This window comes from Podarcis liolepis, assembly GCF_965112155.1.
Source record: "Podarcis liolepis genome assembly, chromosome: 6".
Lineage (NCBI taxonomy): Eukaryota > Metazoa > Chordata > Lepidosauria > Squamata > Lacertidae > Podarcis > Podarcis liolepis.
In genome coordinates this window covers 46,881,990-47,026,168 of record NC_139559.1, presented here as the reverse complement: position 1 = coordinate 47,026,168, position 144,179 = coordinate 46,881,990, and the positions used below count along the sequence as shown (strand labels likewise).

General features: G+C 44.9%; 3 protein-coding genes and 1 long non-coding RNA gene across 9 annotated transcripts; 1 reads left to right on the top strand and 3 right to left on the bottom strand.

Moving 5' to 3' along the window:
• Window positions 1-23,909: 23,909 nt before the first annotated feature.
• LOC310709588 lies at window positions 23,910-26,515 on the bottom strand. Its single transcript, XR_014527595.1, has 2 exons — window positions 25,959-26,515; window positions 23,910-25,129 (listed from the first exon to the last, which is right to left on the bottom strand). It is a non-coding gene; the product is annotated as an uncharacterized lncRNA (long non-coding RNA).
• A 9,397-nt stretch (window positions 26,516-35,912) lies between these two features.
• On the bottom strand, window positions 35,913-74,118 carry TBC1D22B (TBC1 domain family member 22B). 2 transcript variants are annotated; one of them, XM_083509396.1, is made up of 13 exons: window positions 73,821-74,118; window positions 70,366-70,422; window positions 67,309-67,610; window positions 65,492-65,671; window positions 64,689-64,759; window positions 63,861-63,989; window positions 63,235-63,300; window positions 58,802-58,916; window positions 40,732-40,838; window positions 39,516-39,591; window positions 38,905-39,032; window positions 38,557-38,652; window positions 35,913-38,031 (listed from the first exon to the last, which is right to left on the bottom strand). In XM_083509396.1, the coding sequence occupies exons 1-13, from the start codon at window positions 73,874-73,876 to the stop codon at window positions 37,903-37,905; spliced, it is 1,512 nt and encodes a 503-aa protein (XP_083365522.1). In that variant the 5' UTR covers window positions 73,877-74,118; the 3' UTR covers window positions 35,913-37,902. The 2 variants fall into 2 exon arrangements, with proteins under 2 accessions (XP_083365522.1, XP_083365521.1); XM_083509395.1 differs by lacking the exon at window positions 73,821-74,118 and adding an exon at window positions 71,942-72,021.
• A 134-nt stretch (window positions 74,119-74,252) lies between these two features.
• On the top strand, window positions 74,253-79,735 carry TMEM217 (transmembrane protein 217). Of its 5 annotated transcripts, none has more exons than XM_083509910.1 (3): window positions 74,253-74,591; window positions 75,038-75,137; window positions 78,805-79,735. In XM_083509910.1, exons 2-3 carry the CDS (start codon window positions 75,135-75,137, stop codon window positions 79,396-79,398), a joined length of 597 nt encoding a protein of 198 aa, XP_083366036.1. In that variant the 5' UTR covers window positions 74,253-74,591; window positions 75,038-75,134; the 3' UTR covers window positions 79,399-79,735. The 5 variants fall into 5 exon arrangements, with proteins under 5 accessions (XP_083366036.1, XP_083366040.1, XP_083366037.1 ...); XM_083509911.1 differs by lacking the exon at window positions 74,253-74,591 and adding an exon at window positions 74,614-74,920; XM_083509914.1 differs by lacking the exon at window positions 75,038-75,137.
• A 7,098-nt stretch (window positions 79,736-86,833) lies between these two features.
• Window positions 86,834-91,733, bottom strand: PIM1 (Pim-1 proto-oncogene, serine/threonine kinase). The gene is made up of 6 exons (XM_083509779.1): window positions 91,446-91,733; window positions 91,099-91,205; window positions 90,848-90,898; window positions 90,327-90,693; window positions 88,666-88,842; window positions 86,834-88,194 (listed from the first exon to the last, which is right to left on the bottom strand). The coding sequence occupies exons 1-6, from the start codon at window positions 91,525-91,527 to the stop codon at window positions 88,037-88,039; spliced, it is 942 nt and encodes a 313-aa protein (XP_083365905.1). The 5' UTR covers window positions 91,528-91,733; the 3' UTR covers window positions 86,834-88,036.
• Between the last annotated feature and the right edge of the window lie 52,446 nt (window positions 91,734-144,179).

Below are 144,179 nucleotides of genomic sequence, written 5' to 3'. Positions count from 1 at the left end.
CGTGAGTGAGGAAGGATAATATATTTAATTAATATATCTTCTCCTACTATCTCACAACATTCCCACAGATTCTAGTTCTCTCTGAAGTTTTGTGTCTGTTGCCTTTTGACCTGTAATCATTTTTAGCAAATGGCCCAGACACACAGATCTGGGTCTCCTAGCACTTGGTACTGAGCCAGGCACGACTAGGGTCAAACTTCATCTCATGATTGGTCACAAAGTACACCTGAGAGAAGGTATTACAACTCAATAGCAACAAAGGAACATATATCCACACACACTTTGGGTGGCTCACTGAATGAATGGAGAAGAGGCAATAGGAGGTTAAACCCTCATGAGTTTCAGCAGTTATCAATAGGGGTGTGCAGCGAATTCAAGCCAGTCTCAAATTCTGGGATGAAGCAGGGTAGTTGAGATGGTTTATCGTCTTGTCAGAGGTAAACAAGGATCTGCACAGTGTCCAAACTGAAGTGGTTACCACATGAAGCACTTTGTGGTACCTCAACAATTATGGGTTGTTGTTTTTTTAAAGAAAAAAACCTGCAGCAAATGTCTGCTAAAAGTGAAATGAATGTACCTAAGCTTACCACATAAGGAAAATTCCAGGGTGAGGTCAAAGTGAGGGAAAAGGCACTGTGGAGAGGGGAAGAGAGCTCTGTTATAACTGACATATCAAACTTGCAATCAGAGGGAATGATTTTACCCAAACTGTCCAATCTGAGTGCTTTGGGGAAAGATATTCCCCTTCGTAAAATACCTTTAGCCTCACATGCTTTTTGCTCTTTTGCAAGTTCGGTCTCAGAGGAGCAGGAACATTCTTAAAAGAGTTTTGCTGGAACCGGAAAGGTAGCCTCCCTTTCGAAAGTGGCCAAGATGCTGTCTGAAAGCTCAGCTGTGAGGGAAGTGAGTGGTCTTGCTGCTGAACGACAAAAAAATGGCTGCATTGATGCACCAGGTGTGTGTACTGGGGGTGGGAGGGTGGGGGAGCAGCATGATGAGGGCACCCCTAAAGTCTGGTGTCAGACTTACAAGGCCTGGGTATTGTGTCTCTTTTGTAGAGGTGGGGGGGGGGCAACCTAAGCTCTTTATTTGTGAAATGGTACTATTGTATTAGTGATGGTCCTGTATTAGAAAGATCAGCAAGAAATACTGGTAAGGTTATGTGCACTACTGCCCTCTGCTGCGGAGAACTAGAACTGCTGGTCGTCATAGGAGAGGCTCCTTCTGCCCCAATCAAACGACACGTCTCACCTCTTATTTCTAGTCCTGGAGGGCACCAGGTTTGTGAAGGCTGGTATGGGAGATGTCAAATTATATTCCTCAAACTTTGAAGGAAACACACAACTGGCAAACATAAAGGGCAGTATTATCGTGGCTAGAGTACAAGAACAGCATTCTTCTCCCCTTCAAGCCTCCCACCAGCCTCTTCGCTTCACAGCCGCATTCTTTGGGCTCTCCCTTCTTCAGCTGGAGCTCAGGGAATGCAGTGTCAGACTGGAAGCGGAGAAGCAACAGTGCTAGTCTGCTTCAGCAAAGGCAAAAAGGAATATTTTGAGACCTTAGACCAGTGTTTCCCAACCTTTTTTGGGCAAAGGCACACTTGTTTCATGAAAAAAATCTCGAGGCACACCACCATTACAGCCCCGTGACGTCAGCGTGCAGCGTCATGCCGGGAGGGACATGAATTGCTAGCAAATTACATAATCACCTCCTTGAGGGCTGGCTCATCTTCTCCGAAGGCAGAACCCCATTAGTTAACAGCACAGACTCACACCATAGCCAAGACGAGGGGGGGAAACCTCAGTCATGCACAGTCATGCACATGTGGGGGCTAAATGAGGACGAAGACCGGGCAGAGAGCAGGGTTCAAATCACCCCACCTGGCCAGGACAATCCCTGAGTGCTCCCTTGGGCCACTCGCCTGACCCACCTCGCAGGGCTGTTGTTGCGAGGATAACACGGGGAGAACCACGCGCGCCCGGGCGCGAGCTCCTTGGAGGAGAAAGCGGGCGATGAATGCAATGCACGAAATATATGAGAGGCGACCAGGTTTTGCAGGTGAGGGGCCCCCGCCAGCCTCCGCTTCCAACACCCGGCGCAACGACGCCGAAGTTTTAACCCAGGCTCGGCTCGGGGAGCAGCGCTGCTCCCCCCGGCTCCCCTTCGCCTTCCCGGCTCTCTCTGCCGCCCACTGGGGACCCCCCTCACCTACCAAGTCCGGAGCACCGGTGGAAGTTGCATGCATGCATGCAGGGCGCCGCGTTGCCATTGCATTGCACTGCACTCCATGCATTGCCTGCACGCATGCATTGCCTTGCACGCCCGCCAAGGGGTCTCCCCGCAGTCCAATGCGTCCCCTCCGGTGCAGATGCAGCATTGCAAAAATAAAAACCCCCCGACGCAGCCCTACCTGGGGGGCAGCCTCCGCCTCTGCCACTCCGCCTCCGCGGGGATCCCCGGGCTCCATCCTGCCGCCCGATCTCCGCGGGGGCGCAGGCAGGCTGCGCGGGGTCTGCGCGGAAGAGCCCCTGCCCGCCCGGCCGCCGCTGCGCTCATTCCATGGCCGGGAGAAGAGCGCTTCAAACAAAACGCCCGGCCCGCCAGGCCACGCTGGGAAACTTAGTTCGCGGACCCCGTGCGGGCGCGGAGCCCAAGGGCGAGGGGACTACGGATCCCGGCAGCCCCCGCGCCGGGGACGGAGGGGGAGAGGCCGGGTGCAGGGATGGAGGGACTGGTGGGCGAGCGAGTGAGTGAGTGGCAGCCGCCAAGCCTTGGCCGAGAGCCAGGAAGGGCCTCCCCGGAGGAGGAGGAGGGAGGCGCAGAGCGGGAGGGAGGGAGGGAACCCCAGGGGTCATCTAGTGACGGCGCCCCAATCGAAAATTTGACTTTAAAAATATATATATATATTTCGAATTTTTAATTTTTCCCGCGGCACACCAGGCAACATCTCGCGGCACACTAGTGTGCCACGGAACAGTGGTTGGGAAACACTGCCTTAGACCAGCCTTTCTCAACTTTGGGTTCCCAGATGTTGGAGGACTACAACTCCCATCTTCCATAGCTAGCAAGACCAGTGGTCAGGGATGATGGGAGTTGTGGTCCAACAACATCTGGGAACTTAAGGTCAAGAAAGCCTGCCTTAGACTAACACATTTACTGTAGTGTAAACCCTTGTGGAGTAGGGGACCCTCCAGATGGTGCTTTTTAAATGGGAACATTCTGCAACATGTCATTGACACAATAATGGTGGATTAAAAGTAAAGGTAAAGGAACCCCTGACCATTACGTCCAGTCATGACCAACTCTGGGGTTGCGGTGCTCATCTCGCTTTATTGGCCAAGGGAGCCGGCGTACAGCTTCCGGGTCATGTGGCCAGCATGACTAAGCCACTTCTGGCAAACCAGAGCAGCGCACGGAAATGCCGTTTACCTTCCCGCCGGAGTGGTACCTATTTATCTACTTGCACTTTGATGTGCTTTCAAACTGCTAGGTTGGCAGGAGCAGGGACCGAGCAACGGGAGCTCACCCCGTCGCAGGGATTCGAACCGCCAACCTTCTGATCGGCAAGTCCTAGGCTCTGTGGTTTAACCCACAGCACCACCCACGTACCCTAATGGTGGATTAGTGGTGGATTTACCTGGATCGTCCGCACATCATTCCACTTTATTACTTGTTCTGTGATGCTCCTTCAATGCTGCCGCATTATTGCCACGTTGAGGGACATTCTTGTGCTATAGTGTAACAAATGCGGGGCTAGAAAAGCAAACAAACCCTGGAACATTTGGTGGTAGGAAAAGTTATAGGATTTCAGCAGGGAAACTACGGGACATGCACCAACTGCAAACAAACTAGTATGTCCACCTCAAACGCTTTGCGGGTGCAAGCAATGTTAAAGCAGGGTTGCATTTACCAATAGCATCATGAGCACAAATCACCAGAAATACGCAAGAGAAATAACAACTAAAGGGCCCCCAGATGAGATGTGTGAAATCTTACCTTCAGCTGTCTGGTATATGTATGTGGGTGCATGTGTGCGTACACATATGCACAAAGAAGAGGACAGGGCATAGCTCAGTGGCAGAGCACCTACTTTGCATGTAGAAGACTCCAGGTTCAATCCAGGTGGAGTTGGCAATGTCCCCTTCCTAAAACCCTAGGGAGATGCCACCAGTCAGTGTAGACAATACTAGGCTAGATGGACCAGTGGTCTGATTCAGGATAAGGCAGCTTCCTATGTTCATCCCCTATGAATACAGAGGGCGGAAGTTGCAAACAATGACATGCAATGGGTAGCTATAGGTCTTCCATGTTTCTATGCTGAGCCAAATTAACACAGCTGCCACCTCCGCATTATCTGGAGAGGAGGGGTCTTGATTCGTTGTCTGCAGGCGGGAAAAGCGAGATGAAGCGAAGAGCTGTGCCCGAGCGACCGAACTGAGGATTGTGTGTTGAAAGCAGCCTTTGATCTCCAGCTGCCCATTGCTGTGACCACATTGGGTCGTGGCCTCTCTGATCGTAGAAACATTGCGACGCCTCTTTGCCGGAGACTTTAAACGCAACGTAGGAAAGGGGCCAAGCTGCATCCACGCATCCTCAGAAGCTCCGCATTCATATTCCGCCGGCGGATGTGCTGATGCAGGGCAGGAAGCCCAAAGACACTTTCTTCCTTTCAAATCCAGGCAATACATTAATTGCTTTCTTAAAGCTGGCACTCTCCCAGTACAATTAAGATTCTAATAGATCAACAATTACAGTCATGCACTGTGGGGAAGGATTAAATTGATCCCTGTTAACCCCAAGGCTCTGAACTGCATCAAGTTCTAACATCTCTGCTGCTTTCTTGTTAATAGCATGAAAGAGCCTCTGCCTTTGCAGTGGGCAGCGGCTGAGGATAGAGAGCTCCTACTTCAGTGGCTCTCATCCATCCTGCAAAGTGCAAAATGCCCTCTCTCCCAGAGCTGTGAGTGTTTAGCACATTCCGAATGTCATCTGAGCTCTCTAGGTTAACGTGCATAAACATGGGGGGGGGGGGATTCAGTTGATTCTAACATCCGTTTAGCACGGGACTCGTCTCCAAGACTGGATTAACTGCTATTCAAAGTAAAGTAGAACCCTGCCACTGCTATAACCCTTTGGGAATTGCAAGTGGTGGCTGTTTAATTGGGCTTACATTAAGTTATTGTAATGCTGGTTTTTACTGTGATTAATTGCATTTGTAAAAGTGCTGGATGTAGATCTGTTTTTAAACTTCTACTAATGTGCTTTGAGGAGGATATCACCAAAAAGCAAGGCAGCCATTTCTTCAATAAATAGTCTTTCCTAAGCCCAGAGCAGGGGCCCAGAGCTATGCCCGCTCCCACACCACATTCTATCCTTGACTAAAAAGTATAAAAATGAATTTATTCTGGCATGGGTGGACTAGAGTCCACTTCCATCCGTTATACCCACAGAAGCTTGCGCTATAGGAGAAATTGGTTCGGCCATATCCAAACCACACATTTAAAGCAGTATCACATAACTTTAAACAGCTGTGGCTTCCCTCAAAGAATCCTGGCAACTGTAGTTTGTTAGGGTTATTCCAGTACATTTCTGAGCACAATTCAAAGTGTTGGTGCTGACTTTTAAAGCCCTAAATGGCCTCAGCCCGATATACCCGAAGGAGCATCTCCACTCCCATCCTTTAACCCAGACACTGAGGTCCAGCACCTTCTGGTGGTTCCCTCATTGTGAAGCTACAGGGAGTGAAGCTACAGGGAACCAGGCAGAGGGCCTTCTCAGTAGTGGCACCCACCCTGTCGATTGCCCTCCCATCAGATATAAAGGAGATGAGTAATTATATAACATTTAGGAAACATCTGAATGCAGCCCTGTATAGGGAAGCTTTTTAAGGTTTAATGTTTTAGTATGTGTTTATATATGCTGAAAGCCACCCAGAGTGGATGAGGCAGCCCAGTCAGATGGGTGGGGTATAAAGAAATTATTATTATTATTAGGGCTGAGAGTTGTTATTCCCCTGACAAAGTGAGAATCATTTAACAATCTATCCCTCTTCCCAGGGAACTCTGGGAATAATCCACCCAATACATGGTAGTAGAGTTGGGGTCCTATCACCAGCCTCATAGAAACAGGATGCTGGACTAGGTGGGACTCTGGTTTGATTTAGCAGGGTAGTTCCTAGATATAAGATACCAGTAGAACAGTCACCTGTTTCCCTGAGGTTATTCTCCCATCAGGAGATCATTGCATGGGCATAGTGGCAGAGTGGCGGAGACACTGTTGCTGGAACAAAACATCCCAGAAACAAAAACAAAAATGACCCCAGCTACTCTGCCCTAAAATGTTCTTTGGACTCCTCCAGACAACCTGTTTGGTATGCACTTGAATCCACCTGTCCAGAGGTGATGTTTGCAGTGCAGATGTGGCCTCTCAAAATTATCCACTAGGGGACCATTTCATCAAATTTCTCAGGGTGGGGGATTCTCCACAGTTTCTGATGGTTGTGGGTCTCAGCGGTAGTAGTTAAGAAAGAGGACTTCCCTTTACAATACCACAGCTTCTTCCTTCCTTCCTTCCTTTCCCAAAGTGTGTGTGTATTGCAACTGCAATAATCATCAGCGACAAGTATTTTCTCCAGTCTGGCCAACATTTTGCACACTCCATGACGATTCAGTCTCAACATCATTCTGTGACATTTTTGGGAGGGAAATAGTGGCTGTCATTTTTTAAAAAAACTTGGATAATATTTGGAGAAAATTCTGAAGAATGGCTTCTTCTTTTTAGAAGCAGTAGGAACTGGGGAAGAAAAAGAAAAATCCATTTTTTTCTCTCTCTGAAAAATATCTTCGGAGAACCTTCAGCTCAGCTATTTTTGAAATAGCGGACTTGAGGCAAACAACAGCAGGGTGAATGCCTGTGAATTTCTCCCATTAAAGTGCTTTTTTTACAAGGCCGCACGGGAAGCCATTCAAAATAATTGTGGAGTGCAGAGGGAGGGAAATGTTGTGAAGGGCCCTCAATGAGAGTTATTGAACTGAACCTGCTGGCAAATGATGTAAACACCTGAAGGGGCAGATTGAAAATGCCAAGTGCCCCAGCTGGAAAGCCTGTGGTGGGTGCTGGTGCCCTGAAGTGAACCTGAATCCTCTTCAAAGCTTTTTGAAGACAAGCAGGAGAGGCTGGGTGTTTTAAACGGTCTTTAATTTTATAAAGTGTTTTTGTGTGTTGGGGGTGTGTGTAATTCAGTATTCAATGGTGAAATGAAAGCAAGAGGACGGCAGCAAAATAGGTTTAAATCCTGACTCTGCTCAACTTCCAGAGAGAGACTGGGATCCAGTCCAAAACATAGTGTTGTATTCAGAATCTCCGAGTGGTGTAAGATTTCAGGGGTTCCAGGCTTTGTGCTTCCTTCGGAATGAGGCACAGCAGAGACCGTGGTGTCTTTATGATACGTGGTTTATTTACACACACATATATAACCTGAGTCCACGGTGGAGGGCTTCACAGCAATAATATCCCAAGAGGTCTTGCTTCCCCCATAGCCGCAGCCTTGAATTCAAACAGAAATCAAACATCACTGTGCCTCTCTCATTTCCCAGTTTGCTGCTTTGCTTCTAGCTCCCAGCAATCCAAACTCTCTGCTCTCAACTCTGGGTTTGTCCTTCTAACTATCTATTAGTTGGGGGAGGGAGCCTTACCCATTTCCCATTTCACACAGAGTTCCTTTCCTTGTTCTCCTAATGGCCTAGCCCTAGCCTATCTCCTCAATGGGAAGCTAGTCTGGCTATTCCAAGAATTAAAAAAGGGGGGGTTCAGGTATTAGAAGGGTCTTGGCATACAGCCTACTCTTCCCACCCACCCCAACTCATAACAATACTTGAAACTATAAATGAACACAGGCAACCATTTACCAAGTGATATGCAGGGAGATAGGGCCCTTCCAGGTTACTGAGCATTCAACCCAATTTGTTTGCAGGGATGTTAGATGGTGTTGCATCAAAGCAAATGCTATCCCACACTTTCCAGTGTGTTTTGTCATCACCCTCCTTATCACAAACATTCAAGTCTTCTGAGGAAGTGGGTTTGCTGTGCAAGACCTCCTTGTCAACTATCCTTGTGCAACCTAAATTTGCAAAACTGTAATTGAATCCCACTTCAAAATAGCAACAATCTGGAAGTGCCCCTGTTCGTTTGCAGCATCTATCTCAGCTGATGAGGATAGTTTTGCCTGACATCCATGCCCAATCTGAAAACCAGGGAACAATGGCACAGTAAAATCCTTCTCACAATACAGGCAGAGTCTGCAAATGACTTGCTCACACTATGGTTCTATGCCCACTTTGCATGTTTCCACTTGGAATAAAGGTAAAGGTAAAGGGACCCTGACCATTAGGTCCAGTCATGACCGACTCTGGGGTTGTGGCGCTCATCTTGCTTTATTGGCCAAGGGAGCCGGCGTGCAGCTTCCGGGTCATGTGGCCAGCATGACCAAGCCGCTTCTGGCGAACCAGAGCAGCGCATGGAAACGCCGTTTACCTTCCCGCCAGAGCGGTACCTATTTATCTACTTGCACTTTGACGTGCTTTTGAACTGCTAGGTTGGCAGGAGCAGGGACCGAGCAACGGGAGCTCACCCCATCGCAGGGATTCGAACTGCCAACCTTCTGATCGGCAAGTCCTAGGCTCTGTGGTTTAACCCACCCCGCCACCCGCGTCCACTTGGAAGATGCTCACCTATTTGTGGACTCATTGAATCCAACAGACTATTGCTTAAGAACACCACACAGATGACACAACTGCAAACTCTAGAAAAAACCTGGGCCCTCCAGAATTTGATGGACGCCAATGCCCATCAGCTCCATGGGCAATGGCCTAGAATTATGGGAGTTTCAGTCTCCAATAATACAGAAACAGAGGAAGCTTCCTTATATACTGAATCAAATCATTGGTCCATCTATCTAGTTATTGGCTATACTGACTGGTAGCAGCTCTCCAGGATCTCAAGCAAAACTCTCCCAGCCTGACCTGGAGATGTTGAGGATTGAACCCAATACCTTCTGCAGGAAAAGCAGATGCTCTACTGCTGGGTTACAGCCCTTCTGGAGATCCACAACCCAGAAGTTGCCAAATAGACAAGCTGTGGCTAAGTGGGCAGAATGGCAGGAATTGATTCTTTCTTGTGCGTCTCATGTGGGTGTCTATCTGCTTCTGTCTGCTTTTTTAAAAAATCTAATGGCTAGTATTTTTATTTTTGATACACTGGCTCTCAGAAATTGCTGCGTGTCAAGATCTGCTGCCTGAACCACTATCTTCTTTTTCCATAGGTAAGTGATTGTCTTGGAAGGGCTGTTTGGAGCTGCTGTTTGTCAGGACCTTCGACCCAGACGACTATCAGCTCTTCTGGCATACAGCAGTAACATGAAAATGGCAAAGACTCTGGTGGCATGAAGGGCTTGACATGTAGTGGTTTGTGTGCTGTTTGCTTTTACTGAGTGGCTGTTATAAATTGTTACTTGTGAAGATTTTGTACCTCTTTTTGGGGGATAGTATAAATGGATAAGATGTGCTCATGACAGAGTGATTTTCAGAAATTGCTACTTGTCAGAGCCCTTCTCCAGTATACCTGAAGGAGCGTCTCCACCCCCCCCCCATCATTCTGCCCAGACACTGCAGTCCAGCGCCGAGGGCCTTCTGGCAGTTCTCTCATTGTGAGAAGCAAAGCTACAGGGAACCAGTCAGAGGGCCTTCTCGGTGGTGGTGCCCGCCCTGTGGAACGCCCTCCCATCAGATGTTAAAGAGATAACCAACTATCTGACATTCAGAAGACATCTTAAGGCCGCCTGTTCAGGAAATTTTTTAATGTGTGACATCTTAGTGTATTTTTGGTCTTTGTGGAAGCTGCCCAGAGTGGCTGGGGAAACCCAGCCAGATGGGTGGGGTACAAATAAATAATTGTTGTTGTTGTTGTTGTTGTTATCATCCTGAACAGCTGTCTGCTTTTTGGCCAAGAGTAGCACAGAATCATAGACTCATAGAAATGTAGAAGCAACCACCAGGGTCATTCAGCCCAACCAAATGCAATGAAGGAATATTTTGGTCAATGTGGGGCTCAAAGCCATGACCGTAAGTTTAAGAGTCTCATGCTCTACCAACTGAGCTACTAAACTGGATAGACAATGTTTGGAGCAGACCCGAAGGTGGCCTGGATTGTTGGTAGGCTTGAGGGAAGAAATTCAGTTCATGTTTGGAGATGAACCTACTTGATGCACACTTTCCAACGCAATACATGAACCAAAAGGCAGGCATCTTTTGAAACTTGCACTTCTCTGAATTTTGCATTGTAGTTATCAAAGTGTTTTCAGGGAGGATGGAAGCTGAACAGAGAAAACATGGGTGGAACATGTTTTGATTATGATGTCATGCCCTGTTAAAAAAGGTGAGTGAACAAAGCACAGCTATTCAATAGTTAAAAACATCCAGTACTGCAGCAGCCACAGTTCCCCCGCTATTTCTTAACCCTGTGATGAATCATCAGCCAAATAGCTAACCATTCTGGAAAATAAAGAGAGTGGCTTGTGCAACATAGCATATGCTTTATAGTATCATAGGCAGAAATGAATTTGTTTGGAGAGAAAGCCTGTAGTTGTTAATGGATGTTCTCATTTCTTTTCGCAGACGCAAATTGCCCTGATGTGCAGCCGCATTTGGGGCAGACAACTTTTGGCTAGAAACATACTTCATATTTCCAGTGCGGGTCAACCTCCCGGGCTGCATTGTTGTAAATAAAACAGCAGAGAAAATAAAATTTAATTAACTAATATCGGGTGCAACAGCTAAACAAACCATGTCTTCAAACAATCATAGGAAGCTGGTTAATTACTCTTGGCCTCATCTTCTGAGGACACCTTCAAAACATAAGCAATTCCAAACATATCCACTAAGGAGAAGCACGTTTAGGGATTAATATTTATTATTTCAAAAGTTAAGAGTCCAACAGCTGTAGTTCCACCATGTCAACACCTCTAAGACTATTGGAAAACACAAACTCAGAACTCAAAAAGCAGGTAAGAGTGGTTGTGGCTGTACTGTCAGAGACAGGGGTTTGTGCTGCAAAACCTTTAACAGTACCTACCCAGTATTTAATAACTCTGCAGGGGCAGACAATGTGCTGCTCTCCAGACGTTTTTGGAGTCCAACTCCCATCAATGCCAGCTAGCATGCCCAATGGACAGGAATGAGTGTACAGTGGTACCTTGGTTGTTGAACTTAATCCGTTCCGGAAGTCTGTTTGACTTCTGGAACCATCTGAAAACCAAGGTGCAGCTTCCGAGTGGCTGCAAGAGCTTCCTGCACTCAATCGGAAGCCTCAGAAGCCCTGTCAGATGTTTGGGTTCCAAAGAACGTTCACAAATCAGAACACTTATTTCTGGGTTTGCAGTGTTCGGGACCCGATTTGTTCGGGAGCCAAGCTGTTTGACAACCAAGGTACCACTGTAATCCAAAAAATTATTGAGATCACCATATCTGTTACCTCTGAAACACAGTAACTGGGGAGGGTGACGTTGGCATAACAATGAATTAAGATGTAGGACCATTCATCATGGTTGTGTCAGTATTTGCTAATAAAAATCTGGAAATACGGAGGTGATATGGGATAAATGGAAATCTGACTACTTTTTACCAACTACTATTGAATATGAAAACATAAGAGGATGCCTTTTCAAAGATTTATTACAGTTTTGATATTGGTCGTTTTCAGGGATGACAAATACTGAAGACAATGGGGAAAGGCTTTATTAACTAGGTAGGGAACAGTGAAGACATTTGTGAGTTGTAAGCACTGTTTTGTAGAAAATGTCAATAAGATTCTACTTTAGTGGTGTGGTACTATAAACTGACTAGAAGAAGGGAAATGTATAGTTGACACTGGCAGTATACACATGCCAGCATATGACGGCAATCTAATGTTTTCAGCAGACGGTCTTAACAGCCAAGAAATTGCAGGTGATGTTGTTATATTTAGTCTGCAGGGATGTTATTTAATGACCTAAGAAATTGGGTAAGTAAAGAACACAGCAGATTGCTTGACAATTTATTTGTAGATGCTAAAATTTGAAGAGATAAAAACCAGGAGCGTAATAAGAGGCCATTGATTGAGGAAAGGTTTAGATAAAAGAATGTGGAATGTGATGCTAATGAGTAAATTAACAGCCATAATCAGATTTAGGAAGTAGGAAATGGTAGCTGTACAATTTTCTTTTGGAGAACTAGGGGAAAAAATATAAATTATTGGAATATAAAAAGCTCAGGAAAGTGTAGGGTTACAATTGATATCAATGATACAAATTCCAATTGTACCTCTACTCTTTTAGTTAAAGAGGAAAACATATGTCCCATATATATATATATATATATATATATATATATATATATATATGCAGGTTTTGGTGTCTTCGGGTGTCTTCCCGTGTAAGAGTTGGGGTGTCTAGGCGACGTTTCGACGAGGTCTCACTCGTCATCTTCAGGCTGGTGCTTTCGGCTTCTTGTTACTGGAACAGAGTAACAAGAAGCCGAAAGCACCAGCCTGAAGATGACGAGTGAGACCTCGTCGAAACGTCGCCTAGACACCCCAACTCTTACACGGGAAGACACCCGAAGACACCAAAACCTGCATTCCTGTACCCGTGAAAATCTACGAAAGCATATATATATATATATATATATATATATGCAGGTTTTGGTGTCTTCGGGTGTCTTCCCGTGTAAGAGTTGGGGTGTCACGAGAAGACACCCGAAGACACCAAAACCTGCATTCCTGTACCCGTGAAAATCTACGAAAGCATATATATATATATATATATATATATGGTAAACTTTAAATGAGGTCAAATAATGCATTTTCAAAGTAGCTTAAGTACCTCTTATCACTGGGCAAAGAAACATGTACTTAATTTGAACCTAATATTGGAGTATATCTTCAAAGTAGATTAGTTTGACCAGTAGGACAATTTGGTCAGTGACTGATCTAACACCTTTGCTGGTATATCCTAAGCTTTGAAATTTTGAGCATTCTAATATCTGGTAGATTTACTGTTACAGACCACCATGGCTACCCGTTGGAAGTTGCACTAATTTGAGCTTGCTGCATGTATAAACAGTGCTACCTGTGGCACAGTCCTCCTCTATCCTGTTCTAGCCTGTCCCTTTGAGATAACCCAGTTTCTCTGGTCCTCTGTTATGTATAAATGAGGTCAGATCTCTCCTCTACCAGACTGCAGGATGCAGTCTACACAGGATGCAGATTTCTCTGGACCACTCCAGCCGTAGTTAACTTTCTGATGGCCTCCATCTCTCTCTCATTGACACCTGGATCACTTCAGATTCTCTAGCTCCACAAAATGGTGTTACGGCCAGGCTAGGTGTAAGTGCTGTGATTGGCTGCTCAAGCCACCTGTCAATCAGAGGTCACCTGGGTCAAAAGCCCTTAAAAATAGAATGCTGCCTACATGACTTTGTTCCTCATCCTCCATCCAAGTTGCCACGATACTCATGTTGAGACCAGAAGCCTATTTGTAGGTAGCTGCATAAAGCAGACAGACTTGAAGTGTTTCTTTATTTTCTTACATGCACCATTTTGTCTTTTCCATTTTGCTCTCTTAAAACTTACTCTTAATAAATTCTTAAAATTTGCTGCTGGGGTTTGATGTGCATTTGTGACAAGTGGTTTTCTTCTCCCCACTGCGCCTTGATCCTTGGGACCCACACTAGTCATTTAGGTCTATGGATAATTGGAGAAGAGAAAGCTGCCCTGCTCCCCAGAGAGCGAGAGGTGTCAGACTGGATGCTCCCTCATCTCCCTGACTAAGGTCGCCTCGAGAATTGTCCTTGTCTCAAGGCTGGAGGGAAAAGGAAAGGCTGATGGCAGCATCCCTCTTATTTGGAAACATGGGTTACTCCTGTTCCTGGCAGGGGAAGTGTGAGCTCTTGGGATCTCTGCGGCACTATCATTTGGAAATGTGAGATGGTTGCCTTAGACAACAGATTATTGGAGGGCAGTAGTAGAAGCTTCTTGGCTGTTCCTCTTATGCTGCCCTCCATTCAGTTGGGTGCCTTGGGTGTAGTGGAAGATACTAGCCCAGGCATAGGCAAACTCGGCCCTACAGATTTTTTTGGACTACAACTCCCATGATCCCTATCTAACAGGACCAGTGGTCAGGGATGATGGGAATTGTAGTCCCAAAAACATCTGGAGGACCAAGTTTACCTATGCCTGTCCTAGCCCATCTCTAGTCTTGAAGTAAGGCTGTGTACACACCTTACATTTAAAGCACATGGTTTACCCCAAACAATCCTGGGATTTTAGCATACCCCTAACAGAACCACAATTCCTACACCCTAAACAAACTCAAGTTCCCTGGGTTCTTTGAAGGGACTGGTGTGTGCACAGTCTAGCTGGCCTTCCAAAGCCAGTTCTACCACAGAGTGAGTTAACTTCTCAGGTGGCTGATGCTGGGGCCAGGAGGCTCCTCTATTGGAAGACTGATCTAGCTGTGCCACACAGCTTATCCTACACCCCCTAAACTAGCCTGCTGCCCTCGGGTGCTGTGATGGCTGCTGTCCCATTGCCAGTGCTGAAGTAACTTTATGTGTGGAATGGGGGTGGTGTTGCATCCTTTGCCGTGGGCAGCGTGGAATAGTGGGTGAAGCACCATCTTGTCATTCACTTCATGCCACAAAACATCGCAAGCTGCCCTTGTGTATGCATCAGACCAACTCTGCATGACAAAGATGTCTGCAAACGAGACGTGAAGGCTGGCAACATCAACCCTGCTATGTGGGAATCCCTTGCAGACGACCGCAGAGCCTGGAGACAGGCAGTCAAGTCATGTATCCTTAGCAGTCACAAGGGGAGAAATGATTGCTGGGAGGAGGGCAGTGAGAAGAAACTCCATGGTGCATCGGCAGCAGCACAACTGGATGCCTTCATCTGCCCCAGCTGCAACAAAACATCTCTCTCCTCTGTTGGTCTCTAAGCCACAGCAGGCATTGCAACCGTCCAAGAGTTCAAAGATGCACTCCTCCATTGTCTTCTGAGACTGGTGGATGCCAGCTAGATAAGTATCTGTGGGATTTCTAGAGATCAAAGTTCTGCTCTTTTTCTTCAGACTTTTCTGTACACTCTGTGCTGCTTTGTGACCCTCTGATTCTGTAGCTCATGGTATGCTTTGAGCTGTTAAAAGTCTGAGAAAGGCTTCATTTTGGACCAAGCTAGGCTCTTTTTGCTTCTGGGGAAGGAAAGAACAGCGGATCAAAATGCCATCGTGCCTTGGTGATGTCACCACCACGCTATACTCTTTATGACACCCAGGTAAGACTTTTAAAAATTTCTCTGAAGCCCTTTAGGACCCTGCACATTGGGGGGTGGGTTGCTTTTGCTTTTGTTCTCGGAACAATTAAGTTTTGAATGGGCTTTAAGTGCTGCAAACATTGTGCTGCTGATATAATGGTGAATCAGTCCTCATAAAATCCAGCAAGCCTACATTAGAAAATAATCAAAGATAGTTTTGTGCTCTGTTTTGTTGAAGAGGCAATGAATAAAAGCAGATTCCTTTATGGAGATAATTTATATGTTCTCTCTCTCTCTCTACCACTAAGTAGCAGATCTTTAAACCCAGCCAGACTGCATCAGGGTGAAGGACAGTACAAAGAGAAAGGCATGCAACAAATGTTAAGTACTTTGGGAAGTGGGTTCCCAGTTGCGATTAGGAGATTCTTTTATCATTTCCTTCTCTAATTTCAGGCCCATAATTCAATCTGGCACTCCATAGGGTTGTAGGAGGGGGAGAGGAGGGGGAGTTCAGCAGCTGTTTGCTTGCTGCTTCTCCATTCTCTGCACACAGAGTGTGGAAGGGACGTTGTGCTGAGCCTTGGAAAACCGAAGGAACTAGCAGAGGCTGCGTACACACCATACATTTAAAGCACATGGTTTCCGTCCAAAAAACAAACAAACCCGGTGCACTGTAGTTTAAAGTTCTCAGCACCTTTAATAAACTACAGTTCCCAGGATTCTTTGGGGGAAGCGATGTGTTTCAAGTGCAAGGTGTGTTTGCAGCCATAGTGAAGCTCAGATGAATTCTGTGAAACAGACGTGGGGAACCTGGGACTCTCTAGAACAGGCTTCCTCAAACTTGGCCCTCCAGATGTTTTTGGCCTACAACTCCCATGATCCCTAGCTAGCAGGACCAGTGGTCAGGGATGATGGGGATTGTAGTCTCCAAACATCTGGAGGGCTGAGTTTGAGGAAATCTGCTCTAGAAGGTGTTGCTGGACTACAGGTCTCAACATTCTTGACCGTGTTGGCTGGGTGGGTGCAGCTAATGGGAGGTGGAGTCCAGTAACATCTGGAAGGCGACACCTTCCCCATCCTGGCATTAGAGTCATGGTAGCTGTTGCACACAGGAGACAAGGACTTTTCTGATGGCAGATCCACTCCATACATTTAAAGCCCCTACAACACACATTTCAAGCACATGCCTTCTCTCCAAAGAGTCCTGGGCTCTGTTGTTTATTAAGTGTGCTGGGAATTGCAGCTCTGTTTGCAGGATTATTGAGAGGGGAGGGCTGTGCTTGAGACGTATGGTATGTCCACAGACCTCCCAAGCAGTGGATCCTGCTTTTTGAATGGTTTATGATCAATTGATGGCTGCTCTGTGCTTTTCAAATTTCTTTTAGAGTTATTGTTTGTTGAGAGGTATTAATAATGTTAATGTTTTATATTTTATAGGCAATTATTTTTAATGAGGTTGTTAGGCACTGCGAATGTGCTAAATATCACAAAGCAGAATATTGTTATATGCCAACAGCAGCAGCACTGCTTCCTGAGCTGGTGAGATTCAGCCATGCTGGCCACACCGTTCGTCAAGCAAATTGCTTGACAATTCCCTAAACGAGGGCATGTCCTGCATGCCTACCGCAGCTTGGCCAGCATTCAAAACAACATTAATATATTGAAATACGTATAATTTGTGTGTCTTCTTAAAAACTTATTGAAATCTAATTCATTGCTTTGTCATCCCTCAGCATTTGGGGGTTTTGCTGTCATTTTACAACCCCACGTTCCCCTCTCAAAAGACATCGCAGCTATCCCATACCCTCCAACATTTCTCCCATGAAAATAGGGACGTCCAATTCCATGATGATAATTTTACTATTTATACCCCACACATCTTACTATGTTGCCCCAGCCACTCTTGGCAGCTTCCAACATATATAAAAACGTAATAAAACATTAAATATTTTTAAAACTTCCCTATACAGGATTGCCTTCAGTTGGCTCAGGGTTCAGATAACTCCATACCTTCCAACATTTCTCCAATGGAAATAAGGACATCCTAAGGAAAAGCGGGACATTCCAGGATCAAATCAAAAACGGGGACGTCTTCTCTAAATCAGGGATGTCCCTGGAAAATAGAGACACTTGGAGGGTCTGCTATCCTTACCACAAAATAATAAAGTAATGCAAAGCTTTGATGATGCCCAATCCATATTGAACATTCATTCTGATTTGCTTTGTGGGGTGTGTTTATGTCTCCCCACTAATCATTTGTTCATCCCACACTTTTTGGCCAACAGAACACTTCAATTTGCTGTAGCTGTGCAAGCCTGACTTTCCAGTATGCACTTGAACATTTTAAAATTGTGACAGTCTGGAGGTGCACTTCCTGTCGCTCTTGCAGAAACAGTGCCTGTGTCCTATATTTTTAATCTACTGCAAATTTAAGAGATTTTTGGGGGGCAGAGGAGACTCCTTTGCCCCAGAGCCTTTGTGTAAACTGGAATGTGAAACAGAGACTCAGACAGTTGTAGGTGTGCCCCCCCCTACTCCCAACTCAGTAAATTAGAGGCAAAGGCATCGGCACTGGTCTTTTAAGCCAAAGGTTAAAGACCCCCACCACCCTTCTTCCTGCTGCTGAGCTCCCCTAGTGTTCCAAAGTGCAAACTGCTGTTCCATCAGCAATGGGGGGGGGGGGAATGCTCATGGGATATTCTGTTTGTCAAGCATTAGGCAATGTCTTCATAGGGAATATTCTTTTCTGTCCCATTTCATCCCAACAGAGAGACAGTTGTGCATTTTGTTTTTGTTTTTAAACAAAATTTTATTGATTTTCCAATTATTTTTTAACATTCTAAATCAAGTACAATAAACAAAAGAAAAAACAAGATTTCCTTGCGTCCCTAGACCTCCCTCTACCCTTCCATGGGTTCCACATTTAACATTTCCTGCTGCATATTTTATGCCCTCCATTTATTCCATTTAACCTTTATTTCTTAAGTCTCTGTTAGCTCACAAGTGTTATTCAAATCCTGTTACAGAGCTCAGCTGTTTGAGGTCTCCCAAATACGATAAAAATTTATTCCAGTCTTTATTAAAATCTTGGTCTTCTTGGTTTCTGATTTTTCCAGTCATTTTCACCATCTCAACATAGTCCATCAGTTTAACTTGCCATTCCTCTAGCTGACTAGCTGTTGTTGTTTTATTAGTGTTTCCAGGGCAGGGTTTAATTTGGTTTGGTTTCCTTTAGCCAAGGAATCATAAGAGAATGACAATTCAGGGCATTTATGTGTTACATCTGAGTTTATTTACAAGGACTATAGGGGGTGACAGGCAACATAACACTCCTACAAACAGCAAACCCACTATCCCACATTATATTTCCCCAGAGAGACAGCCCCAAAGTATCTTCCAAGAGCTCAAACATTTATCTCTCTATCTCCCACTGCAGCATCCTCTGTTTCAAAAATTGTGGCTTCTCTCACTGTCCCCCAACCTGCTCCTCTCATACAGAGATCTGGCTTACGTCATCCTAGCTGGAGAGAGTTATGCCCCTACTGCATTCAAAGAAAACCCAGCTATTTCCTGGCTCCTGAAAAAAATACCCTTCAGCCATTCTGGGACAGTAGCCAAGCAGTTTGCCTGACAAAGGTATGACCAGGCTTTGCTGACAGATTTGCGCAGCATTCATAACAATGACTTGCGCAAGTGATCGGTGGCTGGTTAGTTCAGTCACATTCTTTGGAGAAAGTAGTAATCCTAAATGAACCTATCCCCAGCTTTCGTGTTGGGGGCAGAATAGACACTCACAGATTAATCCTCTACATGCCTACTCAGGAATAATTCCTATTGCGTTCAGCGGGGCTTACGCCCAGGTAAGTGAATGTATGATCGCAGCCTTAAAGACTTACGAGGCTGTAGAGGATTAAATGCAGCTACTGTTCAAATGTCAGGATGGAGGGAGGGCACTAAGGACATTTTTTGTTATTACTCTGAGTCACAGGACTTCTCTAGACGTCATGTTTATTCAGCATCCATCCTGATTTGCTTACACAAAGTTTACAGGGTGGTTAGACTATGAGCATTTATTCTGATTTGTTAATGGGGCAGTTATACAACACTCATGAGCATTTGTTCTGATTTGCTTGTGGGGTGTTTACACATATTCCCATTCATTATTTGTTAATCCCACACATTTCAGTGCACTTCGCATCATTTTTCTTAAAGTTGTTTTTAAAAATGGATTTGTCCTGGTAGGGAAACCACTTTAATTCCACGAACCTGGTCTGGATGTGGATGCCTCCCACAAAATAAGGACAATCTGGAGTCAGCCATGCGTTTTCAAAGTTCCATCTTGTTTTCTCAGTACTGAAAGGTGCTGAATCAAACGAGCAGTTCCGCTTGTTCCCATAACACAGCAAGTGATTGACATGCTCCTGTGTGGCTGCCCTGCAGACAACACTGCTCCTGCTCCTACTCACCTGGGGCCAGCCATTCGATTTTTGCAGCTGCCCTCACTGAGAGCTGCTTTGCTCCCCTTAAACTATTGTACTCCTCTCTCATTAAGTCTTTGCCAGGTCTCCTCACTATTTGTCAGGACGAGATGACATTTGCCTGTGCCAAAGCACTCTCCCTTTCTAAGTCTTCTTTTGTACATGCGTACCTGTAGGCCCATTCATGAGACACACACTCATTCTTTCAGGTGCTTGTTTCATGACAGGGGAATCTGGGAGGATGGGCTCCTACTTCAGGGCTGACCTTTTCCAAATGGTGTAAGAGACGCTTGGATGAGAGCAGTGATGCTGCAGGCGTTCATATCTCTCAACTCAGTGAAGCATCGGTTATTGTCAGGAATAAATCAACACTGCAAAGACCTGTTCAGCATGAAAAGCAGTTTCCATAGACTCACCTAAATGTGATTTTCCCATGGCTAGCTTCCCAGGGCTTCACCACCTAGGGGCATTTCCAGATGATTTTCAACAGCATATTAACTGCACTCTTGTCACTTGGTAGCTGTCAGGAATCCATTGTCCCCCCACCCAAAAAAGAACCCCTTTGGAATTTCTCACAGGGAAACTGCATTTTCCTTTCTCCCAGCCACATTAATTTGACCCTGGGAAAAGGCAGTTCTCTTCCTGACAGCTAGTGTATCATGGGAAGAGCACCTATTGGCTAGTGCCGATGCCATTATCAATGGTGAGTGATTGAAGCTTTTTCCTAATTGTGTTTTCAAACAGGTCAATTTCCTAAGTTATGCTCTGTGTGTCTCCACCTATTTGAGCCTGATGGCTCCTCTAGACGGGCAGTTTATTCAGCATTCACCTTGATCAAGCTTTTGCAGGGGCTAGATTACACCTGGTCTTTATTGAACAGTCATTCTGATTTACTTGTGACATGTTTATACATCTTCCTGAAAGTCATTAATTCACCCCACACTTTTGAATGTATTTCCTCCTCACTTAAGAAAGTGATGTCCAGCTCTTTGTTAAAGTGGATTTGTTGTGCTATATGGTGACAAGGTCCTTTCATCCATTTTAAATGATCAAACCTAAAGTTCTGGTATACTTTTGAATCCATCCTGCAAAATAGTGATGGTCTAAGGGCCCCACAAGAGCTTTTCTGCCATATCAAGCAGCCAAAGAAAGAAAGAAAGAAAGAAAGAAAGAAAGAAAGAAAGAGACAGGCACCAGCAACACTGAGTTTTCACTTGCAACGAAACTCTGATGCTCAAGATCTTTGTTAATTGTTTCCATTGTTATAGTTAAGTTCTTTCCATGCTGCCCACTCCATCACTTCCTAATCCATTTCCACTGATTTGAAGAGGATCTTGTCAATTTCACACTCCCTTGCCTTCCTTAGCACAAGTTAAGCTGACAAAGCTCCGTTTTGGGAATAAAAGCGGGCACAGCAGCAGGGCAATCCCAGTGAAGGAAGTCCCTCCAAGCCAGATATTCCTCCTTCCCCATCAATATCCCAAACTGTGCAGACAGACAGACCTGCATCTGGAACTGGGTTGTGTGTGTGTGTGTGTGTCCTGGAAGGATCCTGCAAAACAGTGGCCAAAGCTCTTTCCAAGATCATATGGGTAAGCTAATCATGAAGAGGATGTTGTGATATGAGGCAAAGATTAACATTTCAATGACCTTGAAAAGGTGAACAAAGCAGGGGTGCTTTTCACTGAATAGGCAGAATGAGTAAGATCTCCTTGATAGATATTGAAGCAGGACACCTGACCAAGTGCAACTTAACCATTTGTCTTATATTTGCAACCCAGCCAGGGACAGCATGCCCACAGCATGGAAGTCTTTCCATTCTGTTCCCCAGAGCACATAATGATCTGTTCAGTGGGAGGTCAACTTCATTACCTCCTGTCAACAGATTAGGGCACATCTGGGGAACAAACAAAGCACCCATTAACCCAGCGGCACAACTTTTGCAAGCTGCTTCTAATGTTACAAATTATCTCAGGCAGGTATTAGCATGGAATCTGCACATAAAAAGCGCCCTGATGGATCAGACCAAAGTCTTCTCTTGTCACAGCATCACAGAATTGTAGAGTTGGAAGGGAGCCCAAGGGTCATCTAGTCCAACCCCCTGCAATGCAGGAATAGTCCAATGTCCTGTTTCCAATAGTGCTCAGCCAGATACCTCTGGAAAGGGCATGAGAGCAATAGCCCTCTCTTGTTGTTGTTCCCTGCAACTGGCTTTCAGAAGTCTACAGTCTCTGATCCTACAGGTATAGCCTTGATGATTCATGGCCATTATCCATGGTCTTATCCATGATTTTTTCTAATCCCCCTTTAAAGCCAAATCTGCAATGAGATTGTGTGTGAGGTCCACTTGTGACTTTTTCTGATCTATGTCTTCATGGTGAAGATACATCTAAATCACTTTCAGGTGAAATGACTTGGGCAGGGGGGTCCATAACAGGTCGTACCCTTTCCAAGAAAGCTAGATCCATATTGTGAAGGGCAAGCATGCACCCTTATGGCACCAACAGCACATAACATGGTGTGTCGGTACATACCCTTAGTATCTTCGGGGGGGACGGACCCCTGCTATAAGCATTTGGAGCCCACAAATATTTTAAAATTCATTGTTGACCTCCTATGTTGCCAGAGAATTGTTGTGCTTCCCAGAACTAACAAAACAAACCTGAGTCTTCTCCAGATAATGCATTTGTTGAACATTCATCTTGATTTGGTTGCACAAAGCTACACAAGGGTTAGATTCCATCTGACCTTTATCGAGAATGTATTCTGATTTTCGTTTTCCGTTTTTCAATGTATTTTGATGTCACTTTCCTAACTGCAAACAGTCCGTTTTTTAAAATGTGGATTTTATGTGCCAAAGCGACCGAGCCCTTTAATCCACCTTAACTGTGCAAACCTAACATTTTTGTATGTTATTGAAACTATCACATGTAATACTGGAGACATCCCTGGGTGCAAAAGGCTTCCAGCCTTCCAACAATTGCTTGGAAACGCAAGGCTTTTCTCAAGGGTTTGCCCTCCCCGTATTTTTTCAGCTTCCATATTCACATGACACTTGCACAAACTCGCTCTTCTCTCTAAACATCATTTCAGATTCTGCTTTTCCTCCAACAGACCCTGGAACTTTCCAAGTTTCCTTCAATTGGGTATCGTCCAAGTTCACACAAACCCATTTAATCCCGTTGTGATTGAACCTTAATAGGAAATCTTTTGGTTTTTTTGTGCAATGCGGAGCACATTTGACCCAACGGCTACCTTTGTGCATATCGAGGAAGTATGTGGGCTTGTTGGATCCCTGAACTGTCTCTGACAAGTACTTTAGAATCACACCCTGCAGACATGGAAGGCTGTTATTACATAATAGATAAGGGAGGTTTGATTTAAACTCAGCTTTTTATATCTTCACCGTCAGTATTACTGCTGGTGAACTGGGCCAGCTCGATTAAGGACATGACAAAATAATGTCAACTTTCTTGACAAAATAATGTCCATTTTCTTGACGGCTGTAGGCAGTCCTAGGAATGGGCAGTTTACCTGCAGGAGTGGTGCTTGAGACTAGTGCTCTGCAGTTGAGCAGGTAAGGAAGTACAGTTTGGAATATGAACAGGGACAGAGCTAAGGGGGGGGGGTTGTATGTGTGTGCATCTGTGTATGTGGCTGCTTATGTTGTTCCATGGAGATCTGCTGCCTGCTGAATGAGTGTCTGCTTGCCTCCACTGTGTTGTGCTTCTCTATAAGTAAACAAAATATACTCTCTCTCTCTCTAGCACTCAGTCACCCAAAAGAATCCAAACCCTGCAGCATGTCACCAGCACAGGGGTGCAGAACCTAGTGCCAGATTTACGTATAAGCTAAACAAGCTATAGCTTAGGGCCCCACTCTCTTGGGGGGCCCCCCAAAAAATTTAAAGTTCAACAATTACTTTGATAAAATACATATTTTGTTATGTGCAAATGGCTTTAGATACCTATTAGGTCCTTAAATTACCATATGGCATATATTCAACACAAAAAAACCAGTGACAATTTGTTGTTGACAAAGAACAGCTGGACATATAAAGGGCCTGTCAGTGTTTGTAAAAAAAAAAGAAAAAGGAAAGGGTTCTGACCTCCCTTTGTCTCCTCAGCCTGGTCCTCAGACCCTTGTCGGCATAAAAGAGTCCACAAGAATATACTTGCAGAGTGCTTTCTGCTTTTATGCTTAAAAGTCTTTGTGCAAAAGCGACTGACCAACTGTACACACCTCAACACTACCAGCTTTCACTAACTAACTAACCAACCAACCAACCCAACCAACAAACTAACATTTCTCACTCTATATATACAACCTGGTGCAGGCCGCTGACTCATGCTGACCCAGCTTTATTCTCATTAAAGAAACAGCGGCCATTTTAGCCATGACAGGGCTCCATTACCCTCAGTAGCTTAGGGCCTCATCAAACCTAAATCCAGCCCTGGCAGAACCTGTTGCCATCCAGATGTTGATGGACTCCAACTCATCACCAACCCCAGTCAAAAGGGCCAATAGTGAGGCATGATAGGAACTGGAGTCCAAAAACATCTGGAAGGCCATAGATCCCACATCCCTTCCTTCTCTGTGACTTCTCACCACTCAGAAACCAGGGGTGTATAACACTGTTTAGATCCTAAACTTTAGGGCCTGTAAATGAGGAACAGACACATTTGGGAGCACTTCTGATGGAAATGATATGACCCAGAACATCTTTGTGAAGAGGGAGGTAAGATTCAAAAGGCATGAGCGAGTATTACTCAACAGGAGCCCATCAAGAGATGAAAAGTTCACAGCTCTAGCCTTTGGGACTCCGAGAAATCGAGGTGTGGGGATGAAATGGCATAACTTGTGAGAGGAGATGAGAAGCTTCTTGCATGTCCGGCGACAGGCCGTGGGCCAGGTCTGCAAGCAGAATGACCCCCCTCACCCCCCCAAGGTGGCCACACGCTGAGTCTTAGGGAGTGTCAGAGTTAGTTAAGCTTTCTTCGTAGTGCAGGAAAACAAACAAGCCAGTTTCCATGACAACCCAAGCAGAGGATGGTTTCAAATGACAACAAAACAAGATAAAATTGCTACCAGAGGAGAGTGGAAATATCTGAGGGAGGAAGAGTGAGGGGGAGTAAATCAAAGTATTCCACTAAACACACATACACACACGTACATACATGCAACAACAAAAATGGGGTCCTGTCAACTACGTCGATTGAATGCATGTTGAATTCTGTTGTGTAGCCGTCAGCTTTCTATAGCACTCCTCAGTTCCGGGGTTGCCAAAGGCCTTCACATCACTCATTTCCCTGTAAATGTGAGTCAGAGATAAAGAGAAATATGACAAACACCCATTTAGGCAGCATTTCCCACTGGAAACTGCTTTGTTCCGAGTTGAGCACAGAAATGAGATAGGAGCTCTTTGCCAATTTGGCTCGCCGGGGTGCTTCCAGACAACTTCTTTATTGAGACTTCATTCTGATTTGTTTGAAGGGAAGTTAGCCAACAGCATCCCACACTTTCCAGCATATTTCCCTGTCACTTTCCTTACAGCAAAAAGTCAGATCTTCATTGGGGAGTAAGTTTGTTGAGCAAGTTCTCCCCTGAACTAGAATTGCACAGCCTGAATTTGCTGGTATGTGATGGAATTCCACCCCAAACCACCAGCAGTCTGGAAATGCCCATAGCGTAATTTTCAAAACTGCAGGTCTATCTGTAGTGGATCTTGAGACTTGCAATGCCACACACTTTTCTAGTGGGATCTTTGTAGTTTGCCCTCCATTTCCCCCTAGCGACCTGAGTTGGGTTCCTCTGAGATCAGCTACTCCCTACAGTAGATGTTCTCTTCTGCAAATGCTACATACAACAAATGTGGGTGGGTGTTAAAGAATCCCTGCTCCCAACAAAAGACAAATGTGAGAATTTGGGTGATCTTGGGCCAGTCACTGCCTCTCAGCCCAGCCTACCTGACAGGGTCGTTGTAGGGATTAAGGGAGATAGAGGAGAACTATGCTGGGACACTCTGATCAGCCAAAGGAACCAGGAACAACAAAGGCTATTCAGGCATGAGCACTGCCAAGGGAAGATTAGCCTTGCCTTGAATCCCAAGATGGATTTAAGTGCCCATTTATAGCTCACCAGTGCATTCTGGCCTGAGTTGGACTGATCTCCTTCCTCTACCTATACTCTCCATTCTCCTCCCTTTGTGCGTCTCTTTCTCCTAATGGATCCGGGCCACTTTGGGAGACAATAATTGCCTGCAAAGCGGGAGAAAAGATTACACTAAATAAATAAACAAATGAGATCTCCAACTACCTGCTCCATCTCTCATTAGTAAAAACAAGCAGCTTCCAGGGCTGGAGCTCCCTGCGGCAGGAGCGCAACCCGGCTCTGCGCTGCGTTACACTAATTTGTGCTGACCAGACACTTAATCCGCAGTGTTGCTGTGAGCCTAACACAGCCTGACTCTGATGCAGTGGCTGTAAAACACATGTTGGCACCGCTCCCAGGCTAGAGCTCTATCCTTTGCTTGACAGGGTCGGACTCTGCGCAGAGGGGCGGACCAGGGGATTAATAGGTGTGAACAGTTATTTTCTCAGCTTGTCTCTTTCAGGAATAATTGACTTGACTCGCCTCCGTACAAAAAATGGTCCCTGCTTCATAGCATCTCTGGCACCACTTAACACAGTTGGGCAAGGGCTAATGAAGCAGCCTGACCTTCCTGCCCAGGAGGATTGCGGGAGCTTTTTTTGCCTGCAAGGAAGCTGCAAAATGGGGAGAACCTGGACAGTTGTGGTGTTCCCATGGAAACATCACTGCCTGTGCATAATGCTACCTCCACACCCAACAAAGGTGTAACTCTTGTTTTAAAGCAGTGGTGGGCAACCACTGCCCCTTCAGAGATTGCCCCAGTTCCCATCGTCCCTGGGCACTAGCCAGGCCAGCTGGCACTGATAGGAGCAACATCTGGAGGGCCCGTCCTGTTTCTAAAGCAACTCCAAAGTTGCCAGAAAATAATGTTTCATTTCATTCTACTACTAAAAATCCAGTTACCTTGTTTAGACAACATGGTTAACTTGAAAACCATGGTTAGCTTGCAAGTGCTTTGCAAGCTAACCATGGTTTTCAAGTTAACTATCTTCCTATCTTCATGAGAATCCTGTGAAGTATCATTCCCATTTCACAGATAGGAAAATAAGGCTCGGGGATGGTGACCAAAGGAACGCAGGAAGCTGCCTTGTGCTGAGTCTGACCATTGGTCCACCTAGTTCAGAATGGTCTGCACTAACTGGCAACGCATCTCTGGGGTTTCAGGCAGGCAGTCTTTCCTAGTGCTGCTTGGAGATGCCAGGGGTTCTCCATGAAAAGCAGATCCCTTAACATTAGGCTACAGCCAGTCTCAGACCACACAATGACAACATTTGTGGAGGGTAGCTTTCGGAGTCAGGTGTGTCTCAGGTCTAAGCAGAACCATTTATCCATTGAAATGCACATGTAAGGCCTTCTGATTATCACTAAAAGTACGAAGCTACAGTGGTACCTCAGGTTAAGTACTTAATTCTTTCCGGAGGTCCGTACTTAACCTGAAACTGTTCTTAACCTGAAGCACCACTTTAGCTAATGGGGCCTCCTGCTGCTGCCACACCGCTGGAGCACGATTTCTGTTCTCATCCTGAAGCAAAGTTCTTAACCTGAGGTAATATTTCTGGGTTAGCAGAGTCTGTAATCTGAAGCGTATGTAACCTGAAGTGTATGTAACCTGAGGTACCACTGTATTTGCTTGTTGCATTGCAGCCTGGACACTCACCCCCCCCCACCAATACACTCTCTCTCTCTCTCTCTCTCTCTCTCTCTCTATAGATATAGATATAGATATAGATATAGATAAATGCATGATTTAAAATAAACATTAAATGTTTTTAAGGAACTATTCTCTGGCCATTTGGGTAACTGCCTTCTCTCAAGCCACAGACCTGCAATCCCTGGACCCCCAGTGCTTGCTGTGAGGTCTAATCATGAGATCTCAATCATTTTCTCCCCTGGTAAGTGATTAGCTTATTTTAATCAGTATTATCTTTCATAGCCTTCTTCCGCTAGCACTGCTTTTCCCTCCTGGTCTTTTCATATATTCAATTTTCCAATGAAGAAAATTAGCACTCATGTCATTAAAGGGGGAAGAAAATCTCACTGGGCACAATCTGACAAAATGCTTCACTTTGACGGGATCCTGCTGGTAATGCATTGCCAGAAAGCCAAGGCGCAAAAGAGACACGTGTGCGGCTGCCATTATCATTCACACGCAATCCATTTGCACATTCAATTGTAAACGCTTTTGCTGGGAAAAGTAGCATGGGAGGCAGACATAAGTTGGGTGTGAAGCCCTTGGCAGTGGCTACAAGCCAAGACTGAGCTGTCCACTGAAGCCCGCTGAAATTGTAGCAGGAGCCTTCAGGGAGGGAAGAGCGTGAAGATGGCCAGCAGTTTGCTGAGCAGACAGAATATGGTCCTCCCTGCTGTGCTCTGTCAAGAGTGAGATCAGGCACTCTCAGCCAACCCACTAAGGCCCTGATGACCCTGTGAGGGTCCAAGGCATTTACGCAGCCCCCCCCCCCCCGCCATGGAAACATCAGGTAGATGCCAGCATCATCCTGGGAGGGTGCCGGATAGAAGGGATGGCATTTGGAAACCCACCCATCAGGATCTGACCTTTAATAGAGAGCAAGGCTGACATTTTTAGCATGTCAGAAGATATCAAGCCTGCTTGACTAAGTGCAGGCAGGGAAGACGCGGGCCGAAATGGCAAAAGAAGTGATGCTATGGGAATGGAGAATGAAACGGGTGGGCACCTGCCATCTTCGGGCCTGGAAGATGAGCATTAGCTTACACAGCAGGGAATTTCAAGGCTATTATGACTTCTGGTGCCATGTAAGTGGGCTCTGATCCTGTGTTCTGCAGCGGTCTGAAGACAAGTGTTTGATATAGTATGAGCAGGCTCACCCTGGGTCCCCTTGTGCTTATTTACTTCTGATTTGATCGGAGTAACCTTCTGCCGAATGTCTCATTCTGCCCTGAAGTGCTCGTTTGTCCTGTGATGACACCTGGGTAGGTGGCAGGGCTGGCTCAGGATAATGCCAGTTTCCCTGAGGGATTCCCTTCCCTCTCAAAATATGGATTTCCTGCACGCAAAACACTCCCATGTAGAAAACAGCACAGAACCTACCTACGTGCAGATTGTAAGAGCCAAAGAAGAGTCCTGGTGGATGAGGCCACAGGTCTGTTTAGCCCAGCATACCCTCCAACATTTCTCTGCAGAAAATAGGGGCGTCCTAAGGAAAAATGGGACATTCTGGGATCAAATCAGAAACCAGGATGGCTTCTGTAAATCTGGGACTGACCCTCGAATATAGAGACGCTTGGTGGGTCTGCCATCACATACCGGAAAATTCATGTATATTAAAGTATTTGGGCACAACAAGTTGACCTTTTAATTTTTTAGGGAGTTTGTGTGGTAAGGAAAATGGCAGGCAAATGCTCTAAAAAGTTCAGGATCATATAGCCACCACACCAACAAATCAGGATGCATGCCCAGTAAACAACAGATGTCACGTAACCTCTGGACAGGCTTTGTGTGAACCAAATCAGGATGGGTGTTCAATAAACAGGTCATCTGGAAGCTGACAAACAGGCATTTTAGCCAGGTTCAGCAGCACAAGCAATGCATAGCAGCAGGAAACCAATGAGACACCAACTGGTGAGGAACAAAGAAGCATCTCAGAGCCAGCATTCAGGATAAATGCCCATCGATCTGTCCGTGGATGGCCTTCCTGGCCCCTGTAAGTCGCTTTGATGTCTCTTGCTTTTGAATATAAAATTCCTTTGTCGGATGACGGTTAAAAGGAAAAAGAAAAACCCGCTGTTAGAATGCAGTTTATAACAAGATCACAGAGAAGCCAAGCAACAGAGCCAGTACATGTTTACAGCGATGGTCTCGGAAGACCAGAGTTCAAAGTCTACTTAGGGCGCCATCTCTAAAGCACCACTCCCAGCTAGCAAGCCACATCCACAGACCAACCTTCCATGGCAGCAGCAGCAGCAGGAGGTGGGGTGGAAGAGGATGACTGGCCCGATTGCTGGTAAACGGCAGGTGACGGCAACAAAACCAGCTCAAGATCCAGCAGATACTGGGCTGGTTTGGCACCTCCACCCGAATACCTGGTTTTGTAAGAGAGCCAATGGCCCATCCAGTCCAGCTTCCTGTTGTCACCATGGCCAACCAGATACCTGTGGAGAACCTGTAAGAAGGATGTGAGCACAAGAGTGTTGTCCCCTCCTGCAGTGTCCAGCAACTGGCTCTCAGAAACAGACTGCCTCTGACTGTGGAGGCAGAGAACAGCCATCATGGCTGGTAGCCTTTTATCTTCCATGAATTTACAGCAAGGACTTTTTTTCTGGAGTCTGGCTTAGCTGGCGGAGCTGAGGGGAAAGGCACGAAATGCCCTGTTGGTGCTGGATTGCGATACCAGCCATGAAACTCACTGGGTGGACCGTTCACTGTCAGCCTAACCTACCTCACAGGGTTATACTGAAAATAAAGGCAGAGGGGAGGACTAGGCACATGACCCTGAGCTTCTTGGAGGCAGGCTGCAACAAGAGGCAGCTACAACAAAATGTTGCGGTATGGAGTGCCCCTGTTCCAGGTTCCAGCCAACTAGCCATGGCATCTTCCAGGAAACTCCATTTCTCCTCTGCCTCATTCTTCTGTTACCCCACCCCTCCAACAGGCAACCAGCAGTGGTCACTGACCGTGCTGACCTTATTGGGCAATTCTGGAGAGTTGCTCTCCTTTAAGGTTTTATTGTCTAAAGATTTACAGTACTGTTCTTTTGCAAGGTTGGGAGAACCTCCAGCCCTGCCCATAGCTTTCTCTTGTGCATTGATAGTTCTGTTTTTGGTTACATACAGATCCATATTTGGAGAATGGATATACAGTATAAGGTTTCCCCTCATTTCTCAAGCTCAGGACCAACCTGTCTTCTTAAGTCTGCCCCCTGTGGGCCAAAGACAGAGAGCACTCAAAGCCTGGACCATTGCCTGACAGCAAGCAAATAGGACAGTGAGTTTTTCTCCCTGGGCAATGGAGATTAAAAATAAAGTTGGATACATATGACATCCTATCAAGTCTCATTAGCTGGAATGAGAGTGCTACTTGGGCTACATTAAGCTGAAGGGTAATGCAGATTTGCTTTCTTTTCTGCCTTATTTTGTTCATTTCAACAGGATTTAAACTGCCTTATTAGATTTTTATTTTGTTTTATACCATGCATTGCATCATGTTTTTCTCAATGAGAATCAATGGCTATGCAATCCCAATGTGATGGCAATAAAATTTCCATTACTGGCTATGTTTCATCCATTGACAACTGTTTTGGGGAGCAGTGAGTAGGGGAAATAATTTAGTGGGGAGAATTTGTTCCATCTCCTAGCGGCCTCCAGGTTTTTCTTCTTGGCAATAAGCAGAATGGCAGCTAATGCACAAAACTAGATCGATAGAGGCTGAGTTGTTGTTGTTCACAAAAAATATACTGAAGTGGCTGTGTGATTGTTAAACCCTGGGCTGATTTATTTATTGCATTTATTTATTGCATTTCGATCCCACCCTTTACTCCAATGAGCTCCTCATTTAATCCCAACAACCCTGAGAGGTAGGTTAGGCTGAGAGGCAGTGACTGGCCCAAGTGGGGATTCGAACCCTGGTCTCCCAGATCCTAACATTCTAACCGCTGCATCAACAGGAGCCTAAGGGGAATAACTGCATATTACAAGCAGTTATGTGTAGGAGAGCCCTAATGCCATTGAAGCTGCTTTGGGAGAATTCAGAGTGAAGGAGTAAAAGGACAGGGGACCTTACTCCCTTTCCAACTCCCCACTGCAAATTGCCCCTCCAACGGTTTTAACCCACCATGGGGTTATAGCCATGGATATAGTGGAGCCTTCTCCTTGTCACGCTAGCTTTCTATGATGTCCTGCCCCCCCATGGAGTTGCATTGCCCCATTTGCAATCTGAAATTCTACAGTCCAAGCAGAGGTTCACCACCTTTTCTGCATTTTGTGAGAATGGGACATGAAAATGGCTTTGGAGGAAGTTTTCTGCAGGTACCTCCAGCAGTTGTCAGAACTGGTAGCTGCTACCGTCACCCAAAGACTCAACTGCTAGGGGGCTACCATCACTTGGAGGCTTCTTGCAACATGGTACATTGTTCAGCACTTTCCGTGTGACCCCACAAACTCACAAATAAGTATTATATAAAACAAAAAGATCACCATGTGTTTTGTACCTCACTGTGTCCTTCAGGAGAAATATGAACATGTTGTAAGGTGGAGACTACTCCGTTGCACTCCCATAATACTTTTTTTGCGGGGGGGGGGGGGAGAGAACGAGAGAGAATCACAGAATTGTAGAGTTGTAAAGGACCCCAAGGGTCATCCACTCCAACCCTCTGCAATATGGGGATCCCAACTAGATCATACATGACAGATGGCCATCCAACCTGTTCTTAAAAATCCCCAAGAAAGGAGAATCCACCAACTTTCAAGGGAGTCTGTTCCACTGTCAATCAGCTATTACCACCAGAAAGTTCTTTGTGATGTTTAGTCAGAACCAATAACTTGAAATCAGTGGTTCGGGTGCTCCCCTCTGGAGCAGGAGAAAACAAGCTTGCTCCATCTTCTATGTGACAGCCCTTGAGATATTTGAAGATGGCTATCATATCTCCTCTCAGTCTCCTCTTCTCCAGGCTAAACATACGCAATTCCATCAACTGTTCCTCATAAGGCACGGCTTCCAGACAAACATGGGCTGAGTATTGATCTAGGTGTAGATCTCTGTACTGAAGCAAATACCAACTGCTGAACTCTACAAAAAATCTACTCAACTTGTATTCGCCATACATTATTCACATCACACGAATTAGCCCCAGATCTGCTTACATTACCTGAGGCATTAAGTGAGGTGATCCTTGAGAAATGGCCAACTCATTCTTGGGCATACCACATAGGAACATGATAAATTAGGTGTTAGACCACAGGCCCTTGGCCAGTCTACGCAGCTCAGCTCACGATTCTGCTACATGGTACAATCCCTTTTCTTCTCTATACGGAGTTGTCAAACCCACAACTAATGTCATCAGCTATGATGATCTTTCCTAGTAACACTTAACCCACTTTGTGCTTCTTTCCTCTGAAGCGACTCAATTTAAATTGTCACTGTGTCTTTGCTCCTACTTTGACTCTCTCAAATAAACAATTAATATTACATTGTTCTCTCTAAAGCATTCATCTCACTTCCTCTTTATCTGACACTGGCCTTGTACAAATAATCCTTTCTTTATAAAATGAGCTCCGCTATGCCAAAGGAAAGCAGTGGCAGACAGCTAATCAGTTATGAGATTAAAAGAACATGATTTGACTGGTCTTCCATTTTCTCTCTAAATAGCTCTATGTGCATACCTTATTAGGGTCCCATCTCACACTCATCAAATGTACAGCTGATGGGGGACAGATGGCAGTCAGGGGAGACTCAACTCTGCCTCAGTGTGTGATGGGTGTTTAGATGGAACACTCCTAATGAAAGTTCTATATATTTTTTAGGATCAACCAGAGTTCACAATGAGGTGAGCAAGTTTTCGAGTTACACAGTGTTCTCCTCCAAGTTACAGAGTGTTCCTTTCTAGGCTCAATGTGAAAAAGATTATTCTGGAGGGAAAGCAACCTCTTAGTTATTTCCCAGAATAGCTGTCTCTGTAGTAAGACAAAAGGGACAGAAAGCACCCACACATTTTTCAGATTAAATGGTTTGCTACTCAGGAGCAAGGGATTTCTCAGCATCCAGTGGGCCCTTTCCCCCACATGCATGACCAACACTTGACAATTGCAGCATCAAGTGGAAGCTTGAAAAGATGTATGAGCACAGATGTTGCCAACCAGATTCACATCATTGCTCAAACACAATGGTGTCAGCTCACGGATTCAGCTGCACATTGAGTGATGAAGAATCAAGTTATATACATAAACATGTGAACTACCCATAGCTGGCAGACCTGGTAGTGCCTGGGGGAGGGTCACAGATTAGGTGAAATTCAGTAGGTGAACAGCAGCGCACAATCTTACCTAATTCCTTTCTCTTCGAACAGCAAAACTGAATGCTTGGGAAGACCAACCTTAAAGATGGAACAAAACAGTAATAGGCTAAAAGAGGAGAGTAGGCAACCATCGCCAGACAATGCAATTTGTGAGACCAAAGATAAGAGCAGACAGATGACACAGATATGGAATGAAATGGGTTGAAAGTGAGAAGGATCTGCTTTGCAGGAGAAAATAGAACACACCACCATTAGGCTGGCAAGGCAATCAAGCCTGCAAACTCAGAACACTCCAAGGAAACATCCAGGTATACACAAAAAGATCCCAACAGAGGCACCCGACCAGCGACAATTGCAATCAGGGCTGCTGGGGGGCGGGGAGAGCCATTTCAAAGTGGAGCCTGATTTTTTCTGTGGGGGTATTAATTAGATAATTCCAGAGTGAAGCAGACCATTAGCAATCAATTACAACAAAGCACTGGCAATAAATGCAGATAATTAGGCTCCCAAAAAGTAATTATGTTTGTTCCACTCCACTGAACTTTTTATTTTAATAGTAATTAACTTAGGGTGGGGGAGAGAAAGTTTGAGTGACCTGCTGTGCCCGGCCCCAGCACACATGAAAAATGGAAGGATGGCCAATTCTAGCTGTGAACTCATCGGAATAGACCTCTTGGGCAAAGGAGGAAACTAATGCCTTTTTGGCTTTTAAACGGTGATAAATCAGAAGGGTTTGCCACAGTGTAACAATGACTTGCCTGGTTCATCTGTTCAAGGATGTTTAGATTTCTTGTTTGGCTGAATCATACTTTGTGTCATCTCTGACAACAAATGAGATCAATGGGAACTGCTATTCTGAGCAAGGAAATCCACGGTGAAATGAACCATTACCAACTGCTATGCTAAAGAGGCAACCCATCAGTGGGTTCATCCTTCCCATCAGATGCCCTTTGGAGACCCTACTGAATGAGGCCACAGTCAGGCCGCCAGTGCCCCAGAACTGTCTTTAAGTAAGAACACTTTTACGTGCTGCATTAACGTCTCAGACCTGCCTGAGGAGCCAGTTGGCCTTTTGCTGCTGCAACATTATTGAAACTAGGCTGTGGTCCAGGATCACTTGAGAAGACCAAGCCGACTGGCTCAGGGAGGTGTCAGATAACACCTTGGAAACCCCCAAGCTATACTGAGTACTTCTTTGCAACACAGCCACCTCATTGGCATAATTTATGCTGACCTAATGCAAAGACAGAGAAACCAGACTTCCCTCTGGCCCCAAAAGATGCTATCCTCGCATGTAAATTGCCCTGGCAAGACACCCGTGAGGGAAGACAATTTGAATTTCTACTCTCCTCGCAATTCTCTCCCTAATTATGTCCCACATCCAGACTGTGCTTTTGGAGTGCCCAGAATATGAGCTCAAAGTGGTAATTCTAAAACAGGGGTCAGCAAACTTTTTCAGCAGGGGGCCGGTCCACTGTACCTCAGACGTTGTGGTGGGGCTGGTCTATATTTTGAGGGGGGGGGGATGAATGAATTCCTATGCCCCACAAATAACCCAGAGATGCATTTTAAATAAAAGCACACATTCTACTCACGTAAAAACACCCAGCAGGCCCCACAAATAACCCAGAGATGCATTTTAAATAAAAGGACACATTCTACTCATGTAAAAACATGCTGACTCCCGGACCGTCCACAGGCTGGATTTAGAAGGCGACTGGGCTGGATCCGGCCCCCAGATCTTAGTTTGCCTACCCATGTTCTAAAAGGTGACAGAACTAAGCATCATAAATTGGGGTATTCCTGCTTCAGGAGAAAGGGCAGAATTAGACTGGAACCTCTCAAAAAGAAAGAGGAAAGCAATGGGAGATTGATTCAGGAATGCGAGGAGGTCCTCAAAAGCCTCATCGCTCCTCAGCCACAAACCCACCAAGAATAAAGATCAGCAACAAGGGATGGTTTTCTCTTTTAATTAGTCATGTTAAACTAATGACCACCAGGTCGCTGTCTCGGAGGAAACAACAAAAGGCACACACACAAAAGAAAAAAAATCAAATCAGAATGCCTGAGAAAACAATTCCAGGTTAGGGAAGCAACATGAGAGACACTGCTGGGGGTTTGAATGGTGGAAAGGCCCTCACCCTTCTCATGCCTTCTGGTGCCTTCACTGGACGGCTTCTCTTTCTCGGCCCCAGGAGGAAAAAACAAAACAAAACAAACAGAGGTGGGCGCAGTCTGAAGCCTGATGAGAAGAACAGCAAAGGTTGGCCCAACACAAGGAGAGGACCTCAGCCTAAGGGAGCAGATCTGCCCCGAGAGGTCAAGGCTTGGCACTAACGAGGCTGCGCCTGCTGGCTGGAAGAAACGGTTAAAATGAAAAACATTCTCCATTTCCCCAATGAAAATCACATTGAGACAATGGTGGGGGAGAGATAGAGGAAGGGAGCTTAGGAGAGAAGCCATCTCCTACCTCCTCTGAACAGTTCGGAAGCCTTGCAGCAAGATGCCCATCTGTCTTCCCCGCTGCTCAAGCAAAGGACTAGAGTTTCGCTAGGGCTGGAAGAAGGAAAGCCAGGAGGTGCTGGCGAGGACCCTTTTCCTCGCTACAGCAATGTGCATGGGAGACTTGCTACAGAAATGTACAAGACTGGTCTCCGCTGCTGCTGCTGCTGCACTACTTGAGAGCAGAGGGCTGCCATGCTTGTTATAAGGGCATGCTGGAGTGTGGAGGGGGTAAGGTGGGTGCCTTTCAGGTCAACTTCCACCTGGTCCAAGGTGCCTGTTCCAGCAGAATGTGCCTCTCTCTTCAAACCCTTCACTTCCTTGGCCCTGGAGGTCGTGCAATGCTGCTTCGCTTTGGAGTCAAGTTTTCTGGACAGAAACAAAATGCTTATATCGGGGGTTGGGGGTGGAAATGAGCTAGTGCAGATGTGCCGACAGCTCTGACACCCTGGTGACCGGGGGACGCAGCAGGCCCACTGTTATTTGCAACCTAGGCAGCCTTTATACGCTTGGGGCGCACGTTATAAATATAAAATCATATCTGCTACAAACAGAAGACTTATATTGTACATCTTTTACCCATATACACAAGAACACAATATACACATAATGCCTTGGAGGAATGTCATTGTCACAGAAAGGATTTCCTTTTCGAAGCACAGCTCCCCCACCCTGACGCCCTCCGGTTCAACACACACAGTAGATCAGTCAGTCTATCAATCAATCAATCAATCAATCAATCAAGTCAATCAATCAAGTCAATCACAGGAGGCGTCCTATCACTTGTGTCATTCCCAACTGTGCGTGGACAAGACAGCCTTGGAACACATACGAGCCCCCGTATGCAGAGGGGCGCGATTGCGCAGGAGTGGAGTGTTACGCGAGAGTGTGTGTGTGTGTCTCTTGTTAACCTTTTGAAATGGTGCACTTCTTCAGACATGTGGAGTGAAGCTAAGCCCTGAGAGCTTCTTGTGTCCAACGGCACTGCCATCCCCTGGGCAGGACTCTTTGTAAGGCATCTTCATTGGGGACTTTGATTGAACAGCATCTGAAGAAGGAGAAGAAGAACACAGGCCCAGCTGGGAGTGTGTGAGTGTGTCTGTGCTTAGGCGGGTTAACAAGAGGCTGCAAGGCTTAGATGACCCACGCTGGAGCTTGGAAAGGCAGTCAGAGGCTCAGTTTATTCTTACAGCCCCTGCCCGCCCACCCTGCACCCTGGGCTCAGGTCACCGTCACAGCACAGGACACAAATGGTAGTTTGAGTGGCACATCCACGCACAGAGTGGTAGGCAGGCACACGCAAAAGTTAAGACAGAGGTCCAATGTGAGCTTTTTACAGCAGAGCGGCTCCTTGTCAGTGGCTCCGAGGACTCGGGTGATGCAATGCCACAGTGACTGGGATCGGGCCAGCATGATGGGGAGCAGAGGCGGATCCCTGGCCCCTATCGGCGGTAGTGATTGGGCGCATCTGCAAACATGTACTTGAGTCTGTAGGCTTCGGCGAGGAGGAGTCCAATCTCTTCGTTGCCCCAGTGTATTGTGGGAAGGTTTTGTAGCAACATTAGAAGGCCCTGAAATTAAGACAGAAACTTGGGTACCCAGAGAGAAGCAAGATGTGGCTCTTGGTTTTTTGTGTTTGTTTTTTTTAAAAAGCAAAAGCCCTTTTTGTTCTGTTGTGGTTTCACGTGTTGAGATCTCTACAGCTATGGCAGAAACCTATATCTGTGCAGTCTTGTTTCAATTAAACATGAATTACAGCTACTGATTTACTGATTTTCACTTTAGGGGGAAAGAAAAAGTGGTGATTTTGACAACAGACAAGGGAGAATGTAGTATATTTCAAATATCCAAACACAGAATACTTGGGTCTTCCTCTAACAGGTGACGCACTAAGTTTACTAGATCCCCCAGTCAGGGAAAGCATTTTTTTAAAAAAGCCTGGATCTCTGGATTGGGGAATTTCATGCCCCTAATCACATGCCAGAGATATTGTTGCTCATGCTGCCATCTGTTGCCTTACTCTAGACAGATACATCCTCAAGCAGGATAATTATGCGGCATCCTTTCCCAAATGTAGCTGCCTTCTGAAGATTTACCTGGAAGTCCTCTTCATCCAAGATCTCTTTCCGCCACTTAATCAAGAATGCAGCGCAGACATATAAATGGAAATGAGAGAATCCCTCTGGCTCAGACTGGAAAAAAGACACTTGGGGTTAAAAAGAATGGAATTAGCATGGGTTTATTTATTTTTATCACGGCTTCTCCTCAGTTTTATGGGGCTGTATGGATGTGACAGAACTCTTTTATGTCTTCACATGAGTATGCTGCCACGCAAAAGCTGGTTTGTAGTGCCTGCTCCCGTATAACTTTTTCTGGGAGAATCCCTACTGAGCACCATTCTCCAATCACAAGGCTGGACAGTAAACAAGCCAACCCACCCGTACCTGGTAAGTGTCCCAAAGGCGGATGGTGCAGCGAAGAGGAAGCTCCCGCATCAGTAAGTTGTTCATCCAGCGGAAGGCGAACTGCAGGTATTCCACTTCATACTTCCTAAAGTGATTGTGTACCTGCTCTGAAACAGCACATGCCATTTACACGGCTGAATATGGAGTGTGGCTCATAGGCTGCGTCTCAGGAAGCTCCACTTTCAGCCACAGTCTCTGTTCCATCCAACCAAATCCCTCCCACATAACAAGCCCACGCCAAATGCCTCCCACAGGCACCGTTCAGATGCTTCAGCCCCCTTCTTCTGATGAATCACATATTCTCTTGTGTGCCTCTCGGCTCATGGCCTCTCACCCACCCCCTTTCCCCAGCAGTGTCCCATTTCCAACATCCCTTAATGGCATCAAGCTAACAGATTTGACCCCCTGGTCTGACTACCACCTAGCACTGCCCCCAGGCTAGAGAAGCTTCCAGAAGCCTGCTTTCCGCTTCGTGCATTCCACCCTCAACGCCGAGGTGAGCCCACAATCGTTGCAACTCGGTTGGAGATGTGAACAATTAAGAACTTGGCAAGTTCGACTTCCCCTCTGGTAGCTTGAATTTCACCTACCATCGATACGGCTGACAAGTTCCTCCAGTGCTTTGACTTTCTTTTGGATCCCCGGCTGTGCAAACGTGTAATTGTCCTGCAGCAAAACACATGGTGAGTTTAAGAGGAGCAAGTCCAGCAGATACATGCGCCATTGTTTCTCTTAGCCCAGTGTCGTACACGGTGGAAATGCCTTCTGAGGGCAACAAGAAATGCCAAGAGGTGGAACCTGGGACCTTAAGACATGCAACTTTTCCTCAGCTAGGAAACACAGGTGCTATAAATCTCCTGCAGGGTGAAAGAACCATTTGGATGGTAGCAGTGGTTCCTGAAGGAGGAAAAATAAAAGAATGGGGAGGGCAGTGACAACCATTTTTCTCTCCAGTAACAAACCCATTTTCTCAGGAGTTTGTTGAAGTAATACAGCAAGATAAAAGCAAGGAGAATGAGAGAGGCAAGGCTGATTTGGTTTGGGGGCAAGTCTGCCTGGAAAGCTCCATTCCTCATCAGAAAGTGAGGAAGCTCTTTTCTGTTGGCAAGCGACCTCTAGATCTACAAAGAAAGGGAACCATTACAGCTTCAGAAAAAGCCATTTTGAGGTGGAAATGTGCCCAATCATATGGAGGAAATCTATGCCAACGTTTGTGAGAGCTTGAGGAAAACGACGCAGAGCTCACAGAGCAAAATTTCATTTGGATGAATGCATAAATAGGAAAAGGAAGCAGGAGCCTTTAGCTTGAAGCTTACTGGGAAGGGGGGATCCTCAATGAAAATAAAGGAGAAATAAAGGAAGGTGTCTTGGGCACTACTGAGAAGTAGGCTGAGGAAGGAAGGTTTAAAACAGGGACGGGGAATCTCGGGGCCAGGGCTCAAATATGGCCCTTCAGACCTCTATGAGGCCCTTGAGGTTCTCCCTAGACCACACCCCTCACTGGCCCTATGGCGGACCCTCTTTGAGTGTTTTTGTCTGGCCTGGATGCATCCCTAATCATCCCTAAGCAATAATACTTGTTGCTTCCCTGGATGGAGGATGGGGAGTTGTGTGAGTGTGTATAGAAACTAGCTTACTATACAAAGGTAAAAGTAATGTTTGGATGCTCCTCCTGAAGTGAGGGAGAAGGAAACATGATCGGGATGATTAGTACTAAGATGATAGGGAATGCAAAGACGGAGTTATCAAAAGTATAGAGAGATGCAGAGAGGCAAAATAAGTGGTGCATAAGAGGAAACTCCTTACCTGTATCCCATCTAGCAGTTTGCTCATACACCAAAAGCTGTCTGCTTCAATGCTCCGCATCACATCCTGAGACAGGTTTGTTACATCAAAATTTTCCACGTCTTCTTCTGAAAAACAAAGGGCGGCAGGCTTTGGGGAGAGAGCAAGGCCTAGGGATTTATCTATTTTTTAATAGCTACCCCACTCTTATTTATTTACATCTCACCTTTTCCTCCAAGGAGTTCAAGGTGTCTTACATGGTTCTCCCCGCACGCCTCATGTAATCCCCACAATGACCCTGCGAGGTACGCTAGGCTGAGAGTAACTGGCTCAAAGCCCCCCAGTGAGCTTCATGGCCGAGTGGAGATTCAGACCCTAGTTTCTCTCAGGTCCTAGTCTGACACTCTAACCCAGGCTTCTTCAACCTTGGCCCGCCAGATGTTTTGAGACTACAATTCCCAGCATCCCTGACCACTGGTCCTGCTAGTTAGGGGTCATGGGAGTTGTAGACCAAAAACATCTGGAGGGCCGAGGTTGAGGAAGCCTGCTCTAACCGTTCTGTACCTGAGGTCCCCAGATGTTGTTACACTACAATTCCCATCATGCCTAGCTGGCAAGGCCAATGGTTAGGGGTGGTGGGAATTGTAGTCCAACAACACCTGGGGATGCAAGGTTGAGAAAGGCTACACCACACTGGCTCTCTTCAGCTGCAAAGGCTTGAGGAGTGGCTTAAAGAATATATGCAGGGGGAAAGCAAACTCGGGTGCTTATGTTTTAAGTTACATAGAACCACCCTGGGATCTTTGGATAAAGGACAGTATACAAACTTAGGGGGGGGAATAATCATTGCAACTGACCAGCTGGGATGGAAACAGTTCTGGGAGAGGAGCCAAAAGGAGCTGGTCTCTCAGAAGAGCAATGAGGTGCCCTGCGTCCCATCGCTGCTTTTGCCACAGCCTGATGAAATGCTTAATGCCAAGTGCGGAATATCTGTCTTCTTTGCTTTTTAAAAAAGCATATATGAGCTGCCAGCTGAGAGAGCCACCCAGATGTTTGATCCAGAGTTACAGCATGATCCTGAAGGAAAACCCTGAGTCAAGGGAAAGGTGGTGGACACAGGCCAGTAAGGAGGCTAAGAGAGGGTTAAAAGCTAGGTGTGAGCTGGAAGTGGGGTGGAGTCAGTGTATATAGGGAAAGGGAGGAGCAAAAGGGAGGAGATTTTGAAAAGGGAGGGCTGAGACTCAGGTGGTATCCGAGTGCTGCAGCGATAATTGGCTAATCCCAAGGTCAGAGCTGGAGGCTGAGCAGGCAGAGACCATTTTAACTGCATCCTGACTAGGTGAGACAGCAAGAATGGCACTTAATGCCCCTGGGAGAGGCACAACTAGAAGTCTTGCAGGAACTTAAAGTGGGGCACACAAGGGCTGCAAGATGTTAACTGGACTCAGTCTCACTTGAAATGTGCCTGCATTCCTGTTTATTGGAATACCTCTGTTCAGTTGCTGGGATGAACCAATCTTTCTGCATCCATTAACTAAGCTCAGGCAGGGAAACCCCTACTAAAATGAAGGTGGCTTTTCTTCTCTTTTAGCAAGGGATTCTTGAATCAAGAAGAGGTTTGCACTGGAATCCCCTGATAAAATTGGGGGGGGCATTTATAAAGCCCTAACTCCAAAGCATCTTACACCTGATGTTGTTGTGATGTCAGGTGATTGGCAGGTGGGTTCACCAGACCAAGCCTGATGGGGATCTGGCCTGTGGAGCCCAAACGGTTTTTCACCCTTTTTACAGGGACCCCAGATATGGAGCTCTGTGATGTTGAAATGCCACCTCCTCAAACATGCACCCTCCAGGTCCAGGTTCACTGTGACACGCAGAACTCACACGGTCCTACCTGTGACCAAGGTCGCCCTAAGGCACACAACAATATGGCTTTCTAGAGCATTTTGTACCAGCAATGGTCAAACCAATTCCATCATCACCATGATGGAAGCTTCAACTCAAAAGGTGGACAGAATGGAGTGCACAACAAGTTCACAGGGACAGCTCTGCTGCCAGCTTGCAACTCTGTTTAGCACACTAATTCTGCACTTGTCATCTCTCCCACACTGGTAATGAAGGAAAGTGAGACAAGCCTGGGCTGCTGATAGGGGAAATATGGACCAAGGGTCAGGATGGCATCTGTGTATATTCACTCTTTCAAACAACAGCCATGGAATCCGGAGAATTTCCAACTTTTATTTCCAATAAAAGACAGAGTAATTGAACCTACAACTCTCACCATCTGATCCTCCTAAATTTCAGGTGTATATGGGCTGGGCTTAATGTTATTGGGGAAACACACTGTAGGTGTTCAGGGGCTCTGTTTTTTATTACTTCACATATTCCAGGATTGTAGAATGGCATTTATGAAAGGTTTCCAGCCTGAGCCTTGATGAGTCATGATTACAAAGCAAAATCTGAAATGCTACGGTCAGTTCCTGCTAAAGGCATAAAGTCTAATCTCATGTGATTATTATTTTTTTAAGGCTCATGAGAACTCCTGGAGTTACATAAGTTTCTGGAAGTACCTGATAAAGCTGCATGTACCTGATAAAAGACAAAGAGCTGTACATAGATCAAGTTTTACAGAAATAACTCTGGAGTGCATAGGTCTTTGGAGATGAATGAGGCAGGTATAAATCTTCCTTTTTGCCCCATTTCTCTTTCTATATAAACCCTTCTCATGTTATGGTTCTAAAGACAGATATTATATTCAGCAGCACTGCCCAGTTCTGATTCTCAACAGGGCTGGTCCCTTTTCCTTCCACATTTTAAGTTCCAATTTTCCATTTCATGCCTGGGAGTGGGGTGGGAATGTAGGCCAATGGTAGCTGAAACCAAATTCTATAGTACCCCCTTCTCCCAAAAAATATATCCAAACAAACCAATATGTTGAAACGCCATAGTGAAACGATACTGCATCCTTATACGTACATTTTTAATAGCAGTTGATTTTGCAGTTACAGAATTGGAATTGTTTCTTAAAATACACTTCCAAATTCTTCCTACTTTTTAAGGGCAGGATTCAAACCAGAAATTGACATTCCTTGTCAATCAAGACCTATTGCTCCCCACCCCCAGCCCCCTCTTGCTCCATCCATCTGTGCAAGAGTTCCGTGGTTTCTCTGATGCCAGGATACAATTGTCAAATCCATTAAAAGGCAGCAGAGGAATACAAAACTGGCCACTCTCTGCCTTAGTGGTGGCTGCCTTGCTAATGGATATCACAGAACGTCCCTAGCAAGAGATGCTTTGGCTGGCAGCATTGAACAGGAGGTTACGCTTCACCCATGATTCTTTTGAAAAGCCAAGGACAAGCCATTCAAACCTCCTACAGTGTTAAGAGCTACTGCTGAGCAACTGGCCTAGTTCTCTGGTTCAAGGAATTGAGAGCTCTGAGCCCAGGAAGGGCAGCTGCTTTGGGATGCAGATAGGCAGGCACCGAACTCTACAAGCTGTATTCAGAGCAGGATTTGTGAAAGTCGGCTTTGGGCTCTGGTACCTTCCATTAGAGTTCGCAGCCCCATGGGAGTTAGTTTTGGAATAGATTAGCCTCCATTTCAAAAAATAAAATCCTTGCAAGAGGAAATGCATTGAGCTATTCCTTTAAATGGGACGTGGGTGGTGCTGTGGTGTAAACCACTGAGCAGTTTAAATCCCTGCGACGGGGTGAGCTCCCGTTGTTCGGTCCCAGCTCCTGCCAACCTAGCAGTTCGAAAGCACATCAAAGTGCAAGTAGATAAATAGGTACGCTCCGCCGGAAAGGTAAACCGTGTTTCTGTGCGCTGCTCTGGTTTCACCAGAAGAGACTTAGTCATGCTGGTCATGTGACCTGGAAAAACTGTCTGTGGACAAACGTCGGCTCCCACGGCCTATAGAGCGAGATGAGCGCTGCAACCCCAGAGTCGTTTGCGACTGGACTTAACTGTCAGGGGTCCTTTACCTGCTTCATTTGAAACCCAGGAAATTTAAGGGACATCATCAATAAGGGACAGCAGCGGGACACGGCGCTGGGATAAGGGCGTTTCCCACCAAATAAGGGACGTTTGACAGCTATGCGAATAGCTGAGGAAAGCACCTAAGGAGGCTGCCTTGCCTAACGGTAGAACTGGCCCTGGAACAATGAGTAAAACTGGAATAAGTTTGGTATGGCGTGAAGGAGCAACGGTATTATTGATTCAAGAAGCAACATAGGAGTGTCAGAAGCTGCCTTATATAGAAGTCAATCAAGTTCAGTAATGTCCGCACTGAATGGCAGCAGCTCTCCAAGATTTCAGACAGGGACCTCTAACTAGCCCTATCTGAAGATGTCTGGGATTAAACCTGGAGTCTTCTGCACAGAGATGCTCTATGGCAATAATGTGTAATAGCCCTGCCAGCTATTTGGAGCTTAAAGTATTAATTGCTGTAGATGGAGGGCCACAAGCTTTTGTCTTTACCCTCAGACCAATACCTCTCCCAGACACCACCATTCCAGCTTCAGGGTGGGAGTGGGGGTGGGAGCCATCACTGAACAGCAGGAAGGCACCAATCCTGTGGCAGCCCAGCAGCAAGCAGCGTATGAGTCACATTAGGGTAATGGAGATGGCAGCAGGCGACTAACTGGCAATGGCAGTCAGGGAAGGAGAGATGGGAGATTCTCCCAGGCAGCCCACCCTGAGTCTTTGAAACGCACATTGTCATCAACACTAATTGCAGCTTCACGAAAAGACTCTGCAGACTCTCAAAAGCGTAACAGCTCTTAAACAGTTTCTTACCCATCAAAGGTCTGAAAGTTAAATCTAGCTCTAAGCAATTAGTGTCGGCAGTGATGATGGACTGTCTTCACATAAAGAGACCCCTCCACTTCCCCCATCAAACCTGAAAGGAACGCGCCATTCACCGCAACCAGCCTAGCGGCATTAAAGGAATCTCACTGAAACAGGCTCTTCCAAGTCTTTTCAGCTCCAGTTAATTTTGGACCCCAGCAGGAGAGGAGAGCCCTTTTTGCAGAGTCAAAGGGAGCAGCGCTAGCTCAAGAAAGGAGTATGGCTAAATGCATGTCTGCTGTGAGGTAGGTGGGATGGTTTAACTTGCGGCTGCCTGCCATTCAGCAATGCACTTGATCAGTTGACTGCCTTTTAATATTATCAATACAGCACTATAGGTGCCATTTTGAAAGCCGAAGCACTTGAGAGAGAACATACACTGTGATTTCATTCAAAAAGCCTACCACTCACAGTTAGGAGGGAAGGCCCTTTTTAATATTTTCTTTTCCATCACCTAATACAGTAACATACCTGAATCAAAGTGGTCTCACAAAATTAAAAAGTGCACCCTTTGCTTACAGTTCCATGGATTAAAAATCTACTCTAATTAATATTGACGCCCTCTGAATAATAAAAAAAGCTCCCATTTAAATCAAAATTCTAGGGTGGAACAAACTTTGGCAACTTCACACTACAAGGTTTATTTTAATCAGCTAAAAGACTGGAGACTCTTAAATATGTAACACAGGGAATGACCAACAGTATTTAGGAAAACTGTCCTATTCTTTTGAAAAAAGGCTGGAGATGGTAGTAAAACCTAACAGAGAAGGATTCTGGGCAGAATGTTATTGAAAGCTGAACTTCCCCACTGGATGATTACCGTATTTTTCGCCCTATAGGACGCACCTTTTCCCCTCCAAAAATGAAGGGGAAATGTGTGTGCGTCCTATGAGGCGAATGCAGGCTTTCGCTGAAGCCTGGAGAGCGAGAGGGGTCGGTGCGCACCGACCCCTCTGCTCTCCAGGCTTCGCAGACCTCTCTGCAAGCAGCGGGAGCGCTCCCGCTGCTTGCGGAGAGTTGCCTGCATGCTGAAGCCTGTGCGCGCTGAGCTCAGCGCGTCCAGGCTTTGCGGACCTCTCAGCAAGCAGCGGGAGCCAGCGCTGGGCTCCCACGGCTTGCAGAGAGCTGCCTGTTTGGGGGCTGGGGTCGGGGGAAGCTCGGGCTTCCCCCGCCCCAGCCCCGCGCCTGGGGGGGAAATAATTTTTTCCCTTTATTTCCCCCCAAAAAAACTAGGTGCGCCTTATGGGATGGTGCGTCCTATAGGGCGAAAAATACGGTATGTGCTGATCTCAAGCAAATCACAAACTTCTTTGTTTCTCATTCTTGGTTTACACTCTATACTCTACTGTACTTAGCTCATTCTGTTTCCTCTCTGTTTATTTGTGAAATAAAGAGAGCTGTCATGGTGAATGAGAGAGAAAATTGATGTGATGCCCTATTTCAGACTGAAATGTCTTATGGAAATCATACAAAAGCTTTTAATTTACACAGATGTCTGTGTTTGCAATTTTCAAGTTTGCACACTTAATTATCAAGTAGAACTTCAGGCATCTTAAAATTTGGTTCAATTATTTCAATGGGCAGGATCCCACAGTGGTTTAAGGGCACCTTGTTGAGTCTGGGACCAAAACCTTTGGCTGTTGCTGGTCAGATGTTCCTGCAGAATGAAGCCAGACTCAGGTTAGTAGTTAGTGCAGTGGCTAAGAAGCAAATGATCATTCTATGCCAGCAGCACACTGAACACACTCTAATACCACTTTAAGAGTCATAGCTTCCTCCCAAAGAATCCTGGGAAATGATGTTTGTTAAGGGTACTGAATACAATTCCTAGCACCCTTAATGAACTACATTTCCCAGGATTCTTTGAGGGGAAACCATGACTGTTAAAGTGATATAAGTGGCTTTCAATGTATGGTACAGATGTGACTGCTGTTTCTAGCCCTTTAAGGTTGGAGTAGATTCTCAGTTGCCTTGTGGTCTATTTCTGGTAAGCCTCCCTGTAGAGTGGCTTAAAAATGACTGATAAGGTGGTATATTAGGTATGCATTTGATAAATTTTGTAATTAGACGGTGCTTTTTTCTTTAAAAAATGTTTAGGGGCACTCTCATTTTGACTCAAGAAAATCACCATTTTATAGTTCAAATCGGGGGAAATAAATACAGTAAATGGACAAAAGTACAAATATTCACAAAATGTTTAGGGGTATGCAAACCCCCCAGAAAAAAGCACTGAGCCTAGAGAGTAAATGATTTTATGTACTGTAAATCTAGATATGTAAGGGTTTCATTGCCTTCTCATTGCTATTACCATTTGTATACCTCTCTGAAAAGTGATGCTACTGTTTAAGTTTAAAAATCCTAATTGTTGGGGGGAATAAATAAAACAATTGGTTGCATTACAGAGTATTTTTCTTACTTGTCTGAAGTATATTTTAGACTTTAGCAGAACAGTTTGTAAAATTCCATAGGCTGGAAAAAAATAATGCAAAGGACCAAACGGACTATCTATGAAATGGGTGGGAATGAAGCTAGTTCCTTTCTGGAGGATGGGAACTGGAATGGGAACTAATTCCTTTTTAGAGGAGGTAAAGTGGAACCAATTTATTTTTAAAACGAACTTTCCAAGCACTGCTCAGCAGTTACACTCACTTGTGGGACTAATGCGTAAGTAGGACTATGCTAAGGAGCCCCACTGCCTGACATAATACACACCAACACTGACATGGCATCCACACACCCCTGGCATCCCCCTCTTTGCAGAGGAGGCTCCCTTCTTCAAATATTTGTGCTGCGTGCATGGATACCAAGAGGTAGGAACTAGCGGGTGTGCAACATAGGAGCCAAGGCTATTCAGTGCAACCTCACTCTCGTGCATTGCTCTTTTGCATTGAGTATAACTTCTAAATGGGGCTTCAGAGAAGGAAAAGGTTGTACCACCATCCTTTAGGCATTCAGCATCATTTAAAAGGGTCAGGGCCGCAATACTTCAAGGACCACCTCTTCCCATACAAACTGACCCAGATCCAGCAATCATCTGATGACCACAAGAGGTCTGGGCCTTTTCTGCAGTGGCTGCTGGTTTGTGGCATACTCTCCCTAGGAAGGCTCGCCTGGCACCTTCTTCACATATCTTTAGGAGCCAGGCAAAAACATTCCTCTTCTCTGAAACCTTTCCATGGCCTTTTAAACTGTGTGTGTTTGGGGCGCATTATTGTTTTGTTTGCTATTATGTTATATAATCCTTGGATGAAGGGCAGTGCATAAATTTAATTAATAAATAATACACTTAATCACAACTGTTTGTACAGGCAAATCCAAGGTTAAAGTTAAGTCGTGGGCTCTGGCAAACCGTAGGCAAAGAGGGAAACTATGTCAGTACTATTTCAGACTGCAGACAAGAAAATCAAATGATGGAATGCTCCCTCTATGCAAAATAAAATGGTAAAACCTTACACAGAGAAAGATAGCATGCCCAGGAATATTACCTCCAACATGCTATGTCTGATTGACATGCATTAACTTTTTTTTTAAAATGAAGGAGCAAGCATTTCATCATGTGAGCCCAACTGTAGCCTGAAGTAGTTCAGTCCACTGAAAGCTTTACTGCCACATTTATTGTCTGTAAGAACTGGGCCACAAAATAATCAAGGGCTGTTTTCCCACTGCAGCATCATTGGCCAAGGAATGACATTGGTGAACAGATGATGGACACTCATAGCTTATTCCATTAATCCATGAGACAGCGACCACATGGCACTTTGTGCAATATGCACCCAGAGCTCTGGGGTCCCATCTCTCATCTAGACATCTGGCGTGATGTATGGAAGAATGTCCTGACAATCTATGGGGAGAAAGACCCCCAGGAGTGCAAATAAATCACACGGTATGTCTCCAAGTCCCCTGTGCTCTGTGGACCTACACTTTCTACATTATTCTGGGACCCCCAAAGCTGGGGTGCAGCATATCAATAACCTGAGTGAAGGTAACAATCCTGAATTAACAAGCCCCATGGCAGTAGGACTGTAAAGCTTAGATAGGCTTCACATGCCCTATTTGGCTACTGCAGTATAGCAGCATTTGTCATGGAAACAAGTAACACATAGGAGGTGGGAAGTGATGCTGTGCATCTCCAAACGCTCCATGAACACTTGACAGGGAGCCATGGATGCTCCCGGTTCCCTAGTGCGTGTCTACTGCATCTCAAAGTGTGCAGGGGATGTGTGCCACATTCCTTAACACTTTATACACACGTTACATACATAGAGATGCACACACAAGTGGAGCAGCCCTTAATCTTAAGAGTCCACCCCTATCCAGAATCTCTTTCCCTTAATTTAAAAAGTGGAGGCAGTGGTTAATTAACAGATTTATTGGCTCTGCATTTAGTAAGGAAAAGGGTTTCTGCGCATTCGCTTGTATCTTCATGAGTTTTAGGGTCCAGCTCTGGTGGAAGCTTGGATCATATGAAATCTTCTCCAAGTGAACAAAAGTTGCCTGCCCGTGTAAAATAGTGGCAAAGCATGAACCAGGATGCCCTGGTTCAAATCACAGCCCGGCCACAAACTTTCCAGGTGATCTCAGGTAAACCAGTCTCTTTGGACCAGATTAAATTAAATCGTTGTGCTAGCAGGAGCCAGCACAATGAGTCCCACCAGTGCAGCAGGGATTCCCCTGCCCACCAGATCAGCTCTGGAGTGTTTGCAGAACTGGTAGAACAGGTTGTGGAGGGAGGAGGTGGTGACAGTTCCATCAGACAAGCAGAAATGCTAGCATGGAATGAGTGATCTCCTTAGTGCTACTTTGAATTCCATGCTTAGTTTTAACCACTACCACCCCCAATATGAAATATGGGGATAATATTACTGAGCTGCAGTTGTAGGGAGCACTAAGAGCATTCTAAATCACTATTTTTAAAACCCAATAATGTTCAAGGTTTATAATATTCTGCACTATGGTTTACGCAACAGTTTATTAATTCTAAATAGAGAACTGCCTTATTTAAGAATTTGTACACAAAGAATACAGCTATAGAGGTGACTATAAATAAAAAATGTTCAGTATCTTAGAAACTTTGGTTTCAGAACTCGGAATAACATCTTAAACAGGAGCAGAAGAAGCATTTTTATTTATTTTCATTCCAGTTGCAAATGGTTAAGACATACTGATTTCTTTGTTACTACTTTGCATTTTATATTTTCCTGGAAACAAAAACTTGCACAGAGACACAAGCCAACAATATGTTGCATTGGCTCAAAAGGCCAAGGCTATGCTAGCCTGCATTAACAGGAACATGGTTTCCACACCTCAAGAACTCAGCTTCACTCCATTTGTCACTGTTAAGGCTTCATTTGGAGTGCTGTGTTCACCATAATGGATCACAGTTTAACAAAGGCATTGAGAACTTGAAAATGTTTCAGCTACGAAAAAGCGCTAGAAAGAACACTGAAAAGAAATGAAGCCATTTTCCTTTTACAGTCTTTTCAGACTACTTAAGCAGAAAGCCTGAGAACACAAAAGAAGGTTAAGGAAAGTGGCTTGGGTGTTCAGTATTTAAGAATCTCAGAGGAAGAGGGGTAACAATTGTTCTCAAATGTTGCTCTAGTGAACAGGAGAAAATGAGTAAATGACAAAGCAGATTTACATAGATAGATAAAGATATGCATGTATGCATATAACCTTCTTAACTGTTAAGGAGAGCTCTGCAATGAATTAAAATTCCCAGGGAATGTGGAATCCCTTTCTTCTAGACTTTTCAAGTTTGTCAGAGCTGTATCAAACACAAAATATTATGTCTCAAAGAAAGGGGTTTGACTTCAACTCCCAACATCTAGAGGGCCACCCCCGATTTAATGGATCACCTGTTAAATTCAAAATTCCTCATGGTAGTAGGTAAAGAAATATCCTCTGTATCAGTTTAGAAGATGCCTGCCCAGAAGCTAAATCTAAGAATGTGTTGAACAGGACAAAAGAAACTGGGACGTGTAGTGTGAAAATGAACCATTAGATCAGAGGTGGCCCTCCAGATGTTGTTGGACTCCAACTCCACAGACCTCCACCCACCATGGCCAATGGTCAGGGATGAAGGGGGTTGTAGTCAAACTGTGCCCTGGAGATTTAATATCCTGGTTTGTTCCAAATCCGGTAACCAGGGCTTCTTGATTCAAATTACTTCCCGGTTTGATTCCTACAAGCATCAAGGGGAGGAGAGGTGGGGCTGCATATGTAAGCAAAAACATTGTGCCTATCTTATTTAAACATGGCCGGTATCATCTTCTTCATCTTAATCAATGGAATCATCTATCAAAAAAACATAAATGGGCCAGTTATCAGTACAAAGAGGTAGTCAGCAAAACAAGGAGGTACATAGCTGTACTACACCTATGGTGGTTAAAAACCCACTTCATGGGTTGAGCTTCTAAACTTACAATAGGCAAACCATTACTTGGAGAGCTCCTTGTCTGGTTTCATTTTCTCTGCTCAGAATGCATCTTTGTTCAGTTCACACCTCTCTCCAGATGATGCAGTAGCCTCTCGAGACAGAGCATGGGTCATAAATGTGGTTTGTCAATTCAAATAGAATGGAAAACCACAGTTCATGCAAACCAGCTTCAAAACATGACTTGATATCTTAATTTGGTAGCCATTTGCAAACCTTGGTTTGAGAGCCGAAGCCAACTTGGACCTTTATCATCTGCTAGGGGTTCAAGGGCTACTTGTTTGTGCATGTGAGTATAAAGGCAGGGAGGTCTACCTGTCCAGAATGGATGCTACTGGCTAACGTTTGTTACTTTCAGAACAGGTTGCCTCAATTTGCTTGCTTCTAACTCTTTTGTATTGTGTCTTTTAGATTGCAAGTCTGCAGGCAGGGACTGTCTTTACCTTCCAATCTCCACCCAGCACTTAGATGCCTTATTCATGATATACCACCATGGTTTGGTGTGAAATCTGAAAGTAGTGACAGTGGTGTTTATGGAAGACAGACAAATGCTGCAGTTCACTTCCATCTGAGCTCCCCACTCCCCAACAGAGGCCATCAGTGCAAAGAGCACAATCAGCATTGAAAAACCTGAGCCAAGAGTCCTGGCAAATGAGGAGCTTTGGAAAATTCTCTCAAGCATATTGCTCATCACGAACATCTGTTCTGTAAGACCCTTCGACAGGTCCCACATAAAGAACCTGGATATCCAACATATGGCTCCGACAGGAGCTGAAAGGCAGCCAACAGCTTTGCAGCAGTCACTCGAGGCTGGCATGAAGAAGTGTCTAATGGGGCTATGATTGACACCACATCACAGGGCATGCTGCAGCCAGGTTAGGAGTAAATTAGTATCCGCATCTCTGGCTCACAATGTACGTGGCTGCCAGGGAGAGGAAAGCTCTTTGGACTCAGATTCAACCAACAAGCCCAAAGATCATGCTGGGAACTAGCAAGTGGAGTTAACTGACACCAGAACCAGAGCCCAGCTTTCTAAAACATACAGGGCATTGCCAAAGAAAGGTTGTACTGTATTTCTTCCTGCCTTACTGGGAACGCATCCACTGCTCATTTAGACCATGACATCGCCACAGATACGTATGTTGTTTTTAAAATGATCTTTGCATTTTGAAGGCATCGACTCAGCTGGCTTTGTTTACTTTCAGTTCAGCACAAAAGTGCTGAACAAAAGTGATGGCTCAGGATGCTGCCAGATGGGCAGGAACCGAGACAGCGATACAGGCAGGCAAGCTGTCATTCTAGTATTAATACCTGTCCTGTACACCAGCAGCAGATAGTTGTGCCTACCAAGGCACCAGAAAGAAGGAAACGACAATAGAATTTGACTTTTCAAATGTAATTTAAGAGTGTTCAGTTTCTAATTATAGACACAATTAGGTGGTTAGAGCAAACTGGAAGTAACAATGAGGGCAGAATTGCATAATAGGAAGTCGTTTCCATACACTACAGTGTCCCTCAGCTTTCCCCCACTCCACCCAAAAACAAAAGATCGAATCAATGCAACATTCTCTTTATAGTACTTTGACTGGGGAATTTATTTTATTTTATTTCTTCTTCTCTTTTACATTCTCGCATCTTGCGTGGTCACAAATATTCCTTTTTTTATAGAGACATTGGAGAATTTATGGGATCTGGAGTTGGGGGAACATGGACCACACACAAAAAGCCATTAATTCTCAACTGCACTGGCATTTAATTATTGTAATTTAAAAGGGCATTAAGAGAGTCCTGATTCTTTGAATTGTTGCTTTGGGGGAAGAAAACCTGGACATTTTGTACTCTTCCCCAAGGATCAGACAGCTGAATTAAGTGAGTGTTACATTTAGGCACATTTTAAGACATACAAAGAGCCCTGCTGGATCAGGCCCAAGAGTCATTTATAGTTCAGCATCCTGTTCTCACAATGGCCAACATGGGAAGCCCACAAGCAGGAGCAGAGTGCAATAGCACTCTCCATATTTGTTATTCAGATGCATTCTGCCTCCAACAACAGAGGTAAAACAGTTATGGCTGGTATCCATTTCAAAGCCATAAAAGTTGGTGGCGGTCACTGCATCTTGTGGGAATGAATGTCATAGTTTAACTGTGCACTTCCTATATTTTGGTCCTGAATCCTCCAAGATTTGGCTTTACTGAATGACCCTGGCATCCAGTATTAAGAGAGAGGGAGAAAAACATCTCCCTATCCATTTTCTCCACACCATGCCTAATCTTATGCACCTCTACCATGTTGACTCTTAGTCGCCTTTTCTCTAAATTAAGAAGCCCCAAATGCTGTAACCCTTTCGTCAAAAGGGAATTGCTCCAACCCCTTGCTCATTTTCCTGTACCCCCTTTCCTACGCTGCATGATCCTTTTTGAGATAAGGAAATCAGAACTGCACACAGCATTTAAAGTGTGACCTCAACATAGGTTTGCATAGTGACATTGCCGCTTTTGTTTTAAATCCCTTTTTAAACAATCCCTAATATGGAATTTGCCTTTTTCATAATGGGTTTCACAATGGGTTGACATCTTAACTGAACTATCTACTGCAAACCCAAGGTCTTGTTCTTGGTTAGTCACTGCCACTTCAGGCTCCATTAGCATATATGCAAAATAAGGGTGGGGTATTTCCCCCCCAATGTGCATTACTTTACACTTGCTTATAGTGAATTACCATTTGCCATTTTAATGCCCATTAACTCAAATCCTTGATTCCCACCAACACACACATATCCCAGCAGGCCTACCTTGCTTTTGCTGGGCAAGATGCTGTCTGTGCTGGAGATCACTTATATATGCCTCTTTAAGGCAACCCTAAAATCTCTTCCAAATGACCACTATCCTGCCGGTTTAGGACCTTTGGCAGCCTGCACTAGCTCAACCTGTAGGATGCTAAATATCCTCTGCAGCTGCAGCCCTGACAACTCCCATAAGCCATCCTGTCAGACAGCACTAGCTAAAACAAGCAGTGCTCAGCAATCTTCAGCTAAAACCATTGATCTGATGGGAGCATCAGACACTCCATATATAGATCTGTCCCTGGCAGAGGCCCAGAAGTCTCACAAAGACAGCTGGGCTTGTGCAGCAAGCAAATGGTGTTCACCTTTGGAAGAGGCAAGCATACAAGAGAAAGAGGAAATGCACAGGGGACAGAGTTTGCTGCAGGTCAGTGGTCAGGCGACTCACCAGGAATCATGGAAAGGCAATTTCAGAAAGGTGAAAGCAGCCACGACCACTTGTCTATATTGTGGGGCAGAACTTCCTAGAATCCTTTCCGTGTGTCGTGTCTAAGGACAATGGCTCCATTGCCTTGTTCCGAATCTTCTCCGGTGCTTTTTGGCAGAGGGCATCCAGATGTGCCCAGTTCACAACGCAGAATATCTCATTGATAAAAGCTCCACAACAACCAATATCTTTGGGTGCTTTCCAAAATGCCATCTTCTGTCAACTGAACCGTGTTGCCCAGCTGTGTGCGCTTCAAACTCCTTGTATGGCTCTTGAATGACTGTCCCCCCACCAAAAAGCAACAGTTGGCCATACACATGTATTGAGAAGCAGACCTTTCCGTGAGACACTTCTCAATCCATCGCAAAAATTGGCTGAGGGCATCAGCTGGGAACACAACACTTACCCCCAGCAGTGGGGGGTTAATGAGTGGCAGTGACCTGGGCAGACCAAGGTTAATGCATTGCTGAGGACTGATGCTACGAGAGACCAGTAAATCCAATATTAAGAGGCACAGGTGTCAGCACAAATGCATAAGCAAGAGTTTATTTGGAGATAAGGGCTTAAGAACTCCTGCCTCCAAACAAAGCAGTCATTTCCCACACAAAATGCTTCCCCGGGGAGATCCTGCTGGCTTGCTGATTCAGCCATCTATGCTACAGGCTGTGCCATTAGGGGATGGATGTGTACAGAAACAGCTCAAACCACAGATAAGAAGCAGCTATTTAAGGAAGCCTGTTACAGGCAAGAGTAGCCAAAAGAAAAAAAGAAATGAAAAAGTTGCTACTGTGAGCTGCCAGGGAAGCGGCTGGTATTTAGAACTGAGGAGCACCAGTTTGAATTCTGATGCTATGGATGCAACTCTAGATGAGAATAAAATGGATCAATAGAATCAATCTGGTTTCAGGCCCGGATCAGGCACAGAAAGGCTTGGGCTGCTTATTGATGACCAAATTGGGAGAGAGACCAAGAGAATGTGACTGCTAATTCTTCTGGGCCTCTTGGCAGCTGGATATCCTTCTAGACAGGCTCTCCAGGTTGGGTCCTGGCAGTGTAGTGTTCCACTGGTTCAATTTATATATGGAATGCTGATTCCAGAAGGTGGTGCTGAGGGGATACTGCTTGGACCTATAGCATTAATGCTATGGGGTTCCATACTGTTCTATCTTGTCTCCCATGCTTCTCAACATCTATATCAGGGATGAGGAACCTGTGGCTCTCCAGAGATTGCTGGGCTACAACTCCCATCAATCGTAACAACTGGTCATGTTTGCTGGAGCTGATGGGAGTCAAACAATATCTGGCTAGTTATGAGTTCCTCATCCCTGAATTTGGAATGAGTGAAGTCAGCATGACAATATAAAAAACAGGGAGGAAAGAACATAATGAAAACCTGAAGATGTTTTTAGCATCCACATTTATAGCATTAGCAATCAACAAGGATGCCTATTTACTGTATAGCCAACTGCACCAATAACCATGGAACTTGGTTTTTGCCGTAGTTACCAACTCCCCTGCCCTTACTTACTTACCAACCAGCAATTTGTGAAGTTCCATTTCATATTCTCCTCTGATTACAACTAGGGTGGAGTATCTAACATGGCCTCAAATCCTCATCTCTACCAATATTCAATGGCCTCATTTGTGCTCAGATGTTTGCACAATATTTGCAAAATACATAATTTATTGCTCTCACTGTGAAGCTACAGAAATTGGGTTTCCAGGTTATAAAAGGCTAGTCTTTCGTGTGCAGCAGAAGGTGGTTCATGACAGCTATCAAGACTAGCAGGTCAAGGAGAAGCATCCACAAGCAAAAGTACAGGGAATGGCAAGCAGTTGAGCCCAAAAGGGGCAAGAGTACCGGTCTAGCATGGCTTTGTTGTCCCAATATTTCTTAGCCAGCTCCTTGCTTCAGATGCAAAACCCAATCTAGTGTTCCTACCTTCAAGCCTTTAAAGCAGAAATTCTCAAACTCAGAAGCCCAAGCCACAGGTAGGTAGGTTCTGATGGGTTGTAGGTGGGTCACACAACATGGAGGTTCTCCTTCATTATCAGAGGCTTACCCCATCCCAAAAATTATTACTGATATGCAACCTCTTTAACTTATTTCTAAACTGTATTTGGAAAGCTTCACGCACCACATAATCAAAGAGTTCTTTAAATGGTGTACATAATAAAATTTTAGATAAAACCCAGCTAAAACTCACAAAACTGAAAAAGCAAATAGATATAAACTAATTATCACTGCTACAGAGAGGTAAAACCAGTAAATCTTTCAAAACAAATATAGGTAATTGGATTATATGTTTGGGTAGACTTGCTGAAATAAGGACGTTTTCAGTAGGCATCGAAGACAATATAGCAAGGATGCCTGCCTAATGTCAATAGGCAGGGAGTCCCAAAGCACAGCTGCTCCATGCTAAAAATTAAAGAATCCTCATAAATGCTGAACGAACATTCTGTCGCACTTGTAAAAGTCACTGATCAAAGCAGTCGAATGGGCATGTATGGGGCAAGACATGTTACTAGACAGGCTCATTCACTCCTTTCCTTCATGTCATGCTTAAATTTTAGGATACAATTCTTAACACAATAAAGGTCCCCACAAAATAACTCCATCACCAACAAAACCCAAATATTTACTAATGCACACACTTTTATGTATTAGGATCCTGTTGGTGGTTGAAATGTATAAATTCTATTCAAATACCTACATCTCTAGATTTAACATTAAAAATGATTTTAGCATTGAAAATGGATGTTAACTACAAACATTATGATGTTCTTTTGTTGCTTCTGCAACAGAATGTGAAGGCAAGGTTCAAAGGCGGCGTTAGTAGTACACAAGTGGGTCCTGAAGGTTAAGTGTATAGAAAGGCCCCCTTTCAAAACATTTGAAAAACATGGCTTTAATTGGGTTTTGGGGGGAGGGGGCAGACAACACATTCTGCTCCTAAGACAGATCATGGTAACTGGCTTACCATATGAGGCGGTTGTACAAGACAAAATGAGTTAACATCTACAGGTGTCACAACACAAAAATGCCTGGGATAAAAGTATGAGAGGTGCATAAGTATGGAAAATAATCTTGGACATTATGTCATTTTGTCAGCTTTCTAAAAATTACAGGAGAATGAGAACGGCTTGCCTTGGACCACAGAAATGCAGGCGTTTCAATGCATAAAGCATCCTGATTGAAAGATGCTGGCATCCTTGGCAAAGTATTTAAATATTTTTGACACAGCTTAGCTATTTCTCTTAGTGGCATTTCGGACACTAATGGCTTGTTTTGCCCTTCTAGAAATCCCAGTTAGAGATGCATTCAAAACCATACCTGTTTTCACTGTTAAGCACAGTATGCAACTGACGAAAGCCAATCCAGGGCAGAAGTGAGAACAGATTAATATGCACTACTAGCTTCTACAGCAGCCAACAGCAAAGCAGTTCTGGCATGACAGAGCTTACCCAATGATGACAATTTGAGTACTCATCAGCAAGCACTAAGAGCACATTGCAGCCATCCAGCATCGCTTACCAACATATTCAGAGAGGAACACGACAAAAAATGGAGTGACCAGGTCATTAATCCCCTGCACGTAGCCGCTGGCTGGGTGTCGGATGGCCCAGATAAACAGGATTCGTTCAAAGATCTAGAGAGGGAGAAGGAAAGCCAGGTGCTCGAGTTAGCCATGCCCAGGGGAAAGACAGAAGTGGAAAGGCTGACAAGCACAAGGGGGGAAGAGTGTGCGATAAAGAGTTAGAAATGCACACAGCTTAAGGTGCAGAGAGACCCAGTATGAAGTATAGACTACAACCAGAGTGGCTACACTTTTGGGGCCCAAGAACCACATGTACTCTTGGGTGAACTCTCCAAAAACCACATACCAGTGTTGGGTATGACCACCTTAAACTCCCACATGCGTGCACACACCGAGGACACAGGGTTGTTACTTCTTTTTTTGCCACTGCCACTCAAACTGCTGGGATCTTTGGGGGGGGGGGCAGAAAGATTGCTTGGGTAGCTAGGTAACACCTTCATGTTGGGGGTTTGCCAGCCAGGATATACATGAACCAGCATAAGATGCTGCATGTAGGCCAGTGGGAAGTCAGAATTACCATCCTTTCCATGAGAGCTCTCTGCCCTGAAAACAACTGCAGAGAGATGTTTCCGTTTACTGCTCTGCCATCAAAACAGAGGGGAACGAGATGCAGTCTGAGTATTATCTAACTTTGCTTTCACCATGTTCACATAGTGGCAGATGGTAGGCCAGAAGTTTTTTTCCTTCCCTTTCTCCTCAAAATAACTGTAGCCACAGGGAGGAAAGGGAAGCCCTGTGCCCCTCCCAGAGATTTAAACTTTCAGTTCTGCATAAAGAAAGCATTGTAAGTTTCCATCTCTTAAACAAAAAAGAAAGAGAAACATACAGACAGCAGTTCATCCAAGCACAGAGTAAAAAGGGAGCTTCTATTTATTTATATTCATAAGCTACCCTTTATCCCATAGGATCCCAGGGTGACAAGCATATGTAGAATAAAAATTTATCCAGTGTTGCCCTGACACAATGCCACACAGTTTTTTTTGCCAGCTTTCATTTATTTGATTTTCTTCAAGATCTCCTTCATATCTGTGGTCTTGCTTGAAGGGAACAAGTGAGATGTTACCCAAATTACGGGCTATTTGAGACCTCATGCTCCAGCTGGAAGTGCTTGCAACAGGTTCATCCCCGTTTGCAGAAGGAAAAATGCCATGGATAAACAGGATTTCAAAGTGCAGTTTTATTTGTAGCCCAGCAACTGGAGCAGCTTTTAGCTGCCAGACCTTACAGCTTTTGGATGGATTAGCTTGCTAAATATGCTTTGCCAAAACTAGTTAAAGGGTGCTTCTAGTAGGTGGAACTGGGAGGAAATCAACACAGCATCACGGCAAGTGTTCCATCAGTGCAACAGCTTGCCAGATGGAATGGTCCCCTCCCCTTTCCCCCTGCATGTTGCTCTGGGGTTCTCCTGACACCCACAGAGCCAATCTCAGGGGCTGCTGGGGACACAGGAGGAGGGGGGGAACCCTGTTGCGCTAGTGGGAGCCCTCATTCCGGTTTCCACTTACGAGATTCAAGAGCTGAATCCACCCACTACCTAGGCTTCCTCCCTCTGATTTTGCTAAACATAACATGCCACATTTTTCTATAATTCAAACCACTCTGTTGCAGAAAATATCTTGAGAGATGGTTAAACTAGAGAAATGACTACATGCCACTGTGATCTGCCACTGAGTCAGTCACTGGCACCTCCAGTTTAAAAAAGGATCAGGTAAGCAAGTAGTGGGAAATACCTCTGCCTGAAACCTTGGAGAGCTGCTATCAGAGAAATAATGCCCAATGAATAAAAAGTCTGCCCTGGTAACAGCCCAGTGTTCCCAGTTCAACACACTACACCCCCCTCTAGCATGCAAGTCAGCCTTACCAAATCACTGCCAATATATTTAGGGCCATACTGTATTTAGCTAATTTGCTTTGTTAGCAGAAGCCCCCACAGTGGGACTTCAGGAGAACCCCCAAGACAGTGCAGAGGGAGAGGAGAGGGGAGATTGTTTTGTTGGGTAAGCAGTAATTTGTTGTACTGGTGGAGTTATCTCATTGGCACTATGATGAATGCAACCCTTAGTCATCTGCTACCACACGTGTCAAGAAACACAAGTCCAAGTTCTTCAAAGAAAACAGATCATTTGAGTGAGAACAAATCACAGCAAAGTTACAAAAATTACACCTGAAGATGTTCTTTTTGTATGTTTTATTCTGAGCTGGCTACCTGAATGCAAAGGGCTATAACGGCAGGAATCAGGCATGGCTAAGGAGCAGTAAGTGTTATGGATAATGGAACATAAGAAGGTACAGTGGGGAACGGGCAATGGGGAACTAGCAGCCATACAAGGTGTGCATTCTGAACACTGGAATGGGGGGGGGGGGATTTTGTTTTCTTCTTGTTTTTAGTTGCCTTGGCTTGCATGTTTTTGAAATGTTATGTCCACAACCATGGGCAAGGAACATGCTGTTCTTCACTTAAGAAAGCTGAAATCCACAAGAACCTAAGCTATGGTTGAAGTTTCATACAGTTCCTACATGTGCACTTCCAAAAGATGAGGAGCCCTGCCTTCAGAGCACTGGTGGGCTGCTGGCTGGAGCACCTCATTCCATTTGCATCCACTAGGATCAAAATTTGCAGGCAAGCAAAATGTCAGATTTAAAGACTTGTCCTCTAACAAAACTCAAGAGAACAGATCCGGAGGGCATTTGCCGCTATTTGCAAAAAAAACCTTGCAAAACTGTTATAAAGACGGGTGCCATCCTCATTACCTTGGACATACATTTCTTGGGGGGAAATTCCTTTAAGGAGCCTGCATATATTCATTTTACAGTTTAGCAGATTGGTCTGCAATGGCGTTCAGCACAATTACAGTAGACAGCTCTCGTTAATCATACTCTGAGCATGACAGTTTGCTTTACAGCACTACCACCTACGTTAACAATGAAGTATTCTAGGTTTCAGGCTGAACAATGCTTTAAGCCACAGGCTGAACAATGCTTTAACCCCCAATCTATGAGCCATTGTCCGCTAGAAGGAGAAAGGAGGCATACACCAGCAAACAAGCCATATTACAGTAGCAATGACAATGTAGCTCAGAACAGTCATGAACCTATTAATTTCAAGACAACAGCACAGGACTTTGTTGAATCCCCCCCCCCCCATGGGACACACTGTGGGCTTCTGTGCTCCAAAAACCAGAAAATGTGAATCAAGCTTGCATGATAGCAGGGCCTGTGGCTTTAGACATCAATTTTCATAAACTCCAACATCAGTCAATTACCGGTTCTTTGCAAACCCTGCCTCTCCGCTATGCAGAAGGGACTTGGATTAAGTCCACTCAGACTTGACTGAACTGGCATGCTCTGCAAGCATCAGTAAATATTCAACAGGATTAGGTCAGTCAAAGGATTTTGAGCTATACTGCAAAAGTCAGTTTTCATTATTAATTCCTGCAATTCTGTCTGGTTCAGACAGAAGCTGTAGCTCATTCCTGGCTCTGCCACTAACAAACTATTTAGCCTCTGGCAAGTCACATTGTTGCTGCGAAACTTCATGCACAACTCTGCAACACACACACTGATAGTGTGCCTTTGGGATTGAGATGATATCTTGCCATAAGCACACTTGGCGTAACAGGCTGGCAGTCTCTGTTCCTAGGAGACATCAACTCAAATTGTGGAGTCTTATGAAATTGAGCCCAGAATTACACATTATGGGTACTGCATACCTGCAGATGGAAACAGCAGTCCCACATTTTCCCCGCCTCTGTTCCCTGCATCATCTAGTAACACAAAATATAGGACATGCTGTCACCATGTTATGAGTTTCTACATCCCTGCAGCCAGCATCCAATGATGTGTAGGGGGATAAGGAAAAAGAATGGGGTGAAGTCTTGTCACATATTTTTTATTACCAGATATTACCAAAGAGAGGGGAAAATGAGATTCAAGGCTGAATCTCAGGGACAGCCACGCATCACCTCTAACGTCTAGTTCTATCGTTTCCAGATAGGTGTGGATCTTGAAGGAAAGGGCAGTTCCTGCCACCCCTAGGGAACTGTAAGTAAAGCATGCAAACTGAGCTTGCTCCTGCAAAAAAAACTTGCATTTCAGCTGAGAGTTCAGCTTGAGCACAGAATTTGCACAAGATACCAAATTAAGAAATGGGTGGCAACTCTGCTTTTGGAATGAAATGTACAAAATTTCACTGCTGAGGTTGAAATCAGCTATGACTTTCTTTTTTAGAAAAGCCCATGCATACAGCAGAAAGCAGCTGACTGGGAAAAAATGCTAGATATTTTTTGGGGGGCAGGAGAAACTTCCTGCCCATCAACACAGGCTGGCAACTCACACTGCAGGAAAGCTAAAAAGAAAAGGCCCCTTTTACCTCCTGTACTAGTGGCTGCTGGAACAGAGGGATGAGGGGGTTCGTCCGTGGAATGTCTATATGGATCTGAAAGACAATTGTAAAATATATATGTATCAGAGAACATTAATGGTTGCCAAGCTGATCAGCACTAGAGGCAATATTTCTCTGGCTCAAGCCAAAGCAGAACTATGACTTAAGGTGGAAGAGGTGATATTGACTCATTCAGAAATCCCGAAGAACTGTTTTGCTCCTCCTTCTTTAATAAAAAAGAACATGCTAGCCTATCATCCAAAATCCTTTCAACAGAGGCTGCATTTAGAACACAAAGCAGAGTATCTGGAATGCTTGAAAGCAGAACACCTTTTAAAGGCCACTTCAAATACCTGGGTAAATTTTTAAAGTATTTCTTCTCTAGGATCTCTTGGCAGGTCAAGAGTTAACATCTGCTCACTTCTGACCACTAACACCCACAAACACTGTTTTGTGTAGGATGGGTCTGCCACGATAAGAGACAAGGTTACAGGTAAAAAGCACACTGTTGCCACTGTTAGTGGAATGACTAAGCCCTGTGCCATGGAATCCTAATGTACCCCAGATGCTAAGCGAAAGAAATGGCAGGCAGCAGGAAGTAGGGGGCTGGGTACCTGCCGGTATGTATCTTGATGGTGCTCCTCATTTCTGGAGTCGTAATACTGCTCAATGAAACCAAAATACTCTTCTCGTTTGCGCTGCAAAGTCAGCTTCCTCCGCTCCATGCTGGCAGGGAGGTAACCCTGTAGGAGAAAGAAAAGCCCGTCAAGGCAAGTCTCCTTTTCCTCTGCTGTGCTCAAAGTCCTCAACTTCCCTACACACATGCATGCCTGAAAGTAGTTTGCAGGAGAACTGTTCTAACCAGGAGTGCAGGATTCAGTAAAAGAAAAGTTGGAGCCATGTAAGAATCTCATAGAAGGTTAAGCAAAGGCAACTCCTTCTATCCAAGTGTGGTGGAAGAAGTGGCAACTGCCAGAATCCCCCCATCACTCTTATGGGCATTCAAGGCTACCTTGCATAGAAACCAACAAACTTAGTTTTAACACTTGCTGCTACAAAAAAAAAAGTTTCTGAATCTAATCATCATATCTCACTTTTTGCAGAAGCGGCTTTCTGGAATCCAGCAGCATGTTTGTTTTTTCCAGGTATAACCAACAGAACGTACAGGCAACTTTTATTTCTAAGTCAGGCAAATCTTATTTCTAAGTCTCCATTGCTTTGATGCCTAGTTTTTAAAAGGTAATATTCTCTCATGTTTATGGGAGGGAGACGTTCCTCTCCCGTTAAAGGATCCCAGGTGTCTAGGCTGAAAAGACCTGAAGAACTCAACCAGGGCCTAGTATAGCTGACATGTTTCCCTAGAGTCCAGCTCTGTCGTTTGTATGTATTCTATAGATTGCAAATGTACGCAAGTTGCCTTAGCTTAGGGAAGCAGCACTCACTGATAAAAGTCGCCACGTCACAGGCCGGACCTCTCTGGGGACCCCAGGCCAGCTGCATTTCCTCAATTCATCTGCAAATGGAGAGCAGTTAAGTTTATTCACACGCAGTATCTTGGCTGGCATTTCTACACTAGGGAGGAAAAGCAACTCCTGTCAGCTTGGCAGGTTCCAGAACCACGAGAAAGACTTTTTTGCTGGATATGTAGGTTTCTATGGTGATGGTGTCTATGATTCCTTTTTTCTTTCTTTTTTTGTAATTATAGGTTTTTAATTGTATTTTTATCAAACATTTATGTAACTTGCACTGCATTTCCATACGTGTCTACCCAGAAGTAAGTCTCATTGATTACAATACAGCTTTCTCCCAGATAAAGGGGTGTAGAATTGTGGCTCAAATACATGGCATAAGCAGCCTGGAGCACTGGAAAAGGGTTTTTTTTAAATAAATATATTCCATTGATTCTGAGTCGAACACCACTCTTTAAACCAGGGGCAGCCAATATGGTGCCCTGCAGATGCCATGATACCTAACTCCCATAATCCTTGACAACTAGCCATACTTACAAAAGATTATGGGAGTTGTATTCCGCAATGCCTGGGATGACTTCCCAATTTAGGCAGTGCTTATTAGCCGCTCAACAAAACAAGACATCAGTGTCACACTTATCCTAGTTACTGAGTACAGTTTCAACGCAAAACTACTTCTAAACAAGAGAAAGGAACCAAACGGGGAACACACTTCTCTCCCCTCTGGTGATATCCTGAAACTAACAGGACCCTCTGAGTTTATTGCCTGGACTCACCTAGATCTGTGTTGTGGCTAGACAGAAGCTGCCGGAATTTCTCCAAGCGAGTTTTCTCACGCACCGTCATGGGAGGAGCCCCTGAAGCGTTTTGGTCAGAGATGCGAGCAACAAGCGGAATGATGGGTCGGAGTGGGAGGGATTGCTGTTTGTGGAGGGGGTTGCGCACACAGGCATCCTCTAAAAGAGTTTAAAGAGGTCCATCAGGCCATGAGCATACTGGGCAGCGGCAAGCACTGTCTGGAGCTTCCAGAATCCACTACCATTCCCAAAAAGGTCTGCACACCTTCACAAACATGCACGACGAAGAAAGGCTTCACACCTGTGAAGTTTGTCCCCCATCACTGAATGGGGACAGAAGCTCCACCAACTGAATTTTTTCCTGCCACGCTATTATTAAAAAGATACAAACGCAACCTCAACGAGCAGGAAATATAAACTCATGCACTCCTGCTGGGCAGCTACTCTGCTTCAACTGCACGTTCTGTGGAACAGAAGGAATCCCTTTAATGTAATATTTGGACTTTCAGTTCAACTGGAACAATGCTTTAGCAGCACAGGACAGTAGTGATCCAGGAGTCCTGCTCACTTTTTCTGGGCTAATAAGCAGTGGTGAAAGAAAATACCACATTATCCAGAATAGGCATCACTCAGTGGTTTGCATGGATGGCTCTCAGACCATTTTTGTTGCATAATTACTGAGGCAAAGATTCATCTGACCTGTCCTCCAACAATAAACACAGCTAGGCTCTCACTGCTCTCCATCCATCATCTCCTCAAGGTCAATCCTTTTGCTCCAATTTTCATGCTCTCCTTCCTTCCTTCCTCTTCTAACATGCTGGACAGACAACTCAACACATATGGGAGGAAGCAGAAAAACACAAAGGCAGTTTACTATCCCAAATTCCACTGACACCTCTATGCCAAGTGGCCAGTCAGTTTCCAGCAGATAACTGGAGGTGAGACATGGACTCTGGAGCCATCTGGTGGTGGTTCTGTGATAGGAAGGCTCATTCTCAGAGCTAAAAAGTAGAGTATGCTTTGCTTACTCCACTAGCACCATCACAAAAAGGTCTGGTCCATATTATCTAAACTATTTTGAGTATGTCTTGCATGCCTGTTCCAAAGTCCTTAGTGCAAAGCTCTAGGTCCCACCCACCCCCATCCAGTAAACCCTATTCAGATTGGTTCATTGTTAACTAAGAAGGCTTACTCATAGAAAGCTTGCCCCAATCACTTGCAAAAGGAGTAACACAAGGACTGTGCCCAATAGTGGGCCTGATTTGACAGGACACTAGGCTTTTATCCCATGGAAGTATACCAGATCTGTGCATACTCTGCAAAAGTATATATGTTGTAAAACTACACCAAGGTAACCTATATAGTCTGTGCCAACGAAAGCAAATTTCTACTAGCTAAATAAGAAGGATGCTACTGGATCAGATGAAGGATTCACCTATCCGAGCAACCAACCAACAACAGTGTCCACTAATGAGAGTTATGAAAATCAAGAGAAGTCACATATTATCAGCATTAATTTATTCTGCTCCTGCTAAAATGAGGCAAACAGGGAGCTCCATAAAGCACTAACTCAACCCCTCACCAGCTTTCAAGGTGTCAACAGGAATTGACCACGCATATTCAAATCTATTTTTTCAGCCATAAGAGAGAGATCATCCACATTCCTTGGCTAGAATTCAAGATCCTCAGAATGCTAAGTTCTGCACTTGACTCCCAAAGTGACCCTTGTGCAGACCTGTAGAACCCACACACCTTTGACAAGATCACATAGGGTAAAAAGGCCAGGGGGCCCTTACCAGGCGCTCTGGACAGCTGGGCCTCACTATTGGACTTGATGACCTTACAATTGGTTGGTGCTTCATTCAGAGCCACCTGGGGCCACTCAGGTTTCACACGCAGCCTGCTGTGGTTCTCCAGCACCTGGGCTGCTGTGGCCTTGGCCACCTTAGAGTTCAAAGTCTGGAAAGATGGGAAGTCCTCATCTTCATCATCCCCAATGTCCCAGGCGTCACTGGTGTCGCGGGCAAACTCGTGAAAACTGCTGGCCTTCTTATTCTTCATGGGTAGCGCGCTGATCTTTGACCGTTCCTTGATGAAGCTACAAAATAAAGGAAGCTGGCATTAATGCAATGTGGTCAAACTCTGCATCGCACCTTCCCCTGCCTATAGCCTAATTTGCCCTACTTGATTCCATTTCCTCTGCAGGTCAGGCCCCCACTGCCACTTCTCCATCCCATGGTACAGTTCCTTTCTCGTCTGGTCAGGGTAAAGAGAAGGAATGCAAAGTATTCCTATAAGCTCTCCACCAAGTGCAAAGTTCAATGTCTGAACCAGTGAGCTTTGCAGTCTTGGCACATGGGACAGTGAGGAGAAATGCTTCTGCCAAATGCCTCGATGAAGAAAGGTTGCCAGTCTGAAGTATTGCTTGGCAAGCAAAGCAAAGGAGGAGACTAGATTCAACTTCAGGGAGCACATATGGAATCCTGGAGAACAGTAAAAGTGCAGGCATACAATTTGAAAGTAGCCACAATAACATACTGCTTTGCTATCAGGTTAACATATACATAGAAGAGAGGCATAATCAGGCACAACTATTCTTTCATAAGCTGCATTTGCTTTGTTCTCAGTTAAATGAGTCAAAGCCCTTGTGCTATAAAGAGAAAGTTCATGTCCGAACAAGAAACTCAGAAAGCACATGAACTCCAGCAAGGTTAAGGAGACCAAGAGAGAAGCTGAGAACAAAGAAAATGGAAATGTCTCAAAACTACTTCAGAAAGTCTGGTCAAGAACAGCATGTTCAAGAGGTAAGCCAGACAAAGGCAATACAGAAAAACTAATGCTATTCCTTGAAGATGTCTTTGTTGAAGGGGACCACTTACATCCAAGTTACACTTTTTCTTAGAATTTTTATTTGCAAATGTGTCAAAAATAATAAAATATCATCAGCAGAAACTGACATTAACAATGTTTCATTCATTTAAATTTACAGATTTATATAGTCAGTCCAAATAGGCACTGAAAAGAGATTAATGAGTATAAGCCACACATTCAAATGCAGAAAGAGCAGTGAGATCTTCAGACCCATGAGATATGCTTTGAAAATGGTAAAACTTTCATAAAGTAATGTTTCTGATGAAGGGGATCAGGACATAATCTGTTTGCATAAGAGGCTTGAATGAACTCAGATGCAACAATACTAAGCCTACCCTAGCTGATCACTAAAATCAACAGCAGTCAAATTAAAAACAAGGCCTCAAGGGAGAGAGTGTTCCAGAATTCAGGGGCCACCACAGAATAAACTCTGCTTCTAGCTGACAACAATCTAATGTCTGAAAGAGATGGCACCTGGAACAGGGCTTCACTGGCAGATTGCAAAAACCCCTTCTCCACCTCCCAAGGTAGGAAGGGGATACACTCTTTAAAACAACAGAAATTTAAGATCAGACTCAATTAATCTAGCATATTCTCATCAAAGGTTTTTAGTGGTCTTCACTCCCAAGATATCCCTCCCTCTTAACTGGCACTAACTAAGAAGAATCTATGATAGACAAATGGCTCCAAAGTTGTTCTATAATTTTATATTCATCTTGCAATGGCCCCCTTCAAAAACAAACAGACTGGGCTAGAGTGTCATTGATTCAAATGAATATAGGATTGTGATAGTCAACAGTTGAAAACCGCTATCAAAATTCATCAGTATTAGCAAACATTGTGATTTAGGGAACAATGTATTTATAAACTCCACAATAGCATGACGAGAGCAAGATGTTCAGCACAGGGGAAGGCACATGTTAGATTTATAATCGTAAACTGCCACAATCGCTTATATATAAAGACAAGCAACACATAAACTAGGGTGGCTCTGCATAGCTTGGATAGCAGCATTAAAGTCTTTGCCCTCCTTTTTTCCCTTGGAGAATCCCCTCTAGAGACTGACAAGGAGGTTAGACTCCATGACTCATGAATCCCTTGGGATATAACAGCAACAATTGTGATGGGAATGTCTTCCCATAGTGACTTAATAATGGGGCCACCAACTCATTACATGCCCAGTACTCAAGGGCCAAAAAACAGGTAAAGCTCAAATTGGTGCCTGATGGGGAATTTATTGGTCCAAATGGCATCCAAGCCATTTAAACAAAACATCCCTCATTGAGGCAATACTTGCAAGTTCTCCTACTCTAAAAAGTTCTTCCTTAGAGTTTTAGTTCACAAAGGACATTGTGTAGTTTGTAATTCTTGGTCCCAATGCCTGTGTTTAGCTCAAACACATTAGGTGGTAGTTAATTAAGTTTTGCTCAGAGTAAACCAACTGAAATTAGTGAACTTGTTGTTGGCATCTGTCTGTCTCGAGAGACAATGGAGTGCACCTCCATGGGTGATGTCAAACCGTTGCATTTGCAGCACCTAAGTGACCTCCCTGGGGTGCAAGCCTGGACAGTGTGTATGGAGATCCTGGGCTGCCCAGATGACAAGACTCCACAAAGCAATACGTTTGACACCAGCTTGGCTGGAAGGAGGTGTACAAGGTGCCATCATTCCCCTGACTAAGTCTGTTAATTTCAGTGGGTCTACTGTAAGTAAACCTTAGTAAAATTCCAACAACACAGCAGTGTATGTTAAGCCATTAAATTTCACTTTCAGCATTTTTGGTGCTGCTCCCTTTCTCTCCATCCCACTTTTCTCCTTTTGCAATAGCTCCTGTGATCACCAACTAAACCGAGGCCTTGGAGGCTGGTAATCCATAGGAGAGAGCAAAATAGCTGGACGAACGAAACGGACTTCTTCCCAGGGCAAAGCAGCACCATGTGGTGATGAGTGCTAAAGGTCTGAGAACCAGGGAAGCTACTCACTTTTTAGTAAGCCGGGGATCCAGTGGAGGATGCTGAGCTCCATAGACAGGTTGAATGCTGAAGGGGAAACAAGAGACTCAAGTGATTTGTGAGCAAGTATTCTAGCCTCAGCAGTGAATGTATCATGGGCCACATACAAGCAACGTCAATAACTCCCAGGTATCAAAACCACAGGAACAAACACAATCTGCTACCTAGAAAAGCAAAAACAATGTTGACAACCCACCCTCCTAATTCTTTTCTTGGCATCCCCTTTGGCCAGTCCAAAGAACACACATGAGAAAGATTTCCCATTTCGATAAGCAGCTCTTTGAGAGTTTCCTCTGCCCTCTGGCCCCACTCAAAATATCTCCATCATTCTTTGCAGACTTAACAGAGGCCAAGCCACATGACTACATACAAGCTTAGTGCTTGTTCTTCTCAGCATGGATTATACAGCACATGGGGTGAAGAACGGGTAGTAAGGGCTATTGGTCACAAGGACAACTTTACTTGCACAGGTTAGGAAAACTGTACTCCTAACAAACAATTCAGACAACTGAGCTGGGGGGAAAGTTATGTGGAGGGGCCCCCAGGAGTTAGCCCTCATTTCACTCATCTTCTAGCTACATGTGCTTCAGAACAGAGAAATTGGTAGAGGGCAAGACATAGGCTACAGACTATTTAAATAAAAGAGCATGTGCACACACCTCCCCCTTCCATTGGCCTGAGCTATCACAGCAGCCTACTGACTGGCAGGCAACGTACACATCAGTGAATAAAGCTTAAGTTCATTGGTTGGGCTGAAGTTCAAGTTGGATCATTTCTTTTCCCAAAACCGGTTTACCTGGTTTAGTCAACTTCACTGTTTAAATTAGCTATAGATGGAAACAACATCTTGATTTAGAAAGGCAGAAACACACAAGTGAGCAAGCAGGATGTGGCAATGAGATAAGAAAGCTAAGATAGTGAGGCACCAGCACACTTGCAGAAATAATGTTTGTTATTTCTTTTTTTCCCAAGTACGTATTATAAGACCTTTAGCTGTACTTTTCCCACACATCCAAACTACCCCAGAAAGTTGGTAGAGTTTGACAGGCGGAGAGATGGATGACATTAGAGGGAGAAACAGAGAATTAACTAGCCTGGCAGGATTTAAAGCCAGCTAAGCATTCCAGAGGCCTCGCGGTGGTGAACTGGCTTGGGACAGCAGGGTCAGTATGAGGTTAGAGAGCATGTGAACAATATAACACAGGGGTGAGCAGAAGATAAATTAGGATCTACTGAGAGATCTGAAGTAGATCAGCAAGGATTTATGACTCCCAATTGTTTAACAATGGGAACAGCAAAATGATTCTGCATTGCACTGCTGAAGGGCGGGGTGGGAGGTAACCACAAGTGGATTTTTGTGCGGAAGGATGGTATTCCAAACAAATTCCTCAGCTCAGAGTTATTTAATCCCAAGTGTATAACTTTTGCACTTAACTCTGGTTGTGAACCTTGGTATTCTAGAAAGCTTGAAGTCTAATGCAATAGCCTCATGAATTATAAACCCTTTATCCCAAACCTGAGGCCAAGATCACCTCTTAGGTCTTACCTCACTTTCTTCAGGGGCACATGCTCCTGAATCATCAAAAGAGGAGAGTTATCGCTCAATCTCATTCAGAGTGGTCAAACAATTGTTCAGAGTTTCCTCAAACTTTCAAGTGCCTTCTTAATGAGTGAGGAAGGAAACCTAATCAGAATTGAACACTAAGTATATAGAGAAAGAATGTATTCCAATATAATTAGTGTTAAAAGTATAAGAGTTTGCACATGGGTGGGATGTGAAATCTCTCTTCAAGGCTGATAGCAGATCATCCCAGCTTGGCCCTGTCCAACAATAGCCAGAACCCTCCGCCAACAACAGTTTCCCCAGCAGCCATGTTTCCAAATAATAAAGTGATTGGAGCGGTGCTGAAGAGAAACATATGAGCCTTTCAGGGTCAGACCTATCTAGTCCTGCATTCTGTTCCTGGTGGCCAATCAGATGCCTATGGGAAGCCCAAGGAAGAAGAGGAGGAGTTTGGATTTGATATCCCCCTTTATCACTACCCTAAGGAGTCTCAAAGAGGCTAACATTCTCCTTTCCCTTCCTCCCCCACAACAAACACTCTGTGAGGTGAGTAGGGCTGAGAGACTTCAAAGAAGTGTGACTGGCTCAAGGTCACCCAGCAGCTGCATGTGGAGGAGTGGAGACACGAACCTGGTTCCCCAGATTACGAGTCTATCACTCTTAACCACTACACCACACTGGCTCTCACAGGACAAGAGGGCAAAGATACTCTAGCATTTGTCTTCCAAAACAAGTAGAATATGACGCATGGTCCCTCGGATACTGGAGATAAGTCTATCAGTGATGGCTATAACTTATCAAAAGGATGCACACACCACCATGGTTTAAACTATGGAAGAAATTGGGGGGGGGGGGCTTTTATAAAATCCACACACCTTACCTCTAACTTCATCCATTTTAGGCAAATCACACACATCCCCAAACAATGCTAAAAGCAATAAATATGGGAAGTATCCCACCACGCTCCACATCACCCCTTTGTAATTTAAGCACTGCAAACTCCCTGTTCACCAGCTTTGGGGGTGGGCACATTAAGGAGAAATCGTCTCCGGAATATGAAGTAGGACTTCTGCTTTCATATTTAGAAAGCCAGCCTTGTGTGTCCTGAAGTTCTCCAGAGAGTTTTCTTGGTATAACAAAGCAAAGATTCTCAGTTGCCGAGTTGCAATAGGCGTAATTAGTTGGTGTTTGCTTTTTAAAGCCTGGTTGATTCTCTTCGCCACCCGGTTTAGAAGTTCACTCCTATCAGAGCGTTTAAGCGCCAGCACGATAAGGAAGCCCATACGGACCCACGCCGATTAACCTATGCAAATGAGGAAGTGACTTCTGCTCCTGGGCAAAGTAGCAACCCAATGCACCTGTCCGCTGAGCAACCTGGCTGGCTCCGAAATACAAACGGCCCCGGGACAAGGGAGGACGGAGGCACCGGCGAGTCTCGTCGTTCCCCACGGCGGGTTTAGGAAGATGGGAGCCTAGCAAAGCCCATTTGCCCCGCGATCGCCAGCCTCGCCTCTCCGACTGGCGATGGGCTTCTGACTGCAGCTGCTGCTGACTAACCGGGCCAGCCGGCGCTGCAGCGGAGAGCAATCGTGGCGCGACCGCAATCCCGAGCTTCACCTCACGGGCATCGGGGGACCCACAGAGGTCCTCTTCCCAATTGCCCTGCTCCCTCTAGATGCGGGGAGGCTGCTAACCGGCTTCAAGACGAGAGCCGCGAGCCCCCACGAAGCAACTCCCTGCGATGAATGGCGGCGGGGAAGCACCCGCTGGAACCGGCGCCGCCAACCGGCTCCCGCCTTCCCGGGGCACGGCTGCTTGGTGGGCGCCCACCCCGGAGACCGAGCCTCATGCGGCCGCTCACCTGCCCGGCAGCTTCGCGCTCCGCTTCCAGAACTGCTTGCTGCTTTCCGCGGCCATGGCTGGGGGGGGGCAGAAGGCGGAGCACCCCGCCGGCTCCGGGAGGGAGGGGACGAGCCGGAGCGGTGGGGCCCAAAGCCTCCGGCCGAGGCCGCTTCACCGCCTCCCTCCGGGAGCCCCGTTGCCAGGCCTCAGCGCCGACATCTTGGAGTCGGGCGGGCGCAGCCCAGCCATTGGTTGCCTGAGCCAGAGTCCCCCTAGCTGGCCAATCCTGAGTCAGATTCCTAAAGCAACGTGAAGCATAAGCGAGGTGGGGGGGCGCCGCCGAAGGGAGGGCGGGACCAGGAGCCGCGCGCAACGCGCGAGAGGCGGGGCGATTCACCTAGTGATGCACAGAGGAGGGGGCGGGGGAGGAGGAAGGCTGCGGCGAGGGGGCGGGGGGAGCCACGTGCAGTTTGGTCGAAGCGGGAGGCGGTTTAACTGTCAAAAGTGGCCGTCCTCGCGGAGAAGCGGGAGCGGAAAGCCAGTGAGGGAAACCAAGGCAGGCTGGGGGCTGCCCCCTCTCTCAGGGAGGAAAATAATAAACAACACTTTCATATCTAGGCAGACTTTTTAAAAAATTCATTAATTATTGGGAGACTGATGGTTCGAATCTTCCATTAAAAAGAGGACAATTTTTGCAGAGGCGCTACTTTTATGTGCTTTCTTCAGCAAAGTCACCTTCAGCTCCTACCTGAAACTCCTCAGAAGCCCTCAGATTGCCCTCCCTTTTAATGTAGGTATGCTGTTCTTCACAAGGATAGATTTTAAACTGCACATTGGTGCGAACAGAACACCCATCAGATCAAAATGAGTCCGGCTTATTCAATAGAGAGAGAGAGAATGCAAGAACTTATTTAACTTTGGCATGTTCGTTCCTTTAATGTTGTGGGCACAGTCAGGATTTATGTTGGCGTGTGGCAGAACATCCACCTGTCATCTGCCTGGCTCTGTCTAGCAGATTCGGAATGAAATGTCACAACGATAAGTTGTTTTAAATTACTTCCTTTTGCCCCCAAGTGCTCCAAAAAATCTGTCAAAATCTTTCTACAATTTCTATTTTTAGTTAAGTATTTGTATTTATTTACTTGAGGGGGGAGGCAGCTATCTATCCACTGGGACAGATAAGGTATCAGCATACGGATATTCCAAGTGTATTACTCCTCTAATGTTTCTTCACAGGAAGCTTGCTATAAGTGGCATTGTTTTCTGATGCAGCAGTAATCCTTGGAAGAGATAAACAACTGGGGTCACAAGAGATCAAGTGAACAGATTCAAAATGGTGAGAAGAAATGTGCAGTATGATTTACCTTTGGCAGCAGTTAACATCAATACAAGTGCAAGTACAGAGCAAGTACAGAACATACCAAGGCTGCTCCCTTGTGCTCTTCATCCAGTGCACTTCTACTGCTTGTCAGAGAGGGAAGTGGTGACCACATTGCCACAATTCAGTCATGTGTATTACTTCAATTGGGAAACACATTTTTAGCATTTATCTTCTTCCCCATCAATGCTGCTATTCTATGCTTTGCAACCACAAGCCATTCAAATGTTTTGAACTGTATCTCCCATTAACCTCAAAACATGTACATGGCCACCGGCCTATCCTGTGGCCATAAAATGTCCTTTTAAAAATGAAAAATAAAGGATGATTATACAAGGCCTGTCTGTCACCACACTAGCAATCTGCCACTGGGCACAGTGGGGCTGGGCCGGACTGCAGGGCACTGAACCTCAGCCTTGAGACACAGTCCTAGCTGCACCACTGAGTGATTGATAGCTGTTCTGTGCAACTGCAACACTATTTTTAAGGACTAATAATAATAATAATAGCACTGAGGCAGTAACACATAACCAACCATTTAGAAAATAAGGTTCAATGAATTGAACTAAAGAGAGCATCAGTCACCACCAGAGGTCAATAGAAACCTATCACAGTGTCTGGCACCTTTTCATTTCTTCAGCTGTATTCCTTGTGCTTGTCCCCTTTTTATTTTTCTGCTAGAACTTCTTCTTAGAAACAGTAAGATTTCAGTCTGTCAAGAACACTATAGTAATGAAATTGCTTAAATAATTAATAATTAATTCCTATTTGACTAATGAATTTCTTAGTGATTTCTCCCCCCCCCTTACCTTTTTTCTTCTCCCTTTCTAACTTTTATTGGGTTCAACATTCTTTGCTGATAACTAAATGATATCAGCAAGCTTGCATTAGTTACTTTTCTGGATATTATAATCAATTGTGCTGGAAAAGCAAGCAGAAAATGTACAAATGAGATGGAAGCACATTTTAAGACTGGGGGAAATACAGGCTTTCAAAATGGGTAAAACAGATTTTAAAATAGAGAAGGTGGCATGCTCAGTACTAGAACAATTAAAACATTTTTTTACTAAAGAATTTGAAGGTGATTATTTTAAAAAGCACAAAACTATTTTAAAAACTATAGAGGAAAATGGATTGCTGTAGAATACTTTGTAACAAATTCATTGAAGGAAAGAGACAAGGAGATTATCAATAAAACAGTAAGTCTGTCAAATTCAGTAAAACCATTAGAACCTAGATTTACAGAAATAGAGAAGAGAATTAAAAATCACACAGAAGAAACAGGAAAATTAAACCTTACACTTCCAGGAATCTTTTGAGATTGTGACCTGGATATACTCCAGAGTTTGGTAGCACAGGAGTTAATACAGGCAACAGAGATAAATCAAAAGTCAGTTTTATTATATCAAAAGGGAATTAGCTGATTGCCTCAGAAAGGAATCAGCACATTTACTAAACATATTAAACAAAATCAATAAACAGCACACCAAGAATAGAATGAGGCTTGGGAAAGTTAAAACCATGCAAGAGTTATTCTTAGAAGTATTCCTAGGAGCACATAGGAAAACTATGATGTGGTCAGGGAAAGAGAGTTGGGGGGGGTTGTTGGCTGAAGAGGTTAAGGTTGTACTAGAATGTGGGGGTGGGAGCTGGCTTGAGCTGTTTCTTTGCAGGAGAGAAGGGGGGTCAGAGGAATGATTGGGAAGGGCTTTGGGGGAGTTTTAGGTGAAAATCAGAAGAAAAATGGAAGGCTTTGGGACAGTGGCTAAGATTACTGAGCATAGGGAGATCTGAGCTTTTGGGGTGAGAAAATTAGGGAGGAAGAAATTAGCGTGACAAAGGGGAAAATGAGAGACTGGTATCCCCAAGAAAGAGGAATCTGATTGGTTTTCAAAGTGTAAGGTAGAAGGGGAGGGAGGTGTTGGACAGCTGATGGGTTTTCTTTCTAAAGTTTAACGCCTTTCCTAATTTTGTGAGCCTGAGGTTCAGTGTGTTGAAAGCAAGAGTACCTTTCAGCAACAAAGGGGATAGGGGGAAGGAAAAGTGGGTGGGTTGGGGGAATCCATCAGAAAATTCCTTGACAATGAGGTGAGATCCCTTTAGTACCCGAAGGATTCCTAGCTAGTAAAGTGAAAAGCATCACCAGTTATGCCTGAGTTAGTCTCAAAAATTAGCATAGAAACAAATTCTCTTTTTCTGATAGTGAATGGGCAGTGTTTGAAACTCCCATTGTTCTAGGCCATTTTACCATTTTGCAACAGTGAATTTCATTAGTGTGATCAGTTTCTGAGCTCTGGGTGCAGTTTTTGTTTGAGATTTCAGATTAAAACTTCAGAGAAGAAGGAAAGGACGACCTTTTTCTGCCTCCCCACTTCTAGCTACTCTCTGAAGACTGGAGAAGAGACGCTCTTAAGAATATTAGGGGGCGGGTGGGCAGGGGAAGGACTAGACCACATGAAAAATGAGCATAATATTTTAGCTGCTGTTCATTCATTTTCGGCTTTGTATTCTTGTTATAAAAAAGTGCACCTAGACATTCTATTGTTGTGCCCATAATCTAGGTTTAAGGTACCATTTAGCTCCTAGCTTTCATATCTCAATTTCTAACACTGTGAATGGGTGTTAAAAATAAGAAATTACGTCAGCCAGGAAGAGCTTGTTTTAAAAAAGTTTGCAAAATGATTTCAAGAAATGCATCTTATTCCTCTGCTCTGGTGAGATGGAGCTTGACATATCTTTTGGACTTTTCAAGCAAAAGCCTCAGACTATTGAAATTTATTGCTTCCTAATTTAAGGAGAGAGTGGGAGGTTTGATAGCTGGGTGCCAATACCTTAGTTTGATTTGGTCTTTTACTTACTTCTGATTTACAAATGATAAGGAAAGAATGGCAGAGATTTACACTGAAAAGAAACAATACATTTTAGAGGCGCTGTTACAACTGGGCTGGTCTGGAATATGTGAGCCTGACTTTCTGTAAGGAAGACCTCTCCAGGCCAAACTTATTTCTGAGTTGCAGGCTATCATAGCAATACCTGGATATTTTTAGAGGTGCTACATAACACTTGGTGGGATGGTTCTGCCTCTGCAGATATCTATGCACTCTTTTGGATTCTTGAAGTCATGCTGCAAACATGCAATTTCATATGTTGCTGTTGCTTGTGCATCCAAGGTCACCTTCATGTGACCTGCTTTCTGAGCCTTCATCCTGATTTGTTTGCACAATTTTTGTGAGGTAGATATAAATCATCCACTGTTTGTTGCGCATTCATTCTGATTTCTTTGCTGGAAGGTTATACAACATTGTGTTAAGCAACTGCTGTTATCCTACATGTTCCCATCACTTTCCTTACAGCAAAAGGGGTGAGTGTGTAAGTGGATTTGTTGACAAAGAGTGCATAATGTACTTAAATTGTGTAACATGTATTTCTGGTAAACAACTGAATCCCGCCCACAAGACAGGACAGTCTGGAAGCAACCTAGGTGTGCATCAATATATTTGCATTCTCTCCTACTCTGATGTTTTGTATTCATCTCTAGTTTGAACATATCTTTAAGCTTTCTCAGAGAATTCTGGAAACATTTTCCATATCCTGCACTACTAATTCAGTTTTACTTGCCTTTCAGGGGTTTTTTGGAAGTGAGAAGATGATCATCCTGTTTGCAGGTGGTATCTGTGGTGTAGCTCCAAAAGCAGGATCTCTTCTAGCTGGTGTCTACATGATTCTGACAACCAATATGTACCTGATCTTTGAGGCTGGCCACCTAAATCGCTCCCTAGCTCTGATACAACTGCATCAGGAAGAAAATTATTCAATTGGAGTGATGTGGGTCATCCCATATTACTATTACACTGCAATTGGCTTGGCTGTTATAACTTATCCTATATGTTTCTACTTCCTCTTATCCATCCAGAGGCGAGACACTGTAGGATTGTTTATCTACATTGTTTGGATCATCTTCTATGATCTAGCCAACATTGTCCTCGTAGTTCTAACAGCAAGGGCAGCTCTTTATTCAATAAGTGACTTGGAATGGTTTGGACTGGCCACCAGAATCCCCACCGACTGCTTTTGGCTTCTCTTTATCATAACATATCTTCTGATGATTGTTGAAGGCAGAAGCACAGGGAGGATGTCACTGAAGACAAGGCGGATATCAAGACGTGTGTCAGAGCCTCCCAAGTTTAGGCTGGGTATCAATGCTAGGAGAGTTCAATAAGAGTTGTCAGGTAATTTGTGCAAACTAGCAGGCTTGCAATGCTTGGGACATAGCAAGATGAGTACAGTTCATCAACCTTGTATTGCTGGCCACTGGGAGCTTTAAAAGCCTCTGGTTATTGTTGCCTACCTGGAACTGCAAGAACAGAGGGATTGTCAAACACTCAGCAGGGCCGCAAAACATGGGTTTGTCTTGCCAGAGTTGCAAATCTGGTGTATAAATTCATGCATTCTAAGTGGTGCTGCATGTGGTTTGACTTTTGTTTTGTTTTTTTTTAAATTCTTATTACCTTATTGGATTGACCTGATGTCCTTAATAAACATATATTTCCTCTCCATTGTATTTTGGATTATTCCCCCCCCCCTCCACATACACACAATCTTGTTTTGCCTGATTGAGTTATGAAGACATGTGAACTGTATCATCAGAATATTTGGGCAAGGCAATAGTTTCCTTTCTAACTCATATAATCACAATGATATGGCTGTGGAAAACTGGGATCATGAAATTCCGTGGAAAAAGCTGGTGTCTCTAACAACATATGTGCTTGGATGTGAAATGTCACAGTGAAGATTATTTATTGCTGGATTATTATTTTTAAAGTAGTGTTTGCTCCCTTTCTTTGGCCAGAATGACACACTGCCTCAAGGTTACTAAATACCGTATTTTTCGCCCTATAGGACACACTTTTTCCCCTCCAAAATTGAAGGGGAAATCTGTGTGCGTCCTATGGGGTGAATGCAGGCTTTCGCTGAAGTGTGTGCACCGACCCCTCTCGCTCTCCAGGCTTCAGGAAGCTATCAGCAAGCCTATGACTTGGGGGAGTTCCCGCAGGGCTCCCCAGGCTGCTTGCCCGGAGCACGGGGCATGCCGAAGCAGAGTGCCTCGTGCTTCGGGCAGACATCCGCAGCCTAGGGAGCCTAGTTCCCGCAGGGCTCCCTAGGCTGTGGATAGCAGCATGCTGCGCGGGGCGCGCTGAAGCAGAGCGCCCCGTGCTTTGGGCAGACATCCGCAGCCTGCTGCATGGACCGCGAGGTGCGCTGAAGCAGAGCGCCCCGTGCTTCGGGCAGATATCCGCGGCTGGGGGGGGGAATATATTTTTTCCCCTCTATTCCCCCCCAAAAAAAACTAGGTGCGTCCTATGGGCCGGTGCATCCTATAGGGCGAAAAATACGGTAATACAAATGCAGAGATGGGGACTTTGCAGGAGGAAAGCAGTTGGTAGTGCTTAACCACTCACAACTCTTCCCCAGTAGCTGGCTTGATTTTAGCTGGTCCCAAGATTGAAAAGAATCCTGGTGAGGCAGAAAAGTCAGCCTAGGGAGAGTTCAGGGAGAAAGTGGCAGGAAGAGGAAGGATATAGCATTCACACACACACACACACACACACACACACACACACCTTCCCTGGCAATGCCTACCTCACATCCCTTCCCAGGCCCCACTCCTCACTGGCCCTACTCCATTAACTCCTTGTGTGTTCTCACCTGGCTGGAATGTGTCCTCGAACTGCAGTAATGCTTCTTACTTACCTGGATGGAGAGAAGTGGGTATAGAAACCTCTGAATTGCGCATGACTTGAATGTTGCCCACTATACAAAGGCCAGAGGCACTACAACTCGCCTTAGCCCCATCAAGCACAGCCAATGATCAGGTTGTGGAAGGTTCCTTTACATCAAAACAAGACAGAGAGGTACAACTGTCATTTGCACACTGATGGCACCGTACTACAAATGCCTAGACAACACAGCTCTCAACTGGAAGACCTGCACCCTGCCTTGCTGGCCCTTTCCCATCTGGCCTGGGAGAGTGGAGTGCTGACTGACTCCAACTACAAAAGCTGAAGCCGTTGAACAGATTCTTGGGCTGGAGTATTGTTTACAGGGGGTTGAGAGAGCTGTTGCTGTTATTGATATTATTGTTGTATCTTTTGTTTTAGATCTTACCATTTATGTGGAAATTGTTTCCATTTGGTTGTGTACTTTTTGATGTGTTTTATTTATTGTTTATGACTTCTGTTATGTTTCTAATTGTGTAAATCTTGTCATGTTGTAAGCCGCCTTGATCATAGTTTCAACTATGGAAAGGCGGCATACAAATAAAATGATGATGATGATGTTTCAGATAGGTGTCTGATAGCATAGGACATAAAATGGACCTTGTAGGACCCCCCTAGTACTACTTTCTGGTCATGACTCTGCAGGTAGGGGTTAAACCACTGTAATACAATGCCTGCAACTTCCATCCCCCTGGGTTCAGAAGGAGACCATGGTCAATGGTGTCAAAAGTCTTGAGAGACTGAGGAGAACCAACAAGGCTATGGTCCCAATTGTCTCCTGATATTCTGTCATTAGTCGGGGGAACCGGGTGTTTTAGTGGTAAAAGGAGGCTGAAGCCAGATTGAAATGAATCTAGATAATTGCTTCGTCCAAGCATAACTGCACCTGTCAGTGGCCACCCTGTCAGCCACCTTGCTCAAGAAGGGAATATTAGAGACTGAATAGTAGTTTTCTGCAGCTGGCTGGCAAGAAGAAACATGAAGGAATTCAAATGCATGCATGCTGTTTGCATTGTGGGGTGATGGTTTTAAAACTGTGTCTGTCTGGGTACTAGCCTGCTCCCACCCACCAACTCCAGCTCAGCCTACAAATTTGTAGCAAACAGATACATAAAAACACAAGTCTCTAGCATTCTCTTCACAAGGTAACTCTATAATGGTTGTCTATGAAGTTTCCTATATAATGCGAAACACCACACAGCACCAAAGTTGGTTACATTATGCTTCCATAACAAGCCAGCAGATGGTGCTGTTTCCATGTAAAAAGTTAAAATGGGTCTAGTTTTCGTTTCGTTTCGTTTTGTTTTGTTTTAAAAGCAGCTATGGAAAGTGGAAATAGCAACAGAGGAGGGAATTTGATCAGGAAAATGACACAGGGTTAGACATCACCTCCCCCAGCGCTGTGGCTTATTTCAAGCTGACAAGCAAGCCACAGCAGCATTTACATTTATTTATTTTTTTTTTTTTAAAGAATTAGGTGGTCCAATCATGCAACTCTCACATATAATTTGACACACTGCCTATTTGGGAAGCTGCTTTGAGAATAGTAGGCTCGTTGCTGTGCTGACTGATGAGAAATGTAGTTTTGGAAACATTACCTGCAATTAATTTTCATATATTGTTTCATGCCCTTGTGGGACCCCAGTACTCATACAGCACTTATTTTTCTTGTTTGAAATGCATTTTAAGACCCTGTCCTCTTTAAATTTTGTTTGTTTAATGGATATACAGCTGCCACTCTTCTATAAAGCCAGCACTGATCATCCTAGATTGATTACTAGCAAAGACGGGAAAGGGTAACACTCTCCATTCCCAATTCATTGAGAAAATAAGTTGAGTTAGTTGTTGTATAGAGTTGCAGATAACTCTTTGCCTGTTCAAATGATACACAACAGTGTTCAAATGACACAGATCTGGGGAGGAGTAGGAGTCGGTGTTGGGCTCATGCATTTCTTCCCTGCTGAAAGAATATCCCAAGCAAAGCAGGAGATACTGCATTTCTTTGAACATAGGCCCTCCCTTACTCTGTGAGATCAAACATCCTTTCATGAGGTACCTGCCCTTAGCAAAATGATACATATGGGAGTATGTCTCACAAAACACCTTGGGAATGTCAGGACTCCTAACACCAGTTGCTATGTAACAGTAAGCAAACACCTTGCATGGTGCTAATGTTGGTGCTTCTATTTCCTGTACATGCTTGTCAACAAAAAGTGCATTCATCTCATAGCGATAGCAGTTGCATCTGGTGGTGTTTGGCAGTATGCTTGCTGAGAGGGGCTATTTCTCCATGAGTCTTATAAGAGGGGCAGGAACACTCAAGAGTTGGAGAGGGGCTTTAGCATCCCATCCTATCAACATCTGCCTTAGCCACCCCACTGCTACAAGGTGAGTCAGGAATCATCTATCTGGACCAGTGAAGAGATGTCCCAGCCTTTGGATGAGCATAATTCTCTCCCCCCCCCCCAATGATTAAAAGTCACACACTAGCAAGCAGCCATATTTTTAGATTTGACAGTGGGGCAGTTTAGGAAGTGTTGCTTCTGCCACATCAAAATGCGTTGTTAGAACTAATACACACATGCAATGATGCCCAGGGAGAAAATGCAAGCAGTGCTAAGGTTCTATATGCCGTGTTAAAGGGTGCTGCTTTATTCCAACTTGTTCATTCAATTCAGAGATACAAAAATAATCTGAATTTGAATTGAATATGGATGTGAACTACATATAAGTAATTAGAAACCAAGTTCATTGTGTCATCCTATGCAAACGCAATGGTCATTGGTCCTTGATTGCCATACATGGAGAAAGAATGAGAGGACAATTCCCCTCCTTAGTCCTGCTTATAACTGCCTGTTAAAGTCTCCTTCAGATTATTATTCAAAGCTTTTCTCTCCAACACAGAAAGTAGAATAGAAACATTGAAGCTTAGAGTTGGAAGAGACCCAAGGGTCATCTAGTCCAACCCCCTGTGATGCAGGAATCTCAGCTAAAGCATCAATGACAAATGGCTATCCAACCTCTGCTTAAAAACCTCCAAGCAAGGAGAGACCACCACCTCTCGTGGGAGTCTGTTCCACTGCCAAACAGCCCCTACTGTCAGAAAGTTTTTCCAAATGTTTAGTCGGAATCTCCTTTCTTGTAACTTGAAGCCATTGGTTTGAGTCCTGTCCTCCAGAGCAGGAGAAAACAAGCATGTTCCCTCTTCCATGTGACAGCCCTTAAGATATTTGAAGGTAGTAAACAGCAATAGAGGCACTGCAGTCTGGAGCGCAAAGACTACAATTTTGGGAAGTTTCTGTGAATGCCCACATGAAGACAAGATGAGTAAGTCAGTCAAGTGTTTGTGTTGTGGAAACCTTTCGTACTTTAGGCCAACTGCCCCAGGGTTAGTTCATACACCATATTTTCTGGTGTGCTTGATAATCATAGCAACAGGGTTGTCCATGCCATCATAGTTATAGTGTTGTATGCCTACCTCCATAAGTGAACAAACCCATGCAAACTTAGTTACAGGTAGGTAGCCATGTTGGTCTGCCGTAGTCGAAACAAAATTTAAAAAATTCCTTCCAGTAACAACTTAGAGACCAACAAAGTTTGTTAGTGGTACATGAAAGCTCATACCTATAACAAACTTAGCTGGTCTCTTAAGGTGCCACTGGAAGGAATTTTTTTATTTTGTTTCCATGCAAACTTGTGATTTGTGCTTGTGATAGACAATTCTGACTAAAAAACAATGAGCATTCTGCAACCCAGAGTGCAGGTTGGGTGTATGGAAGGTGGCTGGTGGCTCGTAGGATTCTTATGTTCACTAAGCCAAATATGGCGGTACATTAACTGCATGATGGTGGCTGACGGCAGATACTGCATGTCTACTTTCCCCGACTTTAACATTCAGGTTGTGTCACGGTCCTGTGTTTCCCTGACATCTACACACATACACACACTGCAACCACATTGCTGTCTGTGGCTGGGAGACAGGATGTGCTGAATGCTGTCAGGTCACAGCACCAAAGATCCCAGACCTTACGAAAGATGGAGAATTAAGTGTGTGGTGGTCATTTCCTATGTGACATTTGACCCCGAGTTTCAGTGAACTGGCAACAAAATTCTGCCACAACCATTTGTTGAACAAGCTCAGTTAACTACAAACTCCCAAATCTGGTTTCCCCCCTAAAACCTGTGGCAAAGTTTTGAGCCAAATGTCATGTTTTGTGCTGCTCCCACAAGTGTATATTGACTTGTCAAATAAGGTTTCATAGTTCACCACCCACAAAGTTAAATCCACTTCAAACCTCCTGCTTTCTTCCATGCTCTTCTATGGGCCTCAGCTTTTGAAAATAATGTGTATGTACTTACTTACATAAGCAGTGCAGGGCCCAATGTGCTGTAATTTTCATATTTCATTTTCCATGGGATCCTTGCTGAGTGAGGAGACTCATGTCATTTCCCTTACTGACATAGCAAAGGGTGGGGGAAGATAGCAACTTCCTACTGTGGCTTGTTTCTATCATTGGATCAGCCTCTGTGCAGCTTGACTTTCTGGTCACTTTGTCTCCGTTGTGGGAAGTTTTTCTAAGAATAAGTAACAGTCAACCAACCCTTACGGGAATAAGGGTGGGCACACATAAGCGCAAATTTAATTGAAATTCATAGGACCTGCTTCCACGAATTGCATTTAGGAGGCAAATGTTTGAAGGCAAGCAGGCTGGTGTTGATAGCTGAACTAATTTAAGGGCCACCCTACATGGTATGTGAGATTTCTATGATCAGATCTTCTGACATTTTAAGAAGTGGAATACTGCATAACTGCAGTGGATTGCAGCTTATTTCAGAGCCATGGTATTATGTGTAAGTAGCCCTTTTCCCCTGTGCCATTTTCCCAAAATTGTCCCACTGAAACTGCAAGCTCATCCTTTTGGAAAAATGGCACCAGGAGAGGGTTAAAACCCCCTCTTATTCAGAAGGCAACTTCTCAGTAAGTATTTAATTGAATTTTTTAAAAGCCCACAAATAACTTTGCATTTTGCAAAGTTTGCCTCCGAAGAAATATGGTATATAAAGGCCATTTACCCTACTGTAAGATTTGGTGAAAACCAATTTGGTGTTCACAAGAGAATTAGGAAGCACTGGAAGCTCAGTATCTGTATTTGAACCTGTATCTGCACCTCCTGCAGTCAATGTATTAAAAAGAATTGCAGCTAAAACTATCAATATTTTGGAGAGCAAAAGACTGCACGCTTTTTTTTTAATGAGCTTTGCCTCTTCACAAAACAAATGGTAACTGTGGTACAGAAGCCCCCTTCAGGATATAAGCCTGTGAATATTTGCCTTGGAGTAAGGCCCCTGGAAATCAGGGGACTTCACTAAGCCGAAATGGAGTTAAGGTTGCAACTTAAATAGTACACCAACTGCTGGTGTAACTAACGCATAACCCATGTGAAAAACTCCAGTCACGCATGCAGTAACAAAAATGGGACAGTCCAATGGGTTTGGCCATTGTAGTGGCAGAGCAGAAATAGTCAGATATGGGAAAGTGAGGAAAATATAGGGTTAAATAGGCAAGGCATTCCCCAACTTTCTCTTCTCACTCATTAACTACCCCCACCTTCTCCCAAGACTAGAATCCACATTCTAGGTTGGAGAAGTTATGTTGCAATATAACTGAAACATCCATACCCAAAGTAGTTTATTGGCACCATTAACCCAGCATTTGCAGGTTAATGCAACCTTCTGTGGCTTTTTTCTGCTGACATTTTCTAGCCGGAAATAGGGCTACAAAAAATTTGAGTTAAACATTTTGCAGTAACAGTGTGAATATGAAACAAACTGCGCATCCAAAGTCTAGTACTGCCCATTGAAGAGCCAGACATCCAATTAAAATCAAGTTTTCATTTTTATTTAAAACTGCATGTATAAAAAAAATAGCAATTCTGAATTCCCTGTACAGTATTAGCTATTAACAAAACCAGCAGACTACACACCAAATTACTTATAGAAGCTTGACAATGTTGAAGTCCAGGGTATCTCGCTCCACTTTAAGTAAGAAGAGTACTATGTACATATGCCCTCCCCCCACCAATACCTGTGAAAACATGTCTCAAACATTCGGGGAGGCTGAACAGCCACAGCTGGAACTATTTACAGATGGCTGAGTGGCAGGTCAGCTACTCCATACAGTGGCAAGACATCAAACAGAGCAGAATAGGCAGAAAATAACCCAATGGAGGAAGGAAGTTGGGAAAGGGGAGGAGAGGGGCAATGTGACAGGATATCAGGTCAGCAGCTGTAGCGGTGAAGTGTAGGCTAAGAACCCACATGATTCATAAATAAAATAAATAAGATCCTAAAGTTAGGATATTCCATTAAAAAACCCTAGAAATAAATTAAAAAAACAGGAGTAAAAACATTATAAACTGCAATCTTCTGTACACCAAGCTTTGTTCCTGTATTGATCTGTACAAATTTACAGTTAATTGGGTTGCATTGTTTGTGCACTTGAGGATGCCTTCACGTGAGAGGTGGCAAGAGCCAACTCAGAGTTCATATTGGACAGCACAGAGCTAGGGTTTGCCAGTGGATCACCCACAGCCTCTTTTCAAGCAGTTCTTTTAGAAGGTGGAACAAACCAAAACCCAGGTAAATCTTGAGGCAGCAGCAAGGAAGGAACGCTCAAGTTTTTTCTTTCCCCCAGCACAGCTCAGTTGCAACTGAAGGCACTCAGAACATGGTGACACAGTGAAGACAGGGGCCAGTCCAAATCGGTGTTTCCCCATCCCAGATTCCCCCAATTGAGAGTATGCTCTAGTTGTCTGCTCCACTTGTTTCATATTCTAGGATTCAGCAGGTTATGAACACGCATGGAGTTGCTCAAGTCATCTAGTGGCAAGGAGGTTTGCAAAGCGGGACCCAAAGAGTTTAAATCCACTCAACCAGGAGAGATGGTTTTTTCAGGCTTGGAAATGTCTCCAGGCAGCCTGTGTCTGCAATGAGATGATGGTATTCCTGTAAAAATCCCCACTCAGCCAGAATCAGTAGGGCAGAATTCTGTTTTGCACCCCAAAAGGATGAGACACACTGCTATTTTCTACACTCGTGCAGTAGACTGTGCAGGTGGATCTCAGCTGTTTCCTGAGACAGGAGAACTTCTTGCATCCAAGAATGGTTCAGAATGTCTTCAAAGGATGGCCGGTCAGAAGGTCTCAGAGCTAAACACCACTTAATAAGATGCTGGCACTCTGCAAAAAGAAAGGACAAAGTTGAAATAGGTGCATTGCTGAGGAGAATCTACAAAACAGGACACTGATGATGCAACAAAATCTCAACCTGCTTATAAAACAAGACTGTTTTACATGGCTGAAACAATGGTTAACTAATGTTTGCTTTGCTATTCATACCAGGGTGTGTTGGCTTCAAGTTTGACATCAAGGGAATGATTCAAAATCTGACTGGAAGCCCAATAACAGTGTTTTGGGAACACTTGCTTCTGCAATTAAGATGGTAACACACCACTTAATTTCAAATTCTAGGTTTCCTCCCCTCAGCAGCTGAAGTGCTACTTGCATGCTTTAGCATATAGCAGTAATATCTAATATAAAAGATGTTGGGGATCATCAGAAATACTTCCAAGTACTGTCCCTCAAAGCAGAGAGTGGATGAGCCCTGTCCGCTAAGTTATCCCCTATCTCATAAGAGCAGCAGACACTTACCAGGAGAAATCCTTTGCCGAAAATAAACTTGACCTCTTACGATCTCCTCATCATGTTCAAAGGGGATATCACCACAGACCATGTCATAGAGCAGTACTCCAAGCGACCAGACGGCAGCAGATCTACCATGGTACCTGTGGTAGCGAATCCATTCTGGAGGACTATATACACGAGTCCCTAGAAGAGAAAGAAGAGGAAGGTCTCATCATGAGGTTTAAAATTCCTACAAATCACCTCAGAGCTGATTTTTTTCAACGCTTGGACACACTGATCAAAGGACCAGGAACATCAAGTGAACTAGTTTTCAACTATGACAATGCAGTTAGTAAAAACCAGGCATGGACTTCTGAAGACAAGCTGCTTAAGATGTTGACAAAGATTGAATGTACAGTATGATGGGGTGGCTTTATCTTTTAGTTCTGCATGTGGTGATGCTGAGATGCAGCTTACTTGCACCACTGCAGTAGCTCTTGGCACCCTTTGTTGCAGTATCTGATCTCTCTCCCCCACCCGCCTCCTTGCTGGCAGGAAGCAAGGATACTGAGGTCAGAGCTGCTAGTCTGGTTTCCAGACATGTGACTCTTGTTTACAAACTTTGGGTTGTAAAAAAAATCCTCATGATCCACCAGGGGGCACCAGAAGCTTGAGTAATTGTGCAAGAAAGAGGGCTACGGAGGGAGGAGCAAACCCACCCCTGGTCATTAACCGTTAAATTAAAAACAAAACAAAAAATGCAAGGCAGCTCATGCCACTCAGGAACCCAGAGGCAAAAAAACACACAAACAAACCAAACTGAAAGCCAGCCGTGATTTTTTGAAAGTCAACAGCTCATGAAAAGAGTCGTTAGCAACGGCTAGAGGCTTGGTTTGTTTTCTGGAAACAATGTCTGTGAGCAGCTCGCATTTCTATTCAAATCTTCAATACTTGAATCTCCTTTCCCCCACATGCACATTTTGTTAAACAAATTATTGATTTGTGCTTCTTAGCAGGGAAGGTAAAGTGAGATGAATGTAAACAGATCTCTTCCAGATTAGATTTCACAACATTCATGCCATGACGAAAAGCAACTTTCCATTTAAAATGATTAATTTAGTGAGGTGGCAGAGGCAGCAGATCTTAGTAACTACCTCCTCCGCTTTTTTGTACTCTGCTCTTCGTAGGGACAAACTACAAAACCCTTTCAGTCATCTATCAGTTTTAGAAAGATAGAAATCCACGTACTTTAAGATTTTTCCTTTAGTTACAGATTTTGATTAGCATTCAAGGTTTTGAACAGTATGCCTGCAAACATGTTTACATTCAGCCTTGCACTTCTGCACTCCCTCACAAGTGAATTAGTAGCCACTCAGATTTACAACATATTTACTGCCTGGTTCCTTCACTTTCTATTTTCACACCACAAATAAGACAGTAGGTTCAGGCTCATAAGAAAAAAACCATTAGCAAAGTCTAGCAGTTGATTGGAGTTAAATCGCCTATCAACAGAAACTGTGTAGGCAATAGGCAATCAGGATAAAATGTATTTCATAAGAAGAACAAGTCCTACAGCTCAGAGGAAGAACATGTTCCATTGCTGCAAAGCACTCAAACCCCGGGAACACAGTGTTTCAAAGAGGAAATTCCCTGGCTCGAAGCAGTGAATGGAAATTGACAAGACTCACCATCAAAGTCAGTGTACACTGTGTCCTTGAGCAGCGCTCCAGATCCAAAGTCTATAAGTTTGAGCTCTCCACTGCTCAGGTCAATCAGGATATTCTCGTCCTTGATATCCCGGTGCAGAACCCCACAGCTGTGACAATGTCGAACCGCCTCCAAAACCTGACGGAAAAAGCTGCGAGCCAAGTCTTCGGGCAGAGCACCCCGCTCCGTGATGAAATCAAAGAGATCCTGCACGGGATCAGGCCGTTCCAAAACCAAAATAAAACTGTCTGGCCTCTCAAACCAATCCAGGAGCCGGATTACGCCCCGAAAGCCAGAGCCAACCTTCTTCAAGAGCAAGATCTCCATCGGTACCCTCGTTCCACCAGGCTGCAATGTGGGTTTTTTTGAGGGGGGGGGGGGAGAGAGAGAAAACAGGATTCATGAATAGGAGAATCAATCGACCTGCATTGTGGCAGATCACTGAAAGCTGAAAGAGATTCTCTCGAGCATCACGGGGGCATTCCTCCGCCCAAACACTTACCAATTCCCCCCATTCTGAAACCCGGTCGCGGGACACATGCTTGATCGCCACCTACAAAGATTGGAAAAAAAATTGGAGTGAGCGAACAGGACCGGTAGAAAGAAATGCCATGGGTGGCGGGGAGGGAGGAAAGGGGGCTGGAATGAATGGAAGGGGTATTTTTTTGGAGAAAATTGGGGTGAGGGGAAAACGAATTGGGAGAGCGATGGGGAGCAAATGGGGGCACAATCCACCCGCGGCCAAGCACTCACCGGAGCTCCATCCGCCAGCCGGGTCCCCGAGTAGACCGAGCCGAAGCCGCCACTGCCGAGCAGCGGGCCCACCTGGTACAACTTCTCCAGGGGTTCCTTTTCTTTTCCTACGGAGAGAAAACGAGGGATGGGGAGAGGGGGGGAGGTCAGTCCATTGCGCCTCCTCAGCAACGCTGCTCTCCCTCCCGCCCGATCTCTCCGCATCAGCCGCTCCCCAAACAAAACAAACCCCTGGCCGCCACCCCAGCCCCGCCTTCGCCTCACGACCCCGACCGATCGTGAGGGGCGCCTGCAGGCCGCCCGACCCCCCCCCCCAATCCATCCTCTGCCCCTCCGGTGTGGCTGACCTGGCAGGGGCTTGACCGGGTGCAGGTCCCCTCCGGGCGCGGAGCACAGGTGGGCCAGGGAGTTGATCTTGGAGAGCAACATTCCCGCCCCGTCCGCGTGTTCCAAGCAGGCCGGGACCGGCGGCGGCGTCTCTGAGGCAGCTGCTGCTGCTGCTGCTGGGTTGGCGTCTCCGAGGCACGGGCGGGAGCTGCGGGCGGGGTCGTGCCGGGCCAGCCTGCTCCCTCCCGTGTGGCGCGACGGCCCCGGCCTCAGCCGCCTGTAGTAAAGTGGGAGGGAGCAGCGCTGGGGCGGAGCCGGGGAGAGCCGGCGGGCAGGTCTCCAACAGCGGCGAAGCTCCGCCCACCGGCGCCGAGCCGGCCAATCGGCGCCGCAGCCGCCAGCCCGCGCCTCGGCTCTCCGTCAGAATGGAAAGAGACTCGACGTGGCGGGAAGGAAAAGGCGCCAAAGAGAGGGGGGAAGGAGGAGGGGGCGGCGGAGGGGGGCGCGAGGCTTGCTCGGGACCTGTGGCGGGAAAAAGGGAGAAGACAATGAGCCAGACAGGCTCCCCGGGGGCTGCTCCGCTCTGGCAAAGGGCAGTCCTCCTCTCTTAGGCACTCGCTGCTCGCCACAGATATAATATGCCCTCCATCTCCCATGCGTTGGTCTCCTTCAAGGAAATAATTCCCCACTGCCACCTGCGCCATTCATTCATTCATTCATTCGCTGCATGGTAGGCAGAAATTCAGCAGGTGCTGATTTCCCTATCGTTGCAATATTTTCATTGGCAGCCTTTTCAATATCTGCCTGTCGTGCAGCCCGTTCAAGCACAAATGCCTCTTCACGGGGGCGGGAAGCATGGCGACTGCCAATCATGTTGCCACCGCTACAGTTTTTTCATGATTAAGTTGTTCAAAAAAAGCTGCGAAATAAATAAGTAGCGTGCTCAAGTGCAGGATTTCCCCCTCGCCCGCTTCCCCCGCTGCTGGGGAGTGAATGGCAGCCATGTGATGGGCTTAGGGTGTGCATTTGGAGAGAGTGGCGTGGTGGCCAAACCAGCTCCTGGTTACTCCGAGGCCTGGGGAGGAATGAAAATTGTTCCATGTTCCGCATTGCTACACATGTACTTTTTGCCATCGAAATGAATGGAACAATGGTCCTGTATTTGCATAAGCCTTTCCCAGGTTCATTTCTTGGTTACACAAGAATGTAGCAGAGAGAGAGATTCCAGCAGGAGACTGATACTGTAGATACATTATGAACAACAATTACAGGGCCATTTGCAAGATAATTGGTCCAGCAATTAATTAAAAACAACAACAGCCAACAGAACATGGATACTGATGAGGCACGGGAGGTTTTGAGTTCAAATATCGGCCCATACCAGTGATCAAACCCTTCCGACATAAGTTACCAAATATGCAGAATGGAATTCAGTTGGAGGGACCTTCGAAAAAGCTGTATGTGGGGTATTCAGGACAGACAAAAAGGAAGTACAGTGGTACCTCGGATTACATACGCTTCAGGTTACAGACGCTTCAGGTTACAGACTCCACTAACCCAGAAATAGTGCTTCAGGTTAAGAACTTTGCTTTAGGATGAGAACAGAAATCCTGCTCCGGCAGCGCGGCAGCAGCAGGAGGCCCCATTAGCTAAAGTGGTGCTTCAAGGTTAAGAACAATTTCAGGTTAAGTACGGACCTCTGGAACGAATTAAGTACTTAACCCGAGGTACCACTGTACTATTATACACAGCTCATGATGGAATTTGGAAGGTGTAGGGATGGCTGCAGCTGGCTTTAAAGGCCATTGGACAAATTCATGGAGGACAGTGCTATCAGTGACTACTGATCATGTTGGCTGTATGTACTACTTGCCAGAGCAGAGGCACCATGACTCTGAATGTCAGTCATTGGGGAACATGAGGGTGCTTGTGGGCAGGACCTATAGGCATCTGGCTGGACAGTGAGACCAGAATGCTGGACTAGAAGGGCCTTTGAACTGATCTGATAGGGCTGGTCTTATGTTCTTATTTTCTCAGGTAACTCCTGATACACTATCAGTTGAGCTCACGCACTTGTCTCTGGAATAGAAAGTGCTAAATGATAGTAGAGATAAAGGTAAGATTAGAACACATGCTTACAGCAGCCAATTAGGCCATGAGGTGTTCTGTTTGAAGCAGCAGAGTATTAACATCTCATCTGATACTGGCTGTATGTCCCATAGGAAAGGAATTACTATACTTCAAGAAGGACGAGTCACATTGTCAACAGAAGTTTGTTTAAATTTGATCTTTCATTTTGGAGAAACTAGCATAACAAGAGCATAGCAACTGTTTAGATACACTTTGCACTGTGGTGACACTGGAAGTGTACAAGTGTAAAAGTTTCATAAATTCCTATGCTATATTGCTTGAATTCCAATTCTGTTGGAATGTAATTGTATGCAATATTTTGTAATTGCACCTGGCAAAAAATCTCATGAAGTTCCTTTTACTGACTGCTTTTAACAGCTGACACTGTTCCCAGTAAAGATTTTTGCAACCTTTGTCCTGTTCTGGCAGAGGATGATATGTGTATATTGTGGTACAAAGGTAAAAAAAAAATGCAACCTTTAAAGGGTGACTGTCAGAACAAGTTTTGCCCTTGTTTTTATTCTCCATAAGTAAGCTTGCAGAAATAATTAAAAACAGCAAATCATTTTGCAACATTTTTCTTTCCTGTGAAGTGGAAGGGAGCAGCTGTTTAAAAAACAAGCAAACACTAACTTCCTCGGAAGCCAACTATGGTAATCTGAAAGTGAAACTCTCTATAAATACAAGTGAAACAGACAGATTTTTGTCATGTAAATGAAACTCAAAGAGAAAATGCAGCTTGACTTAGAAAAAGAGCAAATACTTACTCCTGGTATCTTCAGTTATTTAAACATTTTAGTCAGAAGTGCATAAAATGTCCTCAAACCTTGCTATTATCAAGAAAGACAAATTAATGTGCAAGATGAGGGCATAGCATAATATTGTTTTTATGTTTCCATTTTCAGTGCTTCTATTATTCTGTAGCCATAAAACTGTATATATCCATACCCCAAAGGAATAAAACAACCAAAAATAGGCAAGTGGTAATATTTGTAAAAGGAACATAGCTGGGATACTTACTGTCTCTTTACTTCTGAATTCAATTTATCAGAAGGCATCTAAGAAACAAATGACAGAATGAAGCAGGGTGATTACAATTGCCCAGTGTGATATAGGTTGCTACCCTCAAGTAGTATTGATAGGCTACGAATCACATGCAGCTTCCCTTGGGGCTAATATTGTAGGGGATGCTGTCCTTCTCTGGACCCATAAAAACACGTTCTTGAATGACAAGTGTTTTTTCTATCACCCAAAGAGCTCCACAACCTACATAAGAACATAAGAAACCATGGGCTACACGTCAAGGGGAGGCAGGGAGGCAGCTGCCCCCCCATCAAGTAAAACAATAGAGATACTTAACTAACTGACTAATCATGTAGGTTCTGCCCCCCCCAAAAGTCCTGCCCCCCAACAAAAATCCTGGGTACGCCCATGTAAAGAAACTGCTTTATATACCGAGTCAGACCACTGGTCCACCTTGTTCAGTATTGTCTACATTTGACTGGTAGTGGTTTGAGACAGAATCACTCCCATTCGTACCTGGAAAAGGTGGGAATTGAATGTGGGCTTTTGCATAAGTTCTACCACTGAGTCTCTGTCCCACAACTTTTTCAAAGCACAGTTATGCTTCAAAAACTGAATTCTTTCTTACTCAAAGTTTATTAAATGCATAGAATACATATATGCATGTAACTGTGTGTCTGCACATTGCAACATACATATGTAAAGACAAGTACTGCAACTTGCCCCCATCTTGCAAAAGATGCTCCGTATAATGTCTGTGTTGCCTACAGAGCAGCAGCCTGTCTCTGCCCCCAGCACAGTTGCCATATAGGATTTCTCTGTTAGAAATGGCTGACAGCTTCTCTGAAGAAGTTCTTCTGTTAAAAGTAGATTGACGTTTCATTGGCTCAAATCCAGGCTTCAATGCAAGAAGTTACATTACTTTTGGCAAGCACTAGAGGCTTTCTGATAATAACAAACGCCTTCGTCACCGTCCCAAACTTGACCTGTTTGGCTGCCATGGTGAAGTCAGCCCTAATTGAATTTTTCTGCTAATCTTGTCATGACTTCATCTCTTCCTGAAAACATGTGCATTGGCAGCTACATCTGCACATGCTCCCAAACACACACACACCCTCTTTCCTTGGTAAAAGTAAAAATTCCAGCCGGGAATTCTTGACCAAAGTACCTTTCAACAGTATGTTTCTATAGAAGTTGCTGGATGAGTTGCTTTCCTGAGTTCCAAAGATATTATAAATAATTTACCAGTAGTGGGTTCTGATTACTCAAGTCTATTAACATTTAGAGCAAAGAACTACAGCCAGTAGCCTCTAAATTATTACAGAAGACGCCAATCTGTGTTCTCTTCTTTTCTCCTCCCAAACAGACTGGGAGCACCCAGCATCCCACACACTTGGGAGGTGAATTGCTTTGGAATTAATGGATCTTACTGGAAATTCTAGTGATTGTAGTTTCAGTGTTTAAGTTGTGCCCACGCAGCTGTTCAGACTGCTTGTGAACTGAAAGTATCTAACCATTTTTCCAAATTCACACAGAACTTGGCATTCAAACCTCAGACACCACTGTTGTTCCATAAGAGATTTCAGGAGAAACAGTGAAAAAACACACACATACAATGGAGATGTCATGTTTTCCACACTCTGTCTCTAATCAATATACTATTACGTACAGCAGAGAAGCAAATGTTTAAATCCGTCTATATATAATTTTGAAGTCATCAAGAACACAGATAACAAAAGAGTCATTCCTGGGAGTTGTTGTGTATATAATCCCTCTTGGAACATTTGCAACTATAAAAGGTGACTCATATTCTGATAGGATGAATGGAGAGAACATGTGATAGGTAGATAATGGAAGAAGTGCTCTTTCCATTCATTAAGATACATACATCCCACACTACATTTCGTCAGGGATCCCCGCCCTGCATATGCCAAATTTAACTCCAATAACTTTCAATGCACTCCTGATTTCTGGAAACATATTCCTTTTTAGCTGAAAAGTTCTTTAAAAAACACGATTAGCTTTTTTGTTCTTAGTGGAAAGAAATATGGCAACTATAAAAGGGTAGCCTGGGAAGTTGTGTACCTTGGTTTATGTATGGACAACTTATTTATATGAATTCTTAGAGCAAAGAGAACTGATTCCATATTCTCCAACATTGGAAAACAGTGGCATAGTGCTTCATGCACTATTTCTTTAGTTTATAGCAACCTCTCCTGGAATCATTCAAGAGCAAAGAGGTCATTTGTAACTGTGGTTAAATTATGTACTTGAAAAACATAATTCTCCTGTAATATCCACTATTCCAAAGAATCTCACTGTAGGACATGAAAGAGCAGGTTATACATGCATCCTGACAAACCCTACCTCCAGTCTGCCAGAGATTTGAGCATCAGTGTGGGGTAATGGTTAGAATATCTGACTTAGGACTTCAGGCCCTCGTGTAGCTGTGTCGGTTGCTGTGTCATCTTGGGCCAATCTCACTGCCTCTCTGTTTAAAATACATCACGGGATAATTGGGAAGCAGAATGACAATTCCAGCAACTCATTCTATGATTGTGGCCAAAGGTACATACTGTTGCATGCCACCCCACTCTTCAAATGGTGCAAGACCCCAAGGGGTCCAGGTGCTTGAATGAGTGGAGTGGCAGTGGAGACTGTGGTGTCTTTAGGATATATGGTTTATTTACACATATATACAACCTGAGCCTATGGTGGAGGGTCTCACAGCATTAACACCCCAAGAAGGTCTGGCTTTTCCTGTAGCCACAGCCTTGGAGTCAAGCAGAAATCAAATATTTCTCTCCCTCTCAGGTTTCTGCCTGCAATCTGCTTTTAACTCAACTCTGACCCTTCTCACCAACAGCTTGGGAGGGAGGGAGGGAGGCCCACCCATTTGCCCTCTGGCACAGAGCCACTTTCTTTGTTACCCTAAGGACCCAAATTTAGTGGGCCATTAACTCAAGCTGGCCTGACTATACCAACAATTGAATCCTCCATTAGAATTCAACCCTTGCTGGATCCAGGAATTAAAGGGGCCCCAGGCATACAGTTTAAGGCCTGCCCCAACTCTAATCTAATCAATTTGAGGGTGTGAATGAGGTGCAAGAGACATGACTCAATCAGTGCTCAATGCCTTGATCAGTATGTCTGTCAAAAGCCTTGCAATGGGTGGGAAAAGACTCTTTTAAAGAGATCTATTACATGCCCTAGCAAAACTGTAAATGAGATGTCTGAAAATGACCCTAAAGGTAATAAGAAGGAAACCCAGCCAAATGGGTGGGGTATAAATAATAAATTATTATTATTATTATTATAACTATTCTCAATGGATAAATGGCAGAAATGGGTTTGTGTCTGGTATGTAGGCTCAGTTATGATATGTATGCGTTTCTAGTCTGGAAAGGATGGATGGGAAAACAGCCCTGCTCAGCCAGGGGTCAATCTTTCCTCCTCACCTCAGCTGAGTCCCCATTTCAGATTAGAGAGAACTGTTTCCCCTGCCTGAACTTGGCCCATCAGCCTAGTTTAAAAGGGAATAGTTGATCCCACTCCCTAGCTTTATTGTTATCACTTCCAAGTCTTTTTCTAAAAATATAAAAATTTGGTTGTCAATGTAAATCATATTCTGAGATAGCAGTGACTGTTGGTTTTCATAGTCTCCGTAGAAAACACCAACGCAATAATATACGAGGGTTGTATTCAGTGCAGTGCTAAGGAGAGCATTCTGTGAGAGCAAGCATTCCTCCCTGCACAATGGAATGTTATCTCCCTCTGCTCCCACTGCCAAGTATGTCTTCAGGTTTCCCCAACCCTATAGAGCAGATATGGGAATGCACGCGGAGAGGAGAGCAGGGAAAGTTTTATTGCACATATTTTGTTGAATAATACCCAAAGTATTATTCAGCAGCAGCGTTCATTCAATCTGCTCAGAATTTCACTTGCTTGTATACAGTCCCTAGCATGTTTGGGGGCAAGTGATCCTATCTGAATGGTAAATGAAAGAATTGAAAATATTCTGTTTTCTCAGGTTCATTTTGCACCTTGGTGTTTACCAGTAGCGGCTCCATTTCTGTTGCCACCAGCTGCCTGACACAGGCAAAAACTGTTAAAGACAAAGGAGCTCTGACAGATCCAGGCAGCTAGTTTCTCCCTTGGTCCAGAGTGCCCACTTCTAACATTATTTTTAATGTGTGGGAGCATGACATACAGAAAACAAGGGGAAGAAGAGACCATGCATGGCCTACAGATAAAGGAACAGTCTCCCCAGACACATTTTGGAAGCAGATGTTCTGTCTCGTCCCCTTCTTTCATTATGGTCTGGTTAAAACCCCCCAGCAAGAATGGATCAGAACTAATTAACCTGAAAGCTAAAGTCATTCAACCCTGACAAATTCCCCCTTCCATTTTCTTAAGTGAAAAGGTACAACCATAAATGATAAACATTTATTTCCTTAAATGACCTGCCCTGCTGACTGAGATTTCCTCCCCTGTTAGCTGATTACCAACGAGAATGATTTGGTTGTTTTGAGTTCTGCTTAGATTCTAGCTTTCTCCTTGGTGAATGGGGTTGTGAGAGGGGTTTCAGCTGTTAGTCCACACCACAGTTACGCATGTCTCCACACTCTTTCTGGAGATTTGGGCCTCACATGACCCGTTCACCTCAAGCAAACGTCAATCTGCTATTTAAAGTGTCCAGCGCTGCACTCAGCAGTCATGTGAATTAGTACTAAGAAGCCTGCATTCTGTTCTGAATGGATTATCGCTGAATTCTTTAAACTGATGGCATAAGGTGCCAAGCTGGCAGCCCTAGATCTAATCTTCTCTGTTTACAAACACTGGACAAAGCTGCCCTATTAACATGCATCGTCTAACCTGCAGGGATATACAATCAACCGAAAGCTGTCTGACTCTTTCCATGATCTATATGTCGAAACTGATTTGTGTCAACACGGAGTGGTGATTTCAATAAGACAAGTGATTAGAATGAATTTGTGGCTGGTATCATTGGGCTTTGGTGTGCTGAAGGCCATGCAGTTAGACTGATCTTGCAACAGGCAGAGCAGAAGTCTGTGTACCCCAAGGCCTTATTGCCTCTGGGCATTGACCCAGCTGCAGCCACGAGTTTCAGATGCAGCTGTACAGAAGCTTGTTATTAACAGACAATGCTACTAGTTGCCCAGCATGTTAGCCTTTGCATCTTGTTTGCACAAAGATCAGAATGAATCTGAAATTCAGCACCTAAAGCAGGAGGTTTCTAACCTATGGCCCTCCAAATGTTACTGAACTCCCATCTCCCATCAACCCCAGCCATTTTGGCCAATAGTAGGAGATTATGGAATTTATAATCCAACAAAATCTGAAGGACCACAGGTTCCTGATCCCCGACTTGAAGGAAGTAACTGCAAACTGTGCATTTAATTCCCACCATTCACTGAAGGCCAGGTTTTCTGTGGTTAGCTGCTCACACCAGGCTTTTATTTCCCAGGGCTCGTTCACATACATAATTGTCCTGAGGGAGAACAATAATTTAAGACTCAGATTTGTTTGAGGTGTTTGATGGATTGATCAGAGAATGCAGCAAGAAAAAGAATACCTGGATATCTATGATTTTCAAATTTTCCTCTGTTTCTGTGGGTTATGTGACCATATAAATCAGTGGTTTCTTATTGGGAGATTAATGCAGCTAATACGCTGTCAGCACAATCTTTATATAACTCTGCTCAGGTGTCCCAACTTCCTCCCACGTGAGGTGGTTATAGGACTTCAGCATATCAAAATCCACATGCTTACCCAAGGATTGCAAGATTAATGCATGGAGTTCCCATGCAAATAAAGATTAGAGGCCTGCATTCAAGGTCTGGGCCAGATCCTCCAAGTGTCCCTATTTTCAGGGACAGTCCTAGATTTACAGAAGCCGTCCTGGTTTCTGATATGATCTCGGAATGTCCCACTTTTCCTTTGGGCATCCCTATTTACACTGGAGAAATATTGGAGGGTATGGTAGGACGTCCCTATTTTCAACAGAGGTATGTTGAAGAGTATGGAGTTATGCGACCTCTGAGCCAAAGAGATAAGTAACTATACAACCTTTAGAAGACATCTGAAGGCAGCCCTGTATAGGGAAGGTTTTTAAATGTTTGATGTTTTAGTATGTTATATGTCAGAATCCACCCAGAGTGGCTGAGGCAACCTAGTAGGATGGGCGGGGTATAAATAATAAAGTTGTTGTTGTTGCCGTCGTCATCATCATCATGGAATAGGATGGCCCTACTTTCATCAGAGAAGTGTTGAAGGGTGTGCTGGGCTAGTAAATTCTGAGGTGTGTGACTCTCTTCCTGCATCTATCCCCATTTGCCATCTAAGTTCCAAATCAATGAGAGGCACTCTTTTCCTCTCCTGTGGCGCTTTCTGCCCCCACACCTTCTTCCTCATCTTGGTATCTCCCTTGCCACTTTCTCCCTTCAATCTTTTTCTCCCATCCATCTCTTGTGTCTTGTCTTATCTCACTGACTCTTGCACACATACTTATATACACACACATTCTTGCTCATCCCTTTCTCTCCTCCTCATCTCTGTCTACCTTCTTCTCATCCTTTCTCTCTCTCTCCCCCCCCCTCTCTTCCCTACCCCTGCCCTGCCACAATCTCCTCCAGGACCCAAGCACTGTTTGCGGTGAGGATTCACTGCCACAGCCACAAACATGATACAGCATTGCTTATCCCAGAAAAAATAACCCCCCTAAATCAATAAGCTGTGAAACACTGACAGATATATCCCTGGTTGCATAAACAAGCTCTCGAGGAAGTCAATTTTCACACAGGCACCAAATGGTGATATTCCCCGCCCCACGAAGACGCTGAGTGAGCACTCATTCTTGCTTGTGACACCACATCTAGCCAGGTAGACAGCAAAGCTCTCCGCTGAAATTTGATCCCAGTAGCTACTATAGAAAAATGATTGCAAATTGGTCAGCGACCCAGGGGAAGTTCTGTTGTCTTGACATCCATGAGGAGAGGGAGGCACAGATCTAGCAAAATCACACAGTTACACGTCTCTTGTCCCTGATACAATGGCTTTTCTTCAGAGTGGTTACCAGAAAAAAGTATTTTTATTCCCCACATGGAGTCAATTGTGTGTAAATGTCTCCTTCTACAGAAATCAAAGCATATTTGATTTCATTGAATATTTCCCTCGTTTCACTTTGGGTTTCATGGTTCCCTTGTTTAAACAATTAGAATACTCCAGATGTAAAAAAAGAAAGAAGGGGGGGTTTCCAGCTTGCTCCCTTTCTTGTGCTTGTTTAGAGTAACCTACTTTCCCAGTTGATATCAAATACCCCTCCTCCCACTATCACCTCAAGTTACAGTACAAGCTGCCAAGGATATCAGTTCCTCATTAGTTATTGCAGTTCACTTTAGCACCTTCTTCTGCAGGGTGCTTCTTTGCAGTTATATTTTTGGCTCTCGTGTGCATTCATTCAATGCACTTGAGAGATGGAAGCCACATAGTGCTCATGCTTCATCTGCCTTGATTCTCTGTTTGTCCACAGAGCACACCTGCGGAACCTCAGGCTTTGTAATGGATCCCCTGGTCCACACATGGGGAAGTGCAGTGTCGATAGTGCAAGATATCCAGTGTTGCTCACTTCTGGTTTCTCTTTAAAGAATGAACTAGTTGTGCAGGAAGGAGCCACACCACTTGGTTGTAGCCCCTGCAAGTGTTTCCTGCTTTGCTGAAGATCAGCACTTCTGCCAGTAGGAATCCTTTCATTTGCTTGTGCATAAAGTTTGCTTGTAGTTTTTGCTCTCTCGGACTCATACCTGGAGCAAGCACCTAGAGCTCTACCAATGGAAACTGATTTTACGCTGGTGCAAACTGGAACCCTTCTCACTTTGAGACTGGCAGAAGGAGCACAAAATAACCTGCAAAGAAAGAGAGTAGGATGAAAGATAAAAAGAAAAGTTAGGTTCTGGGGCATGTGAAAAAACATTTTTCTATTCCAGAAGCCAGCATCCTCTCCCTGATCTGTTAGCAATATGTTGTGTTCGTATAAGATCACATTTTGCATTTGCAACTAATCTTTCTGTCTGGATTCCTCTAGACTGGTGTTATTTTGGTGGGTGCCTTTTGCAACATGTAATTGATGCAGTAATAGTGCATTAGTGGTGGGTTTATAATGGGCCGTACACACTTCGTTCTGCTGGATTAGTTCTGCAATCCCCAGTGTTACCACATCGTTGCTGTCTGGAGGCGCACTCCTGCACTATTGCGCAGCAAAAGCAGGACACACACACCCAGAACATTGGTTGTATACAAAGTCATAGATTTCAGCAGGAAGCTAAGGGGCATGCACTGATTGAAAGTGATGCGGCTTGGCCACCCTAAAACGTCTGCAGGGGCAAATGGTATTGAAAGTGGAATCATGTATAACCACCCCAATACCATCATGAAAACAAATAACCATAAATCCACAATAAAAGAGGACCTCTGGAGGGGCCCAGAGTGTGCTCTGCTGGCTGAGAAGCAGCCTCCGCACAAAGGGTCAGTCCCCAGCGCTGCAAACAATCCATCCAGTTTTTCAGTCTCTTCAGCTGCATTCCAATCCAACCAGAGCTGCCTTGCATGATAATCAGGCCTAATTACTGCTTTATCCCTTGATTGTTGTGCTGGGCCTTTGGAACTGCAGTGTCCCTTACTCAGCTTACATGCATTTTTCTTTCTTCCCCAACTTTCTCTCACCCTCCTCTTATTTAGATCCTTCTTTCTCTTGGGATTCTACTATTATAATTAGTGAATCAGGGTGTTTTTTGTGGGGTGTTTTTTGTTTTTTTTAACGGTTGGTATCAAAACCAGCTTGTGGTTTCAATTCACTGAGCACAAATAACTGGAGTGTCTTTCCTTGGCTGTCAGTACTGGGCTTGGAATGCATTCTGTCCTAGGAGCTTGCTGGGTTCGTTACTAAATTCTGCGTTAAAACAAAAATAATTCAAGCAGGCTCGTGCATGCTATAAAATATGAGCATTCTGTCTGGTACCATAACATTATAAAAACTTGAGCCTTGGATTCAGCAAAAGTCAATACATGTTAGATGTGTTCTAAATGATTTTCCATGGCCAGGCAATCAAGGGTATCATTCCTTCTAATTTACTCTTGCAAAGGAAGGAAGTTAATTGTAGCTGAAGTACAAGGCTGAGAGCCCCCAAAATGCTAGACACATGGAAATGAGGAAGGACATGCTAAGGGTCAGTGCATCCTCTCTGAAGCCATAAGATCCATGTTTTATCCCCAGACTATCATTGATTGCTCTGTGATCTGTCATATGTCACTCTACCTTTTGCGATATCCGGAGTATTGCATTCATCAGCAAAATCAGTTAATGCTTCTGTATCTCCTAGGAGATTGTGAGTACATAACACAGCATTTGTTTGAAGCTGCTGAAATATCAACACATATGTATGTTTATTTTGGGCTGTTCCTGAATGAAAGGCAATATGCTCCCCCCCCCCCCTCTGCTTGTACACAGGAAACAGAGACAGAGGTTAAGCCTGTTTCAGACATTATGGGTGGTATGCAATGCTAGTCCTACTCAGAGTAGTTCATGAACATGACTAACTTAGGTTTATTCATTTCAGTGGGTATACTGAGTAGGGCTTAGCTGAACACATCCCACAATTTTGTACGCTGGCAAAATAAACACATCATTGATGAAAGGCATCCATCCACATAATTTGCAGCTCACATGATTCACATCAACAAGCTGCCTGAATGGGGCTGAGCCCCTGCTCAAGTTTGATCGTGGGCTAAAACCACAATGTATGTCTCTGCACATCATTCGCATATCTACACACATGTATATTTTGAACTGGGTAGCTGGTTTCTAAATATCAAAGGTAATGTCTGAAGCCGCTTTAACAGCACCTTTATGTGGGGTAATTGCTGCACTGTACTCTGTTCTGAGACCATATATTCAGATATTAGAATGGTACTAACTTGGAGGTTGTCAGTTTGCCACATAGAGGCAAGCAAATTATTGCTATTGCCCTAGAACAGTGGTGGCTACATAAAGGCCATCCAAACCTCTGCAGGCTTCCCAAACTGTATCCAACAATAGTTAAATTCAGAATAGATCCACTGAAATTAATGGAGACGGTTAACTTAGGTCCATTAACTTAAATGGGTTACTCTGAGTAGAACTTAATTGGAGATGACCCAAAGCTAGGTAAAAGTTTTGCCCACCATTTAAACCTGTCAGAAAAAAGGAAGTTGTTTTTCAAATTTGTGTTTGATTTTCGTTATCTATTCCACTTCTCCAAAGAAGTCAGGACAGCATGTCTGGCTCCCTCCCTTCCTATTTTGCTTTCAAAACAACTCTGCTATGCTGAGAGAGAGCAACCAGCCCAAGGCTAAATGGGAGTTTGAACCTAGAGGTCCCCAGTCCTAGCCCAGCTCTTTCCACTGCATGTTGCTGGCTTATATGTAACACTTTGGTTAGCATAACGTTATTATACAGTTTGATCATCCAGAGAAGAACTAGATGGTGCAGCAAAATATACCATGCTCTGGTGGGTAGACTAGCCTCTCAAAACCACAGACTCTGGCCATCTCTGCCTTAGACTTAGAACAACCGGCCTTCATGTCAACAGATTGTGTTCAGGGCGTTCTGGAGCAGTGTCAGAACAGAGTGAACACCATGCACTTGCCTGGGAGTGAATGCAAGAGTAATGTGTGAGCTGTTCTTGAGCAGCAGCTGGCTAAAGGTGGCACAATACATCTGCAGGAGAGCATGGAAGAACACCAAGTTCCCCCACATCCTAGTTCCTTTCCTGCTTCAATTAGCTCTGTTCATGAATGGGCAATTGTCAGTCTTGAGCAGTCATATGGAACTTATTGCCTTCCCGTTGTTGCTGGACTTCCTTCATCCCTGACCACGGCTCATGTCAGCTAGGGCTGATGCGAGTTGGTAACTCCACACCTGGAGTGTTTGCATGTTCCTCATCCCTATATTAGACTTTGAATTCAGTCTTCCAATCCGCAACTGACATCAAGGAGATGTGGGCTGCCCAGGGGAAGGAAAGCAAGTGACCAGGAACCCAACACCACCACTAAAACTTTTTGAAGCCATTAAATGTAATTACTCCTCAGCTTCTGTCTGTGGAGCATGAGGAGATGAATATCCGTCTCCCAATCTGGCATGTTTGTTTGGAAGTTGAGTTCAAGGAGATGATATGCTAAAGACTTCATACTTAATCACTCACAGATTCTCCACCACATATTTTCACTTTTGGTGCTGGTAACACACAACTCCCTATGGCCAGCATGAGTTATGGATACACAGGACTTTTTTACTTTTTTTCTTTTGCGGCAGGGGGGGGGCAAGGGGGGGGTGCAAGCATTAAGCTTGAGCTCTTAAAAACCAATGTGCTTTTAATGAGAGTGATTATCTGCTGGTACTGCTGCTGTGCTTTGAACTTTCTGGACTTGCACTTTTTTTGTAGTTGTCCACCCTTTTGCATGCCTTGAGATCTCCCATAGATCATGATGCCACCACTATATTATTTGTTGGGTGTGTAAGAATGCTTGTTATTTGCCTTTCAGGCTTCTTTCAGACCAAGGAAGAATTCTGAATTCCATTCCTTGTGATAAAAGGGGAAGCCCAGTTTAAAAGCCAAGTTTCCTGTTCGGGGATGTAAGAAGGACCACAGAGAAGTTTTGCCCTGATGCTGCAGAAAAGGCATAGTTTGTACCTGGGATATTTCCTATAGAGTGCTTTCCCCCTCTCCTCTTTTTTGGGGGGGTGGGAGGGGGAGGGGGGAAGGGAAGAGTTGTGGGGAGAGGCTCAATGGAGGCCTTCTTGCCATTGCTAATCTTCTTTGTGAATGGAGCCACATGGGGGGTTGGGGGATGGAAAGGAAGCCACATGCCTGGAATTCCTTTCTCTGGGTGGGCTCCTTCTCTCCAGACTCTCAGGATGTGGGAAATGGAAGATGAAAGAAACTGCATTTCCAGCCTATCGGGTTACAATGCCTAAACCAGAAAAGGATGAAGAAGGGGGGAAGGGGTGGATATGCAGAGGGAGAGCCCTGCTTTATTGGAAAGTGTCAGAGAGAGGGGGGGCAGGGAGGAGAGAGAGAGTTTGGCTGGGACTTGGGATGGCAGCTCATGTTTTGTTTCACATCACCTCAGAGCTGTGGAATTTCCTCTGTTCTAAGGGTGCCTTGCAGAGAAGGGGCAGGGTTTAAGGTTAGCCTGGGATGAATAATCGTCCAGCGGCAACCGATTAAGAGTGTTACTAAGTGACTGCTGTTTACAAGCAAAACCTCCTGCAGCCTGGTGAGGAAAGAGAGGTCTGGCTGGGTGTGGAAGAGGCACACATACTTGTGCGATTTGTACATGAAACCCATATGATGATAATGAATGGGATCTGTGTGTTTACACCCATAGGTACCTATTTGTATCATATACGTGTGTTTGTACACACACACACACACACACACACACAACCCTCCATCTATGTATTTCTCCTTTGCCAACTCAGTGCCAACTCCCATCAACCCCAGCCCTAACCAAATGACTATAGGTTTGGGGTTATATCCAGTCGTGTCCATGCAGAAGAAGAACAGATTGCACAAGCAGTCCAATATTGCACAAGCAGATGTCCACTCATGCAATGGGACTTCCCCTCTCCCTCCCCTCCCCTTTCATGTCCTCCAAATCTACTCCAAGGGGTCAGGGACCCTCCAGAGTAGTTTTGAGGGGAGCAAGGGGTGGCAAGAGAAGAAGGGGAAGTCCCGGGACACGAGTGGACATCTGCTTGTGCAATATTGGATTTGCCCAGTCAGAGCTCAGTATCACCCAATCACATCCTATTAACTGTGTGCTAATTATAAGAATTGCATCCAAGTAAAGCATCTAGACCTGCAGGCTTTGACAGCAATCCTATCCTCACTTGCCTGGGAATAAGGCATGCATAGGAGTGCACGGTTTGTTTCGTTATTATTTATTTGAGATATTTATATGCTGCTTTTCAGGCGAGCCTCACAAAGTGGTTTACAAAAAAATATAAAAAGAGCTAGAAGAAATTAAACTATGTAATAGCTTCCAGTTTCATCAGATACATGAAGTACTCAGTTTACAGGTATGGGTGTGTGTGACAGTAAGCAGTGAAATAAGAACAAAATAAAAGGCAAGAAGTATCCAGCGACAATTGAATTACGTTTGGAATGTATACAAAATAAACACAGTAACCTTTGACAACAAGTGACAGATGATGGAGTAATCAACTTTAAAAGGCTGTGCTAATTAGTATCTGTAGTGTGTGATCTGAACTCATTGTTGCTCTTCAGGCCTAATTAAATAGAATTAAAAGATCTTGATGAGCAGTCTTGCAGTTTCGCATTGGAGCCTCCCTCTGACATTCCTTTGCTCAGGTATTGTCACCTTCAGATCAGAAGGACAGTGTACTGAGTGCTTGAGATGTTTTCCTACATGTCATTTCTAATGGCAGATTTGTAGATGTTTATTGTCCTCCATAGTGACTGGGAGGTTTGTCCTATGGAGAATGTAGAGTGACACTTGCAGTAGATTTTTGTGTGTATGTAGCCTTGATTTTGTAGCTTTAGCTTTCACAGGTCACTTTTACAGTACATACATGAGTGGTGGTTACATGAGCAGAGTCAGAAGAAGAGAAGGGCGAAGAGTTTTAGGAAATAAATCTCTGAGACCAGGCCAGCAATGCAAGAGATAGGTGTGCCCCATTTCTGATGCAGAGTTAAATGCAATCAAGGCCAACTGAAAAGGAGAAAAGGTTCAGTAAGAGTGGGAGTGACACATCCCCAAGTGATAAGGGAAAGCTAAAGCAAGATGAATAGTATACATAAACACATCATGAGCTAGCCACTCCCAGTTTCTATTCAGTCCAGATCTGATAGTGTCAAATCTGCATATGAATCCCAACTTGGTAGTTTCCCACTGAAATCTCATTCATCATGGTGAAGTACGGCGGCTTGCAAATCTGTTTCTTACTGAATGACTAGGGGGATTGAAATGATTTTATCATTTTAACATCTGTTTTGTGCCCATTGTGTAGAGGCAGTTCAGTTTGAATGGAGATGTGCAGGCAAATGAACCCTTGATGGTATGATTGGTGTTGTTTGGTTCCATAATGGTGTTATTACTCAGATAGATATGGCGGTCCGAGTTTGCATCAGTGTTTGTTGCAGAGGCTGGTTCTGGAGTTTTAGCTTCCTATCTCTGTGAAGTGGGCCACTTTTGGTGTGGAGTTGCTTCAGATGGGGCGAGGAGGGTGTTTGTCTGTTAGCAAGGACAAACATTCCCTGCAAGGACTCCAAGGGCACTTCAAGACTGTTGACATTTTTAGGTAGGATCCAATCACATTCTGGCAAATTTACGTTGTACCATTAGCATTGATTTGGGTCTCTTGTGTGACAAACTTGCTTCCCCAGAAAACTGGGCTTTAGGCAATAAGGATGGAGTGATAGAAAATGCACTGGAAAGTGTTAGATAACAATTGCTTCATGCAACAATGTATAACCTCTCTGCAAACAAATCACAGTAAATCCTCAATACATAGGAAGGAATGGGCCATCTTTCAAGATAGGATGAAATAAATATTTGATGGTGTGCAATATGTGTTTTATAAGAATTCTAAGGTGTCGTGAAATGAATTTTCATAAGTGCATAAGCTAAAAACACATACATAAGTATATAAACCACATGTCTGAAATAGTGCAGGAGAGCAATCCTGAAACCATCTTGACTCTTAATGATCCCAAATATTCCTCTGCAGAAGGGAATATCTTGGAAAAACCTCTCCAAACGAGCATATTTAGTGAATGAACAGGGTAGGCCTGTGACCTGGATTCAAGAACTAAGGTATTTCCCTTCTCATAAGAATGGCCCAGACTAGCCAGGTAATGCATCCAGTGACCATTATCCATTTGCCATTATCCATCTGCCTCAGGAAACAATGGAGGGGTGTGCCTTTGGTGGTGAAGTCAAACTGTGGGAAGCTTACAGCGCCTGCTGTGGCTGTAGAGACCAATATGGGAGACACATGTTTTCTTGAAGCTAGGGCAGATAAAGGCATCTGGTTATGCTGCTGCAGATGCACCATGGCGTATCTTCTCTATGTGCTCCTCCCAGCAGTCATTCCTCCTCATTAGTTTTTAGGTCTAAGGTCTCTCTCTGAGTGCTCACTGGAAGGACAGATCCTGAAGCTGCGGCTCTAATACTATGGCCACCTCATGAGAAGAGAAGACTCCCTGGAAAAGACCCTGATGTTGGGAAAGATGGACGGCACAAGGAGAAGGGGACGACAGAGGACGAGATCGTTGGACAGTGTTCTCGAAGCTACCAGCATGAGTCTGACCAAACTGCGGGAGGCAGTGGAAGACAGAAGTGCCTGGCGTGCTCTGGTCCATGGGGTCACGAAGAGTCAGTCACGACTAATCGACTAAACAACAACAACAGCATGGTGTTCAGAAAGTAAAGAGGAAAGTATTAAAGTTCCAAGTGCCACAGGAGTCTGTTGTTTTTATGTAGATTGATGATGCCACCTACAAAAAAAGAAATATTCCTCCTACCTTTAAGTTCAGCAAAAGCACCAATCAAACTAGGCTGGAGCTGTGATTGTGAAACAGGTATAGGCTTAAGAGACACGAGCTTGATTGATGTCGGCTGCAGAGCATCATTCTGAGAGGCACACATTTTTTCTAATGGATGGGCTGACTATGCTCAGTGCCAGGCCTAATTAAAAGTAACGGTAAAGGTAAAGGGACCCCTGACTGTTAGGTCCAGTCATGGACGACACTGGGGTTGCGGCACTCATTTCGTTTTATTGGCCGAGGGAGCTGGCGTACAGCTTCTGGTTCATGTGGCCAGCATGACTAAGCAGCTTCTGGCGAACCAGAGCAGCACACAGAAACGCCGTTTACCTTCCTGCCAGAGCGATACCTATTTATCTACTTGCACTTTGACGTGCTTTCGAACTGCTAGGTGGGCAGGAGCAGGGACCGAGCAACGGGAGCTCACCCTGTCACGGGGATTCGAACCGCCGACCTTCTGATCGGCAAGCTCTAGGCTCTGTGGTTTAGACCACAGTGCCACCCGTGTCCCTTAATTAAAAGTACCTTTACACATATACCAAAAAGATCTCATTGCATCTTAAAGTAACGTATGCATTATGGCACTTGTTAGTCTTTAAGGTGTCACAAGGCTCTTAGTTTTGTTTTAGCAGACTGCATCTTGTGAATTTTCATTTAAAAAATACGTTGCCTTGGGTCAGATTGACCCCCATTGCTGCTCTTCAGACAATCTGAGCACTGAAAGTCAGTTCATCATACTGTATTGCCTTCTAGCTGACCCAGAAGCAATCTAGGTCAGCTCACTCATAGTGTGAGGTTCGGCAGAGAAATAAATATATGTGGGAACATCATAGAAAAGCTTCCAGGCTGAAGCACAGAATCAGTTTGACCCAGTCTGGGCAGCTGTTATCTTTTAACATGTGTCCAGTAAAAGCTCCCTTGGTCCCTGTACTCGATCTATGTATTCCAAACCAGCCTTCATCAACCACACATGAATAGGAGTGTGTCACTGCAGATAATGGCATGTGTAAAAAGGTTGGCATACCTTAACATGACAGGAGATCCCCATGATGAACTTTCTTGATCCTGCTACCAGTCTTATCTCAAAGGTATCCTGGAAGGCATTGAGGAGATATCCTGAGCTCCTAATACCTTGTATAAAGATCAGCACATGTAATCTAGTTACCAGTAAAATCTAATCAACACCTCCTGTTAAAGAATGGTTGCATAAACAGAAAAATAACTTTACAACAGGAAGCAAACAAGGACAACCAGTTTAGTCCTTCCTCACTAGGATTATATTCTTTCAACTTTTAAATAAGCAGAATAAACAAAATGGGAAATAGGTAGGGAACTCTGGGAAGAAGCAATAGAAATACTGGAATTATAGGGATTGCTCATCTCAAAGGCTGCCTCCTTTCTCCATTAGTCAAGATCATAGTCATAGAATTCTAGAGTTGGAAGGGACCATGAGGGTCATCTAGTCCAACCCCTGGCAATGCAAGAATCTTTTGTCCAATGTGGGGCTCGAATTCATGACCCGGAGGTTAAGCGTCTCTTGGTACACCAACAGAGCTACTTGTCTATGCGTTGGCTAAAATTAGTACATAACCCCTAGATTTTCAAAGGTTAGTTAGCTCTCCAAGCTCAAACAAGGAACTTACTCGGCACTTTCAAAGAACCAACACACACTTTGCCTTAAGGACAAGTATACCCACTACCCTTTACCCTCCATTTTTCATTTTTTTGATTTGCCATTAGTGTGGGTTCTGTGGCAAAATTGTCACACTCACTTTCTGTAGGCTTTTGAGAGTAGAGATTATTTCACTTTTTAGATCAAGGTATGTATGTGTCGTACAGATTTATACATTCTGTCAATTTCATTTCATACAATACAACAAGTGTTTTTTATTTCTTTTGTGTAAGAACTTATTGAGGACCTGGGACTGGGGCTAAACACAAATTCATAGCGGACACGCATCATAACTCTAGCAAAAAATCCCAAACCTCTTGGTATTGTGTGAATGAATACACACGAGTGCTGCACACAAATGTGGGTTCAGGCATATACTTTGCGACACAGGTGCCATCAAGATTGGAGATGATAGTGATATAAGAAAAAAAAACTGCTCTTTTTCCCTTATCGGGTACCCAAGAGCCCATATAGAGTCCTCTTTTTAGGTTCTCTATTGGTAGGAGAAAAAACAGAGGCCAACCAGAGAATATTGAGAAGCAAGGCAGCTAGTAAGCCTGATCTTTATTAATGCTGTTGCAACAGGGTGCTCCTCCACATGCAGGAGAGAGGAGGAGGACCCAGAACAAAGGTGTGCCCGCCCTTATATAGACATTTTAAATTGCCCGCCCTGGAGTCAAAGACCACCCCCAGAAACATCATATATATATCACTGAAGGGGTGTAGCCCAAGACGACCCCCCAGACACATCATACCTACATCATAGAAAAGGCGGTCTACAACAGAAATCTGAGTGCGTTGTTTATCTCCTGTCTGGCAAGTTACCTGATTGCATTATCTGGGTTTTGGCCGCTCTTTGTTATGATAACTACTTAATTCCTGAATCTAGGTCACAGGTCACAGGCTCACACCCTGTTCATATCTTGAATATGCCCTTAAGACAGGATTTGCGAGGAAAGAGATAATGGGGAGGTTTCCCACTTTGACCTTGCAGAGAATATTTGAGGTCAATTTGTTCAGGACCTAATCTGTGGGGTTTCAGACATGTGGTTTATATATACAGTTATGAACATTTAATTTTTTAATATATGACCTTAAAATTCTTATAACAATAGGAATTGTAGTCCAAAACATTTGGAGGACACCATGTTGGTGCTCCAAACAGTGTGCCAATATCTGACAGTTCCCTTTGCAGTGGCCATCAGCAGTAGTTCTGCTCCAAACAGTGTGCAAATATCTGACAGTTCCCTTTGCAGTGGCCATCAGCAGTAGTTTGAGGCTTCAGAAAGCCTACATTCTCTTTGGGTTCTGTTCGCTCAATATTGCCTTGTGCCAGACCCTTTCCCAGAAAAGTCCCAGTCTTTCCATACGTGTCTCTAGATGAAAACCCTTCCATGGCAATGTGAAGAACTCATTTCTTCGCTCTTAATCTGCTGGACTGTCAGCCTGCCTGGATGAAGTCTGTGATTTACAGGTAAATAAGAAGCGTATTATTTTACACTTTTCTGTTTTAATGATATATAATAATAATAATAATAATAATAATAATAATAATAATAATAATAATAATAATAATAATTTATTATTTATACCCCGCCCATCTGGCTGGTTTTCCCCAGCCACTCTGGGCGGGTCCCAATCAGTGTTAAAAACAGTACAGCGTTACATATTAAAAACTTCCCTGAACAGGGCTGTTTTAAAATGTATGACACTTTAAAAAAAAAATGTCTCTGGATGAAAAACTGGTCTAAACCATGCTTTCTTATGTTTCACTGGGAGAATTCCCAAGGGAAGCAGCCAGTTTTGACTCCTACATCTCGTCATAGTGACTGTTTGATCATCAGTCATCAAGCCTTAAGCCTGGATTTCATGCAACATTTCCCGGCTACATTCCAGCATCTTCCCCCTTCAATGTCACAGGGAGCTCCACATTTCCTAGATGCCTCTGGGTCTAGATGTCTTTCCCCTTGCCTGCCCATTCATTTTTTCCCCTTTGAGCACACAACCACTCCAGGCTCAGCCTGTTCAGTGGAGACTAGACAGTGGAGTGGTTCAATTGCTAGGAACAGAGTTCATTCAGAAAGAGCCAGCTAGCATGTTGATATGGTCAGCTTCTTCAATGGGATAGACTCTGCCCATGCAGAAAATCAGAGTGTCAGCATCAAGTGCTGTGCTAGAGTTACAGATACGCATACACACACCCCACCTCACTAACTTTGATCTCAGGGAATTTCACCCAAACAAATCATAACAAAGCATGGCTTGGATCAATATTTCTAGAAGGGAAAACTGGAATATCATATCCACTTAAAACAGGCTACAGGTGGTTGAAAATGAAAGTTCAATAGGAAAATGCAGATTGCATTTGCACAGTAAACGCGGAGCGCCACCCATCTCAGAATGGCCTTCCTCTTTTCCAGTCTTATTTATTTACACAGCATTTTTTTACCATGCAAAATGTTATGTAGATTTATTGATTCACTACAACGGGGATTCTTTAGCTGTGATTCCTGCATTGAGGTGTATAGGGTGTTAGGGGGAGGGGTGGTGTCTCTGGTGGGGGACACATCATGGTCCTTCTGGGGTAGTTTGTCCACCTTTGGTCCCCACCCTGCACTCAGCTCTCACTTGTAGATCCTAGAAGTCGTCAGCAGGTGACAGTGGCCACACCCTGGGAACAGCTTTGACTGGCCCACTAAACCAGATGAGGGTTGCTAGTGGGGCTCAAACCCTTGGTGAGGTTAGGGTATTCCCCTGCATACAAAGGCAGGCTCTGGTGAATTGAGCAGACAAGACCAATACTGGGTCCAATGGTCAAGAAGGCGGTTTCTGCACTTGCTGTAGAGGGAAATGAGGGGCAGATGGGGCTCATCAACCTGAGAAGGTAGCCCATCTAGGAAAACTCTGATGCTGAACCTCCGCTGCCTTGCAGGATATCTTCAGTAGAAGAAAAGGCTCAGGAGTAAACCCTACACAAATCTAGAATGGACTCCCTAAGATGGTGCCTTGTACGCCTCCTTCCGGCAACTCCTGCAGCCAAGCTGGTGCCAAATGTATTACTCTGCTTTCCTTTGGACCACATAAGCAAGGCTGAGGGGGTGGGTCTTGTTGTCTGGGCCACCCAGGACCTCCATACACACTGTCCAGACTTGCACCCCAAAGAGGTCACTTCAGTACTGCTAATGCAGCAGTTTGACTTCACCCTCAGAGGCGCACTCCATTGTCTCTCAAGAAAGACTTATGCCAACAGATTCTTGTATTGTGGGGGGTTGAATCAGATGGCCTTTGAGGGTACCATTCCCACCCTGCAATTCTATGGTTCTATGATTCCACACAGTGATATTGGTCAATAACTTCCCCTTTTTACAGTGAGTGAGACAGACAGGTGACTTGACCAAGGATACCCAGGAAGTCCATGTGTTCTGATGTATCAGGATACAGTTCTTTTGTATCAGCAGAGCTGGTTGCACAGATGTAGCAAGAGCTGGGCTTTGGTTTATGGGCATAAAAGAAAAATAAGAAAAGAGCACAGCAAAAGGAGTGGGTTCCCCCCCACCCCACCCCCAACATATGCATCTGTGCTCGATGGTGTGCATTTGTGTGCATTTGTACAGGGGCATTTTGCTCTGTGGCTGTTAGCATCCTGTCTAAGGAAAGGATGGAGTGGCTGTCAATTATGGGATGCTTGCTGTTTCATGAGATAGAGGGCATGAGCTACAGCAAAGACTTGGGGAACGGTGGCGTGGGTAGGCAAATCATTGGCGGGAAGAGATGGTCTTCCTGCTGCTCCTGCGCAGGGGCCTTGGCAGCTGTCTGGGGCTGTGCAGTTGTGCGCGCCACACAGCCCTCCGCACCAGAAGCTCACCAGCAGCCTCCACCCCTCTCTGATCAGGGACGGGTCAGTTTTCACTGCATGCCGTTGAACTTGTATTGGATATGAGCAGGGGGAAAGTGGGGCCCCCAGCTTGCAGTCATTGAAGCAATGGCCCTTTGTGATTGGTGGGAAATGATGTCATGTGCAGGAACCCCAGACTCCAGTAGCAATTGGGGTGGAGAGCATAGGGTGTGTGTGTGGAGGAGACAGAGGAGGGGCGATCTGCCGTGGCTGCTTCATCTCTCTCTCTCTCTCTCTCTCTCTCTCTCTCTCTCTCTTTCTTTCTTTCTCTCTAGTTCGACCTCAGCAGTCGAACAGTCAGCAAGTGTGAGATAGGGAAAACATTTTCCCCACTCTGAGATCAGCCTCTTCTCTTTATAAAAGAGGTACCGGTCCTAAAAAGCATCTCTAGAGGAGCTTGCATATAGCACTGGTGGTAAGTGCTTGCCTCTCGCCTTGGCTTTGAGCCCCTCCCTCCAGAGAAGGAATCCCAGCAGGCCCGGAGAATGGCCATTTCAGGGGCTGCTCCCTTGTTTATCCTTTAGGGTGGGAAGGAAGATAAAAAGCTGCTCTGCTTTAAGCCAGGCTCCAAGGGGAGGGGAGGGAACCAGTGGCCCGCCAGATGCAACTGGACTCCAACTCCCATCAGCCCCAGCCAGTATGGCCAATGATGAGGGATGGTGGGAGTCATAATCTGACAGCATCTGAAGGGCCACAGACTCCCCACACCTGTTTCAGGGCTAAGTCAGGGGTCAGCCAGCCAAGTAGGTATATGGTTACAGATGCTCCTTTTATTATTTTTAACGATACCATCCTTCTCCAAAACAGAATGGGGCTTATTCCCAAGAGGCTGCATTTAGCATCAGTGCAGGAGACACAAACTCCATTTCATTCCTGTCGTCATTGAAGGCACCATGCTTGAAGTCGTTTTTTTCAAAAATGCCAAAGTGCACATGCTCAGGATGCTCCTTTTCCCCATCAGGATTCACAAATTCTCTGTTGCTGCTGATAGATACAGCGATCTAAAGTGGGGAACCGTAAGACCACTGATACTGTTATGATCAGGGACTAAGATCACCTCATTGTACCACAAGCCAACTATACTGTTGTCAGAGGTGGTTAGCCTTCAGCATCATGGCTCAGCAACAGGCATTGAGAAGTCATGTTGCATATATTTAAACAGTAACTGAATGGTCTCAGGCTGTACATTTGCATTTCATTGCCATTTGTATCCAACGTTTACATTTTTAACTCCTTCACACTCATTACCCCTGACAACTGAGGATCACATTCTATGCATCTTATGAGATCGGCTGGAACTCCTTGAAGGCTTGTGCTGTAATAAAATGTGATACATCTTTAAGGTGCACAAAACTCCCTGTAGTATGTATGTATTTATACCCCACCTTTCCTCCAAGGAGCTCAAGGTGGCATGCATACTTCTCCCCCTGCTTTTATGCTCACAACAACCCTGTGAGGTAGGTGACTGGCCAAGGCCACCAGGTGAGCTTCATGGCTGAGTGGAGATTTGAACCCTAGGCTCCCAGGTCCTAGTTCAGCGCTCTAACCCATGGGTAGGCAAACTAAGGCCCAGGGGCCAGATCCAGCCCAATCGCCTTCTAAATCTGGCCCACAGTCCAGGAATCGGGTGTTTTTATATGAGTAGAATGTGTCCTTTTATTTAAAATGCATCTCTGGGTTATTTGTGGGGCATAGAAATTTGTTCATTTATTTTTTCAAAATATAGTCCGGCCCCTCACATCTGAGGGATAGTGGACCTGCCCCATGCTGGAAAAGTTTGCTAACCCCTGCTCTAACCACTACAGAGCACTGTCCTTTTTTTCTTTTCTTTTTGCTGCAATGCAAACTAAGACAGCTACCCTTCTGGAAATGATCCTTCTATAGTCATTGAAAAGGGCTTTGCAAGACTGCTTTACAAAAAAAGAAAGAAAGAAAATACTGCTATGCAACTGGACCACACTTTGATAGAGCCATATGGAAAGGCCCTCAGCATGGGTGGGGACTGATCAATTCACACAACAGACTCGGCTGAGAAGCTGTGGGCATTTTCACCCTCTGAGTTTAGAGGGAATGGATCTCGCGGCATTTCCTTTTCCTATTAAATGTTTTCCAAAGTGCTTCGCAGAAGCAGCTCTTCCCACCTTGCGCAAAGGGGAGCTGAGCTTGCTTTGGACAGCTTTTATATGTCTCTGCATGTTGCCTCCTGGAATGAAAGGAATTGCTCATTTCTCAGGTGCGTTCCCCGCATTCCTCTCTTTGTGAGTGCCCAGGCAGGAATGCTGACCTCTCTGACCATGGGAAAGCCTTGCTCTCTGCTGTAGGGAAGCTGTAGGTCCCAGAGATCAAGAAGGGGGAGGAGGAAGTCAGAGCAAAAGGGTCTTTCATCTTTTCATGCTCTCTTGCTACATGGATCCAGCGGCGCAAGCAGCTTGGGAGGCCCCCACGGATGAAACCAAAGCACACAAGGGGAACACATTCCTTTTGCTCAACAATTCTGGAAAGGGGATTGGTTGGCTGAGGCCTGGGGTCCCGCTTAGCAAAGCTTTTCCTTTGGGAAACTATAACTCATCCCAGGTTTAGTGACCCAAACCACTCGGTGGGACTGAGCGCAGCACAACTGTCCCATGGGAAATATGGTTTAAAGTGTGGTACTTCCTCTCCCCTGCTGCTTTTGCACTGCCCCTTGGCCTCCTGACTGGTACATATCATAGAGTCTTGACTAAAGTGGGAAGGCAGTGATGGTGGGAGGGAACTCTTGAGCTTCAGAATGTCTAAGAGGCAAGTATCTTGCAACATGCAGCCTGTAGATGTCTATTCTGAAATGCAAGAGAGCCTGGCATTAAGAACGCTCAGACAGGACATTGGTATCTTTCAGTTTTCTAGCCCAGCTCCAAAAGGGGCTCATCCACACTTTTGCTTGATCCATAATTTGCTCATGTTGTGTTCCAATTAACTCCGCGCCCCCCCCCCCCGTCCAAGAGCTTTTCTTGTTCTTACTAAAACCTGATCTTACCTGCTGAATCAGATCTTATCAAATGTGCGGAAAATCCAAAGAGATATTTTGCTTGACCAAGCTTCAGTTCAGCAGGTAAGATCAGATTTTCTCAAGGCACAGCTATGGAACAATGGGAAAAGCTCTCGGGCCCAGAGGAAATAATCTGTACACCATATGATCAAAGTACTGGTCAAGCAAAGTGTGGATAAGCTTGAGGTGTTAGGATAGCTACTATCCACATTCAAGTACAGTGGTGCCTCGCAAGACGAAATTAATTCGTTCTGTGAGTTTTTTCATCTTGCGAATTTTTCGTCTTGCGAAGCACGGTTTCCCATAGGAATGCATGTATTAATGGTTTTAAGAAAAAGGAAACAAACTTGCAAGACGTTTTCGTCTTGCGAAGCAAGCCCATAGGGAAATTCGTCTTGTGAAGCAACTCAAAAAACGAAAAACTCTTTCGTCTTGCGAGTTTTTCGTCTTGCGAGGCATTCGTCTTGCAAGGTACCACTGTATGCAGCATTTAAAACATGAAATAAAAACTACCAGAAAAACCACAAAGAAATACAAACACACATGTGCATCTGTGGCTACATGTCTGCACATACACACATGCTAATCCCTGGTTGTTAGATGTATGTCTGAATTGAACGAAAGCTTTACAGTGTTTTTTCAAAAGTCGGAAAGTTCATGCTTAGATAGGAAGGGTCAATTCAAGACATTTTGTTACCCTGGGAGGTTACTTAATCTGCCATTCAGATTAAATAATAGGATGTCAAAGTTGGTAAACAGCAGGCACTCCAGATAGAGAAAGACTCAGACTAAGGGGAGAAGGATTTGTGTGTTTATTTCAGATTAAGCATTCCTCCTACAATGGCATGCCTTCTTGCTAAGCTCCCTATAGCTATTCTCCCAACCCACAGCTGCCTCCAGATTCTCACCCCTAGATGGGTGTTTTCTTCTTTGTTTCTTGGTGTACTCTGCAACATGCCATTGACTCATAATAATGCATTAATGATGGGTTAATATTCGACAGTCCACACACCAGTCCACTTTATTAGTTGTTCTGTGATACTTGCCCAATGTCACTGCATTATTGTCATCTGGAGAGGCACTGCAGTGCAGCAAAAGCGGGGCAAGCAAATATCCAGAACATTTGGCATATGCACAGGGACTGGTTTTCCATGGGAAGCTGCTACAGGCAGCATGACTGCCCCAAAGCTTTTACAGGGGCAAACAGTATTGAAAGCAGAATCACATATAAGCATCCTGATACTTGCATGAGCACAAACTATCATAAATGTGCAATAGAAAGGGGGTCTGAAGAAACCATCGTCTTGTTTCTAGCTGCACAATCAATAAGAGACTCAAAGTAAGAGTTTGCAAGTGATCAGAAATCCAAAGTAACACCAGGGTTCTCTTCCCACCCTCCCTCAAAAAAGAAAAGAGGGAAAAAAGGGGGGAGAAAACCATCACACCCACCCACCCACACACCCACACACCCATGAGCCACTCTGGGTGGCTGTTCCATCCCTCTGCTCCTTTTTGCTATTTTCAAGTATGAAGTGGTGCAGCTCTTGGTTCCCATAAGAGGAAATGCCACAGAATGAATGGCAAAGGGCATTTTGCGCTTGACCTGCTGCTGAATGTGAGCCTGGGAGAGGAAGCGGACCGGTGCCATGTCCTGAAACTGGAGAGTAACTATCAACACTTTATAGTCACGCTGCAGTCAGTTACATTGTGATCTGGTACAGATGCTGCTAGCATTGGGTTGTGACGTCTCCAAGGCACACTTTGCACCTGCCTCGCGCTCCCGTTCTGCTGTCCTGATCTGATCCTATGGAACGAGAACAGCCTTTGCCAGCCAAGAGAGAGCTGATTATGTGCAAAACGGCATCCCAGGGTTTGCTGCCAGGCTACCAGTCCTCCTTCTTGACTGCTTCCCTGAACAGAAATTTCACAAATGCAGTGGGTTCCCTGGTGAGTGATCTGGGAAAGAAGTCTCAGGGCTCAGGCTATGAACGAGAGGGAGGGAGGGAGGGAGGGAGGGAGAGGGAGAGAGAGTGGGGGGGGGGGGAGAGAGAGAGAGAGAAAGAAAGAAAGAGGGAGGGAGGGAGAGGGAGGAGAGTATCTACGTGTATGTGACAGCTGTGCTATTGTTACGCCGCTGAAGCATGTCCCAGTTCTGGGATGTCTGTGCGGTACCAAAACAGTACAGCTTGTCCTGGAGTCACATGGCCCACTAACCAGTGCTCTGTCCCCCAAGCGGGGAACTGGATGCTCAGCATACTACAGACACCTGTATGAGATGCAGGTGATCTAGCTGAGAATGACTCTTGCTCAGCGATGGCTCTCAGGACCAAAACAAGATTATTCCCCAGCCTGGTTTCCTAGATACAGGGCAGTGTTATAACGGTTGCTTTACATACACACACAGTGAGACTCTCTCTCTCTCTCTCTCTCTCTCTCTCTCTCTCTCTCTCTCCTTTCTTTTCCCCACCCTGGAGGTGTGCATCTCACAGTGACTGGACAGAGAGAAGGAAAAGGGACCTAGATGTCAAGCCCGTCCCTGGCCATGGGCAGGGATGGGTGGATATTGCTGTGTGTCTAATGACCCGAATGCTGCTAGCAATTCAGTAAGAGGGAAAGGGAGTCATTCACAAGCTAGGCTTTCTTTGGGGATGGAAGGGATGTGGCAGCAGTGCTCAGGATTCCCCTTAAGGGAGTAAAGCTATCCGGGGAGCCCTTCCCTGCCACAGCTACTCACAAACGTAATCACCACAGGCTTCGCCCACCTGTTGCATCAGGAAGCGGCTTCTTTTGTTCTGATAATGAAACCATCCTACAGCAGGTTAGAAACCATTGCAAGAAGGATGCCCTGTGTGGGCCTCATATTGTTAGGCAGGCCTGGCATGAAGCCTCTCACCACAGGGAGTCTTTCTCTTGATTAAGTTTTGATTAAGACTAGCATCTCCCTTGGTAAAGGTTAATCATGCTGAAGGCCAAGTTTGGGGAGAGGGGAAGCTCATCCTCTAAGCTTATTGATATTGTTACAAGCCATCCCAATCTCCAAGCAGTGCAAGCTTCCAGGGGTCCACGTGCTTACCTGGGATTCATTTGGAAATGAGGCACAGCAGAGATTGTGGTGTCTTTGTGAGATATGGTTTATTTACACATATATACAACCTGAACCTATGGTGGAAGGGCTCCCAGCATCACACTCCAAAAGGTTCTTCCTTCTCCAATGGCCACCATCTTGGATGCCAGCAAAAATCAGCCATGGCCCTCAGTCCCTCATCTCAGCTTGCCGCATTTAACAGTGTGCAACTATTTTTCCTCCAGCCCGCATCAACCCCAACTGCAATCCTCAAAAGAACTTCTCTCCTTCCAACTCTAAAAACTACTCCAAAGGCTTTAGTCTTTCTTACTAAGGGAGGTGGGGAAGGTGAGGGAGGTGAGGGAGGTGAGGGAGGGCCCCCTCCCATTTGCCCTATGGCACAGAGTCTGTCCCTTTGTCCCACTAAGGATTCATATTTAGCAGGCTATTGCTAGGCTGACTCCTGGTCTGTATTTTAACATGCTAAATCCAGTGTCTGATTAGTGTCTGATTCAGGAATTAGAAGCGGGGGTCCAGAAATTAAAAAGGTCCTAGCACACCACAAACTCATAACACTATTAAGGAATCCTCTCTGCTCAAGAGTTACTGATGCCCACCTCCCAGAATCTTACCAGCCCAGCCAGAATGCCATCCTCTTGGTCAATTGTCAGAACAAAGGATGTAGGGTCAGGAAATAACAACAAAAACGTTTGGCCCTACTTCCCATAATGTGTATATATAAAATAAGACACGTGATTGTGCTCTTCAAGAGGCACTCTTCACATGCTTAGAGGCACTGTGCCCTTACCATTTTTAAACTATAATTTCTGTCTGAGAAGGAGAACATTCCTACAACAGCAGAAGCTGGCTCATTAGGCCAAATGGGGCACCCCACCCCCACCTTAGTCTGCCCACGGCCAGCCCCCACTTGCCTACCTCCTTCCTTACAACAAGTCTTGAGAATGGCACCTCCTTTCAGCTTCCTCCTCATCCCCCTTAGTCTCAGAGTTGCCTCTTGTAGAACTCAGCAGGCAGGAGGATGGGGAACATAACTGGTGTGAGTTGGCTCTCTGCCCATCATTGGCTCTGGTTCTGCCTACTGGTGGGCTCCCTGCCAATCCTAATGGGCACCAACCACCTCTCTAAACTTGCCCTCAACACCATCCTGTCCTGAGTCTCCCTTTGCTGCTCTTATCACCTTTGGTAATCCATGAATGAAAAGTGATCTCTGGGGAAGCGGAAAATGCGTGCTCTCCTTTCTGTGCTGCATTCTGTATAGAAACTATTTTGCTGTAATTTTTGATGGTGGTTGATAGAATTACTATGCTGCTTTCCTTCTGAAAGCCTATTCAGGGTTATGTAGATTTAGCCTAAATTTATTATTGCATGCTGCTATGTCCTGCCAAACTTTTTATTGTAAGCTCCCCGGGGCAGGAACCCATCTTTGCTTGAATGCTTTGCAGTAAAGGTGTCAGTACATTGATGATGCCATATAAGGCTGCAGTCCTAAAAACATATACTGAATTAAGCAAATAATCATAGGATTACAGCCCACATAATATCTACTAATACTGATGATACTTTTAGGATAACTGTGATCTGAGTAGCATGTGAATATCCTCTCAAGACTTCAGCAATGCAGAGGTGTTATTCAGTGTCAGAACCTCAAACCCTGTGAGACTGAGTCATTTTTCTCAAGGTCACACACAGGGGCTGTAGCAGAACAAGCATCGAACAACTGAGCCAGCTTTCACAACTTCAGTGTCGCTGTGAAGCCAGGGTCAACAGGAGGCCATCCCTTGGCTGCAGGAACTACAGTCCACTTGTGCCTAAGCTGGTTAAAGTCAGCTCATAAGTAAGGGTTCTGAAGGCCAGAGGAGATATTTGTCAGTCTCATTTTTTAGAAGTCTAACGTAGCAGCACAGTGTCCCATCCCTGTGTTTGGGAACTTAAAATATCAAGGACCTTCTAATCAAGAATTAAGGCCAGGGACTTGTACAGATGCCACTCCAGGTAATGAATCCCTTGAGGGTTCCTGAGCACAGCTCCAGAGTTATTTGGTACCCACACTTACCCTTTAGAAAGGGGTTGTCTTTCTAGGTCTGGAATTTCCCAGACATAGACAGGATTTGTCTGTTGAAAAATGGTGTCTGGGCAGAATTTTGGGAAAGCAGCTAAAATATCTGGTAGCACATATGGTAAGTGTTTTTGTTGTTGTTGTTGTTTTGAGATTTCCCCCCAAAATAATAAAATAGAAGAAGAAGAAGAAGAAGAAGAAGAAGAAGAAGAAGAAGAAGCAGCAGCAGCAGCAGCAGCAGCAGCAGCAGCAAGCAGCAGAAGCAGCAGCTCGGATTGTGTTCAGATTTTCACTTTTTGAAATATGGCAACCCTAGTTGTCTGGCAATTAGCAGGTGAAAATCAGCTTCCTCAAGATCCATCCACATCACTGAAATGGGAGCTGTGAGATTTACAAGCACTTCTAGGTATTTCTAGGTATTTTAGTGATTGGTGGCACAGGCTCAGCATAAAACAAATTTACTAAGGGAGAAACCATAGATCACTGGAAGATCATCTGCATGCAGAAGGTCCCTGGTTAGTCTTCGTGAACCACCTTGGGGGCCTTTTTGGCCCCAAAGTGGCATATAAATAAGTAGAGCTTGGAACATCCCCTCCAGAAACCCTGAAGAGTCACTGCCAGTCAGAGTGGACAGTCTAGACCTACATGGTCCACTGGTCTGACTTGGGATAAGTCAGCTTCCTGTATTGTCCTCTTCTGGGCAGACATGATGGTGGATGGAGTCTCAGACATTCTTAAGTTTCTTAAAGAATTAAGAATTTTTTAAGTTTAAAAAGAGGAAAGGAGTGGGAGATTCAGAGCCAAGTGCAAAAGACTCAGGGCTACAAACACATCATACATTTAAAGCACATGCAAAGCTCACTCCAAGAATCCTGGAAACAACAGTTTGTTAAAAGTGCTGGGAACTATAATTCTGTGAGGCGTCTACTACAGTTCCCAGAATTCTTATATAGAGAGAAAATGTGCTTTGAACACATGGTATGCACACAGCCTTGGGCATTCTAGGCTAGCAATACCTCTGTTTCCAGAGCATGACCTTTGATTCACTGTTCAGATGAAAATTGACAGCTTTTGATACTGTGCTTCTAACATTAGGCCTCCTGAAAATCTGCCCCTCGGGTTTTGCCTGAGAGCTAAGAAAAAGGAATACCCTGACATTGGTAGTCATATGGCTTAATTTCTGTCAAATGCTGATGTGCAAGCAGTTCCCACTGTTGCCTTTCACAGTCTGACAGGCAGAGAGGCACCCGACCTTGTTGAATGTTGAATGTCCAGACAAAGTGACTGGAGTGCGTGTGGGCTGGCCACATTGTCTGGTCTGGTGCACGTCTTTCCTATGACCGGCTCACAAGAGCTGAAAGCCCTCTTTCCCTGATAAACTCAGCAGTGCTAATGATATACTTTCTCTCTCGTGTGAGCAGAGCCCATCTGCGGTGGTGACAGAATATGTGAGAGCAACTGCTCTGTTGAATGTCTTCCAAATTCTGCGTGGGGAAGCTGCCATTTTACTCTCTCTCTCTCTCTCTCTCTCTCTCTCACACACACACACACACACACACACACTGTTGTTGACATCTGTCTGTCTCAAGAGACAAAGGAAGAGTGTGCCATCGGGGATAAAATCAAACTATTGGGTAGTTACAGCACCTGCTGTGGCTGTAGAGACCAATATAGGAGAGACATGTTTTACTGCAGCTGGAGCTGCAGATGAAGGTATCAGGTTTTGTTAGTGGAGATACATCATGGCGTTTCTTCTCTCTGCGCTCCTCCCAGTGGTCATTTCTCCTCTGGTCATTGCTGTGCATACATGGCCTGACTGTTTGTCTCCAGGCACTGTGGTTGTCTGCAAGGGGTTCCCGCATGGTGAGGTTAATGTTGCCAGCTTTCATGTCATGTTTGCAGACATCTTTGTAGCAGAGCTGGTCTGCCAGCAGGCCTAGTGCCTGAAGCGAGCTCCCCATTGAGCTCATCCTTGGGGATCCTGCCATCTTCCATTCTATGTACATGACCCAGCCAGCACAACAAAAAAATTCCTTCTAGTAGCACTTTAAAGACCAACTAAGTTAGTTCTTGGTATGAGCTTTCGTGTGCAAGCACACTTCTTCAGATACACTGAAACAGAAGTTGCCAGATCCTTCTATATAGTGAGAAGGTGGGGAGGGGTATTACTCAGAAGGGTGGTGGGAATGGGTGATTGGCAGACAGCTGAGATGAGCCTGTTGACGACTCTTAACGACTGCAATAGGTCTTACAGGAAAAAGCAAGGGGTGAGAAGGTGAGAAATGGCTTTGTCATGTATAATGAGATAAGAATCCAATGTCTTTGTTCAGGCCAGGTCTCTCCATGGTTTTAAGTTTGGTAATGAGTTTTAATTCAGCAGCTTCTCTTTCCAGTCTATTTCTGAAATTCCTTTGTAGTAAAACAGCTACTTTGAGATCTTGTATAGAATGTCCTGGGAGATTGAAGTGTTCTCCTACTGGTTTCTCTGTCTTGTGATTCTTGATGTCAGATTTGTGTCCGTTTATTCTTTGGCGTAAGGTTTGGCCTGTTTGTCCAATATAGAGAGCTGAAGGACACTGTTGGCATTTGATGGCATACACAATGTTAGCAATTAAGTAGCTGTTTTACTACAAAGGAATTTCAGAAATAGACTGGAAAGAGAAGCTGCTGAATTACAACTCATTACCAAACTTAAAACCATGGAGAGACCTGGCCTGAACAAAGACATTGGATTCTTATCTCATTATACATGACAAAGCCATTTCTCACCTTCTCACCCCTTGCTTTTTCCTGTAAGACCTATTGCAGTCGTTAAGAGTCGTCAACAGGCTCATCTCAGCTGTCTGCCAATCACCCATTCCCACCACCCTTCTGAGTAATACCCCTCCCCACCTTCTCACTATATAGAAGGATCTGGCAACTTCTGTTTCAGTGTATCTGAAGAAGTGTGCTTGCACACGAAAGCTCATACCAAGAACTAACTTAGTTGGTCTTTAAGGTGCTACTAGAAGGAATTTTTTTGTTTTGACTATGGCAGACCAACACGGCTACCTATCTGTAACCAGCCAGCACAGACACTGTTGAGACAGAAGTGTGAACATGCTGGAAATGTGGGCTTGGAAGAGCATATCTTTGCTTGAGACTCTATCCTGCCATGTGATGACCAAAATCTTCCTGATGCAGTACATATGGCATCGTTCCTGGCGGGTGTAAGTTGCCCACGACTCACTTCCACAAAGCAGCATGCTCAATATCATCTACCATCTCAAGCATGTGGTCACCAATGGTACGCAGGCTGAGACCCCACCTGCCTGCAGACTGTCTCACCAGAGTGGTGCATGCTCTAGTTATCTCTCGCTTGGACTACTGCAATGCACTCTATGTGGGGCTACCTTTGAAAGTGACCCGGAAACTACAACTAATCCAGAATGCGTTAGCTAGACTGATGAGTGGGAGCAGCCCCCGAGACCACATAACACCGGTCTTGAAAGACCTACATAGGCTCCCAGTACATTTCTGAGCACAATTCAAAGCATTGGTGCTGACCTTTAAAGCCCTAAATGGTCTCGGTTCAGTATACCTGAAGGAGAGTCTCCACCCCCATCGTTCTACCCGGACACTGAGGTCCAGCACTGAGGGCCTTCTGGCGGTTCCCTTGCTGCGAGAAGCCAGGTTACAGGGAACCAGGCAGAAGGCCTTCTTGGTGGTGGCACCCGTCCTGTGGAATGCCCTCCCACCAGATGTCAAAGAGAACAACTACCAGACTGTTAGAAGACATCTGAAGGCAGCCCTGTTTAGGGAAGCTTTTAATGTTTAATAGACTATTGTATTTTAATATTCTGTTGGAAGCCACCCAGAGTGGCTGGGGAAACCCAGCCAGATGGGTGGGGTATAAATTAATAATAATAAAATAATAACTATTATTACTACTAATATGTGTGTAGTACTGGCAGCATCCTGATCCAATATGTTGATCTTTGTCAGGCTGAAGGTGAGGTCAAATTCTACCCAGGCTTGGGCAAAAAAGAGCTTCTTCAGAGTGTCAGCTGCAAGTTGAAAGCTCTGATGCGGCATTAGCCAGTAGTCATTGGCACATTGTAGAGCAATCCACTGGGCATTGCTCCTTGCCTTTCTCAGTGCAGCAAGTGTCTTCTCTCAGGGCACAAGCTTGTAGTTCGCAAGAGCCTTGCACTCTGCAGTGATAACAGGCTCCATGTCATTAATGTGAACTCACACACATTTGGTAAGAGAAGGCTCCCCACCTCCACTTTGCCAGGATCATTCACAAACACATTCTCAGTTTTCCAGACCCTTTCCCCTACACAATTAGTGGGAATGAATGAGCTCTAGGGTGAAAGGCAAGGCAAGGCTGAAAAAGTAGACACAGAAATAAAGGCACCTCCAGATGACCAATTCATTCCGCATTCATTTTGATTTGCTTACACAAAGCTTCCATGGCAGTTATACCATGTCTGGAGCTGAGCCTTTATTCTGTTTGTGGGGAGGTTATGCCACAATGATCAATCATTCTGCATTCATCCTGATCTTCTTGTGGGGCGTTCATATGCCTTCGGGTCAATCCTTTGTTCATCCTTCCATTTCAATATATTTCCTCATCACTTTCCAAACTGCAAAAAGTCCCTTGTTGTGCTAGGCTGACAGAGGGCTTTAATCCACATTAATTGCACCAACCTGAAGCTCCAGGATGTGCTTAAATCCCTCCCACTGACAGTCTGGATGAAACTGAGCAAATGCTCTAAAATAAATAAATAAAACCATTCCATACCACAGACGTGGCAAGGGTTTAGCAGCAAGCTGAGTTCCCTTGACATTCAGACAAACGAGGAAGCCAGACCAAAAAGTTGTGTCCTGCTCTAGATTACTGATGTCCAAGGGTCTTTTTACAGGTCTGATAGCCATGTTGGAGGTCCCTCCTGTGGACATAGCTTGGTGGAGATGCACAATCTAAAACCCCCAACATCTACTAGTTTCAGGCTAGAGTCCAGGCATAACTCAAGCAGAATCAGCTGCTGGTGAACAGCAGCTCCAAAATGTTCTGATGATTGTGCCTGACAATGAATATCAGTTTGACGAACAATCCTTTGCCCCACTGCCAATGTCCCTTGTCCCCTGTACCCATTAGTATCCTTGCTTCTTCTGACTTTGCCAGCATATTTCTACCCAAAGGGCCGTGCTTATACAATTGATCTTCCCTGGTGGCTACAACAGCAACTCCTTGTCTTTTTTGTATATACAGATACATCTCTCTGCCCTGGTACACTTAGAAATGATATTATCATGCTAGTGCCACATTAATAAAATGAGCACATTTCCTATGCTCCAGACTCCTTTCTAAGACACATCCTAGGATGTCTGCATGAAGGCTTTAAAGAGGGAGGTGGATATGCCTCTGGTGCTCATCCAAGCCCTAAATCCCAGAGATGCCTGTGTGATACCATCCCCATCTTCCCAATGCAAGAGTGGCTTCCCTGTCCTCTTTCAAATGTCCCAAGTACATAATCTGAGGGCATGTGATGCAGCCACCTTGCTGAAGCTAAGCCAGTCAGGGTTTGGCCAATGCCTGGATAGGAGACTACCTGGGACCTTGTGCATTCGTCTTTGAATTCCCGTGGACAGGAAAATAATCGAGAATGAAGATTATGTCAGAAAAGAACCTAGCTTCTTATGCATAGGAGAAGGAAGGTAATGGGAGGCAAATGTTGGGCAGGGTTGTATCAGGGCAGCATCCAATCACAGAAGGCAATAATATGGAACATGCAAAACTGATCAATGCATGGTGATCAGGAGAGGGGTGGCACATACAATCCTGCTGCCTTGTATTTAGACTACACACATTTCAATGGGTGTAAAGGAATCTTGCCTTCTCAATGTCAGCAATCTTGATCTTCCTAGTTGGGTCTCCATAGCACGTGGCCCCAGAGGGGAGTTCACACGGCCCTTTATTTACTTGTTAAAAGAAAGTATGTTACTGGCAAATATTTAACAGCATGGTGGTGCTGAAAGGCCAGTGAGAAGCAGAATCTTGTTCTTCGAAGCCAATCTTTCTTTCTTTTTAAAAGTACTTCCCTAAAGAGTTCACCATGGAAGGAAAACCAGAGAAGCGGGAGGTGAGAAGAGAGGGACTGATCTGGGGAAATGGGCTACCTACACTTCATCGTTCTTCCTGTAATGAATGTTCTGGCAATATTTCCTTTAGGAAGATGGGCATAGCTGGGCATCAAGGACTGAGCACCAGGAACTGTGCCAAAAGAATGTGTCTCAAGATAATACAGGGCTGCTGCAGGCCAGGAAGCTGCAGACGATGAAGAAGCAGTAGACAGAAAAGGCCCCACCTAGACCATGTCAGCATTAATACTGGGAGAAGGAAGGTCATAGGAGAAAAGCATCAGGCAGGGTTATGTCAGGGCAATATCAAATTATAGACAGCAACAGTAGGGAACACATCATCATAGCAATTAATACAGCGATACCTTGGTTTTCAAACTTAATCCATTCTGGAAGTCCGTTCCAAAACCAAAGAGTTCCAAAACCTAGGCGCACTTTCTCATAGAAAGTAATGCAAAATGGATTAATCCGTTCCAGACTTTTAAAAACAACCCCTAAAACAGCAACTGAACATGAATTTTACTATCTAACAAGACCATTGATCCATAAAATCAAAGCAATAAACAATGTACTACAGCCACACAATCAATCAGTAGCTGAACTGGGTTCCACACAGTCACAAAAACAAAACAAAAAAGCCGCAAAAACAAAAACACAAAATAAATGGCAAAAACAGACAGACCTCAGCATAACACTCAAAATGGAATTGTTGCACTCAAAACGGAGCATGTTCAGCTTCCAAAAAAAGTTCGCAAACCGGAACACTTACTTCTGGGTTTGCAGTGTTAGGGTTCCAAGTTGTTTGAGTACTAAGGCATTTGAGAAACAAGGTACCACTGTATTGTTACCAATGTGGCACGCCAACCCCCAACCTTGGCTGGCCGGTAGCAAGATTCCTGGGAGTTGGAGGCACTCATCCCAGTGTTGCGTTTCTGCTGAGAGTCAAGACACGGTGGAGACAGTAGTGGCTTTAAGATATATAGTTTATTTGCATATATACACCTGAGTGTGTAGGTGGAGGGAGTAGCAAATCTTACAGCGTTGTCATGTCCAAAGGGTCTCTTCTTGTTTCTCTCATGGCTTCGGCTACTTTGAATCTAGAGCAACCAGCCATGCTTGGCTCTGGGTTGTAGCCTCTCCAATCAGCAGCCAAGATGGTTCTGGTCCTCCAGCCCCGCCATGGAGTTCTGGCCTCTCCAGCAGCTGCTCTGTTCCTCTTTCTTCTTCCCAGCACACCTTGGTCAAAAACCCAAACCTCCTTCCCATCACATCACACCCATTCCAGTCACCTTGGTAACTTCTGTTTTGCACAGACCTGGGGGATTCCTTCTGAGGTGATAACAACTGTCTATTGTTTCATAATGACTTATATTCAGCCACCCCAGCCAGACTAGTTTGCAGAGGCTACACCCAGGAGAACTGCTGCAACCTGTATTTTCCTTTCAACAACAGTATCTTGGGAGAGCTGGATGTATATGTAGTGCACATCCAAGCCTTGCTACCAACAAAGGCCATACTGGAAGTGGTAACTGCAAAACCAGGTGCACTTTGAGCAAACATTTAACCAGTTTGCTAACCCAAATACGTGGCGCTTTGTGCATCTTTCCTTTTCAGTGAATCCTGCTGTGCTAATTTTTTATTTGTCGCAACCTACGTGAGTGTTAATATTGAAATTCAAATTCATTCCGCAGTTCCAATTGCAGATTATTATTATTATTAATAATTATTATTTTTAATAATTATTTTTAATAATTATTAATTATAATTATTATAGTGTGATTATTATATAATAATTTAATAATTATTATTTTTATTTTATTATTTTTTAGGGGCGCGGGTGGCGCTGTGGGTAAAACTTCAGCGCCTAGGACTTGCCGATCGCATGGTCGGCAGTTCGAATCCCCGCGGCGGGTGCGCTCCCATCGTTTGGTCCCAGCGCCTGCCAACCTAGCAGTTCGAAAGCACCCTTAAGTGCAAGTAGATAAATAGGGACCGCTTACCAGCGGGAAGGTAAACGGCGTTCTGTGTGCTGCGCTGGCTCGCCTGATGCAGCTTGTCACACTGGCCACGTGACCCGGAAGTGTCTGTAGACAGCGCTGGCCCCTGGCCTCTTAAGTGAGATGGGCGCACAACCCTAGAGTCGGACACGACTGGCCCGTACGGGCAGGGGTACCTTTACCTTTACCTTTATTATTTTTTACAAGTAAATTGCAGCGATCACACAGCACTAAAGAAAAATGATTCTTTCTCTTTGTAACCCCTGCTAGAATGCATGATTAGAGGAGTCCTTCCCGTCAGGCTTTTATGTTACAAGGCCCACTTAACAAACAGAAGTTGGCATATGTCTAGCAACGGGAATTTTGTCTCTTAGGGAAAATTTATTGGGGAAAGAGAAAACACCCGCCTCCCAAAAAAATTTGCAGCTTTTCTCCACAGATTGGCGGTGTCATGTCCTTAACAAAGTGGTGTTGTGAGGAATTCCATTGCAAATTCAAGGCAGATGGAAAAGCAGGGACTAATAAGATCAAAGATTAATCCTTGCCAATAATTCCACTGTGTATTTGTTCATAGGAGAGAAAGGTGCGAAGCAAACCATTTCATGACTTCTGCTTCCTCTCTTCACATCAGTCATCGTTATTATTACTACAAGGGATGAGGTCAGGAGCCAGGCCTTGAATGTATTAGTCAGGTAATATGTACCAGAACCATGCAGGCTTTGCTCCCAAAGAACTTGGGCCAATAGCCATGAATGTTATTAATGTGTGGCCCTGGATGCCTAAGGCCAAGGCCTTTCTGTTGGGCCCTGGATCTCCTGCACCTTTCCTTTCCTTCAACACCCCTCCCCCCAAAAAGAAACTTAAAGCTTCTTTGTAAAAAGATTACATACTTTGTTGACAGGCCAGGCGGGTGTACTACAAAACATACAGATGGGGAGACCCCACCTACCATGATTCAGTGTAACGCTGGGATGAACATCCTCTCAGGTCAAGCATTTTAGCTTTCCAGATGGAACAATCCCCTCTCTTCTCTCTCTCTCTCCCTGCCCCATGTGTTTTTTGGGGTGAGGGGTTCTTCTGACCCCCGGAACCAATTTGGGTGGGTGCTGGGACTGCGGAAGGGGGAGGAGAGGGAGGGCTTGCACTGATGAAACTTGTTAGGCGAATCCCACCCATTGCAATTAGAAAAATAATAATTTGCTTTTAAAAGCAATCAGAAATGCCTATAGGTACTGATGGTGATGGGGGAGGAGTTCCCATTTCGCTAGTTGGGCATCTAGATGTCACCAAACCCAGTGGTTGCGCTAATAAGGATGGTGGAGGTAGGAAGTGGTGAAGCACCATTTCCCAGCAATTCAGTTTACTTTGGTGGTTTGGCTGTTGCGAAAGCATTGTTCCCGCCATGGAAATGCTTGCTGGTACAATGCTGCCTGAAACATGCCTATATACCTCTTAAGGGGTTTTGATGATGGAGCAGCATGTAAATCCTGTTCACTAATTAATTACTTAGCTTCTGCACAATTCCTGCAAAAAAGCACTGCTCTGATTCCAGAAGGAAGAGACCCATTCTCTTTTAGGATGGCATCCTTAGCTAAAAAAAAAAAAAAGTGGAACAGGTGAGAATCCCTTACCTTTCACCCTAAAATTCACACACTGCACTGGAAAAGCCCTAAAATGAAAGGGTTGTTTGGGGGCCATTTGTACGGACCTTGGCACCTGTGCAACAAGATATCAGGAAGGCAACTCATAAATATGTAAGCGCTACGAGTGCCATGGAAATATTCAATCCTATGCAAATGTTCAATAAATCAGCATTCTTGATGACACGTAGCCTCTTCAGCAGCTCTTTGGCGCCACAGTCCATCTATGCATCCCTGACCGATTTCCTGTTTGTAGGCTTGCAATTTCCTGAGTGGGAAACATATTCCCAGCTTTACTGCTTTATCGCCGATACATTCATGCTGCCCCTTTGCAACGGGTGATGCTGTGGGACTGAGTGAGATCTCTGAATGCATTCCAAAAAGTGCAAGTGCACAGCCCAGAGGATTCTTTTCTGTTTCACCATAAGACTTTATTAAACATTTTTCGTAATGCAAGAAAAGAAAAGAAACTAACCTAGATGGAAACAAAAACAGAGAAAGACAGAAGAAAAGAAAATGCAGATTCCTCTTTCCAAGATAGATCTTAATCCTTGTCTCACACAGAAGGGGGTGGACCCTCGCAGCTCTCACCTGGGAGCTTCCTTTTTCTTCTCCCAGCCTCCCTCCCTGGGAGATCTTCCCTTCCCTGCCTCTCAGAGTCCTTCACCAACCAACCATCACCTCCATGGTGGTCCAGACAATTCTTGCAAGCAGCCACATGGCACAGTTGCACACAGTGCATGGCCAAATAGAGGAAGGAGCAATGGAACAGAGGAACAGGGTGGGGGGAAACCACACTGACCACATCATACCCAATCCTGGCCCGATACATCAAAGCCAAGGTGTGTGGAGTTCTGGTTCAGACATAGGATGTGATCGTAACAGAAAATGTGACACATGGTCTAGTCTTTGCCCAAACTGCTGCCCTTTGCCCTCTAAAAGAGCCCTCTGAAAAACTATCATCTTCTTCTTCTTTGGTGATCACTCATGGCCGAGTAATAGTGTCTTCCATAAACACAGTTTTAATAGTGAGTCTGTAAGTGACTGTGGAGGTCAATTCTGGATCCACACCTCCTTCCACAGTTTCCGGGCAGGAGTTGATCACAGTGAAGGTTTGCCAAGTGTTCCTTCCTCTTAGCACGTTTCTCCCTTTCGTCCTGAGTTCAAGCGTCTTCAAAGCCCATGACAGTAAAGGCTGTAATCCAATTGGAGCACTCACAGGCCAGTGTTTCCCAATTGTCGGTGTTTATACTACATTATTTTAGATTTGCCTTGAGAGAGTCTTTAAACCTATTTTGTTGACCACCAGCATTACGCTTTCCATTTTTAAATTCGGAATAGAGTAGTTGCTTTGGAAGACAATAATCAGGCTTCCACACAGCACGACCAGTCCAACGAAGTTGATGTTGAAGAATCATTGCTTTGACACAGGTGATATTTGCTTCTTCCAGTACACTGGCATTAGTTCACCTGTCTTCCCAAGTGATTTGTATTTTTTTTTTTAGGCACTGTTGATGGAATCTTTTGAAGAGTTGGAGATGGCGTTTATAAATGGTCCATGTTTCACAAGCATACAGCAAGGTTGGTAGTACAATAGCATTGTAAACGAGCATTTTGGTTTCCTTGAGAATGTCCCAGTCCTCAAAGACTTTAATTGGGAGAAAGCTGCACTCGCAGAGCTCAGGCAATGCTGGATTTCAGCATCAGTGCTGGCCCTTGTGGAAAGATAACTGCCCAGGTAGGAGAAGTGATTAACATTTTTCAACGGTACATCATTGAGTTGGATTTGTGGCACTGCAGAGGGGTTGTTTTGTGCTTGTTGGTGCAGCACTTTATTTTTTTGGCTGTTGAGCGATAGGCCAAGCTTTTCGTAAGCTTCTGCGAAGATATTTAGAATGGTTTGGAGGACATCCTCTGAGTGTGCACACACTATGTTGTCATCAGCATACTGGAGCTCTATGATGGAAGTTATGGTAAAGCTATAGGCACACCTAGGTCCCATGAATATCAGTGGATCTTAAGTATACAGATAAAGGACAGAGGCATACCTACTTTTCTATGTATCCCATTCGCTGAGTCTAATCAAGTGGTAGGCATGATGGATAACATGTGCATAACAAAGGCCAGGGGGTCAGGCCCAGTCTCCCTTTCATGTGTAGTCATAATACCACTCATTTCAGCAGAAGTGGGAAAGCAACAGATCTGCAGAGGGTGTAAAGAGCAGAGAACCAGGCCAAATTGAATTACTCCTAATTTAATAGAATGAGATTCCTTCTCACTGTCAGGGGAGACAGGGTCACTTACATCCCCTCCCATTCATAAATGGCAATGAGTTAATTAATCAGGCAGGGGGATCCAGCCAGCTTGTGCAGGAGTGAAAGTATTTTTAGTAAAAACCGAAAGGTTCAGTAGCACATGCGGGGTCACATATTTTCCCTATTGACACACATTCCTCTACAGCGCATACCGCTGGCCTTGTTATCTGTGTGCTTTGCTTGTTTGCTGGAAAAGAGTGTAAGTGGTGACCCAATGCTTCCTTCCTTTCCTGGAAGCTGCGTTTTCTGAGTATTACGCTACTTCTCTGATAAGTCTCTTTCACAACAGGCAGCGAAAACAGTGGACTTGGGAGGGGACAGAAGGGAGGGGGCATTGAGATTCTTTTCCTGTGCCTTGGGCATTGCCCAACTCCTGAGAGATACAGTTAGCTGGGAACAGGTTGTGGTTTGCTACTGCAGAAGGGGGGGGGGGCTAATTATGGCCCTTCAAGCCAATTGCAAAAGCTCAGCTGCTGGGATGGTGGTTGGAAGGGGCCTTGCTACTCAACAAGAGTCAATGGCCAATTTAGATATTATGGCTTGGCTGTTGAAAAGCCCATCTGCCCATAAGGAGTGATGTTTACAACTCCCCTTGCCACGTGCATCACCCCATCATGCGCAATGTTGGCTGTTGCACATCAGCATGTGGGCAGGTAGTACACTCTGCACATAACTGGATGACACACACAATGGAGAGCACCTAAATGTTACTGCTTTTGTGTGCAGAACTGCCAAGGATAAGCAACCCAGCAATTGTATCTAAACCAGCCTTTGGAGGAAAGGAGCTCACAGTTCAAGCAAGAAGTCAGAGAAAGAAAGAGATCCTTCTGGAGTTTTTTTTAAAGATGGAGTTGAACTTTGGTTGGTCCCTGTTGGGCTTATGAATTGCTTCTTGCCCTGTTATTCTTTCACTTGTCCTTAGTCTTTCCTAGGTCTGTAGCACCTAATGAAGTGAAACCCTCAAGGGAGCTAAATGTAAGCAACTCATATGGTACTTTTGGTGGCTGGTTTCAGTCCAGATCTGCTTGACCTGCTTAGTTAAATTTGTAGCTATCAGAGCCTTTTCTGATGTACTTCTCAGGAAGTGGCTAGCACCCGAGACAAGCTTTCAGATGTTGAAGACTGACATAGCACTTGCTTACACAATTAGAGAGATAAGTTGGTAATCGCTGTGTTCCTGTTATCCTAAACTAACAGTGTTTCTATCATCTGAGTGAGCAGAGAACATTGCCATACATTGCCAAGTTGATGATTTCCTTTTTCCTCATTTCAATATCTGAGCCATCCTTCAGATATGCTTACAAATCAGAAGCTGAAACAAGGAAAGTGTTGGCTGTCCTAGGAGAACTGGTGGTATAAACAGGCTTATAATGAACCCAGGGCCAAACCAGGCATGACTCTGAGCCATCCAATGAAATGGAAAGTTGGAGGAGTCGGGACAGACAAAAGAAAGCACTTATTCACATAGCACATTGTTTATCTATGGAACTCACTGCTACAGGAAGCAGTGGTGTCCACTAACTTGGATAGCTTTAGAAGAGGGTTGGACAAATTCATGTAGGACAAGGTTATCAGTGGCTAGTAGCCATGATGTCTATGCTTTACATCCACTGTTGGAGGCAGTAAGTCTCTGAAACCAAGTTGCTGGGAATCACAAGCAGAGAGATTGCTGCATTGCAGGGGTCTGGACTAGATGATGCTTGGGGTCTCCTCCAACTGGTTCTATGCACCCAGATCCTGCTTGCAGTCTTCCCACAGGCATCTGGTTGGCCATTGCGTGAACGGGATGGTGGACTAGATGGGCTTTTGGCCTGATCCAGCAGGACTCTTCTCACATTGTGATGCTGTGTGTAATTGTTTTTTCATGGCCTGCTAGACACAACAGGACAGGGACACGGGTGGCGCTGTGGGTTAAACCACAGAGCCTAGGACTTGCTGATCAGAAGGTCGGTGGTTCGAATCCCCGTGACGGGGTGAGCTCCCGTTGCTCGGTCCCTGCTCCTGCCAACCCAGCAGTTCGAAAGCACGTCAAAGTGCAAGTAGATAAATAGGTATCGCTCCAGCGGGAAGGTAAACGGTGTTTCCGTGCGCTGCTCTGTTTCGCCAGAAGCAGCTTAGTCATGCCGGCCACATGACCCAGAAGCTGTACGCCGGCTCCCTCGGTCAATAAAGCGAGATGAGCGCTGCAGCCCCAGAGTCGGTCACGACTGGACCTAATGGTCAGGGGTCCCTTTAGACACAACAGGAACAAAGCTTCCATTGGCATCAATGGGAGCTTTCCTCCCATTTCATATAGTACACAGGAACGGGGCAGGGATTCCGATTAGGCACACTCAGTATCTTAAAGCAAGGTAACACATACTTAGAAGTTAGCATCCCCAATGTTATTGGATGGGGAATGCAGGACAAAGGCCATCCCAAAGCTGTTAATGGCACAAGAACCAGCCCAGAAGAATAGGTGGCCACCTTCTTGAGAAATAAGAGGCGAGATGGTAGGAGGAGAGCAATTAAAATAGCTTGCTGAGTCAAGTTGTAATCCCTGGCAGCTTGACCCAATTGCAACCACTTCCTACATGTAACCTCTAGCTTTTGATCAGGGAAAACAAGCTACACTTGTTTCACATTAAGTAAACAAAGGGATTGGTGCTACAGTAGCATGCAAGCTGCTTTTGTTTGGATTCCAGTTGCATTCCCCATCAAATAAATTTGGAAAAATTAACTTCAAAATATCTATTTCTCTATGGAAGGGCTTGGTGCTTTGAAACCCTGGAGAATCACTGCTAATCAGGGTAGAGAATACTGAGCTAAATGGACCAGTAGGTCTGACTCAATATAAGGCAGCTTCCTAGGTACCTACGATGATAGGAGTTGGAGTCCTAATGACTTGAATTGGGTTGGACTAGATGACTCTTGGGGTCCTTTCCAACTCGCTGATTCTATGATTCTACGGCTTCTGGGCTATCTGTTTTGGACCACACAGATTGCTCCTACCCTACAGTTTCGAAAGCTTTAGAATTGATACTGTGGGTGCATGTATTTAGCATGCCATACAGAATCATTCACTTCATTTTTTTTCTAGCATGCCACACAGAATCCAGAAATGTTCAAAATGTATTGCAATGAAGAAAGACATCTCATGACAGCCCAAGTATTAGGTATGAATTCATTATTAACCAGCAACTGGTACACTTTGGCTGTGTACACATTATAACTTCAAAGCACATTCTTTCCCCCCCAAAGAATTCCGGGTGCTGTAGTTTGCTAAGGGTTGCAGGAATTGTAACTCTGTGACGGTCGAAGTACAGGGCTCGGAACTCTTTGAGAGGGGAATGTGTTTTGAGTGTGCTTTAAATGTATAGCATGTACCTTTCACCATAGGGACATATCATTACTCTATCTACAAAACCAGCTCTGTTTGAGAATGTTGAAATTCTCCTAGAGCTTCTGTCTCAGGCTGCAGTGCAGGAACATGAACAAACAGCAACAGGTGTATGGCAATTAAGCACCCATAGACGCTCCTCAAGGTGACGTTATTGTTCCTATTGCTTTTTTTTAAAAAAAACAACTATTATTACAGTACCATGTTTGCAGTCCAGGGTGTGCTAGCATTTCCCCTCAAGCTCATCACTCTGGGATTTTAATAGCTCCATTTCAGGCAGAGTCATTTGAGGATAAGCTGTGTTGCCTGTTTTATGACTCCTTAGGATTAAAGAAGTTATGTTTAAATGATCTCCGTTCTACTAATTTCCTGCAAAGTGCATGCCAAATAATGGGAGCTCGCTTTTAATTAACACATCTCTCATCAAAGTCATGGCCTAGGTTTAAGCTGAGATAGGCTAGAATGTACCCTCCAGATTCAGTGGCCCCCAGTGTGAGATGTCAGGGCAGCCTTCTCCACCTGGTACCCTCTGGCTACACCACCTGGGACTGATGGGAGCTGTAGTTTGAAACATCTGGAGGGCACCAGGTTGGGGAAGCTTGTGTTCGTGCATTGATGGTATGAGCAGAGCCCTTTGGGCAATAAGACTCCACATGTTTGATGCTTTGTCACGGAAAACTCTTATCCCCACTTTAGCCTAAGAGGGCAACACATAGAATTAGTGTGAATGACATTCCTTTGTCATTTAGGATGCTGCCAAGAGATTAGGGGTGGTGGGCTCTCTCTCGCTAGAGGTCTTCAAGCAGGCAGCTGTCTGCTAGGTGATACTGCAGCTCTAGATTTCCACTGAGAAGGGGGTTTGCCTAATTAAGCTTCTGCCAACCTGTTGCCCAAAGTCTGGCAGACAAGACTGCTCCCAACTGCATGGGTCTGCAATTCTTTTACACGGCCAACATCTGTGACTGCCCAGGATCACACAGTAAGTCTGTGGCAGGGATTTTCAATTCCATCCTGAACCTGTAAGCAGAAAAGAATCATTTCCTTCCTTCCTCCCTTCCTCTAGGGCTCTTTGCATTCTTTCCATCCTAGAGCACATCCAAATGAGCGCCAGGTGCCTGGCTTGTCACAGGGTTAAGGTACAGCATGCGGGTGAATCAAGCTCATTGCTTTCTCCACCCCTTCCTGGAGTCACAGACCCAGCCAGAAACTCCAGCCTCCCTGTTTACTTGACGGCCTCACTTTCGGATGAAAGAGAGTCGCAGGTTTCCTCTTAACCCACATCCCTTTGAAGCATCTCCCAGTGTGGAAGCGGAAGGCAGAGTCACAGGTGAATCACAGATAATGAGCAGGTAAAAAGCCTTGTGCAAGTTCCCTCCCTGAGCAGCACAACATGCCGTGGCCTGCCTTCCAGCTGGCACTGCACTTCTGCGGCTCGGGACAAAATGTGCAGGGTTAAGGGCCCTACAGCTTACGGGGCAGGCAGCTCTGCTCTGCAGTGTTCTCCCTCCCCTAAGAGCAACTTGTCTCCAAAGTGCGCCAGACACATCCATCTTCCCTCGCCATCCACATTCCCCCAGGGCTACAGGGACATCAGCAGCATTAATAAGCTCCAGCGCTTTGCTTTGCACAGAGTATCAGCTCCTTCCGGGTGGATGATTTCTTCTTAGTTAACCCACATGAGGCTTTGCAGAACAATGTTTTTTTTTTTTGTTTTGTTATTGTGATCACCACACATCGCCACAATGGTGATACTTGGCATGGCATGCTGCTCTCTTCTTCTCCTTCCTCTTCTCCAGAGCCGGCACAACCATTGGGCAGAGAGGGAGGAAGACAACCACCTCAGGCAGCAGAAGCTGAGGGGTGGCCGCACCTCCACCTCCTGGGTGGTTCCCCTCTGTTCAGGGTGAAGCAGAAGTGCCAGCACTGGTCTGCACTCAGCCAGCTCCCACCTGCCTGCTTTCCTATTAACAACCACTCCAGGAGGCGGCCCTGCCTGTCCTTTTCCTCCTCCCTCCATCTCTGTGTTGTCCCTTGCGGAACTACAAAACTACAAAGAGTTGGCTTTACTTCTGCCTCTCATTGGCTTTGGCAACCCATCAGTTCTTCTAATCAGAATTCAGAAGAGGATAATCCTTGTTGACCTCAGAGACGAAGCATAAATTGTGCTGTTCAGATAAGTGCAATGCTCTTCAAGCTCACGAAGGATGAGGCTAACAATGGCTACTGCTCCTGATGGCTATATCCTGCTTCACAGGTAGCCAATGTTGTGTCCTTCATAAGTTGTTGGGCTAGAACTTGAACCATCCCTGTCTGTTGGCCATGCTGCCTGGGGCTGATGGGAGCTGTCATCTATAGCTTCTGGAGGGTACCATGTTAGTTACCTCTCTCCTGCATCTCGTGTGTCTGTAATACCAGTTTCTAGTTATGAGAGGGAGAGGACTATTGTGCTCATGTCCTGCTTATCATAGACATCTGGTTGGCCCCTGGGAGAAGAGATTACCAGGCTAGATCGGGCCTTTGGTCTGCTCTAGCAAGGCTCTTCCTATGCTCTTAACTGCTGTCTTTTATATTTGCAATCTATTTGCCATTGCTCCTTCATCCTATCATGTGTTGCAGCAACCTGAGCTCTAAGCAAACTTCCAGCTGCAGGAAAATGCCTGTATATTCTATTCTAAGATTTCTGCAAACTGCAGACTAGGGCTTTTCATTGTGACCAGCAGGATCTTTCCTCTCTGCCTTTCTCACTACTTGTTTGTTTGTTTTTTTTAAACCCAGCCTGAAGAACTATTCTAGGGAACTTGAAAGCTTATGCATGACTTTGTGACCTCTCAGTTGATCCTCATAAATATATTTGGCTACTGTTAGAGGTCCCTCTTGCCTCTAACAGCCCAACATGGCTTCCTGTATTTTCCAAAGCTACTTAGATTTGTAAGTAATACACCTAAAAGTGTATGGAGATGTTTGAAGATACTGGCATCAGATAAGTACCCTTTCATGAATGGAAGGACTGCCACAGAGAACTTTTAATTGTAAACTCTGGATCTGTATGATAAAGCCTTTGGGCACTTCCAGACCATTGCTGGTTTTGGGTGGGATTTCATCACATACTGGCAAATGCAGGCTATGCAATTATAGTTGATTGGCAGGTCTTGTGTAGCAAACCCACTTTACCAGAAGATCGGACATTACTGTGACAAGGAAAGTGTCCTAAAAATGCGCTGGAAAATGCAGGATTGCTTTGGCACAGTATCATCTAACCTCCCCGCAAACCAATCAGAATGAATGCACATTAAATAGCCAATGTCATCCAATCTTCTTGCAAACAAATTGGGAGGAACGCTCAATAAATAGTCAGGTACAGCTGGAGTAATGGATGGTGGTGTTGTGGAAATGCTGTGTTTTCCACACAGAATGAAGTAGCAGGGGCAGCTGATCTGGCAAACATGGGGCATGATCAAGTGAAAATTGGATGCATTGACTGTGGCTTGAATCAGGACAAAGGGTTTTTCCCCACACTACATTTGGTAATTAGCTTACTAATGCCAGGATGTCTGTTTTACCACCAGCTACCGTTTTTGTGAATAAGTACTGTTCACAACATAATTATCACTGTCTGAAATGTCTGCATTACACTTCCCTCTGACCTCACTGTTTACAATCCCCCGCCCCACAACTGAAGTGTATATATTCTGTAACTCATGAAAGTGCCTCATGTATCTGATGAAGCGGACTGTAGCCTATGAAAGCTCATGCCATAATAAATGTGTTGCGATGCAATCCTAGCCATGTCTACCAGAAGTATGTACTACTGAACTCAGTGGGTCTTACTCCCAGGTAAGTGGGGTTAGGATTACAGCCTTCGGTTGCTTCCAGATTACCTGTTTATTGAGCATTCATCCTGATGGCTCTTTATTGTGAATTCTGGTTGGTTTGTGGGGAGGTTATAGGACATTTTCCCACACTATCTAGTGCATTTCCTCACCACTTTTCTTATTGCAACAAATACATTTAAAAAAATCTGATCTTTGGGGGAAGTAGGTCTGTTGTGCAAGAGTTCCAAATAAACTTTCATTGTGCAACTTGAATTTGCCGGTATGTGACTGAATCCCACCCAAAACCAGCAACACTCTGCAAGTGCTTTGGCTCTATATTAAGGTGCTATATGACCTACATGCTGGTTTTCAAACAAATGAACATGGCTACCCCTCTGGAAATAAACCCCATTGAAGTTGGTGGAAACAAGGAGCTCTGCTCTTAATTTCCATTGCTACTAATGGTACCCCGAGACACCCTCTTTTATCTGGATTGCACCAAAGGAGTTGCAAGGATGGGTCTCTATTGTACACTGCATGCGCAGTGTCTAATTTCCCAGAATTCGGAGCCTTTCCTTTTCTCCTCTTCGGGGAGCAATAAAGCGGCTCCCGGGGCAGGGTCTAAAATAATTAACCTGAGCCATTCGCTTAAAGGCCTTACAACTGAGAGCTGTTTAACCGTGACCTGCAGCCTCCCAGTGACCTCTAGAACCTACTGGGAAATCTCTGAGGTGAAATGGCTGTTTATAATAAACAGTCAAGGGGTGGGAGAGTTCTGGAAAGGCTGAGCAGCATCGGCCACTTTTTCCAGCTGGTCAGTTTGCTACAATCTGACCTCCAGAATTATGTGACCCCAGGACATCCTGGGATTGATTCTGGTTGTCATATCCCCCCTGCCTCTCCCCTGCTGTGTGTGCATACGCATTTCTCTGGTCACTTGGTTTAGTCAGGAGAAGAGCATTGTGAGATTGCA

Coding starts and splice junctions, on each gene's coding strand:
- TBC1D22B (XM_083509395.1), bottom strand. CDS start 72,006: ATGAGATTGAGCGATAACTCTCCTCTTTTGATGATTCAGGAGCATGTG. Junction 64,760..65,491: donor TAGCCACAACACAGATCTAG/GTGAGTCCAGGC, acceptor CTCCATTTGCAG/ATGAATTGAGGAAATGCAGC. Junction 58,917..63,234: donor AGCAGCCACTAGTACAGGAG/GTAAAAGGGGCC, acceptor CTCCCTCTCTAG/ATCTTTGAACGAATCCTGTT.
- PIM1 (XM_083509779.1), bottom strand. CDS start 91,527: ATGTTGCTCTCCAAGATCAACTCCCTGGCCCACCTGTGCTCCGCGCCC. Junction 91,206..91,445: donor CCCGGTCAAGCCCCTGCCAG/GTCAGCCACACC, acceptor TTCTCTCCGTAG/GAAAAGAAAAGGAACCCCTG. Junction 88,843..90,326: donor AGTGTACACTGACTTTGATG/GTGAGTCTTGTC, acceptor TTTCTCTTCTAG/GGACTCGTGTATATAGTCCT.